Below are 138,643 nucleotides of genomic sequence, written 5' to 3' on the forward strand. Positions count from 1 at the left end.
AACGCAGTCCGCTTTGTAATAGTCACTGGCCTTTAAACGATGATGATGACAACAACGCGAAAAAGAAAACACTGGATTATTATTATTTATTTTCCATTTCTTTTGGATACATCAAACAGCTATCAAACACTCGCACTGGAGCCAGTGATTAGTGAGCTGAAATTACGACTTGGTTGAAATTACGACAAGACTCCATGTCTATGGAAACAGCTACCTTTTTGTACATATTAAGCAACTGCCGCTTTGAGAAATTGAGAACTGTGCTAATTCATTTTAAAGTGAGACATTCTAATAGGTAAGGTTTCATAAATCATATTTTAGACCCTACTGGGAACTGGGTTTTATGGATATCTTTTAAGGTTGGTGACCAACACAGCAAAGCACTTAAGAAGAATTTTTTTCCCAGCACTTAAATGTCTCCACTGAGGTATGCAACCATCCCCAAAGTACTCGCGCTGAATTAAAACAGCTTTAGGTGGGAGAATTAAAGTGGTGAGTTAAAAACGAGCTGAGGTACATTACACTCTGGCTCGTAAAGTTGAGAAAAGTCATTCATTTTAATACACACCAATCAAGCTGTTGAGTGACTTACTGTACGTGAAGTTTTTACTGTGATGACATCTCTCTGAACAGACAGACAACCTGGAGCGCAGCTATGCACATTAACTCAGCAGACAGACGGTGCAGTTTACTTTAGTACCACTAAAACTGCAAAAAAAGACAGAACTACTCATGTTTAAGATGAATTACGGTTAAGGTTATCCTTCAAAAGCTTCTATGTGAGCTTGTTAGACTGATGACATCCTGTGACAATACACATGCCAGAAAACAGTGAACACAAGGCATCCTTCCCATGTGCCTCCAAAATAATGATGTACAGGGCTCAACAATACGCTTTTTATTTGCTTGTTTGTTTTTTGCTTACTGTTCCATTAACAATTGATCCCCACTGTTTAGTTAGGAAACAGAAAACTAAAACGACAAATGTACATTTTTAAAGGAATTTACGATATAATTGCTAAATTGATGAATTAGTAATTGAATATCTTCATTTTTTTATTTCCATTATTTGTACATATTTAATGTCTATTTTTACTTTTTTGTCTTTACACAGACAGTACTTATACAGTTATTATAAGAAGTTCTTAAAAAAAAACTAATCCATAATCACTTTGGCTGAAAAAGGATGGCATACATGACAAAATATTACAGATTTTTATTTACTATTCAGTCGACTCTAATTAATGCTACCAAGACTCATTATGCATTCTTTATTTTCACCAAAACCAGATACAAGCTTAGATCTTTTTGCAGTAATTGCAAATGTCACAGAAAACCAAATATTTAGGTTTGCAAGGCATAAAAAGTAAAAAAAAAAAGATAAAATCTTATAACGCTAGCCAAATATGGTGAGTGACAGTTCCATCATCTGTCTCGGAACTTGAACCATGAATTTAGGCTCAATTAGATTCATTAAATCAGGACTTTCCCTGGAAACCATTCAGTGACAAATTGTTTAAAGACTTCTCAGCGGTAGTGTGTTTGGTGGGCCTTAAGTGGTCTTATGAAAATAACAGTAGTGGCCAGTCTGAGCCACATATGTAGCAGGTAAACCTGACATCAGTACTGCAACATGCACAGCCATCAGTGGATCTGATCCCTTGTGAACATTCCTGATGAAGTGCTAAAGGAGGTGGATGGCGAGAGAACATTAATTTCGCTTCTTTGTCCTTGGTTTATGCCAGACTGTGCAAAAGGATAAACCCACTAAAGAGGGGCTGACTGTGTGTGTCAGGTAGAGGGCTGTCAGGGTTAAAGTCTGTCTTCAGACACTGAGAGGAGGCTGTAACGGAGCCAGGAGATCCTGCCAGGACTGTGTGGTAGAAAGCTGTTAATGAGCATTGTAAAGCTCTCAAACATAATGATCTGGACTTCTCTTCCAGTGCTAATGTCTATCACATGCCCAAAGCCAGCCCGGCCCTTCAGCCTGACTGCATTGCGTGTTCAGGACGAGACTAACAAGAAAGGATGACCTGGACGATGGAAACAGCGGACAGACAAGAGTAGCTCGGTATACAGGTCAATGATGTGATGCTCATTTTTGTCTAGATCTATTCAATTATTCAAACATGCTTTAAAATGGACTTGAATACATCTCTATTATGAGCCTGTGATTCATTTCCTTCTGACATTTTTAGGGGATATGAATAAATAAAAGATGTCAGAGTGATAAAACTGTCTCGATTTATAATGAAGAAAAAGCCTCATTAAAAGAACTAGTTTCATGAAAAGAAAGTCTTTTTGGCATAATCTTTTATCATTATTTCTTAGAAAAAATATTGAATATTTTAACAAAACTGCTTCAGTTTATTACTTGTATCTGCCAAATCAAATACATATGGTGCAACCATCAAACAAATCAAATAATTTGACCTTTTTATGACAACTTGTGTAGATTGTAAAAAAGTTTTGATGCAACCTCTCCACCTCTTAAATTACATTATTTTTAGTGAATTCATATTTGTTAAATAGCAACAACAATAAAAATTATAATAATAAAAAGCCTACCTTGAAAATATATTAAAAACATTAAAAAAAGAAATGTATTCAAGACAAATATAAGACAAATTATATTAATTTCTACCAATTTTTTTAAAAGGGTGTATGGTTTAAAAAAAACATCAATACAAAAGTTATATTTCCAAAAACATGGCACTAGCATCTTAAACTAGATTTTTAAAAGGATTTTTCCTTTATTACAGGCATCTTATTCGTCATTAATCAGTCAATTTTGTTTAAACTCAAATACTTCAAAAAATAAACATGCAAGTTATAGGAAAAAAGAATATGGGGTGGTGAGCTCCTTTTGTCACGCTAATGCATAAACGGGAGCATTAGAGCACCACGGGATTGGGATTTATTGGCTCTCAGTTTTAAATCAAACAACTTGACACATGCATAAGCATCTAAAATAGCCTAATAAATTATCACACATTAGCAAACGCTCAAAGTACAGCGTGTTTCCTGTTAGAGACTGGCTGAATGGCAAACACCAAGGGACATACACCACTCTGTCCTCTTGATTATATCAAATAAATACTTACAACACATGATGGAGGAGGAAAAGTCTTTTGTGTGAACAATTTTGGCCATGAATCAGAGCGCTGACATTTTAAGGTCCCACTGTTGGTTCTGCTGCTGATTTGCTTTCACACAGTTTGTTGCAGAGGCTCAACACGTGTTCGTGACAAGTGGCACTAGAAGAGCACTAATTAATATCTCGCGTTTTATTCCTGCTTTGAGGTAGACTAATTAACCGTGTGCTGCACGCTCTACCCGATGACATACGTCCCGAAGAGAGCCAAAAATAATATGGCTGCGGGAACACAAGAAGGGAGGGGGAGACTGTGTTAGAAAAGTACAGGTTTGGGGTGTATTTAAGCGCACTGCATCTGCATTAAGGGCTGAGTTGATTCTCCCACAGGGGTGTTTTAGAAAAGCCCTGGCCTGAGGCACCAGAGAGAAGGTCTGCTCCGCTACAGCACGGTGAAGGACACTAGACAGAGCCACCTGTGGCGGGAAACTAATCTCAGATGTGTAGCCCTGACAGGGCTTCCGTCAACAGGACCAGAGCAGCGTTGAGCTGATCCATTAACATTAACAATTGGCCCCTGCCGTGTAGTGAGGAAACAGGCAATAAGTTAGGGTGGAGGATCTGGTTTTAAGGTGGCCTTCACAGGGCAATGTAATCAAGCCTTTAGGGACACAACACACTGGAAGAAGGCAAAGCTTCTAACTATGCAACATGTGCATTATTGAATTCCGAAATGTGGCAGGAGAACATTTGCAAAGTTTCTTGTGGACAATAAAAAGATTTTGCAAGCAAACAAGAAAGTTTTGTAGGGTTTTGTGATGTGAACACGAACATTTTACAAGAAGAACCAACAGTTTTGCATGTAAAAAAAAAAAAGATTTCACAAAGGGAACCAATAGTTTTGCGCAAAATTTATCATTCATTTTTTTCGCTAAATATTTGAGAAAAAAACTGAAATACAGATTTTCATCACCATGCTTCCAACTTCTGTATATTAAACATAAAAACCTGATTGCAATGCATTTTAATTTTCAAGCTAAAAGTTTGCCTATAGCATTCAAATGGAGGTTGCAGATTCTCTTCTACCAAATTTAGCTTGAAAGTTTGATTGCATCATATAATAATTGCTTTTAATATTGTTCATCATCTGTTTGATTACATCTTTAATTTATTTTTCAGTGCATTTCTGCCATATGCAAACAGTCACCAATGATAACTACTTCTAAATATTGTAGAAACTTAATTTTCTGTAATTGAATTGTCATTGAATTATCACCACAACATTTGACTTCACAAATTGGAATTCCGATAAAATTTCTTGCATCGCCAATTTGTCACCACTGGTTGATCTGGTCACATGGTCCTGCACTACTAGCTACAAAAGTCTGACCATAAACTGCACTGCAGCTAAAATAAAATTGCATTTTTTAAATAATCAGTTGCTAAAATGAACATTTTTTAAAGGAAACCAGTTGTTTATTAACTGCTACAGAGCACAAAGCATTACGCATCAACAAGAATCAATGAATGCTCAATTCTACTGCATATCTGAAATGTGTTTTTCTATGCATCACTTTTTGTGTATGTCTCTCCTATGTGGGCAGAAACAAGTCATACAAAAAAGAAAAATGATTTTCTCCTCCATCGTCTACACTCGACCACTACATATGACAGTAGGCGGATCACATGAGATTCACTGTATTCTCAGCCATCAGTAGTTGCTGCATCGTATCACTGCCTTTTTGCACAAACTTGAACTCTGCACTCATTTGCAGAAAGCTGAACTTTGTTATGGTGTCAGACACACCCACATCACATTGTCAAAGTCCCGCTCACCTCAAATCACCAACTATTGAAACGGAATGACTTCCGTTAACTTTGGCCCTGCAAACTATGGGCAAAGTGGATGTAACTTCAGAAAATATACTTGTCTCTGGAATCTTGTCGAAATCCATCCATTCTGGTATGATGTCGTAAGTCTCTTCTCTATGTTGAATAAAACCCTGAATTTTCCTTTATAAAATCTTATCAACACAAAATGCAGTTGCTATGGCGTTTTTCTTGAAAATGCACTGTGATGGTGTTACAACAATAACACCTGAACCACACGACGCACACCAATCAATCTTTTTCGGGATTTGATTTTTGCTTTTTAAAGGGAGAAAAAAGTCATGATTGGTGCTGACTGAATGTGAATATGCCTGCCGTGTAGGAGCAGTGAGAGTGCTGGAGCTGAAGGCACGATGGAAGACAATGGATGAAAGGAGCTGTCAGAGCGAACAGGAGAAGAAAAGAGAGAAGTGCCATGGGAGCGAAGCACAGGGATGGGATGACAAAGCTGGGAGGTGACAGAGGAGGAGGAGGGGGAGGAGGACACAAGGTGAATATGAGATCCATCAGAGAGCAGACGCCAGCTCGCTCTTGACCTCACTCTCAGTTTGGGGAGCCCAAGATCTGAAAATGACATCAGATAGGGGAAGTTTGACTCTCTTTCATGTGTCTCTCTTTCATGATGCCTGCACTACTCTTACTTGCATGAATGGACAATACATTTAAAACACCAGGCACTGCCTGCTGAATACATACATCTCAGACTTCTGTTGTTCTGCCTAGGAGGCAGATTCAGTTTATATGTCAGCTTATATGTATGCGTCTATCCATCTACTCATCTATTTGTCCATTTATCTATCTATCTGTCTGTCTGGTACACAAAAATCGACAAATAATCAGATAGAATTATCGATCTACACATAGTATTAAAAACACACAGACTTTTACTTAAGAAACTAGACCAAAAGCCAAATACCGAACAGCAGCAAACATCATGAAGCGTATAATGTCACCCAGCTCGAACAAGCAGCGAATATGCAAAGCAGAGAAATGTCAACAAATCCTGCAGACAGCTGTTTGGGGTTTCTCTACCATTGCTCGAATTTTGGTCGGTTCTACGTCTCCCACACCACTATTTCTATAATCCTAAACAGATTTGCTCCAACCGCCAGAAAAGCCAGAGTCTGGGCGTCTCTGCAGCGTTCTCCACAGAGAACATAAATAGGCTGCATGTGCTGATAAATCATGGAATGGATTAGACGCAACGTATGTGGTCCTCTGCCGTAACTACTGGTGGCATTTAGGGACACATTTTAACAAGAACAGAAATTGATCCATGCTGTTCTCACATCCACACTCGCAGAGTTTGGTCAGTTGACCAAGAGCAATGACATAACCAGAGGGTGCTCTTTTATTTTCAGTGAAATACTAAAAAGGCTCATCAGCTGGCGGGGCTGAAACAAATCTCAAAAACATCTACGGAACTGGAGACTTTGAAAATTGACACCCCTTTCCTGCCATATAATGACACTGTATGCTATAACCTGCAATATATCTGTCATTTCTATGAATTTATGGATGAATGTGTTTCTCTCTGTGGCTGAACTCGTTCATTTATGAGGAGGGTCGGGGTTCAGACGCAGACTCTCCACATGTGCACGGGTTGCTCTTTCTTTCACTATCAGTGCTGGAAGGGCTGCCTATAGTGCAGCCAGGGAAAGACTGATCACAATTATCCAAGATTCCAGAAGGACAGTCTTGTCTAGGACAGCAGGGTGAAGATTACAGACATGCACACGTGCCTAGAGAAGACAGAGCCAGGGTCAGAGGTGTCCGGATCTCAGTGCCGCACATGAGGAGATCATGCAGTCTGTGATTTGTGCTATCTCTCTTTTTCTGAAGGAGGGGCAAATGGGAAATGAAGACGGGGATTGGCGACTTGTAAACAATGAGGGTCCTTAATGGATGCCAATCTAATATGCTTGAGGCTAGAGAGACATAATCACGTCAACACTCCAGACAGAGGAGGCCGCACAGTCATTATCTATAAACAAGCACACAGGCCTTTTCTTTTACAAGTGCTAATAAAGATAATTAGTAGAAAAACTTGTAAACGCAAAAAGACCTATTGAATGACTTGTATCATTTGCTTTTTTTATTTTTATTATTTGTATGGGTAATTTTCGTCTACACTATTAATTACAATGAAAGATCCTACCCATAGACACAATGACTTGAATACACCTTTTTATGATAATGCAACTGTCCTGAAGTTATATTGAGAATAAGCATTGCTTCACTGCTTATGAATGTTTTGTGTTGTATCAAATGAAGCCCCACAATGTTACAGCTGTCATGGCAGCACAGGGCAGGAGCACAGAGGTTCTGTCAGTGTGTTGTGAACAAGCTATTAAACATTAGCATTAAACAGCCCTTTTTAGCGCTGTCAAACATAAGGACATTGGTGCAGCCCCATAGTGTATTTAAAACAAGGTATTCCTGGGTTTCATTCTAAAGTACACACTAAAACAGTTGGGTTTTATTTAATTACACAGATCTCAAGCCTCTTAACGCTGCTTTTCGCGTAGTGTATGGTTTGACTCCCTGGCTCTTCTGAAAAATGCCCATTATTCTCGATGGTGGGTTGGCCATAATGGACAAGCACAGGCATTTAACTGCAGGGTCAAAACAAAGTTTAATCATTTCAAACTCTTTATAGTCTCTTCAACAGTGTTGAAAGCCCATGAAATACCTGCACACTACAGTACAAGTGGTCATTTTTGTCTCCCAAACTGATCATCCCGGTAATGGCCCACAAATAAGAGGTGGGCATATAATTTTTCAAATTAATAGCTTTTTATTTTACTCCCTCTCTCTTTCTCTTTCACAAATTTTTTCCTTCATTTACTAACACAGTATGGAGTTAGAATTACAGTGTTTCAGTGCAAGCCATTCAGAGGCGAATGTGTGAATTCAAATCGACATAACTGATATTAAACACTATAAAACTAATTTATCTTACTTAAAGGAACTGTTCACCTAAATTAAAAATTGCTGAAATTTTTCTCAACCTCAGGCCATCCAAGATGCGGAAAAGTTGATTTCTTTATGGGAACCGATTTGGAGATATTTAGCATTACGACACTTGCTCTCCAGTGGATCCTCTGCCGTAAAACATCTGATTAAAACATCACAATAATCCAAAAGTAATTCACACAACTGTAGTCAACCAAATAATGTCTCGTGAAGTGAAAATCTGTGTTTGAAATAAAAAATCCATCACCGAGGTGTTTTTTTTTGTTTTTTGTTTTTTTTAGATCAAGATGTAAGAAAAACAGCTAAAACACAGATTTTAGTGCGGGAGGACAAAATGGAATTGACTTTTTCAATAGAGGAAGCATTATTGATGAATAATGGGTTAAAGTTAAAAAGCAAACTCACGTGCATTATGTATGGCCTGGGGGTGGGCAAATGTTCAGCAAATTTTTTTGTATTTTTTGGTGAACTATTCCTTTACCACCATTGAAAAGATGTCATACTTGTTGGTAATCAACATTCAAATTTGCCATAATGCTGTAAAATCACAGACGATCTTAGAGATCAAAGAACATTTATAAATACGGTCTTAAAGAGGCTCCCCAAACAATTAGTAAGCTGAGAGGCCTTTTTGTTCAGCCCAGATGCAGCGTCTCGCCTTTGAGGACAAGTGTGTGGCTTTGACCTCCGTTCAGCAGTAATGACGCAGTCTGACCCCTCAAATACTTCTCCACATTAGAATCACTATTCACAGCCTTTGCTAGCAATGTGCTTTTGCGAGCCTCCAGCCGACATTCGGGATCCAATGCATTGTAGTATTCCTGGAACGTTCAACCTCCCCCTCTTCCTGCTATCTAGAGAACTAATCTAAAACACTGCTATTATGATTCTTGTACTTGGCGTATCTGAGGCCAATTTAGAACATCAACACCATCAATCACAGGACAGAGGGGCCAACACTGCTGTCCTGCAGGTTTTCTTGTCATCCAGGTCACGTCCTCTTCCTACAGAAGACTTGTTCGCTCTCAGGACTCTGCCTGAACCCACTCAAACCGCTGTCTGTGTTATTGTGCATTGTGACGAACTTTCGATGACCAGGCGATGCAAGTTTATCCAAACAAGGGCACCGCATTTTCTCCTCGGCTTTTGAAAGGAAGAAAGAATGGGACAAGGACAAGAGATCGAGGAGCAAGAAGGACAAAAAGACGTAGAAAAAGATTCTGACAGGAAAACATATTTTCAGCTTTTAAAATGTCTGCCTTTATCCTAAAAAAAAAAATTACGTACCAAATTAAGCCTACGAGCTAGCAAATAAACAAGAGCTCTGAGTCATCACCTTGTAAAACACTGTCAGGGATGGTTGGTATGTACACATAAAACAAGAACATGTCTCAGGAGGAAAACAACTTTGCCCTTTTCTATTCCTCAGTATGTGGAGTTTATAAGACTATAAAACTCATAGAAATGCTCTACAAAAAAATTTATCTTGCCATTAAGTGCTTATTATATGCATGCATTTTCAGTGCATTCAATTGCTCTGCATTTATTTGTGCCACACAGGCATTAGCAAGAGATGCGTTTTAATCAGTACAAAATATTCAAATCACTGTGGTAAAGTATGCATCGATGAACAAATGCATGCTAGAAAAAAGACCGGTTGCATTCATTCTCCTCTCTTAATAGAAAATGGCTGGGCTACTGGCACAGTGCCACAGTTGTGCTCATCAGTGGATGATATCACATGTAATTATCCTCACACACCCACCTAAGCTTCTCAATATCATCAAAAAACACGGAGTACAAATAATCATGTGAATGAAGGGTTTGGAGGATGCTACATTTACAATCCAACCTACATTACCACTGTGTGTGTGCAATGGATTACGAGGGGCAAGAGACTAGATGTTTTTAAATATTATTTATACCTTAACGGGAGAGTGTAGAGTGAAAGAAAAGTGGTGGGGAGAGCCTGCTAAAAAAAACTTTTATGCCATCATGTTTTTGAAAGGCTCTTACGCTCACCAATGTTGCATTTATTTGTTCAAAAACACAATACTGTTAAATTTATTATAATTTAAAAAAAGCTTTTCGTTTTCTTTTAATATATTTCAATGTGTTATTTATTCCTGTGATGGCAACGCTGAATGTTCAGCAGTCATTATTACTCCAGTTTTCAGTGACACACGATTCTTTAGAAATCTTTCTGATATGGCGATTTAGTATTCAAGAAATAGTTCTTATTATTTAAATCTGATTATTGCATTTTATATGTATACTTATTTATTTATGTTTGTTCAGAGTCACAAAACATTTATACGGTTATATCACTGACCCAAAAACAGAACAAACAGTAATTGGTCACTTTTCATGCCATTTACTCAAACCTTAAAACAATTCAAATGGGCGGATCTTGGCCAGAATAATCTGCAAACTGGTCTAGACTAAATTCAAAAGTCTGGCTATAAGTGATTTACAAACAGTTTCCCTATTTAACCAGCTGCTTCATCCATTTTAATATCATGGCAAATGATAATGTCTTGCCAAGAAATTAAGTTACCAAATGAACTAATGTAGACATAGATCATTGTGAGGGATAGTTTTGGCATCATCTGCTTTTCACTCTCACTGCACTGCACTCATCTTGCTCAGTGGTGGTGTGCCTTAGGGCAAACATTTCTGGCCAAATGCCCAAATAGCAAGTCGCTGCCCTAAAAGGAAACAAGTGGTACATGGTTCTACTATCCCAGATATTATGTCACGCCATCTCCAGACCCTAAGATAGGGGATTCCCTGAAGCTTTATGTGCCAGGGATTACGATTTGTGACCCCGTACTGCAAAAACTTAACATCTTAAGACGCTGGGATACATTTTTAGCAGAAGCCTAATAAACATTGTGTGGGGTAAAATTATAGATTTTTCTTTTATGCCAAAAAATCATTAGGATATTAAGATCATGTTCCATGAAGATATTTTGTAAATATCCTACCGTAAATATATCAAAACCTAATTTGCTAAGAATTCATTTGGACAACTTTAAAGGCAATTTTCTCACTATTTTGATATTTTTGCACCATCAGATTCCAGATTTTCAAATAGTTGTATCTCAGCCAAATATTGTCAGATCATAAGACTGGTTTTGTGGTCCAGGGTCACATATGTATAAATGTGATAATTATATTATAGATAGTTAACAAATGAAAGTAAATTAAATGTGATAATTATTGGGACACACCAATATAATGTAAATAGTTTGAATATTTAATTTATGCATTACCATGGCATGCTGACGGAAGAAAGCCTTGCCGATGCTCCAGTATGTAGGAGGAGAAACCATCTGGACCAGAGGCCAAGCACTACCTCTTCTCCACTGCCAAACAAGCTAATAGAAGGAAAAACAAATATATATATAATAAAGCATTTATGCCTAGTTCGTGCACAAAACAGTTTTGCTCACACACACTATGTCTGTCTGAGCAAACATGATGAATAAGGCGTTCTGCTTCTGTGTTAGATTGATATCAGGAAAACTAAAGTATGACCATATATACGCTCCAAAGAGTAATAATGGGAGTGAATCTAAATGATCTCTCTTTCTCTGTGTACACGGCAAACAGGAGTCACTCCTGAAATTGATGACTGACATAAGTAATAATAACCATTGAAACCATAAGACTTACCACAGCCATAAACTATAAACATGAACGGAAGCTTGTGACACTAAAACAAATTCCTTGTATGCGCAAAGCATACTTGGCAATAAAGTTCTTTCTGATTCGGATTCTGAAGGACATCCTTGACGGAAGCGTTTTGTTTACGCCCAATGTGTCGTTTTTATCAGCACACGCTCTGTGGATAATTATGTATAAGTTAAGTTTCTCCAAGCCTGCAGTGAAGAGAGACGATACTAACATTGGTGACTTCGTCAATAGAGGTGGGCAGATCGATACTTATATCGATAATATCGATACCAACGTTGGTATCGGTATTGATCGATACCAACGGGAAAATATCGATACTTAAGTTTCAGATTCTCTCGTTTTGCGACCTGGCCGTGTTTGTCAAAATGCTGCTGCTGTCACAGAGCAGAGCAAGCTCTCAAGAGTGCTGCTCGTGCTCGACACTGCTCTCCGCCCCCTCTCCTGTGTTGTACCGTCACGTGACTCACCACTAGCGCTACCACCAGCAGTCAGGCGCGCGCACCGCTCAGCCGCGCATTTCTAACAGCAGTCGGTCAGAGGCAGAGAAAGAGGAGCGTTGTATGGCTGTATTTTCAGGCCGATCTACCCTTTTTGTGTTAGCTGTGAAAGGGATACTAGTTTCTATATTTAAACTTCACCTAGATTTGTACCAGACTTAATTATTTTTATTATTTTTCAACAGCTGATTCTCCAAGAGCAGTGGATACAAGGCGCATAAAAAATGATTTATGATCAGAAATGATTGTGAAGGACCTGCAGCCTCTTTCCATAGTGGAAGATGTCGGCTTCAGGAATTTTGTATAAGGAGAATTTGTTTTATATTGTGAAGTAAAACTTTGTGACTTTAAGAAAAAAATACTGAAAAGAAGTGCACTAAAGAGGAGCAAATTTTTTTTTATTAACATGCTACTTGAAAAGAGAATTTGTTTTTACATTTTTTATATTTGTGAAGTAATCATTTTGTAACTTTGTTTATTTAAATAAATCAGAAGTAACCAAAAGTTGTTTCTGAACAAAAGCTTTTGTAGTACTGATTAATAACCCAAAATGCAAATCACAAAAACAAATTAAAAGTCATGAAAATTAATTTAGATTTAGGTTGAAGACACATCCACCTTAATTATTAAAAAGTATCGATATTGGTATCGGTATCGGCGATACTGGCCCTGTATTTACTTGGTATCGGATCGATACCAAATCTAGCGGTATCGCACACCTCTATTCGTCAAGACATACCGGTTCTGAGATTTTCTTCTGGCACCTCGGGCGAGCAGCAAGTGTCCAAACGACAGTGACGTCACTACGTCAGCGCTCTTTATTCTTTTTTCAGATTCTTTCAGCTGAATAGTCTCATACTGTACAATCTCTTATAAACACTTTTTAAAGAATTTAAAGATTTTGATTTCTGATCCGTTTTAATTTTAACATGTATTATTATTATTATTATTATTATTAGACTATAATAATAATAATCATGATAATAATTATGATTATTATTCAGGACTTAATCTTATATTGATTGCATTTATATAGCTAGTTAGCATTATATATATTTTATAGAATGTATACAAAACTATCTAGTGCTGCTTTTAATCTTACAAATATTGCATGAAAGCCTATATTGCATGCATACATTGTTTTTTAATTGAATGTAAATTACCAAACTCAGAATGAACAGAATGCTATAAGCACTCAATAGTGAAGTGACACTGTATTTATCTGCAGTGTGTATGAGCCTAATATATTTGTCAGCAGCACTACTTGCCAAAATGTGATGTATTAAATTTCCAAATTTCCATTAAATTTAAAGATCTTTCCATATAACTATGTTATATGGAAAGAGAGAGAGAGAGAGAGAGAGAGAGAGAGATGGGGGCGGAGAGGACTAGCATTCTATTCCTCAAAACTAACTTGATGTGTGTTCTGAAGAAGGCAGGGTATAAAAACCATAAATTGGACCCTTGGCATCGCTATTCTTTGTAAAGTCCTAATGACAAATCACTACTTTCCCTTTCACCCCCTAGTATTTCATCTGCAGACTACCCATGGTGCTCTGGTCTCCTTAAAAGCTTGTCACTGGCAAAGCTGTTCAAGCTTCGCCTTTGGCTATACTGTAGATTTCTTTTCTTGGTTTCTTGCCCTATAACTTACAGACACAGAGGGCTTGATACGCTCTGTGTTAGATAAAAAAAAAACATTGTACTGGGTAAATGAATCTCACAGCTTATACAGCTCAGAAACCATGACAATTTTGCTAATGGCTCAGTATGTAATATATTAAATACACTTAATTATGCACTTCCTAACATGTATGATCCTTGCACAAGTGGTACCAGAGTAAAATGGGGTAGGGGCTAAAATGTTTTCATATCATATAAACAAACAACAAATTTTATTTTCACCCTTTTCATTAATTTGAAAAGCTTAGACATCAGGGTGTGTTACAACATCATGAATCACATTGAAGCTGATTTATATATATATGCAAGTGGTCACAAAAACACACCAAGCATATAAGTCATTATATATATATATATATATATATATATATATATATATATATATATATATATATATATATATATATATATATACATATATATATATATATATATATATATATATATATATATATATATATATATATATATATATATATATATATATATATATATATATATAATGACTTATATGCTTGGTGTGTTTTTGTGACCACTTGCATAATTTGATCAAATCAGTCATTAGCCGCTAACTGCTCTCTGTACTATGTGAATGTTTTTGTGAACTTCTGCAAAAGTTTCCTTGCAGTTCAAATCATGCTATCTTGGAAATGAGCTGTCTCACTCAATTCGTCATCTGTAATTTTATTTTCTTGAGAATTGCAAAAACATTCACGCCTCCTCCACTTTACGCTGACTTCTCTTTGAGAGTGTCAAGCGCGGGTCAAGGGGACAAAGACTCATTGGAGGTAATGCAGAATGTTTACGAGAAATGCTAATAATTACATCGCTAAACAACCCAGCAAGCTGTAAAAACATGCTACACCAGACCTCAAGGGAGAAGAATGAGGATTATACCCGCTCTGTTATCTTACCAGCTTGCAACAGAGAATCCAGCGTTGGCCAATGGGTTCTCAGAACCTACAGACACACACCCAGGTGACCAGTGCACACTCAGCCTTCTGAGTCTAACTACTTAATAAGTGGCTGTTAGAGGTTTTCCTGGACAAAGTCCAGAGCTGAAGGGGCCTTGCTAAAAAACAAAGACAGCTTCATTTATCAATCAGTCCAATGAGGGCCATTTCCGGGCCTATGTAGTCACATGGTGAGTATTACTTGATTCCATATTGCATTGTGCAACCTGAAATCAAGACGAGCATATAAAACACTGGTTAAACCAATATTGATTCTGTTTGACACTGACAGATGATTCTGATGGACGACAAAGTATATCATTTAATATATGGTTTATAGAATGTATATCTGAAATGATCATAATCAAGATCAGCTGCTGTTTTACTTCTTTTGTTCAAACAAAAACACATTTCCCAACTCCATTTATATGTTTTACAATATCCCTCTGTATGCTTTCGAGGTCATCATATCCTGAGGAATGTTGCTTCATTTCCAATCCTCTTTATAGATGACAGATGAGAAGCGGGCAGGTATTAGAGTGGAACACTTTATCACTTACGCTGTAAGCCCCTTGATGAGCGACATTCACTTGAGAATGTCCTTCCATAGAGAGAGAGAGAGAGAGAGAGAGAGAGAGAGAGAGAGACTTTTCAGTATATAAGCCACCAATCACAATGAACTACTGTAATGTGAGGTCAGACAAATATGACCAACAGTGCGACTCTTAATTATAGTGTTGCCAAAATTTGGTTTAATGCTTACTATATTAATGTAATAATGCTTCATTTACAAAAGCAGGGCTGAGGCCCAATGTTTATTGTCATTTTAAGTGGAATGTGGAATTAAAAAATGATTGTGCCCATGTTTTGCCCCAAACTTTGACAGAGGGCCTGATGAAATTGTAGCTTGACAACTAGTTCGTAGACTTCACACTGTTCCGATTCGAACTTCGCATGTGACCCCTATACCTTGCTATAATTTTTTTTTTTTTTTTTGTCATGAATCATTTTGTTAAGAGAATTTTATATAAATAATGAGTAAAATTAACATTATATGCAGAATATGGCTGTGGGTTGTTTATGTAGCCATGACTGATGTACTCTAAATAATGAGGTGTTTACATTGGAAAACATTTTCTTTATTCTGAGTTTATTTCAAGGTACATGGAGTTCTTTGTTTCTGACTATGTTGTTATTGGACGGATGAGTTTCCTGGCAAATCCGGGGAAAAGGTGTGTCAGAATGATGGAAACAGATATATAGCCTACTGATTTATTATCTAGAATATATAATATTTTAGGGTTATATAAAAATGTATACATCTTTTTCATGGTGATGTTTTTAAAAAACTTTGTGCTTACCAAAAAAAAAAAAAAAAATTCTGTCTAAGGTAATACATATAAGAGAATAACAATAGGATATCTGCATCACTGGCGGTTCACCACTGAAATAACTGTTTGTTCTTGCAACTTGAGATAGACCTCCCATATTTAATTTCTCTCTTGCTGATAGCATTTATCAGCAAAATCCTGATAAACACAAAATATGCAACTTAAGCCTGAGCATAACTAAGCCGCAAAGGTTGACAGGATTACCCGGCCGGCCGGGACAGACATCAGATTGTGTTGCCATAAAGGGTCATTAGGCTGTTGGCAAACTGTACCTCAAGCTCCAGCTGACAAGCCTTTTCAAGAAAGACGGATGAAAAATATGAGAGTACAATTCTTATTGACAAATAGTTGAATGAAATAGCTAGAAAGATGGGTTAATATTTATTTTTCTCAAATGTGCATGCAAACATTTATGTTATCACACCTTTTGACCTATTTATTTTGTTATCAATTTAATCAATTGATATATATATATTATAAATAAAATTAATACCACATGAAACACAAAGCTTGATGACTGAGTGGGATTGGATGTACTTGACAGATATTCAGGAAGCATGTCACTCCACACAGATTTCCAAATCCAAAGCTGACATGTTATCCTTTAGGATTATTAAGCCTTTTTATTCTTTATGATCAGAATCACTTTCCGCAAGATGTCTACTCCCTATATGCAAAATAGTTTTCATTGCGATTCAGAAACAAAGTTCATGTATAGTGCATGCACTTCTGCGCCAACAGTCGGTCTTCACAGTGAAGTATTTGCTGACTTATTTGGCATTCTTCTATTTATGTTGAAAGAGAGGGGGCACTTATCTCATCAAGGGCACTTGGACAGGTAGACAGACCCATGTTCTGGTGTGTTGTCACTCTCACTGGCAGAAGGAGAGTCATTGTCATTAATCCGAGTCAGTGATCAGTCAGAAGGGAGCTGGGGGTGATGACGGCCTCCGTCCTATAAAACCCTCCTGTCCCCACGGCTCGTCCTAGCACCCCTCAGGCCATATTGTGATCTCCATCCTGATAAGGACCAGTGGAAGCGAGACTCCCAGACTGGTCGGGCAGGGCTGGATCCTCTATGAGGGGCTCAGCTGCGATACTGTCCTGGAGGGGCCAATGAAAGGCATTCTCACATACGAAGAAAGGCTGCGAGTCAGTCAGGGCAGCCCCCCTCCCCATCTCCTGAGATTCCAGGCGCCACAGTGTAACTGCAGTCTCAGGTATGCTCCACAGACACTGTGAGATATTCCCAGGCTCTTACCTGAGAGACAGACTTCAATGATCTTTCCACTTTATTCAAAAAGCTCATAAGCTTTATGCAATTGTTTTGATTAGTAATTCACCATCTTTATGGCCCTGGTGTAAATCTGGAGCCAAAACGGGATTCTCTTCATCTCCATGTCCAGAATGTCCATTTATATACAGGCTGTTCTGTTTTAGCATACTGCGTATGCTGGATTTGTCAGCAAAAATGAGTACACTGTCATCATCCTATCTAAATTACTTCCATTTGCTGTCGACTTATATTTGGATTTTGGATGATTACAGAATAATTTCAAAACAGAATAGGCAAGTAGGATACTGGTTTAAGTTTTCACCGTCTGACAGCAAATTGGAGCCACAGGACAATTTTCATTGTGGCATGTGTGGTTTTGTGGTGTATGTGCTGTCATTTATCTAGAATATTCAATGTTCTTGCCTGTGGCTGTTATGTATATTTTTGAGATGTACCTTCACTGGATGATTTTCTACTAATTTTCATGTAGAATTTCATTTTATATATATATATATATCTACACAAAAGTCCTATTTCTCTCAAATATTATTATATATACACACACACACACACACATGCTCACACACACACACACACACACACACACACTCACTCACTCACAATATAAAATATTTTTTATTATTTTGATATTATTCTTAAACAAATCAGTAAATAAATACATTTATTTAGAAAAAAAATATTTTGAGTTATTCAGCCACATTCACATTTCACATCCTATATATGTTTGTGTGTGTGTATGTGTGTGGAATACATATTTATATTATTAAAATATTCTGTACATTTCATGTGTATTTATTGCCACAAATTAAAGACAATGAATACAAATTATAAATAATTTTAAATATATAAATACATTTAGAATAATTTAGATGAATGAATACAAATCATTCAGCCATGTTCATTATGCGGCGGAGCCTTCATGAATAAACACTTCAAACAGCTAGGCTAGCTCATATAATACAGGCAGTGAAACGCTAGGCCCAGCCACAGTTTTGCGCATGCGCACAGCATATTCAGTATTACGCTAAGCGTCGATGATGAGAATCTGATTCTGTGTTGAACCGCTGGATCAGTAGCACGACATGTCAGAGAAGAAACAAACAGTGGATTTGGGGCTGTTGGAGGAGGATGATGAGTTTGAAGAATTCCCAGCAGAGGGTGAGTGAACTGAAAATGATTACTGTTTTGATTAGAAATGCGCTCTTTAGTCAGTTTACGGGTAAATAAATACAAACAACACCACAGTGACTCAGCTAGCATTGCTAGGCTAACCGACAAAATATTCTTCAGTTTATACAATAACTGTTACATGGTTGGTTTGTCGCGTTTGAAAAGACATGAATGAAATAATGAATCTGACATGTTTAATTTCATAAAAAGTCTATCGGCGCTACTTGTTCCACAGACGTAAAGAAACAACAACAGTATTGCTAAGCATTATTAGCAGTTAGCATTTTTAGCACCTTGAAACCCAATGTAGTTGTATATTGTTTACATTAATTATTTCATATTTGCTCAGTAATTTCTAATCAAGAATAACTTTTGCACGTATAAAATGTAGTTTATGACCCCGTTTTTTATTATTAGTATTACTCTCGGATAAAATATAGAAACGAATAGTCTCACGTTGTTTGACTGTGTGTGTTTGTGGAGCTCGTGCTATATCAGGCCCATGTAAATCATCATCAGCGTCACTGAACTGGTGTGTCATTCCCAGACTGGACGGGCCTGGATGAAGATGAGGACGCTCATGTTTGGGAAGATAACTGGGATGATGACAATGTAGAGGATGACTTTTCTAATCAGCTGAGGTAGGTTTCACATTCTGAATTTGTGTGATTATTCATATGAAGTGGAGAACACCTTGTAGCTCTGGAGTATAGTAGTCTAATCTAAATTCACGAATAATGAATCCTGTTAGACATACAATTACATTGTGTTGTCTCAGTGGCTGTAGACAATCTTCCTGAGTCCCTGTGAAACCGACATTTTTTCTAAAGAATTTTTTTTGGTTAAACTCATTTAGAAGAAAACAGTCCCTAAGAGATCTCATAGTCCAATGGCTAACCAAAACTCATGGCGGCCTCAAACCACATTTATGAAATTTCCTATGTGTGAGAACCTGACTACAGAAAATACAGCCATTTAATATTCTTGTATTTTAAGTTAAAAAAGGTAGATGCATTAATTTCTGTGGTAAAGGAGGAGAGACTCACGATATTTGGTCGAAAGTGTTTTCTTATTGGAAACCAATTATAGTCAGTATGTTATAATTAGGGTTATTAAACTTAACTAAAACACATTTTATTTCAGCTAGTTGACAAGGCAACAGTACTTCATTTTCATTTAGTTTATCTTGATGATGTACTAAAATAATGAAATAACTAAACTGGAGCTAACTATAACTTAAGCTGAAGTACAAAAAAAAAAAAAATATATATATATATATAAGACATTTTAAATGGCAAACACAAAATTAGTAAAACTTTAACGTGAAAATTAAAACTGAAAAAAAAAAATCTAAATATGAACAAAAACTATCTATAATACTATAGTATGTATATCGTTGAACTTAAAGTAATGGTAATACAAATGTTCTTAATATTATGAAAATGTAATGTCAAAAATGTAATTTTACAACTTGAATATTTTCTGTATTTATTTTGTGAGTTATTGCACAGTTTAACTTTTTTTGCTCCGATTTTTCCCATCTTTTAGAGCGGAGCTTGAAAAACATGGATATAAGATGGAAACCTCTTAACATTGGACTACTTGAGCTGAAAATGAATTTTTTTCCACATTTGAATATTTTCAGTTTGTTCTGTCAGTAGAAAATGTGACTTCTCTTGTTACTTCTGTAAGAAGCCCTGCGTTATAAAACGGGTCAGTAGAAACAGATATCAATGCACCCCCCAAATACAAGAACAAGTTGTGTTAATAATTGTGATAATAAAGATTTGTTTTCCCTATTCTGTTTGATTTTTTTTTTTTAGAGGCAGAGAATTGTTTTGCATACCTGAAATTGTAATCAAAATTATAACTGCTCCGTAAAGTCTGGTAAATATTGTTAGTCATTCAGCAGATTTTCATGTAACATCCAGTGATGCAGCTGCACACATCCATGGAGAAAGTGCTCGGCTGTGCCCTGAGGCTCCTGGGACTTGTCAGAGTCTCTGGTGGGGAGATTATCCAGTGAAGTGTTTGTCAGAGGCACGGAGGTGGTCACAGCATGAAGCCCCAGCCGGTCCTGCCTGGGCCTGCCCTCTCCCGACTGGGCCCTGCTCTTTTGCTCTTCACAGCGAGGGCTCCCACACTGAACCAGAAGACAATTTGCCCAGCCGCACTCCCCCCTAGCAAAATGATTTCTCTGGATTTGTGGCTGTGAGTCCCAAGGACATAATGAGCTGAAATCAATGCCAGTAAGGCATCTCCTACCGCAGAGGCATCATTTGCTAATGTCTTCTCTCCCCAAAATTCAAAATATAATTTGTAAAAATATGAAATCATCACTTGTTTTAGAACTTCAATTCTTTCTGACAAATTTGCATTGTTTATTGCGCTAAGTCTACATGTATGAAGGCTGCATGTACTTGCTCAACTATGGGTTGGTTAATAGATTTTCAGTTGTTGATTCTGACATTAATGACCTGATGTCAAATTTATGATTACATCTTCTTTTTTTGACATCAGGGACACCCACATCTTGCAGGCGCACACAATCATAACATGTAAATCCACCCATGCCCTTCAAAATAAGTGCTCTGTGCTGGATCATTATTTTAATTGTTGGAGAGTCATCGAGGTGTGAAAATCACTAAGTGAGAGCAACGGTGGAGATTCCAGGGCCATTTAGTTTGTGCCTGAAAGCAGAAGATTGGCCTTGTGTTTGAGCAAAAGGTGGGTCTTTGTGGGTCTCAGTTTCGCAGTTTCTTTTTTTCTGTTTTCAATTGCTTGTGAATTTGGTTCCTTTTAAATTCTGTCAATGGGTCATTCGCCCAAACCTGAAATCAGTGATGACAAATAAAAAATTAAACTCAAATGTTTTTAAACTACATGAATCTGTTAGGAAACACAGATTCAATGCTTTGAAATAATAATTATATATATATATATATATATATATATTTATTTATATTTGATCAATGTATATTAAATTTAACAAAATAATTATTTCCTATTTAAATTTATTTTAAAGTGTAAATAAGTAATGTCAAAGCAAAATTTTCAGCAGCCATTACTCAGTCTTCAGTGTCAAACAATATTTAAAAAATCATATATATGTGACCCTGGATGACAAAACCAATCATAAGGAGCAGAGGTATATTTGTAGCAATAGCCAAAAATATTTTGTATGGGTCAAAATTATTGATTTTTCTTTTATGCCAAAAATCATCAGGATATTAAATAAAGATCATGTTCCATGAAGATATTTAATAAATTTACTACCATAAATATATCAAAACTTAATTTTTGATTAGTATTTTGCATTGCTAAGAACTTCATTTGGACAACTTTAAAGGCGATTTTCTCAGTATTTAGGTTTTTTTTGCACCCTCAGATTCCAGATTTTCAAATAGTTGTGTCTCGACCAGAAATTGTCCTATCTTAACAAACCATACATCAATGGAAAGTTTATTTATTATAGATCTGTAATCTATATTTTAAATTCTCAAATACATACATACACACACCAACCCGATATAGGCTATACTATATTCACACTACCATTTGTATTAATTCTAACATCGCAATTTGTTTTATTGTGGTAAAAAAAAAATATATATATATATCACACCCTCACTTAGATTTATATACTGATAACCTATGTCCAGTTTATTTGTTTATTCTGCGGTGCTTCTGTCACACATAGGATAGGTGTTGCGGTCGCACTGGGGGTACAGACCACAGCAAACATCTCCACTATGAGCCAAGAGAAGCCAGGGGGCCGTCGTGCAGGGAGCGCGCAGCTGCTGCAATAATAGGCCTAATTGCACGTTCCTTTTGTGGGTCTGAAATTAGTGGCAGAGCACAGCTACAATGCCCAAACCTTGAGTGAAAAAAAAAAAAAAAAGAGTCACAGGGGCAACTGTTCAGGCAGTGTGGCCCATCACCACCACCCACAACTCCCTGTCCCACACCTGCACTCACCCTCGCTAAAGTAAACACAGATAATAAGGTGTAATTACTTCAAAAAATAATAACGAGAGCCCTCCATGTGACAATGGTTGGCCTGTTTATTGAGGGTGGAAAATAACTTCTGAAGACACAGATGAGGGTTCCCCTATTGAGAGACCCTAAAAGGACATGAATCGATGTAAGTGAGTGTGTTAACCTCATTTCAGGCCCCTTTTCTCTCTATATGTACTTCTTTGTCCGTCTTTCTTTTTCCACTGTATGGACAGTGGCACTAAAAGAAAAGAGCTGTTACCTTTCATTTTCTTCGCTGTTCACTTTGCTTGTAAGGCTCATTGTGGCATTTGGGAATGTGACCACTGCGTAGGTCAGCGTTTGGCTGTGTCACTGTAAAAACAAAGCGGTTGTTTTGGATGTCATTTTGTGCTAGAGAGATGTTGGAAAAGTCTTTGATGTTATAAAATGTTAGATATTTTAAACAAAAATATGTATTCGTTTATAAAATATAAATATTTCTTATATTTAAAATGTATTAAATATAAATGAAAATATAAATACACTAAGATAGAAAACATTTATTTTTAATTGTAATCAAATTTCACAATGTTGTTGTTTTACTGTATTTTGATCAAATAAAGTCTACCTTTAGTGCACATAAGAGCCTTCCGTTTATATATATTATGTATATGTATATACTGTATATGTATGTATAAATATATAAATAATGTTCACTGATTCAAAATCTTTTATATATATGAAAGTTTGAGCCTATATGAAAAAACAAAACAAAAAACAGCATAACAAATGTTTTTAAGATCGAATTCTATCAACTTTATGCTGAAATACATTCCGGGCTGCTTATATATGAAACTAATAAGACAGGTTGTTCTTATAAAAAATATGACTTGCTATTTTATTTAGCTACAATTCAATTTGATTTGTAAAAGTTAGGAGAAAAGCATGGTCAGACAGTATGTTTTGACAGCTTAACACAACAAAGTGTAAAGTGCAGCATGAACATCCTTTACAGTGTTCTCTGTTTTATATGAATGCTACTGTTTATGCTAATTTAAAATGATTAAATGAAGTCCAGACTTGTATATCAAATCCAGACTTGTATTTCCAGAAAGCATAGTGCTTTAATTATGGTTAAATAATTCTGTTGTCATATTATTACACTGCTAGAAATGGTCTAAGTGGTTTGTTTAAAATGTGGAAAGGTTTTATTTATTTGTTTATTTATGCAGTTCCCCACTGAGTCCCTAAATCATCTTCAAGCTCAGTGATACCCAGCAATTACAGGTTGTTTTTATTCCATCAGTCCCGCAATCATATTTTAAGCATGTCCAACATATCAAGGCAACCCACCACACTTAATAACCCTGGACAGTCAGGAGGAAAGCACATCAAGACGAGTCGGGGCAATTAAGCACTCTTGATGTTATCCTCGCTAGTGAATTATCAGAGCACTGATAATTGTTATTAATTAATCATCTCATTCGCTCAAGCTCTCCCATTTCCACAGTAACTAAGATAAATGCTGTATGACCTTACAGGTGTGAGCTACACCTCATCTTTCTCTAAAACCATTCATGTTTGTCAAATTGCTTTTAAAAGCAAAAGTACTGATAATACTTTATATGAATTACAATATATATACAGAAGGTATCGGTTGTGTATAATATGTGTATTATATATACACATACCAGTAAATTTTTTTAACACACCTACTAATTATTACTGTTAAGCACATATATAGCATATATATATATATATATATATATATATATATATATATATATATATATATATATATATATATATATATATATATATGAATGTATATATGTATATATAAAGATAAATAGATAGATTGATAGATAGATAGATAGATAGATAGATAGACAGACAGACACACACACACACACACACACACACACACACACACACACACACACACACACATGTATGTACATATGTGTATATATATAACATTTACATATATTCATTTAGCAGACGCTTTTATCCAAAGCAATTTAAAAATGTGGACAGTGGAAGCAAATCAAAAACAACAAAAAGAGCAATGATATATAGGCGCTATAACAAGTCTCAGTTAGGTTAACAACAACAAAAAAATAGGCTATATATATAGATATAGATACACACACACACACACACACATATATGCATATATATATATATATATATATATATATATATATATATATATATATATATATATATATTTAAGTACATTTAAATTTACTATGAGTTATTTGACTTTTGTGAAAAAATATGACCTTTGGATCAAACATTTAACAAGTTTTAAAGATAAGATCATGGAGATATTTCAGTTCATCTCTACTAAAATTAATATAATGTGTTTAGATTTTTTTTTTCTCCAAGTTTTAAATAGCTTTTATAGCTGATTTTGACAACTAAATAAGGATAAACTATAAGCTGCGCTGAGGCCAATAGATTCATGAGCAAATGAAATTTGGAGTGCAACTGTAAAATACGGAAAACTGCCGCTTTGGGGGTTTGAGAGCCTGGGAGGCCTGGCAGAGGCACAGACTTATAGTACGAGCTCAACAAGGAAACAATTTATCATGTGTGAGCGGCTGTCTGCTCACGAGACAACAACAATGTTCCAAATCTCACCCTCAGGCAAGATACAAATTCAGCAAACCGCTCAGGCATGTGGAGCCTTTCTATCTCTCTTTTTCTCTCTCCGTCTGACACACACACACTCACAGACACACAGGTGGTTGACATGCTATCAAGCTCATCTGATTCCTTACTATACATATATAGTAATAGGAATTTGCAGTGAAAACACCCCCTCCTTTTTAGGATTCAATAATCCACTCCTTTCACTGGTAATTCATACAAGGCAAATTAATGACCCATTCACGTTGCTTTTTCTCCTTCCAAAAACAGGATGGGAAAACCAAAATCTTACATTTGTCAACCTCATTTCAAAAGCAAACTCAAGCTTTTTTTACTCAATGTTGGGAAATTTAGTCATCATTTAGTCATCTTTAATTTAAACGTTTGTCCTCTGAGTGGCAAACTTCTTTAAAATGAGCCAAAGCAGGCAACGCCTACTGAAATGGAATGGAAAATGTGCCGGGCTTTTTTCATACCGCTGTGTTTGGGATTGGGAAATGAAAGAAACACATAAGCAAACAAAGAACTGGTGTGTGTTTCATGATGGAGTGTCTGGTGGCCATCATGCAGCTCGTCCAAATTAGAAGTGACACATGTTACTGAAGGGCTCCCTGCTAAGGAACGCTGTTCTGTCGTGGCAGGAGAGAGCGAGCTTTGAATCACTGCTTATTGTGCTGGCTTACATATGCTCTGATCAAGGGAAGCAGAGTGTGTGGAATAGCACTCATTCTTCTGTTCGGCTCAGACTACAAGAGTCCACATATGGCAGTGCGTCATTAAAATCTTGCATATACAAGGATATTGTATTCATAGATTATCCTGGGAAATGCTATAATGATATTACATCGGAGGAGATTTCCATTGTGATGTCTATGGGTTTTTATTACAATATTATAGATTGTCTATGAATAATAGATTTTCTCTCTTTTATTTGGAGTGGCTCATCTCTGTAGTTGATGTATGAGAACACGTTTTGTCCTCTCATCTTACAGGCTCCCGTCAGTTCTGACGGAACAGTGAGCAGGATTGTTCGTTTTAGCTTGAAATGGATTGAGTGACATGTAACATGATGCATCCTTGGTGATTTTTGTTTTGTATTTTGTACGGGCCACTCTGTAGCCATGAGAACCGCACTATGCCGTGTCTTTGTTCCTCATCCAAAATGCAGATGTCAAAATAAAAAGAAAAGAGCTATTTATTGATGCGCACCCTTTCATCCCCTAAGATGTGCTTTTCCTGTTGTCCAAATCTTTAACATAGAATATCTAATGTTTTGACTCGGTATGTGCAGTAGCACATCAGTACCCACTTACACTAATATCAATTTTTATACATAATATCTATGATATAATAATATGTATACATACAATATATAAATTGTCCTGTATTTTAACTATGCTTCAGAAGTTTTTTTGTTTTGTTTTGTTTTTCTAATGCAATCCAACAACTTTCCAGATTTCCAGCACCGTCTGTGTAACTAGATTTGTGGCCAGGTGGTATGTCCTCGGGAGAAGGAAAAGGAAAAGACTTAAAGATTTTCTGGTGTTCTTGTTTTGTTCAAAGACGAACGAAGCTGATCATTTCCCTCCCACACTGCTGTTGAACAGCCCCTATGATCAGCAGCTATGAGAAAGAGCAGGAATCTGAGGTCCAAGAGTGCAGCCCGGAGCCTTTGACTCGCTCTGCAGTGTTTGTGGGCAGCATCTGGATTCACTTAGGTGGAGAGGTAGACTACTCTTCGTCCTCTCAGGTTGCAGGTCTGAGTGTGGGCTCTTGTTTTTGGAAATGGCTAAAGCCTGCTTGCCTGGACCTTCTCAAACTGCCCTGGCGCATCCGCCCGTCCCTCCAGAAGGGCAATTTCAGCCCATCCCACATGCCCCAAAGCATGTTTAGTGTAGCCACTCATTTGAACTGAAAGATGTTAAACAGATTCATTCAGGAGCCGGACTTCTGGGGCTTTTGCAAAGCGGAGTGAGCAGGTTCAGGTGACTGTAGCATACAGATGTGTTGTGTTCAAGTGTAAATGCTGGGGAAGTATGGCAAATAAATGGTGAACAGCTTCTAATGTTGATCTCATCCTCACTTTACTCTGTGAACAGTCAGACTTTTCCTAAGTCAGGTTTTAAGTCTAGTTGGGAACAACAGTTGCTTACTGCTTATTTGTCTATATTCTATCACTGAACTACTGTCGGCCCTCTTTTTTAGTAATGGACTTTGAATTGAACCAGACATACAAAGTTAGCTGGTGGGATGTTGTTCAAACAGATTTATTTTTGTGTCCGTCAAGGCCCATAGTGCTCATTCTGTTTTTGTCAGGGGAATTATATATATATGTTATCTGATTCCCTACTAATTTAGTTTGACATCTTTCCAAGACAAAGATAAAACAGACATTAGAGATAGAGAGTGAAAAACAGTATAAAAGAATGCAAAAACTTCTGAATGTTGCATGACAAAGATTTTAAAAGGGAAAAAGCAATGGCATACAGTGCATTTCTATGTGAACGCTTAAAAGTCTTGTTAGTGGTGCTTAAAACAGTAGCTGTTAACATTAAATGTTAAAACTATATTTACACAACCTTGATTTGTAGTAAATTAGCAGCAAAGGAGCTGTTGTAAAATGTAATCCTCCTGGGTTCCAATTTTTAGAAAGGACATAAGATTTGATTATGACCAGATACAGAACTTAAAGGAGGCAGACAAGCTCAACGAGAAGTTAAATCCTGTCAGTCACCTTCATCAGCACTTAAAAGACTATAATTAACCTGTCAACATCTCAAATAGACACAACTTTGTAAACCACATCTCTATGCCCCTGTTACTTAAAACAGAAGGTATTTAACCTTAGAGACCTCTGGAGTCCCAAGTCGCTGACCATTATTAGAGACACTCCAGTGGTAAAGAGCAACAAAGTGGTTCAATCATTTGTTTATAAGTAGCTCTATTTTTAAACCTCTCAGTTTAGACAACTGAAATAGGGGGATTTTGCTCCAAGAGAAGTCTACCCTTTCAGCTTTTTTCTTCAAATATGTGTTTGTCCCAGGAGAGGCAGAAGGCGACCCTGGCCAAGATGTGTCAAAGGTCTATTGGTTCGGCAAAATAATCCAACCACTTCGCCAGCACAGAGAAGTTTTCATCATTATTTGATATAGGGCATTATTGTGCATATATATATATATATATATATATATATATATATATATATATATATATATATATATATATATATATATATATATATATATATATATATATATATATATATATAGCAACAGCCAAAAAACATTGTATAGGTCAAAATGATTGCTTTTACTTTTATGCCAAAAATCATTAGGATATTAAGTTAAGATCATGTTCCATGAAGATATTTTGTACATTTCCTACGGTAAATATATAAAAACTTAATTTTTAATTAGTAATATTATAGTATCTATTTTTTTGCACCCTCAGATTGCAGATTTTCACATAATTGTATCTCGGCCAAATATTGCTTGATCCTAATAAACCATACATCAATGGAAAGCTTATTTATTCAGCTGTTGTTCAGATGTTGTATAAATCAAAATTTTGAAAAATTGACACTTAAGACTGATTTTGTGGTCCAGGGTCACATTTCTGAATAAAAATAGAGCTGGTGCCATGGATATTTGGGGGAAGAGAATTTCCCCTGTGAGGCCCATTTGAGTTTTGGAGAAAGCCTGCTGTGAAAAATACTGTGGTTCCTACTGGTTCTTCAAGAATCCCAGAAGCCACCAGAAAAACCCTTTGAATTATTTTGAGCTCAAAATGCATTTTATTTCTGAAGACCATCTCCTGTCAGAAACCCTTTCCTCCTTTTGAAATTGTTTTTATACCAAGGAAAAATATAACTGTTCTTTCTTTGCTCAGTCGATGGTTGAATAAAAAAGCATATGAAGACAGAATGGGGAAGACTTGTTACATTTCCAAGATGAAAAACAGGGTTACGTTTTTTTTATTTTTCATCATTTAGAATTTCACCCATATGTCACCCAGCTCTCAATTTATTTAATTTAATATATTTGTCATTTTCAACTTATAACTCATAACTAGCTTATTAAAACTCAAAAGAGTGTATTTCATTTGAATTAATCGTTAGATGACATAACATCAGTTATTTGCCATTGCTTAACATATTTCTTCATCACGAGCACATCATGGGTCTGATTCCTTCTGCTATACATTACTTTTTGAGTTAAGTACCTTTTTAAGAAAGAACATGTTTTTATGCCAGATTTTCAAAAACATATTTCGGTCACAATCAGTCACTAAAACATTGTTCAGTAGCAGCAGCATGAATGTGAAGTTGTGAAGTTAATATGATCACATCCGTTTCTGCTGTTTCATTTAATAGAGTGAGTGTTTTAAAGTAGTTATAGGCTATGAAATAAGCTTATTCTACAAAACATCACATAATTCATCAACTGCTAATGATTGATGATATTTGTATACTACTATATAGAATAGATCATCTAGATCACCTAGAGGATGATGTTATTAAAGGCTTTTTGTCTGAGATTAATAGAAATGAATGACAGGCTGAAATATTAAAGTGATACTACAATATATGTTTCTTTGACATTTTTCGAATTAGGAAATAATTAAATATTGATTTATATTTGTACATTCTTGTGGAAAATTTGTGAAGATCTCTAAGGAAAATTACAAATAACATCTGCTCAAATCAAAACAGCGGCCTCTTAAAAAAATAATAATAACAATCATCACCCCTGCTTTTGTGATAACTAACGAATGATCAATGTTATTAAAAAATACTGTTATGGTATACAATGTATAAAAATGAAAGGGGCATTCTACTGATCCTATGAACGCTGTCCCGCACGTGATCTCCATGGAAACGTCATCAAGCTCGAGAAGTTGCCCTGTTGCTCTAGTTGTGCGCTAGCTGAGCATACAGCAAAGGTAAGCGCTATTCTCGCACAGAAACAGCTAGGCTTTCTGCAGACGAAAAGAGCTCAGTATTTGATCGTGAGGCATACGTATATATCCCGAAAACGTCATCGGAGGATACTGGAGATTAACTGATAAACTTTAGTGCACAGCAGCCGATGTGACACAGAGCTAGTTAATCTACTAATGTCCTGGGTGAATGTTAGCGTCTCTCAATGACTCTGAGACATAATAAGAGCACTTCAGAGAGCTCGGAAGAAGCATCAAACTCCTGCAGATAGACTGTCCAGCGTCTGCCTGAGCTTGAATGGGTCTCATGGGGTTTAAAGGATGCTAAACATTCTTGAAGTGAGCTGAAGTTGAGCTTGACATTACAAGTGCTTGCTTGGGTTCCTTACAAAGAAGATGTTTTTAATAATAATAATATCACTTAGTACATATAATATGATCAGTATTACCACTGGAATGTCATTATAAAAAAACTAAATCCTAAAATAATGTTAAGTGATTGCACCATGTATGTATGTATGTATGTATGTATGTATGTATATACACACACACACACATATATACATATATGTATATGTAGATTCATTATGAATGTAGTTCACAATGTGTTTGTCTCTACAGGTAATGATAAAGAGGGCCATTTTCTTGAAGGTACAGTTTGTACAGTATGTCATCGCTTATCTCCCCTGAAATTCTGGAAATGAAGGAACGGGAGCTGTAGCCCAAAATTTAAGCACTGGTGTCAATGACATATACGTCTGTCGGATGTAACCCTTTAATACATTTCTCATTACAGAAAGAAAACCTGAGGATTCATTTAAAAATCCATCGAGCACTGTATGGAACTCATAGTAAGTTCACATGAATATAATGCAAAGTGGAGTTCCTTAAATGCACAAGAAGAACTTTGCATGAATGACGTATTTTAAGTAGCATCTTAAATGAATATAACAGCAACAAATTAACACACGCTTAATATTTCTTTCAATAATCAAACTTATTCTTTCCTTAGGAAAGATTCTTTCCTGCCATAAAGAGTAGAAAGTACCTTCTGAATGATAGTACAATGGTTTGTCCATGTTGCCTTTAACTATGAAGGTCATTTTTCTTTGATTATATTAATTTGGAATATTTGTGACAATGCAATATTGGGGTGTATTTTGCCACACTTTCTTAATAACCCTTCCCTTCACAGTTTGCCAGTGTGGAGAAGAATAGAGAGCACTTCATGTCCTCAGAGGACTTTGTGTCTTCACGCACAAACAGACAGACAGTTTACCAAGGAGGCCACTGGTTTACTGGCAGGTGTTGTGGACCACACCAAAGATGGGTTAGTATTTATTTCTATTGCTGCTGTAAAATTTTTATGTCACACTTGAGCCTTTAGCAGGTTATAGTTTGGAAACAAATCAAACTGTGCTACCAAAAACAAAACAAAAATGCCCCCTAAATAATTCTGTTTATTTCTCACTGTTGTTAAATGACAATAACCAAGTGAATTTGTGTTTTTCATTAATAATTCACGACTTGTGTAAATTACAGCGTATACTTCATTTGATTCATAAACAAAGCCTTTGCTGTGAAATGGATGTGGATTATGCCGCGGTATCTTCCGCTTTTAATCCTGCATTAGGATGAAGGGTCAGACATCTTAACACGCCACACTTTGTTCAGGTGCTGCTCCATTCAGGCAGCACGGCTCAACCCCTTTTTGCATTAATATGTATGCTTTTAATGATACATAATGATGGCCAATGATACGCAAGCGTAAGTCCAAAAAGATTGTGCGTTACCACGGCAACCAGCCGGGCCGCGTTCTGCGCTGAGTGCATGTGGTCATGCGGCACACATTATTAGGGCTGCCATAGACCGGGAGAGGTACACACGCACTGTAATTGCCTGTGCCATTCAGCTCTCATGCTTTGTGCGACTTTGAGGATGGATAAATTGCTGCATCTCAGCTATTAACGGATAACTATTATGGAATCATGGCTCGAGCTCTCTTTCTGAACATCATTTTTTATTTATTTGCAAGGCTTTGAGTAAAAAAATATAGGAGCGTTGTTTGATTTAATCAAGATTATGGAACAAATTTCATAGAGTATGTTGGTAAGCATTGACTTTTTGGTTGATCTTTTTTTAATATTATTCGCACATTTGCAGCAGTCAGGACTGTGGACTGCTGCAAATGAAGAAACGTTCATTTTGGAGGCCTTCGTCCCAGAATTTTGATGGAGCGTAGCCCTTACAGAGCTTCATATTTGTAAAAATAAGTGTATGTACAAAATGAAGCTCATTATAATGTTGAAATGTTTTCAAAATCGTAAAAATAAATAAATAAATAAATCTGTTTGTGTGGGTGCATTTCTTTTTTTTTTCGAAACACGTCATGTTTTACAACCGAGGTAGGTTTTCATCTGATTGAGATGATTCACAGGTTATCTCTGTTTCATGAGATGGATGCAAACAGCATGATGCACTTTCTACCTCCTCCTGAGCTGGAATAAATCAAGTGATATGGTGACATCCATCAGGCACTGAATCACTTCTCCTTTATTCACTCAGCCCTGTTTGAGCGGCATCCTGCCAACGGTTCTGAATCATTCATTCAACACATGTAGACTTCCCTGCTGATTCAAAGATCTGCCAGACATTCTCTCCTTCTCTCCCTCTATCTTTTCTCCCCTCTCCATTTCTGATGGAAAAACTCCTCAAGTGTGAAACTCCGTAGCCTCTTGGGGGTTAAAACTTTGTAAAGAGCGCATGCTGAGAAAATGGCAGTCCGTGCCCATGTGGTTTCAGGCTGGTCTGAGGCATGCACTCAGGGAAAACTAAACCAGCCTGCGTCCCTCTGCATCCACGTCTGTCAGTGACAATGACAGGGCCAGAGCTTATTGAAGGTGCTCTCTCTTCACCTGTCACGGATAAAAGCTACTACGCTAAACCACTGAAATAATAAGTCTGTAAATAGTGTTTCTGCTAAGGACAGTGTTTACCAGCACCTTTCTCTTTGAGAAACAACACAATTTAAAGGTGCGTGGCACCTGCTGGGAGATATTGGGAAATGATTTGTAAAAGGTATGCCTAGTGTGATTAGCATAACACATTGAAAATTGATTTTACAGATCTATGCAAAATAAACAACACATTTATTGGTTTATATGTCTCTCTACAGAGTTTTGATGAATGCAGTGTAAGATCAAGAGTTTAAAACAATTTGAAATGGCTCTCTTATGCCTACCAAGTATGCATCTATTAATGAAAAATACAATAAAAACTGTAATATTGTGAAATATTTTTGCAATTTAAAATAACAGTTTTCTATAATATTTTAATATATTTTAAAATGAAATGTATTCCTGTAATGGCAAAGCTGGATTTTCAGGCACCAATCTTCATGTGATTTGGTGCTCAGCTATAAATTTTTCTTATTATCAGTGTTTGAAACAGTTGTGCTGCTTCATATTTTTGTGGGAAATGTGAAGCATTTTTTCAGGACTTTTTAATAATTCAAAGTTGAACAAAACAGCATTTATTTTAAGAAAAAAATATATATTTTGTAACATTTGAAATGTCTCTTCTGTCACTTTTGATCAATTTAACTTGCCCTTGCTAAATAAAAATAATAATAATCAAAAAAGCTATTGACCCCAAACCGAATGGTGGTGTGTTTGAAAATGTCTTTCAGTTTGAGTTTAGAAAAAACACAGTTCCACATGAACTGCCCATATTATTAAACCATTTCAGTATCATATATGAGAAAAGTTTTTGCATTCACCATGTTACCCTTCTGGTTCTGTGCCATTTTAGTTGATGGTTGGAAGATGTTTCGCATTGGCCTTATTACTCGAGCTTCAGTTTAGTTTGTTTTTCATGGCTATGGCATCTTGGCGTGTTTGTGTACCAGCGTAATTGTTCTCTAGTTGTCAAGGAACTGCTAATCAACCATCATAAGCCTCACGTCTGGCATAGTGCTGGGAAAACTACATGCACAACTCATTTTTGTGCATGTTGATAGAAGGGTATTTAATGCAGATACACTCCCAAAATCAATTACAGTGACCATCAAGCTGATCTGAAATGAAAGCAATACCATCTGGTGATTAGAAGTCCATCATATCCTTCCAATGGTTTCTGGTGTCGGAGATGCATTTTAATCACTTGCTGAGTTTTACTAGACTTTTCTTTTAGTAAAAGCAGCAGCATCTGTATCATTTCTCATTGCTTTTTGTTTTTAATCATCGACGCCTGGGCCCAGCGGATCGCCTTTGTAGCTCTCCACCCACTCTGAAACAGCAGGCTCCTGTTCTCCTACTGTCAGCTTAGTTAATAAAACAATTACTCTTGACTCCACAATGTGGCTGATTTGGCATGCTGGAAGCGCGCAAATTCTCAGTTCCTTTAAATTTCATCAGTAACAAAATTAATTAGAGTGGCCACGAAAATGTAATCATTGCTCCCTGGAAATTGAAATAAATTAGAGATGCATGCATTGGGACTGCTCGTTAGCAGTGACCTCGAGTAATTGCTGTATCCATTTGTGAAATTCATAATGGAGTTGAGGCAACTTTGAACTGCGCTTAAATAAAGACTAGATTGCATGGTCCCCAGGGTTTCCGATGAATGCTGAAATTGCTTATTTGATGAGGTAGATACGTGTGTATGTGTGCGGTAGTGTGCATGTTTGTGTTTTCTCATGTTCGGCAAATGTCATGCTCTCCATTATGATTCAAACTTTTAGTCATTTGCAGAAGTAGTGGTGTTCCCCTTTATTGATAAAATTTTTTTAATCCTTCTGCAGGTTTCCTTGAATATTTTTGGAACAATAGCACCTGTTTATCCTTACTGTAAAACGAGCACACATGTAGGAACTAATGAAATAATCTTAAAATTGATATATTTAATAATAGTGGAAATATAACAAGGCTTCCTAACCCTTTCTCAAAACATGCAGAATAAGTTAGGGCACACCTGATTAATAGCAAACCATTTTCTTTTACTCTGGTTCAACTCTACATTGAGAGAAAAAAATAGTTTTGTATAGAAATCAATACAGAGATACAATTTCTATTGCATTTATTATATAATTTGTATAGAAATATATTTAGAAAAATATTTTAAAATATTTACATTTTTTTGACTTTTTTGACTATATATTTAAGTTTATATATTCATTTTAGTATAAGCCTATACATAAAAAGTTGTTGAAGAAAAAAATAAAAGTCTCCTTTTGACTAGTAGTGTATGTGTATACTAGTACTTCCTGAACATTTCCTTACTGTTCTGCAGAATGTCTTGTTGCAATCACATTTTATACTGACTTCCCATCCTGAGGGCCTTATATGAACTGGTCCCATTTTCAGTAAGGTAATGACATTTGACAGTCAAATTGGAAGCACTTCAATCAAGATCGGGATCATTGAATAGCCTGTTATATCAAATTGTTTTGTCATTCACTTAATCTCTGGGCCTAGAATCGAAGCTGGACTGTGTGTTTAGATGTTTTGAACATCATAATTTTAGGCTGATAATTACAGTTGAACAAATCACTCAAGTGTCAAGTGTTCACAATGAAAATATGTGCTACCTTTTTTTGTTTGGCGACGAGAAGCAGTAATCAGTGAGTGATACCCTCTCATCATTCAATAATGTAATGCCAGGCTGGTGGAGTGAAGTGTCCACAATATGTAGACTGGAAGTCTGTTTGTCTCCATCAGGTTGCTCTCCTTCCAGGAGTTTCTGGCTTTTGAGTTGGTGCTGTGCACTCCGGATGCTCTCCTCATGGTTGCCTTCCAGCTCTTTGACAAAACTGGAAATGAAATTGCCACTTTTGGTGAGTGTATAACACTCTTCATAAAACCAGCTCAATATTCTGATTGGATGAGCTTTGTTTCAAGCCGTTGTAAAATGTTCATAAATGTCCACCTGTGATTGCACTCGTTCTGTTTGCATTGGTGGACAAATCAAGTACACAAATCAAGTATTTGAGTAAAAGTACAGATACATATAATAAAATATTAATCCAGTACGAGTAAAATTACTCTTTTTTTTTCTATTTTACTGAAAGTACAAAAGTACTCGATTGTTTATGTACCGAAAGATAGATTTAGCAATTTTATTTAGGCTACTTACTTTAATTTTATATTAGCACATATTTTTTTATAATCCTACTGCTCAAAATACCTGGGATTTTCCCAAAATAACAACTATATGGAGTCAAGATATATTTTTATTGTTGATATGGACTACGTTGACGAGAATAAGGTTCACTGTGAAGCTTACACTGTGATGTACCTGAGAGAAAACAGAGATGACCATCTGATTTTCACCAGGAAGAAAACGTTTTTTGAAGTTTGTTGTTTTGCAGAACATCACAGCTATATATGATATGAGAATAAGCGCTGAAGTTAGGAAGAACTTTTTAAGGAAAATATAATTATATTGATATAATTTATAATGATTTTTTCCTTCTCAAACCTTGTGTGTAAAAACACCCCTGGTCAAATGCCCCCAGAGGGCATCACTTCCCACTTTGATAATTACTGTAGTAACCATGTTCTGAATATCACATGCTTTATTTTCCTCCCAGATCTAGCTGGTTGAATAAAAATATTTGGACGGCAGCAGGGAATTTGAACATGCATGAGTCATTTTATTTAATCTGTGTTATTTTAAGTTTTTTTTTTTTTACCTAAAACTTAGACACTGCTTCATGTGTCTCCATTCAAGCATTTCAGTGGACTTGAATAGATCACTCTTTACAGCAGATTTAGTTCACAAACAACTGACAGTTTTGACCTAAATATGATTTTCTGTTGCAATAATTAATCCTAAATTTCGAAATTAATAACTTACTTTTAGCAACATCAGACGCACAGGCGCTCACAAGACCTTCCGGTTCTTACTTGTGAATTCAGTTCACTGGAGACTTGCACTAAACGGTTCATTTGAATCAGTGAGTTGTCGACTATAAAACAGCTTCAATCGGATCATTCCAGTTCGTAAACGGATTGTTTGATGCGATTTACGAACAGATTTAAAAGGTTAATTGAAAAGAATATTTTAGTTCTTGAACCAGACACCACTTCTGCATGTCGGAGCATGTGAAATGTTTTATATGAAATGTAGTGAAGTAAACAGTACGATCTTACTCTCTGGAATGTAGTGAATTAAAAGTAAAAGTTACTCAAAATAAAACTACTCTAGTAAAGTACAGATACTTCAAAAATGTACTTAAGTACAGTAACGAAGTACAGCTACTCTGTTACGGACCACCACCATATAAATGGGCCTAGTTGTTGTGTTGTTTGACAATGTCAAACAGGCTACAGTTATGAGAATTAACTCTATAACTTGGCAGAAAAGCTGTGTAATAGTAAATGTAAATGTTTTTTGAACATTGGAGTCTTTTATTAATTTACATTTGCAGTGATTTATAAAGGCTAAGTCACTCAAAGCCTTATAAGGCACTTCACTTTATGTAAAAGCATCCCTTTTTTTCCTTTTCTTTTCTTTGCTTTTTGTCTTGTTTTCTATTTTGTGTTTTTTCTTTTGCTTTGCTTTGCTTTTATGTTTTGTCTTTCTCTTTGCTTTTTTTGCCTTTGTCTTGTTTTTTTGTGTGTGTTTTGTTTTGCTGTGATTTTTTGTTTTGTTTTTCTTTGCTTTGCTTTTTTGTTTTTTCTTTGATTTTTTTTCTTGTTTTTTTGTTTGTATGTTTTATTTATCTTTGCTTTGCTTTCTCTTGTTCTTTTGTTGTGCTTTTTTGTTTGCCTTTTTCATCACTAGAATTTCTAAGAATTTCAAGCATAGAAATTAATTTTAAATTCCATTACATGAATATCCTTGTTTTGGCCTGAACTGTAGGCTAATCAGACCAACTGAATGTCTAAATCAGTGAGGCTATCAAGTATAATTCCAAAACACCTTATGTTCAGCCACTGGCCTCAAAACAAAGGGTTAATGTTTAGTAGTCTAATCTGAATGCTTGCTAAGACCGACAGATGCCTGTCACTTAGCGAAGTACTACAGGATCAGTAAAGGTAAAACTCTTAATCAGGTTTATTCGTCCACTGCCAGAGATATTCAAAAACAATCCTTAGTGGACATCAGCATAGTCTTCCACATTACATTCATTGTGGTTATCTGCTTCCAGACGAGACTAAGAACAAAGGATAGTAATACACCAATAATATGAGAAGTTGCTTTTGTAGTTATACTCATGTTGCAAAAGAACTTGGCACAAGAAGAATGCATGTGTGTATCTCATGTGTTAAATTTCCCTGATTGACTTAAATAGTCTAATTTGCCTTTTGTATGTGAGACCTGTCAGATCAGCTCATTTCAAATGCACTACTCAAAGTGTCTAGGCGGAGAGAAAGACCTGTTTTAGTCAATAGGGAATAAGATCAGATAATACATGCACATATGCATAAGTTGTATTGAAATGACTCTGTTATTTAGAGGTGATGTTTCTGTGCCATTCTCAAAAGGTCCCATGTTGTTCATGTCGTCAGTGGTACATCTGGGTTGAGCTGTAATGAGAACATATAGGCAGTATTTGTCTCATACACCTGTTTTTCAACTGCAGCAATCACGTCAACATAAATAGCAAATAACTTCTGACTAAGATTATGGTCATGTCAAAGTCACTTTATAGTGATGTGCTACAGAGGGTAGGAAAATGAAATACCGCTCTGTGTTAAAGTGAACAGGAGACTCCCGTTTATAACCCTCTTAATGTCATTAAAAGCATTAAAGGTCTCTTGCTGTTACATTAAACAGCCTTTTTTTCACCATTTAATAAACCCTGTCATTGCAAGTCATATTATGAAGGGATATTTTTAAGGGTTTGGAAAATTTAGGTTTTAATTAATGAATGCCACCCTCCCCCTTCAACTTCAATTAGGTGAATTAGAGGTAATAAACTTGCAGTGCTGACAGGTTCATAAACACTGATAAAATAAAGGTCTGCAGTAGCTCCATAGTGGAACTCTGTTGTAATGCAATATAAAAAGCATCTGCTAAATGACTGCTTATTGTATATCATTTGCCATAAATGGGAAAAACCTGTTGGAACTCCAGCGCTCCATATGGAGTGCTTCTCGGCAAAACCTTCAACCCCATTTTTCTTTGCTTTTATTGTCATCTTCATTGCAAAGACGTATTTTGCCACTTGTGTTTAGCCTTTTATTTTCTAATTGAATGAATATGTTTTATTACAATTTATATCATCAGCATACGAGTGAACAGTTGAATTGAAAAATGAACTTATGTCAAAATGTCTATTTTTATTTTTTATTTGATGAACTCCAGTTTCGTGTAAAACCTGAGGGGAAGTTCTCCCTCATGATTTGAGTCGATCCAAGAGCAAGAAAATTTGAATTTCTGTATAAAGAGTCAATTTCAATGTCTAAAATTGACAAAAGTCCCAAATCTTAAATATACGTGCTTCATTTGATATAATACATTACATAATGATTTTAATTTATATTTTTTTTATGTGTATTTTCATGTTCAAAAAAATCCGTTTGATGCCTTGCATTTCTTTTACTTGAGTTTTACTTTTAGACCCTTGTTTTGGCAGTACTCAAATCGAACAATGCATCGTTTTGTAACTCAATCCTCAACAATGACATTTCTGATGTCAGGCTTATCTCTGATTTCAGAGGATGTGAAACAAGTTTCTCGGTCAGACCACTATACACCAGCACATCCCCTTTAACTGGAGCTCGGAATTTGTTCAGCTCCACTTTGGCGCCGAGAGGAAGAAACACCTTAACTACGGGGAGTTCACTCAGTTTCTGCTGGTGGGTATGACTGCTGTCTAATTTCTCTCAGATCCACTTGCACCCCACCTCTCCCGCCACATACGCCCAAACACGTTCACTTCATACGATCCCTGTCACATACGTTCCTTCACCGCCGCAGAGCTCAGATCGATGTAATGTCTTGTTTGGTATATTTTGTGCTGGGTCTCGCCTAGATTGACACACAGTTCTGGGCACCGTTTCCCACAGCACAACGAGGCATATTGACCTAGTTAGTCATTAATGAAACACTGGAGTTATATTCCTATGCCAGCATTTGTTTCTCATTAGGTGACGTAACCTCAGTGCAGTCTAGCGATTCCCTTAAAACAGGTAAAGGTTTTCTCCTGCAAGAAGAATAGCAGTATTCCTTTTGTATTTGTGGTGTGCAAGACATTTTCCTATATAGCGTCTAGACCTGAGAGTGGGCAGAGCGGGTGTGAGGGGTCGGCTGTGCCAAGTTTGCATCTACGCTCACTATATCTGAATGAGCTTTTTATATTAAACTTAACTTGGACCAGATGGGTTTTTGGGAGACTGCGAGAAACACGCTGATATTGTGTTTGTGGCCAAGACGGGATTAATTTTGTTTTTGGAACTTGAAAACGATGAAAAAAAAAACATTTCCTGTTTAATTTATTTTCATCGTCTTTGAATTGGCAACTTTTTTATGGTCGTTTGGAGTGATTTGAAAATCGGGTCAGTGTTAACTGTTCGATTTTATCCACTACAGCACTGATACAATATCACGCTGCACTGTAAAAATGAACCAGCAGCTTCATGTACGTATGAGAAAAAAGCTGTAGATTCAGATTTTTTCCTTTATGAATGGATGCTTTTCCAACACTGACTTCATGTCAGTATGACCACCTGCAAATATGACATGTCGGAAATCTGGCTCTGCTGTCAGAAATGGTATTACAGTCATAGCCAAAGGTCTAAGATCCTGCATTTTTCTTTTTTTTTACTTGAAAATAGATGATGAGATCTTTAAGACTTCTCAGATATTTTTAAGCAGCTGTTTTAATGCTAGCGCTTGAATTGAAACAATTGACCCAAACAGAGGTGGCTCATCAAATGTTTTTATTTGAATCCAAAGACAATTAAAGGCACAATAAATGCCTTGGTGGTTTCAGTATTGGCTTTCGGGGGTTCAGTTCTTCTCCTCCCTAAATAAAAAGCATGCTTTTGAAACACTCACAAGTTGCAGTAATTTAAGGTTTTAAGAGACTAACTGTAAACTGTAAGGTTCAGATCCACAATTATGCAATTCCACATGCTTGTGGCTGGAGCGGCACAATGCAAGACGGGAAAAATCTGTAGCCAGATAATATTTTGCTCTACCTCTGCCCTTGTTTTATTTATTTACACTGCTACTGGCATTTCCTCCTCGTTTAAAACATTGTTTGTGTGTTTTCGAAAAGCACCGCAGAATGTACAGTGTAAGATGTGAAGTCAGCTTCTTTGTTTTTCCAGCCTTTGCTTTAATGTGATTTGCAAATATTCAAGTAAGTATGCCGATGTGAAAAATAGGTTAATAATAGTGAAATTACCGGCAACAGTCTGTAACTGTGTAATCGCTGTATTTTTATTAGGACAGTGACATTTCTATAATATCAGAAATAGGTTAGCATGGAGTGTGACATTCAAAGCTTTGACATTTCCTCTAACAGTGTTTTGTGAGCAGACATTACTTCTATACGAAGATAAAGCAGACCTATATTTCTAGCGTTTTGGAGCGGTGGCTCAATTATGCATGAAGAAAGAAAAACGACTCTCTTGAAAAGCCTGAGATGTGTAAGAAGGTCTCCTGATGTGATACTGCAGCCGTTTCAGATGAGAGTTGCGCAATCAACAAAATGAGAGTTTCCTTTCCAAACGTCTTTCCAGCAGATGTCGTAAAGCAAATAAATGAATTGAAAATAAATAACAGCAAACACATAAAGCAGTTATTTCATTGAAACACCATGAGCGTATGAACTGATACTTTTTTAATTTACATTATATTTTTCACATATAAAATAATATATATTTTTTAAATAATCAATACCATTTTTTGATTTTCAAATATAATAAAATAGCATTTATGATTAAGTAAAACAAATTGTATTATAACTGATGCATATAAACCTTATAAAATAAATATTTTCACATATTTTGATTTAGCACAGGGTTCATTTAATCATTATATTTACTTTTATAGTCTTATATTTAATATTTATATATATTCTGCCGATGCTTTAACCATTCAAAGAAATTACTTACATTAGCATTTTTACATAATTAAGGCCAGCTGTGCATAATGGATCACATGCATAAAATCACATGCATGTAATATATCTGTGTGTTTTATTTTTCCAGTACAAATCGCTCCTATTCAGCGTTCTGTGAATTCTGATTGACATGTATTGTGCAGGATTTTCGAGCAGAGACAAGGCCAGGACAGGCACCATCGCCGCTCTGGACTTCAGGGACATAATGGTGACCATCAGACCCCACGTGCTCACACCGTTTGTGGAGGAATGCTTTGTTGCATTGAGTTTGTTTATTTTTATTTATGTTTTAGCTATTTCAGCCAGTAGTTGTACTGTATGACAGTTTTGTGATAGACTTTTGTTTCACATAAACCACTGGGAGATATTTATTTGCTTGGTGTGTGTGTGAGTGGTCTGTTTTATACTCACTCAGTGGAGTCTGTCATTTTCTCCACGGTTTGTGCCCCATAAACCTTGGGATTCTAGGAGCTGTTTGTAAACACACAATTTCGAGGCCATTAGAAATAAATTAAAGACAATGCGCTCGTCAGACCCAGTCTATACACTCAAATCCTTTCATTTAGATGCCTTGCAAAACAAGACAGGAGGTGTAAACATTTCATCCCATCTCCATGAAGGTTTATACTTTTTATGGGCAGGTTTATGCAGAGATTTTACAAATGACATCTTGGTTAAGGAAACTTCAGAGCAGGTCTGATTGTTTTGTGGCTTCAGGTAGACACCACCAGTTCTGCAAAGCACACAGCGCCATCTAGTGAGAGACAATCTGTTCTTGCTTTTCTTTCCAATCCCTCTTAGGCCTGAAGAAAACTATACAAGCAGTATTTTAGCCAAACCATACTTCGTCTATTCTCTGAAATTATTGGATATCTTTGAAAAATTGTACATTTCATAAATGCTTATTATTTCAGCATATTTCAGCCTTTTCTTTTCGCCATTTTCTTTTGCTATCAGAGTGGCAAAGTGACATTTAACACCAAGTATTCTGTCAGATGCTATTTAAAGATTTACCTCATGTTAGTTTTCCACTTTATATGTCCCTCTTCTCATAAAACAGCTTAATTAGAAATGGCCCTGGAGCTTGAATCCCTCTGAAATTACCAGTGTGCCTTTCTGTGAAACACATGTATTTATTTAGCGCTCTGTGGGGTGGAAGTGCTAAAGATGTCGGCGCACTCTAGCTTGATTAATGTTTGGCACTCTATAGAATTCTCAGCTATTTATCACCTCTGTCCCTCGTAAAAGGATGCCTTCGTTCCAATGTCTGTGTGTGCGTCTGCCAGTTTTGCAGGCGGCCGGTGGCAGTACGTCACATCAGGTCAGCTTTTCCTACTTTAATGGCTTCAACTCTCTGCTAAACAACATGGAGCTCATTAGGAAGACCTACACCACCCTGGCAGGCGACCGCAAAGATGTGGAAGTTACTAAAGGTTAGTAATGTTTTTGTTTTATTCCTGTCTTGTTAAGACTTTGTCCTTGCCTCTCTAGATTAGGTCTTTATGTTCCCCAAAAACACAAAATATTACCCACAATGCATTGCTGGAGATTATAAGTTTGCTTTTCTGTGTTTGTTGGGGCAGTATAATTACTTGTATTTTAGAATGTGCGTAATGTAACACACACACACACACACACACACACACACACACACACACACACACACACACTCACACTCACACTCACACTCACACTCACACACACAAACACACAAACACACATACACATACACATACACATATATATATATATATATATATATATATATATATATATATATATATATATATATATATATATATATATATATATATATATATATATATATATATAATGTGTGTAATTTAATATAAATAAATATTGAATTGCATATTTCTCAAATTCTTTCCATTTTCAAAATCAATCCGTTTTTTGTTAGTTCAATTCTTTTCCAATTCCATTTTACACACACACACACACACACACACACACACACACACACACACACACACACACACACACATATATATATATATATATATATATATATAAATAATAATAATAATAATAATAAAAAATATATATATACTATATAAACTTAAAAAATAATAATAATGACATGTTAAATTGCTGATTTTTACTCACTAACACTCATTTTCATTATTTCTATATATATTTTTAATCATTTTGCATAATACATATGTAATATTACTGTCGTAATAAGTCATGTTTAGCTCATTAGAGGATGATAAATAACTTTGAAAAACTTGTCAATAACCCATCAAGGAGGGCTTTTAAAACAAAGCACCTAAAACCTTAAAAACCCCTTGGTCTTTGTCTACCTGGCCAACTGCTGACCTGTGAAACAGCCTCATAGTCTGGCTGCAATGGAGCTCTGCGTCTTGGACACACACTCTTGCTGTACACACCCAGCCTTCGATGCTATCAGCCCTGTGGAGACCGGGCCAGGGGTGGGGAGACTACATTTACCGCTGCTGTTCCCACAGAGGCTGTAGGTCGCCATTGGGCTCCGCTGGGACCTGTGCGTGCGAATTTCCATGTCTACTTCTCTTGTTGACCCACAGCTGATTGGTTCCGTATGTTTTGAGCAGTACGCCGAAGCATAGTTTCGTCATTGCAAAAGCCATGGTTTGCTACACCGCATAAAGGACACAGACTGAAAAAAAGAGCCTGCAAATGTATAAAAACATTTAATGTGGATCATCTTAATGCTTTTCTAGCCATTCTAAAGTAGAATTTCATCTCACCTATTTCATCGCTTCTGTGTGATTTCCCCAAGTTACTTTTTCCGCTGTGATACCTCAAAGATTTTGTAGAATCAAATATGATTTTTGGCAGGTGGAAAGCTCTTGGCGGCATGTTCTTCACACTTATCAGTAGCTGGTGTTTGTTTTTGGAGGGAGCTGAAGAGACGGATGCCCTGCGTGATCTTTGATTGGAGCGTTCTTCACACTTCACAGCGTGTTTAAGGCCGGGGTAAGCTGAGCTGGCCTTCATTCAATAGGCCTCTGTGTAAGAACACTTGCTGCCTTTTTCAGGCTAGTCACTCTATACCAGTGCAGAGGGAATCCCACTGTTAACCGGCCTGTGTTCCTTCTGCTCATTACCACTCTGCACTTAACCTACACAACCAACTGGTAGAATTTACTAAATATTTGAATTAATTATTTACTACGTGATCCGGTAGGGATTACTCAGTGACACTGAAATGTAATTGGCTCGTAATACTCTATGAATAAAACTTCAAATCAAGTGATTTTTATTTTAATATAAGATGGCGCAGGGTGTTGTACATATAGGGTCATTTTAAATGAAAGCATGTAACTGGATTCCTCCATTAAGAGCTCTTCTACAAGGCTGTTAGTGAAGGCCACTGAGGAAGTAATTTTACTGTTTATGATCATGTGATTCTGAGCGGCATTCATGCATTTGGAGGTAATTTGAGATCTTACCTCAACTGTTATTGTGCACCTAAGGATTACTTGTAGAAAATATTTGTAGCATTTTTTTCTATAATATATAGGCTGTATGTGACCGTACTGTCCGACCATACTTCGGAGTGTTTACTTCAAGTGCTCTGCCCTTCTGATTGACTGAGACACAGCAATGCTCACTTTCAAACGTAATTCACCCGCTGACTAAAATATATTCAGTGCATCCACTGAAAATGACCTTGCTAGCAGCTGGATAAAAACTGATGAAAGTTCTGAGAAAAGGTTTTGCATCATTTGTTTGCAGATGCCATTTGCTTTAATATTTTATTTAGTTATATTGTCATATTTTTCAAAGTATTGCTTAAAGGAATAATTAATCCCAAAATGAACATTTTGCCATCATTTACTCACCCTCATGTCATTCCAAACCAGTAAGAGTTTCTGTCTTCTGTTGAACATAAAAGAAGATATTTTGAAGAATACTGGTAATCAAACAGTTGATTGTCCCCACTGACTTCCTCAGTATTTCTTTACATAACTGTGGAAGTCAATGAGGGACCAACACCTGTTTGGTTCTTCAAAATATAATCTTTTGTGTTCAACATATAAAAAATAAACTTGTATAGGTTTGGAACAACATAATGGTGTGTAAATGATGACAAAATGTTCCTTTTTGGGGTGAACTATTCCTTTAAACGAAATTCACTTTCGTTTAAAAAATTCACTCACAGTTTAAAAGTTTGTATATATTTTTTAAGAAATTAATAGTTTTATTCAACAAAATGCATTAAATTGATTAAAAGTTAACAGTAAAGCATTTTACATTGCTATAAAAAAACTCTATTTCAAATGAGCACTGTTCTTTGTAAATTTCTATTCTCTAGAGAATCCTGCCAAAATGTTAAGCAGTTTCCTTGAAAAAAATTAATCTGTACAACTTTTTTCAAAATTGATAATAATAAGAGATGTTTTTGATCAGCAACAAATCAGCATGTTAGAATGATTTCTAAAGGATCATGTGACACTGAGCTTTGCCATCATAGGAACAAATTACACTTTAAAATATATTCAAATGTAAAACTTATTTTAGTAAGCATAAATGAAAAAAAAACAAAAAAAAAAAAAAACTGGCCACTGTGTATTTTTGTAAAACAAGCTTGTTGATTACTATAAATGAATATTTAGCATTAATGAAATGATTCTGTATTTTCCCTGTTTTGCAGAGGAGTTCATCATTTTGGCCAGGTGAGGTGACCCCTATGGAAGTGGACATCTTGTTCCAGCTGAGCCGAGAGGGTGAGGGCCCTGCTGAATCATCGTCTGAGAGCCTCTCCCCATCAAGAGGAGGGTTCGAGGCTCAGCCATAACATACTTCAGCTCAGCCTGTGTTTCAGAGCCCTCTAGCCACTCTCGCCATCTAAAAACAGCTTTGTTTGACTCTTCTGTAATTATATATGAAAAGTTTTCTGGTCTCTCTATTCTGAGTCTTGTTCTGGCAATTGCATAGTCGATGATACATGACTCTTCCTATTATTGTACAGCGGGAGGTTTTGAACACGGTCCAGCTTGTTCTAACTTTCCTGCAGCATGTAGCAGCACACATGTTTCCACACTACTGGAACTGCTGCAAAGTTCTTACCAGAACAGTAATGAGTATGGAAGTATATTTCCAAAATATCTGCTCTGAGCCATAGAGCGGTGTAATCATGGTGAGCTAAACCCCTCTTTCCAAAACCAAAGATATCACATGAACATTTTTGAAGAGTCAGATGCCACGACCTATGAACTGACTCATGACACTACTGGGTAGGTCTCAAATGGTGATCAGGAGTTGCTTTTTGGACATTATTATTTCTTTGCAACGTGATACTGCAATTACCTACCTCACTTTGAGTCAAGATGTTGGAGGTTTTTACTTGCGAGGGTTCACTATACCACGTTTCCTTAAACATCTTTGAGATGTTGTGTTCTGAAAAGGCAGAAAAAAAGTTTGACAGTTTATTTATGCCTGCCCATGTTTTGGGTTTTTTACAGAGGTGTTGGTTTAGTTGACATTGAGAAGATTGCACTTCTGGAGGAGGGAGCTCTTCCTTACAACCTTGCTGAGATTCACAGAAACTGCTCACCCCTCAGAAACTCGGAGTATAAACTTATAATTATTAAAGATTATAGTCATTGGTATAAACTGGGCCTTGGTCCACATATGTTTGGGACACTATGATACAATGATACGCTATATTAAAATATGCACTTTTCCTTTTCCTGCATTTTTTAAGACAGACAGATAACACATGCATCATGACATTCAAACATATCCAAAATGTAATAAAGCCACTAAACACATGCAATATAGATGTATATTGTGAACATATACTCAAAACTTTAATGTCAGTATGGTTTCTACCAAGACAGGCAGTTCAAAAATAAATTAAAAAAGTACAATTTAAAATATTTTCTTGTTTTAATATAATTTAAAATTAATTAGTGCATTTATTTTGTAATTAATTCAATTTTATCATTTATTCATGTGATGGAAAAGCCAACATTTTCATCATCATCATCATTACTCCAGTAATGTCAAATGATCCTTCAGAAATCATTCTAAAATGCTGATTTTCTGCTCTAGAAACATTTCTTCTTATTGTCAAAGTTCAAAACAGTTGTGCTGTTTAAGATTTTTGTGGAAACTGCTACGCTTTCTTCAGGATTTTTAGGATGAAAAGAGAGTTCAAAAGAACGGCATTCATTTGAAATATAAATCTTTTGTAACATTATAAATGTCTTACTGTCACTTTAGATCAATTTAATGCACCCTTGCTGAATAAAAGTATTTATTTCACCAAAAAAAAAAAAAAAACCTTACTGAACTGACAGCAAACCTTTTTGAAGAGTAGTGTATAAATGAATAAATAGCTAACATAAAGGAGATAAGCAGAAGATAGTTACAAATAAAATCTCTTTAGGCATTTTCTTCATGAATTTACAGTACTGATTTTCTGAGAAAAATTTATCAGAAACTTGGTCAGAGTCAGACATGACAGAATTTCTGATAAATGAATGTAGTGGAATTTATCACCAATTCTGGGAATGTTTCCTGTACATGAATTACTTTGACAGTGATTGAACGATTTTGACTCTCTGGTTAGCACACTTGTAACTGAAATAGCGAGCGGATTTGGACACACCCGTAGTGCATTATTCTATTTTTTTCTTTGTTTGGTCATCGCAGAAATGTGACTTCTATATCCTTAGATAACTCGCCAAATCACATCTAAATGCAATATTTTAACTCCTATATTGATGTTATTGGTTCACTCGTTTTTTAATGTCTCGGTTGTTAAAGTTAAAGATATGTTTTGAGAACTTGTGTTTATAAGTAAGTGCTTCTGTTGGACGCATCATTTCCAGCCCCTCTGGATTTTTCCGTCAGCTACTGCTGAGCTCTGGTCTTCGCTTTGACCAGAGCAGTGAAAGTAGAGAATATCTGAATCTGTCATCAGCACACACATCACACGTATAAAAAGCTGTAAATGAAACGCAAGCCCAGCAGTCGGGGGAAACTTATCAACGTCTGATGGGGAGATGAGGGGAAATGAAAACAGACAGAAAGGCCTGAAGACTCTATAGGGAAAAGAAAGAGAGTGTGTCTGTGCCTAGATATTCCTTCTTTATTTTATCAGAAGTACTGCTTCCAAACACATTGAGGGCTGAGTTATTCCTCCGTGCAGGGCCATACGAAGCGGGGGCCTGGGACAGAGACGCCAGTCCCACCACAATGAGCTGCTTTGGGCTGTGGTCTGGCCTTATGGGCTGCTGGCCAGCTCTCCCTCACCACTCCCCCCAACACAGTTCATCCCACAACCTTAACCCCTCAGTGAGTCTGGCAGGGGGGCGCAGTTACCTTGAGGTTCCTGACAGGTGGTCTCGGGTAGGCAGGGCAACTGTATCTCTGGCGGGGAACGCTTGGATGGTTCTGGCTGGCCTCTCTCTAACTGTGGGGGTACAGCCGTGGCTAGAGCACTGATTGAACCCACTTGATTGTGGTTTCTGCTTCTCTCGAAGAACACTATGATAAAAGCAGCATTTCTCATTATCTGGGGAAACTGGATCAAACTAAATTAAGTATTTTATTATGCTGTAAAATCCTAATGTTTCTTTTTCTCAGTAATTAAACTAACAAAATGCTGAATGAAATTATGTCAGCATTTAGTCAGAAGTTTCTACATGCGCATTCTTTATATTTATGTGCAATTATATTATATTATATCATATTAAAATGTGCTGTCTTCCCTTATGAAACAAAAATATATTGCAGTATATTGGAAAATATCATGTAATATATTAGGCATATTCTTATATATATATATTTTCTCCAATATATTGCAATATATTGAAAGCGGCAAACATTTGTATATTTTGCAATATATTATATAATAAATGAATCATCAATATATTATTAAATGTATTCAAATATATAAAATATTAGAAAATAAAAAGGGAAAATAATATATTACAATATATCACAATATATTTTAAGGAATATATTGGTAAATATATTTTCCTTTCGTAAGGGTTTCTATTCTATTCTATTCTAGTCTAGTATTCTGAGAAAAAAAAGCCATTATTTGCTTTTGATAACAGCTTTTCAACTTTTCATTCATAATCTAAGTACCATTTATATGACTGATAACTCAACATTTTTAAAAAGCATAATGGTGGCAGTTCTTTGTGTTTTTTCTGTCCACAGCAGTCTGGTGGTGATGTGTCTCGCTCCGTTCTGCTTCAGGTCTCTGAGTCGGCGTACAGGTTCACCCTGGGCTCTGTGGCTGGAGGTGAGTCAGTCACAGATCATTGTGCACCACTCCTTCACCTGAGCCTACACCAGCAGCAGCCCCTCCTCCACATGAGAGACAGCAGGACTGGACAAAAAGAAAAACAAAGCCTGCCCTATTGCCTTCTTAGGGGGCTATTTCTCCAGTTTAATGAGGTTATGCACCACGGGAACCTCCTGGGTGGATTCTTTTGTACCTGTCAGTGATCAGAGGTGTGTGTGTGTTGGACTGTGTGTATGTAAGGAGGTGGTGCTTGGCCCTGTGTTTGGCTCCAGTCTGGCTCTCTCAGAGGAGACAAGGTAATAAGGAGGTAGTGCAGGGCGACTCACTCTTTAATTAAGCCTGTCGGTGCTGTATCCCCTTTGTGTCCACCCCAAAGTTAAGATAAGAATTGACTGATGTTTTCTTCCAAAATATCCTGACTTTTTTTCCGTTCATTCTTTTTTTGTTGTTGTTTGATGTGCCCTTCATCAATGTGTCCCCCTTCATTAGCCTGCACATCTCTGAATAGTTGAATAGTTCACCTAAAAACGAAAATTTGCTGAAAATGTACTCACTCTCAGGGTATCCAAGATGTAGATGAGTTTGTTTCTTCATCAGAAGAGATTTGGAGAAATGTATCATTACATCACCGATGGATCCTCTGCAGTGAATGGGTGCCATCAGAATGAGAGTCTAAACAGCTTATAAAAACATCCTAATAATCCACAAGTATTTAATCAATGTCTTTAAGAAACAAATTGACCATTTTAACTTTAAACCATTGCCTCTGGCCAAAATACCAATCTGTAATTCATAATAACACATGTTTGTTTAGAACGGTTTTAGACATTTCACATGCAAGTAGAGCTTGATCTGTGCACATTTCTCTCCTGATTCAGATGAGATGACTTCACTGGAGATGCACAAGAACAGCTATGACTGTTTCAAGAAGGTCGTATGCTACGAGGGCTTCTTCGGCCTCTACAGAGGTCAGTGGCTTCGTGCAGCCAGGCCATCGGTGACGCACCAACAAAAAGCGTTTTCATGAAAGCCAGGCGCAGGTCATCTTCCCTCTGACCTTACCTGCTTTGAAGAGATTAAGTCTACCTTTGCTGCTTGAGGGGACAATGTGCAGAGCATGAAAGGGCACATACCAGCACAGGAACTTAACAATGAAGAACATGAATGCTCTACGCGGTCAATGGCGCTCAGATAATGAGTATCTGCTCTGCTTTTAGAGCTGGAACATGAGTTTTTAAAGCATTCTGTGAGGTCACAGATTCAAATTGTGATTGCAAGGCACAATTGCCATGTGACCTCCATTGAGAACACTAACTACTGGTATTTGTCAATCATAAAGCTGACAAAAGAGAGGCTGAGATCTTCATCACCCCTGCAGAATTATAACGGGATGGTATGAAAAATCAGTTCTCGTTTTGACCGAGCGTATCAGTGCTTTATGACAGAGCGCGCTAGATTTAAAGTGCTTTTGTTTTACATAAAAATAGTTTTTAAACAAAGAAAGGGGGCAGTCCAGGCTTTTTAGAATGCATAAAAAATACCTTAAAGACCAACACAAAGTTTACTGTACATTTAGTACACAATTGCCATCTTGATGTGAAATGGCAGATTATTGAGCCTCATGATTTTCAATGCAACTAAAAAAAAAAAAAAAAAAAAAAAAAAAAAAAAAAAAAAGACTAATGCTTGATAATTAGGTTAAACTATTATTGCAGGTAAAAAGAAAAAAATATATTTAATTTTATATTTAATTTCATTTTATTTTTATTCTAAACGATCTTTAGCATATTTTTTCATCTTTTCTTGTCAGATCCCTTAATGCAGGGCATATTAACTATTATTTGAGGCACAAATTTGCTCAGGCAAAGTCACACTGATTGTTTACTGACAAATGAGATCCTTAGAAATTGGTAAAGACAACAGCCGATGATGTCATTATCCTGGCAAACACTAAACAATCAGCAGCATGCAAGAACAATAATTGTTTACAGGAATTGCAACGGATGATTACGTTTGAAAACTATTTTTTCCTAATTCATCTGCTTGTGTATAGACACACGAATGCACTCCGTAGGCAATGCATGCAGGAAATGTTTGTATTCATCTATCTGTGTGGCCTATTTACACTCGTATACTATGCCCACATTACTGCGCTTGTTTGTTACAGCCGGGGGCGGGTCATCAATTTCAAATCAGATTATTTCGTTTATTTTTGTCTAAGCCAAAAATCTGCGTTGTAATTGAGGGCTGTGTAAACTTTGGTTAAGGCTGTTTTTAAAGGGTAAAAGAGTTTGTAGTACCGTTAAGTTTCCAATATTGAAACACTCCACATCAATAGTGTTCATTAGTGTGTGGATGATAGGGAATTGGAGACAGCACTGCAGCTTTTATATTGAGGAAAATCGTGCTTTCCTTACCCCTGTCTTTTTTAATCAACTTGTTTTCTAATTATAGGCCTCGTACCGCAGCTTCTGGGCGTGGCTCCCGAGAAAAAGCCATAAAGCTTACAGTAAGTGCTCTGCCTTCACCACATCAGCGTGGCCTCTTAAAACCCAAGCCCTTAACTCTTCAGTAATACACCCCTCTGTTTCTCCCACCCGCCAGTGCCTCGCCTCAGCCCATTGAAATAGAAGGGAATCTGTTTTCTGTTTGATCTCCTGTCAAAGCACTGTGCATTCTTGCATTCTTGACTTGGGCATCAGCAGGCTCACTTATACTTTATTTGTCACAATTGTGAATTTTAATCTTACAATCATGAATATGTATCTAACAGTGGCTTCTTTGTGTCCTATTTGCAGTTTTTATATCACAAATGTATTTATTTTTCTTCTTGGAATTCTGACTTAATATTTTACCCCTGTGAACTTATATCTCGTAATTGCAGCTTTTTATCCAAAATTTTAAGTATATGTCAAAATGTCTCACTTTGTCTTAAAATTGCAACTTATATATATATAATCTTATATATATATCTTACTTTATATCTCAAAATGGCAACTTCATATAAAAATTGCAACTTTGTTTTTCACAATCGTGACTTAATCTCACAGTTGCCACAATATGTCAAAATTGCAACTTTTATATATCAGATTTTATATCTCAAAAGTCTTACCTCATATCTCAGAGTTGTGATACAATTGCCACTTTATATTCCAAAATTTCAATTTTAGATCTACAAATGGCAACTACAGTATATAGCTCAGAATCCTGACTTGATAATTATATGATTTTGTATTTCAGAATTGCAACATAATTTTTTCACAGTTGTGATTTTCTTACAGTTGGGACTTTATATTTCAAAATTGCAACTTTATAACTCAAAATTGTGAATTTATATCTCCTAGCTGTGATTTTATTTATTATGATTGTGATTTCAGTATATCACAGTAATGACAAATTCTTTGTAATTGCGACTGTCTCACAGTTTTTTTTTTTTATTATTTATTCTGAGCCACAAATAGGCTACCATAAGAAAATCTTGGGAAAGCACAATTCACTGACAACCTGCAATCCAGTTTAAATGGGCACTACTGTACTGTATAGTGCAGACTTCTATAGATGTGCCCATTTAAATTACGTTACTTTTGCACATTTTCTTAAGTGAATTGGGTGCTAAAACAATCCCAGTACAACATGCAAGAGGCATTTGAATTCTGAAAAAAAAATTGCAGAACTTTTTGCAGATTTCTGTAGGTGCTAAATATAAAAAATATCTGCCATGAAGTTCTCTTCCTCCAAGAAACTGTAGATATCTGATGCTACATTGTTTTTTTTCACAGGTGAATGACTTTGTGAGAGGAAAGACTATGCAAAAAGACGGTAGCGTTCATATACCTGCTGAAATCTTGGCTGGCGGATGTGTGAGTAGCTTTATTCTTTGATACGCAAACATATAATCCATACATCACACTGTAACAATACACTGACAATAAAGAGTTTAGTTTTGAATGTCAGTGGGCTTTGAGGTCTAAGCCTTGGCCTGAGGGAACACTTCTCTCCTTTTGTGAGGTGATTGAAAAGACACTTCAGCCCCATCAGGGTTTGAAAACATGTATAAAACACTTCTCCTCTGTCATCTCACCTCTAAATCATAGTCTGCTGCTGCCCCTCACAAGCACTAACAGGGAATCACTTACCCTTTTCATTAGAAGCGTACAGGTGAAACTGACATTATTAATACATCGATTACATAAGCTTCAGTTCATTCTTGTCTGAACTGTGTGAAGGCGAATACCTTCAGTTCGGATTTCAGAAAGCAGTAGCCTTCCTGTTTGTGTCATACCCGAGACCTGTCAAAACCAGACCCTGCTTCTTCAAATCTGCCCTGACCCAGGTCACTGAAAGACCCTCTTTCATATGACAGTGATCACTAAAACATTTCTGCACATGTGGGTTTCCATTTAAAAGTGTCACAGACTCTTAGATGAGTGTGAGTGTCGATTATACCGACAAGAGTGCATTTAGCCCACAAGATCTCGGCTCTGAGATATGAAAAGAGATGGCTACGGAAACATCAGGTTGGTTGCAGATGAAGTCAGCTCAGAAAGGGAGCTTGTGCCACAGAGATGTGTTTTTCCTCTTCTGATTTCTCTGACAGCTCCTTTCATCCCGGCCCGAATCCCCGATGTTTGGCCTGGCAGGATCCGCTCCCTTTCTCACGCCTGTACACGCGCCGCGTGCTCAAAGCCGCGTTTATTGACACTGCAGCCGCGGCAAATCAAATCTATTTATTTGGTTTGTGAGGGAAAAGACTAGACTGCTGATTTGCACACCGTGAATGTTCCTGTCTGAGGGAGGAGAGTAAAAATCACAGAAAACGAGAGGGGGGAAAGCAAGAGATGTTGAGGGTCATGGAAGTGCGGTGATTCAAATTTCACGTTTTTTTTTTTTAACGTTTCAAGCTCATCTCCTCTCACATTGCAGATTCTGAATTAGGCCCTTGACTGTTGGCAAGAGTTGATCATTTGGTAAGAACAGCACGAGGAGTTGGCTGGATTCTTATCTGGTTGTGTGCCGGCCTTCATTTTAGGGCTGGGTTACTCAAAATACTCGCGTAGCCAACCTAAAGTGCTGTAGAGAGCGGGGAAAAACCGTGGCGTGCATACAGTGACGCTTTGTTCATTTGCTGTGGGAGTTGTGTAATTTAGCCTGTCCGCTGTTTCTCAGCATTCGTAAAGGTTTGTTAGTCTGTTGCGAAACTTTTTTTTATCACCGTGGTCTCATTTCTACATGAAAACGCTTGTGTAATCCCATTTAAGTGTGAGGAATGTGGACGAGTATTAATGAAGGGAGTCTAATGTTTGTGTCTGGCGGTGAGCTATTGTTTTTAGAAGACTGTAGTATTTTGTGTGTGTGATGCTAACGTGCTCGGTCTTCAGTTGCGCTCATCTCTCCAGTAAAGAGTGTATTAGGTATCTTCCCCCCCTCAAACACACACACACACACACACACACACAATCACGCTCTCGGTGCCTCTGGGGATTACCTTGCCTTGTAATTACCACCGAATTATCAAGCCGACGCTGGCTCACTCTGCACTCAAATCGCATTTCTTGCAGTCACGTTGCAGCACGTGCGTCCCGCTCTGGGATGATTGATCTGTTGTCTCCCTCTAACCGATGTTATTGCTTGCTTTTTGCTTGTTCTCTTTGTGTAACTTTTAAAATATCCAATTAGTACCCAATTAATGCGGCTAATAGCCTGGCCCGCTCCTTAGTGCATTGTTCCTTGCCAAAACAAGGGGGGAAAAAGATTGCTTTCGGCCCTGATGCCATAATTAACCATAAAAGATTACTTTCCACATAAATAAGTGGCATTTTCCATGAATAGGGTACGCAATAGGATGAGAAACTCGTAACTACTTAAAAAAATAAATAAAATTGTTCAGTGAAAGGAAGTGCTTAACCTTCCGAAAATGTTGATTTGTGACTTGTGGGATTTGGCCTTTTTTCTAGCAATAAACATGAATTAAACAAAAATTAAATACACAACTTTTGTTTATGACAACTTTTTTTTCCCATAATTAATAAAAAAACTGGTTTAAGAGTGAGCTTCATGCAATAAACACTACAGTTTGTGTAAAAGTTGAGAATATGAGATGTGATTATTTATCAATAATCTTGCTGTAGAAAAGATCCAAATAATTTTACCATTTGGGTGTCACAAATTAAATGAATGTTATATCATTTTTTTAATTGGTGATTTGTTTCTGTCACAGGGTTGTGTGCAAGTCAGCTATCATTAAGTTTTTAGTATATGAAATTCAAACCTTTTCTCACTATGGTGAAAATGAAAAAGTTTAATTGTTAGATTCAATACAGGAGGTTTATTTGATAGATTATTATAGTTAATAGTTTTTCTAACATTTCTAAACCCATGGGTTTGTGCCTCTAATACTTAAAAAATGTTTTTTAATTGGTCCAAATTACCAAAATGAACCATATTCATGAAGTGTGCCAACTGTTAAGTCGGAGCTGAGAGTTCTGAAAGGTAGGAACCCCTTCCCGCATGTCTGAGCTGTAATTTCCTCTGGAAGGAAAGTGCGGGTCATTGTGGTCCATCCTATTTAAAGTGCACCTTCAATGAGATGATAATGATCTTTATTTTTAAATATGCTGCCTCGTACTCAATGGGATTTTTAAATGCGCACACTTGTGAGATTCGAGACCAATTTCCCAGATTCCCGTAAGGCCGAATATCTCTGAAAGAATAGAGGAATAAAATCAACAACAAACAAACAGTAAGGCTCTTCTGTATTCAGAAGGAGGGCTGAGGGAAGGAGAAGAAATCCATGGAAACTGATTTCCATCTAATTACAGCGCTCTGTTTTTCTGCGTGCAGCCTCAGTAACTAGGAGCAACAGGAAAGATAGGGCACGGAGGCGGCAAGCGGCCAGCCTCTTTGGCGAGACATGTTTAAATGCTTCTGTTGCAGCCTCACATGCCGTCACGTCAAAGCCGAACCGTTTCAAAGAGCTCGGAGGAAGCTGTTCCAACCTGCAGATGCTTTTTATCTGCCTCACAAGTACAAGGTTGGAGACATGAGGTTGTTTTTTTGAGAGGCCCCCAGGGGCCTGCGTTCTGTGTGATGTTTCGGGAACCGTCTGTCTTTGGCAGGTAAAACCTCCTCCTCCTCCTACAAAGAGTGACAATAGCACAATCATAGGTCCTGGTTTAAAGCACTGTCCTCTTATGACATGAATATCATGTTACTTCCCTCTTGTTATTTTTGTTTTTTCACTTTGTGTTCATCAGAACGTATTTACAACTGTAACAAACTGTTCTCAGATGATCCGCACTTACGTTCAGAAAACATTTTTTTAACCCTTCTCATTCACAAACATGATGGTTCATGAAGCTCTGTGAAAACCTGTATGTTTGTGTTGTTTCTCTCCAGGCCGGGGGATCTCAGGTGATCTTCACAAACACTCTGGAGATGGTGAAGATCCGACTTCAGGTGGCAGGAGAAATCACCACAGAGCCACGCGTCAGCGCTCTCTCTGTCATCCGTGACCTGGGCTACTTTTGTCTGTACAAGGTATGTCACATTCACACAAAACAACCTGAAACCTAATTCACATAATTAGGTGCTTAAAGTACAGGTATGTACTTCACTGCTATATACTTTTTCCTATGCAATAAAACAATATAAGAGTATCAAGAAATCCTACCCCATATAAAACTGTTCAGCAAGGATGCATCAAATTGATCGAAAGTCTGGCAGTGAAGACATATGTAATGTGACGCTATTTCAAATAAATGCTGTTCTTTTAAACGTTCTATTCATCAAAGAATCCTGAAGGAAATGTGACATATTTTCCACAAAAAGATTAAGCAGCACCACTGTTTTTAACATCGATAATAATAGGAAATGTTTCTTGAGTACCAAATGATCATATTCAAATGATTTCTTGAGGCTCGTTTGACACTAACGTCTGGATGGCAGTCAAAAAATCAGCTCATTTGAAAATATATTGAAATCGAAAAATACTTAAAAAAAAATAAATGACACAATATTAAAATGTTTACTGTATTTTTTGATCAAATAAATGTAGTTGTGATGAGCATAATTAATAAAATAAATGGATATTTATATAGATGTTTATGTTTATTTTCATGTTTTTCTCTATAGATATTATGTAAGGGGTCATGAGCAATAAATGCCAACAAAAAGTGCATGCTTAATCTTAATGTCTATGTGCATACCACCTATCCTAAAATTATGCAGAACTAAGCCTTTTTATTACATTTATTAAATTGTTTGTGTATTTGTATGTACTGTAAGTGTTTATATATTTAACATCTCCTCCAGAATCCCTTCAAAATACAGTCTGACCCACCTTGTACCACACTAAAGACCTAGAAGAGCATCCTCAGCTCTCTAGCGCCTCCCACCTGTGGATTGACTCCCTGCGCTCCTTCTTATATCAGTCCTGCTCCACATTCTTCAGCAAGTCTCATACTGTACATACCCACCCACACACACCCTTAGGCCTTAATCCACCCCCTGCGGTCTGCTGTAGCAGTTGGACCAGGTAGCACCAGCCTCTCAATACTGTGAATGCCCGGCGGCTCCCTGAGTGCTGCTCTTGTGTCCTGTTTTTCCCATGAGGCTCAGCAGCGCTGCAGGAGAAGATCTCCAGTTTTTTTTTGTTGCTGCCGAATGCATCTGAGTAGGGATGCAGAGCTGCATTCCTGAGGCTTGGAGAGCAGTAGGTTGTGGAGAGCGAGTGTTTTGGTGTAAACAACGTTGTGGGGACTGCCATGATGGCGTTGGGTCGTATCTCATCCAGTGGCTGCGTTCTCTGACATTTTATGGACAGCTGGAGAGAGATGAATGAGGCGTGTTCACCTCTGCATAGGTGTTATGTGCCGTGCTAATTACATGTAGACACTTGATGTTGGTTTATGCTGTAATAATAACTAAATGTTCACTGCTTAGAGACAGTAGAGAGGACAGGAAATAATGGGAAAGAGAAGAGAACCTTAAGTCTAAATGCTTTAAAAAAGTGTGTGTGTATGGATGGACTCAAACCCACTTCATCCACTCAAGCACAATGGCTCAATATGTCAAAGCATAATATATATATATATATATATATATATATATATATATATATATATATATATATATATATATATATTCAAAAGTTTGGGTCAGTAACATAACATGACATGACACTTCAATTTTATAAATTTTTTTGCTAAATGTCACCAAGACTGCATTTCAAACTGATATTATGAAATATTATTACGATTTAAATTTTATTACAATTTACAATGACATCTCACATGTGACCTTCAGAAACCATTCAAATATTCTAATTTGGTGCTTTATTATTATTATTATTATTATCAATATTTGAATACGTTTTTCTCCTTAATATATTTTTGTGAAAGCCAATGTTTTTTTTTATTTTTTATTTCATGATTCTTGAATGAACAGAAAGTTCAAAGGATTAATTTGAAAAAAAAAAAACATCTTTGGAAAATGTCTTGACTGTCACTTCTGATCAATTTAATGCATCCTTGCTGAAGAAAAATATAGATTTCTAAAAAAAAAAAAAAAAAACCTGACCACTTGAACAATAGTGTTTGTGTGTTTGTTTGTGTGTGTATATATATATTTGTACATGTATCAAAAGATATAATATAAACATATATATTATAAATAAATATGTTTAATATATCAACATAAAATATTTTTCTAAATATATACATGCATGTGTGTGTATTTATATATACATAATAAATATACACAGCACAGCACACATATGTAAACAAAAAACCTGTGGATGTGATTTATCCCGATTAATCATTTGTCAGCACTATATAAATGTGTGTGTGTGTGTGTGTGTGTGTGTGTGTGCGTGTGTGCATGTTTTTGTGACATATCAGGACACACATCTGTATAATGACATGGGTATGACACAGGTATTACAAGGAGAGGGTGACTTATGAGGACATAACCCATGTCCCCATCATACAGAATTTTTTTTTGAGAAAGTAAAAATGCACAAAGTTGCCTGTGAGGGTTAGGGTTAGGTGTAAGGCCATAGAGTATACAGTTTCTACAGTATAAAAACCATTACACCTATTGGATGTCCCCACTTTTCACAAAAACAAACGTGCATGTGTGTGTGTGTGTGTGTGTATAAAATCACAATAACAAAACTAAGATTCAATCGGTTCAGTCAGTGTAGCTGTTTCTATTGTATCTGTTGTATCAAACCCAGCCTTTTGTTTTCCATATTGTCTCTAAAGTCTCTATACCTCATGTACAGTTTCGATATCACTCAGTAGATTACAGTAGAATGTCCTTCACTTATCAGTAAATCACATGACTGGTCACTTTAAAAACCCTGCTCCTGTCGTCTGGCCGAGGCAGGTAAGTCTCCAGGGCTCACCTGTCAGCCTGTCGTGGGAAAGGAGCCTTTATTTCAGAGTCATGGTCGGGGGGGTTCACTGCCGTACACAACAGCCTGTGTGTGTGTAAGAATGTTGAATCCGGTGCCTCCCCTCCATCTGTGTCTCTCCTGAGCCGCGCGGACAATGTGCTTTGAGTGCAGGAGACGCGCTGCAGCCTGCTTCTCTCAGACGGCCTGGCTCCTCAGGGTCCGGCCCAGGCACAGAGCTGTCTTTGTCAGCCTAATTACCCCGCCTCTCCCCTTCTGCCGCTGCAGGGCCTCCACCACTCCCTGCCCGTGCTCCAAACCGAAGACACACACTTCATATCACATTCACACACACACACACACACACCTGCGCGTGTGCTGTTGTCGAGTTATCATGTGCACTGAAGGCCAGTGAATCCAGATGTTCCCACATTAACGCAACCCTCACCTCCAGCACTCGGGGCTCTGCCAAAGCAGATGAGCTAGGCCTGATCTTTTGGACAAAGGGGTGATTTTTATCTGCTTTTGCAGCAGGCAGTCTGCCCTGGCCCGCAGGACAGCACAAAGATCACTTTAGGAAAGAGATACCTCGGCTATCTGCGCTACCTGTGTACACGCTGCAGATTAACCTTGCGAGTTTAATGAAGCCTGTCTAAAGCGCACTTCAGCTGGGCTTTAAACCGTTCTGCTGAGAGGAAAATCTCTGTTTCTCCACTCCTGGCTGCTCGCCAGCGCGCTAAAGACGAGGAAACAGAATCCTGCTGAAGGCACGGCTTTGTTTGCGGTGACAGGCGCAGGAATAGTCTCCGCGACCCTTCTTACGAGACAAAAAAAAGCCATGGCGAATTTTTATTTGAAGTGACAAGTCAGAAACAGCACAAAACAGGCTCATTCCACAGGGCTGACATTAACACACCATAAACCGAACTCCCAGAATACCTCACAATGCGATGCTTCTGCGGTCCTCAAATGAAAAAGGTCTCTGTAATATACCTCATCTAATATTAACGTCTTGGATTTTGACGTAACGTGTCAATCATCTCGGTCTCCAGGGTGCAAAATCCATTTTTCTGAGAGACATCCCCTTCTCTGCCATCTACTTCCCCTGCTACACACACACCAAGGCGGCCCTGACTGATGAAGACGGGCGAGTGGGACCTGGCAGGCTCTTGCTGGCAGGGGCGCTGGCGGGTAAGCCACCACGCACTCTCCGGTAGCCGCCTGCCACCGCTGGCTCCATTGTGGTTGGCCGTAATTAGAGTGCTCAGTGATTTAGGCTGTGTTTTGAAGTGCAGCGCGCCTGCCAAGGGTCGGATATTTTCCACTGTTTAATATATAGGGCCTGGAAGTTTGTGCTTTCAGCTTTGAGAGTGTTAAAAGATAAAAAAAAGTCCCAAAGTAGCCATACTGCAGGAGCAATAAACAGATGCGATACTGGCATGACCAGCCCAACACATCCAAGATCTGACTTGCAATATTTTTACAAGTCTCTCTTTCCTCGTCACGTTTATCATATGATCCAGATCTGATGTTGATTTTAATATTTTACTCTTGTGGTTCATCTTTAAGAAAACATTGTTGAAAAGACGACGTCTTTAGCCAAGCCAGTATGGTTTGGAATGTACGTTAAAAGAGAATTAATATTTATTTCTAATCCTTTTTGCCTTTTTAGATTTACTGCTTCTTGACTTGAGCATGATGTGAGATTGAAAAGCCATACATGGTCAGAGAGAGCTTAGCATTCCTGTCTTCCCCAAAGTTTTATATCTGTCAGATGGTTTGAAGCAAGTTTTTATGGTTAGGTATGTTCTTATGGCATGTATCACTCAGTTTACCATTTATCAGCAATTCAAGCTTCAAGGCAATTAGTGATTTACAGTCAGTTCGGGAAATTTAATTACACGCTCAGTTTGTGTGCCATTATTGGTGAAGCAGGCAGACTTCTGGGGCATTGACCAGCATACAGTACAGTTGGATTCTTCCCTTTCTCGTGCTTGTTCTTGAGGAACTGTATGTATGTATTAGAATTTTCATGTAGTATTTTTTTCGCTATAAACCCTTGTTCACACCAAGAACGATTAACTATAAAGATAACGATAAAGATATAGCTCTCAAAATATTAAAGGATAGCAGTGTCCACACCACAGCTATAACGATAAAGGCATGGAGAAACAACATCGTTGGAATCACTTTTGGAACGATTTTTTTCCAGCTGATGAATGATACAAACATTGACACCCAATCAGAAATGGATCTTGCTATAACACACTAGAGAATTTAAAGCGGCAGATGAGTGTGCACTTTGAATAAAATAGACAATATTGTCCACTGGTGTGGATGCTAACATAATTTCATATATTTCAAATTTATTTTATTCATCATTTTGGTATTTTTAAGCCTGCCCAAGTTAATGCACTAACTGGTGTAAATAATTTTTTTTTAGCATTAAATTTAATTTAATGAAAGTGTTTCACTTTAGATTTCACTAATGATAGTAACACTGATATAGACAGGACTAAAATGTGAAATGTTTTTCTAAAGATATTTGTGTGTTCTTTGAGCTCAATAATGAAGGTTTTGTGAGAGAAAAGCTTGTAATTATTCAGATGGAAGTATTTTATTTAGATGTTAAAATAAATCTCTTAAGCATACGGTGGAGTCGGCGTGCTGGCCGCGTGACTGCTCAGGCTAAATGCTATCGCTGATTTAGGCTATTAAGAGCTGAATTGGTGCCTCAGTGACCTTTGTGCCGGACAGCGTGGGACAGGGCTTATGCCAGCCTCATTATTAAGCATTGTCTGGACCTTTAAATAAAAAAGGATGCATACTGTTTTGATAAATGGTGCTTTCCGCTTGAAATATTTATAATATTTGATATAATAGGCTTTCGGTATTTATTTGACGGAATTAATTCATGGCACGCTGTGCATTAATCATAGATGGAGTCGCAGAGTTTACATACGCTAATGTTTTAATCCTGGCCAGAAAACTGAATTAAACTGTATTCATGGATCTGTTATATTCAAATATGATGTCTGTATCCCTGAAGTCATTACTTCAATGTTCTAATGAATCCAAATCAAACTCTTTATTGACATGTGTGACTTCTCTTTAGCCATGCCTGCCGCATCCCTGGTGACCCCTGCTGATCTTATCAAGACCCGGTTACAAGTGGCTGCCCGTGCAGGCCAGTCCACGTACAATGGACTCATTGACTGTTTCTGGAAGATTCTTCAGGAGGAAGGGCCCCATGCTTTCTGGAAAGGAGCTGGAGGTATTTCTCATAGACGTACCTGTACCTGAGACTAGTCATGCTAATAGACCTTTAAAGTAATGTAAAAAATGATGTGTATTAGCCACTACTCCATAACCATCTCCTAAGTATTTTTTAATAAATGTAGAATCTATACAGACTGCTTTTTAATGTTTTTTTTTTCTTCCTCAGCCCGCGTGTTTCGCTCCTCACCTCAGTTTGGAGTGACTCTAGTGACCTATGAGCTCCTGCAGAGGTGGTTCTACATAGACTTTTCTGTGGAGAGTAAGACTCTTACACCTCCTAAAACTTTGAAATAGTTTCTTTCTTTAGAATTCTTCCATTAGGAAAAAAGCTCTGGGCCACGTAGTGTGATTGTGAAGAGCACTGAAATGTCAGATGCCCTGAAATTTCATTAATAGCTGTTTAGAGAGGGCTGGCTTTGTAGCAAAGACTCTCATTCCGACAAGCACTTTGTTACAGCTGAGGCAGGAAGGCCTAATTACTACACAAGAAAGCTTTGAACGCCTGGACTGAAAGCTGTTTGCCGCGGCATCGTTATCTCTCCTGCTGAAGTGAAAAACACCCTCGCTTTATGATTTAGAAAGGGTCAGCTGACTCACTGAAGCCTGGGGGTGACATTTCTAGAAGTGCTCTTCCATAGCCACATGGCTCCATGTGTCCAAGTGATTTGAGGTGGGGAGAAATGCTTTGACTGGAGTCTGTTCCAGTTCTGGACAGAATGACCTTATTTTCCCGTGGAATATTGTGCTGTCCTCAAACCCAGAAACCACAGGCGCATATACAGTAAAAGAACATGGTATATATACAAACATGTGTGTGGATTTGTTTTTATACCTGTTTATATATTGATTCATGTGACTCAGTTAGCACTTTAATAAATATGTGCTGTCATATCGAAAAAGTGTACTGGAGATAAACAGCCTGACTGAATTGTGAAAACGAGAATATTTTCCTTTCAAGTTGTGGAGCACAAAATATATGAAGTGGTTTCTTGCCTTTTTCCAAATCTTTCCATTTAGGATACAGACTGTATTTTAGGACATTTTATGACATCAGTTTAAATGAAATCATACAGTCATGAAGCTCAGATCTGAAGCTATTATATGAAAAAGAAACATATGACCAGGGATGCATTATTATTGAAGTTCCAGCTGATTCTGATAATTACTCTTGTTATGATTGTTAACTGATGGTCAATATAATAAATATTTTTGTTAAAGAATACATCTATTCTTTGTGTGTGTGTGTGTGTGTGTGTGTATATATATATATATATATATATATATATATATATATATATATATATATATATATATATATATACAAACTATTAATCGTGATAAATTGCATCCAAAATAAACGTTTTGGTTACATAATATGTTTGGACTGTGAATATTTATTATGTAAAGATAAATACACATACATGCATATATATTAATATATATAATTTATATGAATATAAATATATAGTACATATTAATGCTGTATGTTTTTTTTATATATACATAATAAATAAACAGTAAAGACACATATATTGGATATCTATCTAGAGATATACAGTAGATATATATATATATATATATATATATATATATATATATATATATAGATATATAGATATATATAGATATATAAAGTGAAAGTTAATAAATAAATGCTATAAATGAAAGTATAATGTATCAATTAGGAAAAAAATATATTGTAATGTTAAAAATATGCTTAGAAGAGAAGAGTTATTTTAGTGATGGCAAAGCTGAATTTCAGCATCATTCCTCCAGTCTTCAGTGTCACATGATCCTTCAGAAATCATTCTAACATAATGATTTGCTGTTTAAGAAATCTCCTATTATTATCAATGCTGAAAACTTGTGCTGCCTCATATATGTGCGGAAACCCTTAATATTTCTTTGGTCTTACTGACCCCAAACATTTGCCTGGGACAGAGAAGATATGGGACAGTCAAATTTATTCCATTATACAAACAATATTTGCATGCCACAATCGAGCAGTTGGAATCAAGTATTCCAGAAGCTGTACTAAAATAGAGAACCTGAGGAAATAACACATGCATATATGGAATGGATGAAAAGATGTATTACATATGTGGTCATTGTGAAACTCTATTCACATGCTTTTTCCTTTGTCATAAATCTACATAAGCGCATAGACATTGACATGTTTATTTTATTGCTTATGCGGACACTCAAAATTTAGATGTAATTTTTCATGTTCATGTCTGGTTTTGGTGCTTCAAACGGATCTGAGCTACATGATTATGATTATGATTTCATTCAGGCTAAAATGGTACAAAGAAATCCTAAAATAGGATTTGTGTCCTAAATGGAAAGTGTTTTTTTTTTTTTTTAAAGGGAAGGCAAGAAACTGGTTCTGGTCTATTCATTTATTTTGTGTTCCATAACTTGAGGGGAAAATATTCTTGTTTTCACTATCGAGACAGGCTGTTTATTCTTTTTGACAGGACACAGCCGAATGTAAAGTTTCCCTTTGCTCCTCCTCCTCATCCATCTTCTCTCTCGCTCTCTCCTCACCACAGAAAACCAGCTGGCGCAGAGCCTACTCCCAAGTCTCGGATCAGCCTCCCGGCGCCCAATCCTGACCACATCGGTGGCTTCAGGTTGGCTGTGGCCACGTTTGCTGGCACCGAGAGCAGATTTGGATTGCATTTACCACGATTCTGAGCGCCTGCCGCCCCACACGTTTGAACGCATCCACTTCAGCCGCACTGGAACAAACGCACATATGAATCTCTTCTTTCTAGTTGAGAACATAAAACCTTCAGCAGATGAACTGGAAATATTGTTTTATGTGATTGTTAGTGCAAATTACAACTTTAAAGCACAACATAGATGGGATGATGTTTAAATCCACCACAAAGTCCTGGATTCTTCAGTGGGGTTGTAGTGTGACTTTAATCTATTTTTAAATGTAAATCAAACCTTTTTTTTTTTTTTTTTTTATACTTTCGGTTGCTTTCTTGTATTTATTATCTACCTGAAAGAAAAAAAAAGATCAGTGACATTTACTACAGTACACTTTCTTATTTCTTTATTAAATTGACATGTTGCAGGTTTTTAAAAACAGTACAATTGTATCTAGTTAGAAGTGACCATGTTGTATTGTCTAAATGATAGATGTGGAACTGTTTTACATTTTCTTTTTTTTATATTTTTCCTTTAACCATAAAACTATTTAAGCACGTAGCACTCATTGGGCAGTTAATTTCATTACTGACATGGACTCTCATATTTGAAAGTATTATAATATTTCATATTTATGTTTGTATAGTGTTACATTTATGTGTTGGGAATCTACACAGAGTGGCAGTTTATGGTCAATTTTGAAATCAGAGACTCAGCAGTAAGATTTTACACATGGTATTTGTCAGTACTGTATTTCTCAACCCCTTGAAAAATTATGTGAAGACTAAATAGAGCTGTACAGTAGAGTTGTTTGTATAGTGTGTAAGATTGCTAGAAACATCTTTTATTTGCCAATACTTGATTTATTTACCCACACACTTCTTATGGTTTTCAGAAACATTATGTCTAAACATCTTTTAGCACACAATACCTGCTTGCATCGCTGTAACACTGACAAAGTCACCCTGAATATTGTTGACATAGTCAGCAACTTATATATAACCTAATTTGTCAATGCTTCATGCAGGAGCTCAGTACAAAAATATACACAATCTATTGGAGAAAACAAAAATAACCACAAACCAGCATCGAAGATGTATTTTCTAGCAGTATGCTATTACAAATTCACATTTTCGAAATGCACATTAAACATTGATTTAGTAGTAATTGCCATCAAGGTAATGACACAGGATGTAAAATACAATGAACTCTCGCACAACAAAACTAGATAAAGCACATGGATATGAAACCTAATTTTAATGCTAAGCAACGAAGCCAAGTGTAAAACATCTAAATATGAAAATTCTGTTATTTAATCACCTTAAATTCATTCCGAACTTTATTGACTTTATTGTGTGGGACACAAAATAGCTCTTTCCCCAAAAAAAGAATGTGTTCATTATTATTCACGTTAATTATGGAATGACAGGTAAGTAAAAGGAAGTTACAACGTCTATTTTGCTGACATGATAGACAAGCTTTGCTAATTATTAATTATAATACAGTATATATAATTTATGAATGGGCTCAAACAAAACTTTTCAGTAATCTGCCTTGTCTTCATTTCCGAATCAAAAACATTTAGCACATAAAAGTATAATATGATTTGGACAAAATTGGTCATGTATGTTTATTTTACATGCATTCCGAGAGGACCAATCAATAGACAGACGTTTCTTATTCATTTGTTGTACACAGTCACACAGACTCTGAGAAATCAAATTCACAATATGATTTATTTGCTGTATTTACTACAAATGTAGTATGGTTTGATTAATTTCATACTTCCCACATTCATACTTTATAGAACATTTCTTGAAGTAAGCCTTCCTATTCGGAGAGTATGTGATTTCAGATCCAGTAAACGATTAATCTCTGGATTTTAGGAATTGTCCGAAAATATTGATTATTCATGATTTGTTCTCTAAACCAGTTAATCACAAGCCCTCGCCGCGCAGCTGATTCTAAAGTCTTTATCGGTCATGTAAATCACAGTTTTGACTTCCTATACAACGTTAAACCACCTACTTACCCTTGACCCCAACCTAAACCCTAAGCTCACTTTAGCCTTGGTAGCAAATCCTGACGGCATAGGCCTACTGTTTGTACTGATTTGATCCACTGAAGATATTTCTGAACTTTTCTTGACAGGTGACTGCATGATTAAGTTGATTCCCTTTCATTGGAGCAAATGGCACAATACTAGTAACATGCTAATTGGGTGTGTTACACCAGGCTCAGTCTGGGCTGGTGATGACTCTGATCCTGTGTTTACGTGGCCAGCTCCACTGTCCCCACAGTTGGCACGGAGCTCCATCAGCGTGTGTCCGAAGCAGGACCAATCCTCACTGTGGGGCACAGCCAGCTGCAACAGATGAGCGTTTTAGAAATCCGGTGCCAAAAACACCCCCTACCCCCCAAAACGCTACATCAAGAGCAAAAGCTACGCATTACATGTGCTGTCGCAGTGTGGGAGAGGAAAGAGATCACCACACATTGTGATTCAGAGACAGAACAATAAAGCTGCTTGTTTGGCCTTTGAGTGCTGAATATTTATCGTGTCAGTTCTCAGGAAGGGGAAGATGGGGACTATGGGTCGGCTGGGTGACGATGTGGGATCACTTTCTGCTGTCAGAGAGTCAGATTTAGATGAGAAAGGATGGCTGCCTGCCGCCCAGGCTGAGAGAGAAAGAGAGAAAGAGAGAGAGAGAGAGAGAGAGAGAGATCTACAGGGTATAATTAAACAGGAATAGAGAGGTGGGTGGAGATGACAGCCACTTCCAAACCCAAGACCAAATCAAGGTCTTTTATCGTATGGCAGGGGGTCTCAAGAGGTCTTCATCAATAAATGACCACCATATTCTGTACACTATACATATGTATCTATATATATATATATATATATATATATATATATATATATATATATATATATATATATATATATATATATACATATATATATATATAAAGGTGTGTGTGTATATAACTGCTCCTGGATAGAATACATTCATGCAAATCCTTCCCAGTTAACACATCAGTTATGCGATTTATCGGTACTGTACTTTTATCTTATGTGTAACATGCTCGGGTTTCTGCGCTTTACTGATGCGAAACAAGCAGCGAGCACAGTATAACATCTGGCAGGACAGGATAATTCGCTTTTCTGAGGTAAGAGACTTTTCATTTCATAATAAGTTACAAAAATGATGTTTATTGGTGTTGACGTTGTTTCTTTGCCCTTACACTGCGACCCACCAGTTGAGAAACACTGATCTAACATTTTATTGTGCTTACAAATCGTTATGGACTGGTTGGGTCCTCCTTAGTTTTCAGTTGTCAGTTATAATCATCAAAATTAAAGGAAATAAACATTTGAAAGATATCAGTCTGTTTGTAATGAATGAATATAATATTCATATTTATAATATTCTGAATATGGGTCACTTAACTTTGCCTTGCCACAAGGGGCAGTAGAGCAGATATTCACATTTACCGTCTTCTTCTATGGTCAACTAAGAATCATACAGCAGCAAAGCAAGAGTTTAAAGAGATTCCTTAGCTTCAGTACATCACAGAGTATATATATATATACAGGGGGTGACCCGCGGTTGAAGAACAAAATCTATTTCAACTGTAAACCACCAGAAAAATGGCATCTGAAGTTTATACAATATGATTCAAGCGCAGCGAAAACATGCGGTGGTGATCCAAAGCAAATATTTAACAAAGTCTACTAAATATAACACAAAAGGATTGGCAGTCGTCAGTAGTGGTACTTTTTGCCGCGACTGGAAGTTGGTGACTGCCTTTGATGACAGAGGCCATGTTGAGTGCTTCATGTCAAAGTCTTTTGTAAATAAGCCCCATTCCACCTAAACCCTTCACTTCATTTTATTGATGACCCACTATTATCATCAGCCAAAGGAGCCCACATGCTCGACCGATGTACTCCAATTACCACGATACACTGCGCTAAGATTAGCACTGCCCCACACGAAAACAACATGGTGAACATGGTGAACATGGCAGTCCTGGTGGTGTGCCGCTCTGTAGCAGTGGTTAAGTCATGTGGAGACTGCCTTAAAATAAGTAATTAAAATATTAAAACAAAAACAAACTAGCCACGTGGAAAGCTTGGTAAACATGCAAACCTTTTATGTGAAACTCTGAGAGATTCAATTTCACTTCCACTTTCATTCTGCATCTAGGCCATACTGGGCTGGTGATGACAGCCGAAAATAATTCTGAGAGAAGAATAATAACAGTTATTTCGCACATTATGATACTTATTAGTGAGAAAAGGTTCATACCTCTCCAATGTTATATATCCACACACGTCCCTCTGAGTCTTTGCCCCCAGAGGTCCATCTGACGCAGTTCAGATCAGGAGCTCCCTCTATTGTCACACTAGCGGTGGGCACCTGGACACAAAACACAGCGCTAATCATATACAGCTTCATATCAAACACACAATATGTGAATAAGGCACTCGTGAAGGATAAAGGACAGAAGTTGACTCTCATAGCTCAGGAGACTTCATGGAGTACTTGGTTCAGCAGTTTGGGGTCAGCAAGATAAGTCTCTTTCATATATAAGAGTTTTTAATGTTTTTGATATAAATCTCATACACTCACCAAGGCTGCAATTGTTTGATGAAAAAGAAAAACCAATAAAAACTAATATTGCGAAATTTTTGTACAATTTACAATTTCCATTTTCTATTTTTAAATGTTTAACAAAACTTAGAAAGTTAGAAGTATAACGTTTTAATTGGGAAAATAAATAATAAAAAAATAGAATGTTTAATATAGTAGAAAAGAGAGTGAAATGTTTTAAGTATATTTAAATAAATATGTTTTAAAGTTCTTATTCTCACTAAGGCTGCATTTGTTTGGTCAAAATACAGTAAAAACTGTAATATTTATAATACTCAGATATGTAATTCCCAGTAATGTAATGTGTATATTTGCAGTTTGAAATAATGGCGAAAAAAAAATGGAAATCTTAAATAGCACAAACAAAATTCTAACCTTCTTTTGTCATGTTGCTAACTCAAACATTAATTAGAACAGTCTGGGTTTGTCCATATTTTACCCATATTTTTGTCCATATTTTACCCAGTGCTGGGTTGTATTTAACCCAGTATTTTGGAATAAAGACAGACACAAATAAGACACGTTGAATTATAAAATGAATGTGGATCGTGTAGCCCTTTGGACTCACCTAAAACATAAAATATCAACCAACATTCTCAAATTCCCTAATTCATGCAAGAATGTTAAAAAAATACAATAAAATATAACAGAGTGGATTTGGACTTATAAATGCCACCACAGAAAACATGTCTTCAGTTTTTGGATATCAGCCATATAATGTAAACATACAGAGCCCTTGTGATAAAATGATGTCTAGTCAAAGCTGAGCTCTAATGGGAAGAAGACATGAATCCACAGCTCTACTGGAAATAACTATGAGCGCTTTTAACGATTTCATAAATCATCATGAAAAGTTGCTCCACACACATTAATGCGATACACAGGCTCTGTTTGTGCGCGTGTGTGAGGTTGATTTCTGCCTGTTACTTATGACAGTTAAGACTGGCCTGACATATGTTGTCAGCAAAGATGGAAGCTGTACGCTGGCTAATACAAAAGCTTCCTCGCTTCAGAACAGGCTAACCACAGCCTGAGAGCTATTAGCGAGCAGCTTCCTCCAAGAGTCAACTGCAAGGTTAAATTGGCTGCAAGCTTCTCTTTGCGTAAATTGGAACCAGGCGAGCCCACAGTCTGTTAATGGTGTTATGGGTGAATTTCTTTATAAGTTGACAATGGAGAACTGTTGGCTGCTTTCTGGCACAAGATCTTTACCTGTTTACGCATGTGTCCTGATGTTTTGGATAATGTGCATTGTTCTTGAGGCAACTCACACATAGACGCACACACTCATCATCTGTTCTCAACTGACCGAACGAGCTGAAAAGAAGTAACATAGGTCAGGGTCAAAGGTTACTGATAGGACACTAAAGGACAACTTTACTGCTATACATGAATTCATACTTGCATGTTTTTTTATTTGTTTTATGGTAAGGTTCCACAGTGAAAAAAACAAACAAACAATCTGGGAACCTTTTACGACAAGTTAAATGTAGGGTTGCAAGAAAAGAAAGAAAGAAAAATATATATATATATAATATAAGGAAATTTCAATATCTCATACCGAACATTATAATATTCTGATGCCTAAATTTACTGGTAGCATTGAATACTAATAATTTTTTTATTTAGTTAAAATAGTTTTAATATGATCCATTTGTTGATGATTGGCCAGAATTTTTGAATAATTCAGTATCAAACAGAATGTTAATATTGGTGCATGTTTTAGAATGCTAATCATTAATTACCATGGTATACAGTTTATACTGTATCAAATTAATCTTAATATTGTTGTCTAGTGGTTAGCATAAAAGCACATGGTGCTCAAGTGGCAGTTGTGGGTTTAAATTCAGCTCACATTCTGTCCTCATTTGGAAATATATATATTTTTTGTATTGTTATTATTTATTTATTGTGACAATTTTTCTTGAGTTAAACAGAATATATAATAAGATAATAATTACTAATAAAATTAATAAGATGGGACTGATTTTTATCTAATGAGATTTGATTGGGATATGAAAAGTGGTCAAAGAGGGCTTGATTACAAAAGGCCTTTTGTTTAAATAAAAGATTACATTAACATTATTTTCTAAGAATCATTCCGTCTGACCAGAAATGTAGGTTAAGAAGGTAAATAAGGTCAGTTTTGATTTAAATTTTACTTTAGCTTATAATTTACAATCAGTGAGCTGTTTATTGGTTACCTTCCACCAAACCCACAGCATCTGGTTAGAGAGAGAGATGGGTGAGTGGAGAGAACAGCAGATCTCAGAGCAGCATGTCATTAAAGTGGGTGTGTATTCCTCAGTGGACAGGCCGTGTCAGTCAGAGCAGATCTCATCTCACACAGGAGGGACGTAACTGCTCTCGCTGGACTGTGCTGTGGCCTCAGGGGCCGCGGTTGTGAGGCATGTGCACCATTACAGAATGACGTATTGTGTGAATGCTCCATGTAGCACTAAGTCAACTGTCACATGAAGCAACATCATGTGATGCACGGTGACACTTCATTATCAGTGATCCGGTATATGACAGTTAATGTGACCTCACTGTTTTACAAAGTCTGTAAGCCAACACTGCAAAAATCTGTTGAATCAGGATTGAATCAGGCCTTGTTTTCAGAAAACTATTTCTAAACATTATCAAAAACATCATTGTGCAAACTGCTTCAGACATTAAGACTCATTATCTGCGCCCCAAATGACGCACTATACACTATGCACTCCATGTAGTGTATGATTATATAAGGTTATACTGTCATTCATAATCAGAGTCTGATAGCCCCTCCCCTTTCGCTATGTAATTAAAGCTGCGACAGTTGAGTGCATGAAGTGACCAACATTCCATATTCGTTTTTTTGGTTAAGTGTATCATCTGGATGTTTAAAGTGCACTTTTTCTTCTTGGCATTTTCAGTGTGAATGCACTACTCATACTATTTATACTACAAAATGTCATAGAATAGTGCATAGGCCTAAGTATGCAATTTGGTTAGCACTTATTTTCAGAGGTTTATATTAAATATGACCTGGGACCACAAAACCAGTCATATGGGTCGATTTTTCGAAACTGAGATTTATGCATCATATAAAAACGGAATAAAAAAGCTTTCCATTGATGTATGGTTTGATAGGATAGGACGATGTTTGGCCGAGATACAACTCTTTGAAAATCTGGAATCTAAGGGTGTAAAAAAAAAAAAAAAAATCTAAATACTGAGGAAATCGCCTTTGAAATTGTCCAAATGAATTCATATAATTTAAAATTTAAGTTTTGATATATGTATGGTAGTAAATTTAAAAAAATATCTTCATGGAACATGATCTTTGCTTAATATCCTAATGATTTTTGGTATAAAAGAAAAATCTATAATTTTCACCCATGCTATGTATTTTTGGCTATTGCTACAAATATACCCCAGTGACTAAAAACTAGTTTTGTGATACAGGGTCACAAATTGTTTTGTACTTGAAATTTTTCATAATTTTATTTAAAAAAATCTATAAATAATAATAATAATTTTTATTAAATTATTAAAATTATTTATAGATTTTTTAAAATAAAATTATGAAAAATTTCAAGTACAAAACAATTTGTGACCCTGTATCACAAAACTAGTTTTTCAATTATTAAATTATTTTATTATTTTATTAAAATTTATTAAAAACTATTTAAATATATGAAAATTCAATTATGCTAAAAAATAGCTATATGAATAATTTTCATATATTTAAATAGTTTTTAATCAATTTCTTTATTTTTTATAATCAAACATTAAAAATGTAGGTTAATTTTAAAAACAAGGTTAAAAAAATTCCAGTGTAGTAATGGAATATGATTTACATTTTTTTAATTTTTAATAATATATTTTGTATATATGTTTTGAGGATGTATTTTAATATAATTTTATTAAAAAATATATTTTACTTTCTATAATCAAAATAATTACAAAGCTAACGATATTTAATGAATAAACTATAAGAAAAAACTCCAGCTGAGTAAAGGAAAAATATTTTTTGTTTTCAGAGGATAAATGTACATTTTATTATACGTTTTTAAATTTACAATCAAAATAATTGAGGTTAATGTTTAAAACAAGATATTCCAGTGAAGAAAGTAAAAAAAAATACACTTAAATGAAAACTAATACAAATAAAATTATATAAATATAATAAATAAAAAATATACAACATATTACATTATATTCACACAAACATTAATATACATTTTCATAGAAAACAATTCTTTTTTTCTTGTCTTGTTTTTGTTTAGGAAAATATTTAAAATATTTTTCTGCAGTATATCTCGGCCCCATACAATAAGTAAAGCTGTGAATGTCCCTGAAGATTTTGAGAGACAGTGACCTTGGAAGACCAGGTTAAACCGCTTTGCTGGGCTGAAGCCCATGGGAACTCAACGACTCTGGAACGGTGGAGAGAGAGGAATCCGCACACATCGGAGTAATTAGCCATAAGCTTGCCGACTATGCGTGTGTGTGGAAAGGAACGTCGCTGGAGTGTTGTGCGAGCTGTTGGTGGGGAGCTGTCAGAAAGCTGATTTAAGGGCGGCCTGTGTGGAGACGCCCACACAGAAAGGAACTTGTTGTTGTTTTGATGCATCTCTGGCCTGGCGTAATCTTGGGGACCAGACCGAAAGCTTTACCTCCCCTCGGCGTCGTTGTTCAAGTTTCACAGATCCAGATGACCCATGCCGTCCACAGCTGCGAAAGAGCGAGGGGTGCACAGGGGACAACATCACATCGTAGAGGTAGTCTGTGTTATGCTCAAAGAAGTACAGTGGCTTGTTTTGTTGAGGGGGACACAACATGAGAAAACAGAGGTGAAATATCATGAATGAAAGGCCAAACAGGACAAGAAAGAAGGTGCTGGGGTTGTAAGGGGACAAGCGGAGGGCGAGAGAGCGGGTGAAGATGGAGGGAGAGGCAGAACGAGAGAATGAGAGAGTGGCATAGGCAGTAGACAGAGTGGCGCTGCTGCAGCCCTGGGCCTGTCTGGGATTGAGCTAATTAAAACCTTTGCACATTCAAGCAGTGTCATAAAAAAAACGCTAGATGAAAGTCTCTCCAAGGTGTACTGTAACCTAAGTGTAACAGCTGTCTGTGGCATAGAAGAAAAGGAGAGAGAGCGAGAGAGAGGTATAGAGAGATACTGAGGATTGCTGGGTGCATTCCACACAGGTACAGATGGAGACAGCTGGGCGGAGAGCAATGCAGACCACAGCACGCTAATGAGACACACTCCACCACACCAAAACACACCATGCAGCGTGCAGACTTCATCTTAAATCACTTCCGTTTTTTATTATTGTATTACTTATTATTGTAACACAATCTGAGATGGTCCAAGCATATAAAACTAAAAGACAGCCTACAACGTAGAACATTAAACAAACAATGAATGAATGAATAAATAACAAACCATTTAAATACACAATACAATTCAATTTTTTTTGAAGAAAGTAATACTTTTATTCGAGTATGCATTAATTATCAAAAGTCAGAGTAAATACATTTATTGTGTTTTTTTTTTTATCAGTCACGGAAAGGTTTCCACACAAAATAGTAGGATTATGAAGTTTTTTTTGGGCAAAAAATAATTATTTCTCATGGCTGTTAAAAAATGTAGTTTTTACATTAAGAATATATATAAATTTTCCATTATATACTGTGTATACATATATATATATATATATATATATATATATATATATATATATATATATATATATAATTTTTTTTTTTTACTGTATTATGAGGCATAAGAGAAGCATAAGAGGCTTATTTCATTAAAAAAATAAATTAATAAAAAAAATTTATCTTACTTTTGATTACATTTTTCATACATTTTTATATACATACAAATAAATAATATTAAATGCAAGTAAAGTATCTTAAAGAACACCCTTTATTTGTATTTAATATGCTTTCTAAGTATATAAAATCACTTTTGTAAATGTAATTTCATAGGGACACCAAAATGGGCCTGCTTTAATGTTTCAAATAACTTCTATGAAAATAAAATGTCAAAATATAATGATCCACTGTCATACAGATACGTTTATGTAAGAATGTAACAACCTACTCATTCTGACCTGTACTTATTAAAATATATAAGGAGTAAGTGAACATAATACATGTAATTATAATGTAAACTATTAAAAACGAACAAATGCGTAAAACCTAGTTTGAAGGATAGTGGCAAAGATTGGTAAAGATTTAAAATGACAGTGTATTGGTTTTTGGGATCCTTAAATAGAGTCTTTTAATGTCATCTAATGATTCTGGTTCTAAATATGCCTGTCATATTTTTTTGGTACATGATTTATTGTTAAACTGAATGACATTTTAGTGGGTATCTTCTGGAAATCTTGGTACAAATTTTCATCTTTGGGCAAAGTATATAATGTTAATATGTGAGAGAAAAATCCATGAACAGTCCACCAGTATAACACGAATAGTGGTTTATGTTTCACATTCAGCATGTGCCATTTTTTTTTTTTATATGATGATCAAACCAGTACAGATCCAATTAGAACGTTAACTATGCTCATCAGTTGATCTGATCCACAGGATCCCCAGCCATAAATCCAAACCCTGAAGGCGCCAGCGCTGATTCTGCCTCCCTGAGGACTACAGATCAGTTTGCAGGCCATTTTTTTTCCATCTAACAGAGCGTGATGTGCAATCTCCTCTGCACACGGAGCAGCAGACCTTACATTCATTCCATAACCTCCGCAGAAGTCTAGTGATGGGATTTAGTATGTATTCAGTCTCCAGTAACTCATGTACTTGTTAATGTACCTACAGTAAACGGTGCTTATTCATGTCACCACCATCACAGACCCAGACGTGGACTGCGATGCAGATAGAAAAGTCATCAAGGACTTGCCACAGGCACATAAAAAGGCAAATAAGGGCACAAGGAGAGTTTTCCGAGCAGGGACCAGGCATTGATGGGAAACATACACCATTTTTTCCTTTTGTGTTTTATGGGACACCAATTAAGGAAACAGAATTATCTGTCAGCTCTGTCTCCGTTATACAGCAAACAGAAAAATGGGTACAGATCTGTACCTAATAAACATTTTTATAACATAAAATGGCTAAATTAACTCATCAGTGTCTAAAAATAGCAAGCCAGGTGTCTTTTGAAAATTCCTATTATTGCCTGTGGCTGATAATGTGTGGAGGCTCACAGCGTGCTCTAGTCAAAGCTAAGGTGCGCCTACAACCACACGCAGGAGAAAGAGACAGGCCGGCATTCCTGCGGCTCTCCTCAAAGGGAAGGAATTCCCCCGTCCCCAAAAAATAACACATGCACATCCATAACATCCCAGGAATGTTTTAATATCTGTCAGAATGCACAAAGTCTAAGATTTGTACAGAAAATGCATTAAGTCCAACTTAAAGTGACAAGACGGTATGTTGTGGTTTCGGGAAGTTCAGGACTTGTGCTGATAGCAATGAGTGTGAGAACATGATACGTATACTGTAGCTTTCATTAATGTAGCTCAGCTGTATTATCCATCGCAGGGCCAGAGGCAGTAGATGTGGCACTTCCTTGTTAAATGACCCGTGTCCAGCATCTACTGCAGATTATTTGGCTCTCAACCTGCTTTTGAACTCTTTGTTAACTCGTTTTAAAGGGACAGTTCTCATAAAAATGTATTCTGCTGCTCAAAAGTGTGGCGTTTAATTTGATGAAAAATTATAGTAATAAAACCCAGAATTATTGTGAAATATTGCAATTTAAAATACCTGATATGTATTTTAATATATTGGAAAGTGTGATTCATGTGATGGTGGTCATTCCTCCAGTCTTCAGTGTCACATGATCCTTCAGAAGTCATTCTAATATGCTGATTTGGCGCTCAAGAAACATATTGGCATTATTTTTTTTTATCAGGATATATTTTTTCAGGATTCTTTTAGATGAATAGCAAGTTTAAAAACAGCTTTTATTTGTTAAACTGTTTTTTTTTTTTTTTTTTACATTACAAATGTTTTTTTTACCATCACTTTGATCTATTCATTGTATCTTTGCTGAATAAAACAGTTCTCCTTAAATAAATTAATAAATAAATAATAAAAATCTTACTGTCCACAAATAAAGTTTTGTGTTATTGTAAATTCTGTCATCATATTATAAATTATATATACAACTATAATATGACCTCAAAAGAACATTTTTGAATCACAAGAAACAGTATGGAAAAGAGCGACCAACGAATTCTTTAACATTTTCCATATTGTATTCCACACAAAACTGAAATTCATAGCAGTTTGGAAGAACATGAGATTGAGAAAATGAATGCAGCATTTTCATTTTTGGGTGAACTATCCTTTTAACTACTACTTATGTTTTCCGTTTCTACCAAGGTTGTGTCATTGATGTCTCTTCTTCAAGCCATCATGCTGCTTTCCATTGCTTGTTTTATTATTATTCGTGACTCTCTCTCCTCCCCTAACATTCTTTCGACGTCCATCTTTTATTCATACTTGGCCTTCATGCTTCCCTCAGTCTGTGGTTAATGTGATCTGAGCCAATATCTCCAGACACAGATTGCAGTATATCTGTGAGCACAACCATGTCCATACGTCTCCCACCCTAACCCGCTCTTGCTCAACCTCTTTGGTCCATGTGGTTTGAACCCCAATCAAGAGACTCAATCATTCATTCTGAACTTGCAGATTAAGCTCCAAGCCAAAAAGCCGCTGTCCAGTGGTCTCAAAGCTTTGGTCACAGAATGGATTTACTTGCATGTTCAAAAACAATGCCAAGATGCTGTCTTCATTAGCAAAGCAGAGCTTAAATGCTCTTTAAAAAAGACATGCATGCATTAATGTTGGAAACTGTGTGTGCATTTGGAATTAGTCTGGTTTGTACATGGCATATTTGACAACTGATGTCTGTCACTGGCCCCTGATGGCCCTCAAACATGTCACAGATTCCAGCTTTATTGTGAAGCAACACAAAAGAGAAACAAAACAAAGGTAACAATAACAACAACAGTTTTGATATCTGTAATAAAATTTGATATAAAAAAATTCTAATGGTTTTTAACAATATTCATTCATGTAATTTCAGAGTAAAACTGATTTCAGCAAAGTGATCAATAGTGACAGTATAAAGACATTTACAATAATATAAAAAAAAATCTGTCATTTAAATTGATTTCTGTCAAATAAACTTTATATTCATCAAAGAATCCTGACAAAAATATTCCACATACTGTATTCCGAATATTCCAAACACTTATACACCTTACTTTAAAGGGACATGGTTGTAGAAGAATTCAGTGTGAGTTGTTGTGTTCCCTCGCAAAACTTTTGTGTTTTCTTGCAAAGATATTTGTGCTCCCTTGCAAAACGTTTGCGTCCTGACAAACGCTTCCTGTTTACAGCGTGCAGTGGTTCATACAGCTCTGTATGTTCACAGTGGAGCAGTTCATAAAGTTTTATTTTGAACTTGGACTCAAGTAGAAAGAAATCCAGGAAGTGCTTAGTTCAAGTTTTGGGACATTCTAAAACGCTTAATGTGGCTTAATGTTTTAAAACAATGACACTGGAGGACCAAATTTGATAATAACAATAATATTAATATTACTGATAAAATTGTTAATAATATATGATCCTGGATCACAAAACCAGTCATAAGGGTAAATTGTTTGAAACTGTACATCAGCCGAAAGCTGAATAAATAAGCTTTTCATTGATGAATGGTTTGTTAGAATAGGAACATATTTGGATGAGAAACAACTATTTACAAATTTAGAATCTGAGGTTTCAAAAAATCTAAATATTGAGAAAATTGCCAATGAAGGTCTTAGCAATGCATATTACTAATCAAAAATAAAGTTTATATATTTTTACAGTAGGAAAATTACAAAATATCTTCATGGAACATGATCTTTACATAATATCCTAATTATTTTTTGCCATAAAAGAAAAATCAATACTTTTGACCCATACAATGTAGTTTTGACTATTAATACAAATATACTCCAGCGACTTAAGACTGGTTTTGTGGTCCAGGGTCAAATATTACTATTAATAAAGCAGAATAACCCAGAATATGAATGCAAGCTTTTTCTCCCCCATAGAAAACACTTAAGGTAGGTTAATGAATAAAGACCAAATCTGTTTACAGTTTATATTACGTTGTGACCTAATGGTTAGAGATTTTGACTCCTAACCCTAAGGGTTGTGGGTTCAAGTCTCGGGCTGGCAATACCACAAATGAGGTGCCCTTGAGCAAGGCACTGAACCCCCAGGGTGCTTTGCGAAAAATACATTTACAGTATGTGCCTTACAATTGTCTGTCAAGTGTGAGAAATACCAATATAGTGTTATACATGGCCAGCCAACATCTAGGGATAAGCTATGAACTGAATGTCTACACAGACAATACCTAGCTTGTGAACTAACCTGGCCTGAGCATCTGCCTGTCTGCAAATACAGTCTATTGTGTGAATCCATTATGTCATTATTGCTGTCAATTTGATTTTTGTTTTTTGACCAACAATGGGCTCTTTCAGATGGGCCGGCGGAGTGGTGAGACGGCGGTCGGGACATAGGCTTTCATTATTGAGGGCACGGGAGTTTAAACCCTCAGCATGTATGGCATTCAGGGGCCGTGTGTGTGGCAGCTGAGCACAATAAGGGTCTATGGACATCCCTTTCCTCTGCTACTAGGCTCTACTGTCTTTATTGCATGACAAGGAGTTAGATGGGGCTCATTGAGCCTGACTGTGCTGACAGACTGAGTCTAGCCCTGGGTAGACGGTGGGCGGCCTTTTGCACAGAGAGAAGACGAGGTCAGGAAAACGTTGAGGGGTGATTGCTACCATCATCATGTAATAACGTGAGTGTACGGTTAATAGTATAATTCACATTTTCTATGTTCTTTGAACACAAAAGATGTTTTCTTGCATACAATAAAAGCAAATGGGATTCAAAATAGACAAAAAAGCACCATAAAAGTGTTATCACAATACATATTACTAATCAAAAATTCAGTTTTTAAATATTTACGGTAGGAAATGTACAAAATATCTTCATGGAACATTATTTTTACTTAATATCCTGATGACTTTGGGCATAAAATAAAATTTGATAATTTTGACCCACACAATGTATTGCTGGCTATTGCTACAAATATACCCCAGTGACTTATGACTGGTTTTGTGGTCCAGGGTCACATATAGTACTACGATTTGCATTCTTTAAAAAAAAGGAGTATTTATTATGTACATAATATACTTTAAAGGCATATACAGTAATAATATATTACATATGTAATTGTACATATGTACATATTACAATGTAAAGTTTTTTACATTGTACAATTCATATTTAACACAATTAGTTGAAGTTAAGATTGATTTTTACCATATCAAGATCTTTATATGTATTTTTATCATTTTAGAAACATGCTAAATGTGCATTGCTGAATATACTGTCAAGAAGTAAAATGTGCATTTAAATGTATTTAAATGTATTTACTATTGGACATTTGCAATGATGGAGCAGCAGTTTAGTGCATTTAAAATATTACATTCACATTTTCAATTGTAAAATTGTATAACACATCATTATAAAATTATAAACAAGTGATTTACATGAGCTTTAGTATGTTAGTCCACACGTCAGTGTATGACAAAGTTGATTAAAATGTACTTAAAGTAAACCTTTAATTTGTTCATTATTAAGTGCACTAAAAGTGTACTTACAGTTAGTATGTTCTGAAACGGTCATGAAAGTTCACTTAAGAGGCCTTTTATTTCATACATTTTCTGCAAATAGAGTTTTATTTTAAATATACATTGAACATTTGAAGTACATTACAAGTGAACATTCAGTACAATTAAGCACACTTTTTAGCTAGAAAAGCCTCTTTGAGCTTTGGGTAGTAAAACAGACTAATAGTTAATTCGTTACTCACCGAAAATCATGCATGACAGTCATAATCACCATTCACTTTCATTATATTTAAAAGAGTGGCTTGGGCATTCTGATGTAACTCCTTATGTGTGTGTGAGTGTAATAGATGATTGTATCTGTAGGTTCTCTTACTGTGTGTGCTGCAGCGGACGGGGGGGTCCTCTGAACCACTTCGGTTAAGTAAGTGCCTAACAGTTTAGGATGAAACCGAACAAAACCCACGGACTCGGGACTGGAAAAGAGATGACAAGACAAAACCTTTAGGACAAAAGACAGAAGAAAAATGGAGATAAAGACTATGTTAGGGATTGAGGGTGCAGCAGTTTTTTATTACAGCATCATAAACAGAGTGCACTAGAGCGAAAAGTACGTCCTTTTGTTGTGACAGCCTTAGCCTTGAACTCTCCCTCCGTCTTCACTTTTATTGAGTTTTTGGTTCCTCTTCAGTGCCTGTCACATGAAAGTGCCCTCATGCTTACATATTTTTCACACAAAATTCTCCATAGTGCCCTTACTAAGCACTTACAATTATCTTAGGAGACCAATTACTGACAGCAAGGAGACAACGGTATTTTGTTTTACTCGCAAAACTGCCTTTTTAGCCATGGTGTGACAGCGTTCAGGACAGACGTGTAAAAGGCATGTTTTCATAGTGCTCTCCAGTCATCTGAAAAGCAAAGACTACGACTGTCTCCCATCGTATACCGCACCATCTGCGGCCTTCTCGTCATGCACCCAGAGTTCATTTTAAAGTGACTGGAAAACAAACCAGAGAAAAAGAAAACATGCTTCTCTTTTCTTTCATTCGTTCCCCCCTCTAAAAAAAATACAGCTTCTAAGAGGGTTCGGGAGCTGCCTCATATGCGAGGTGGTTTTTTAAAAGAACTCAAAATAAACGAAGTTGGTGGGGTAAAAATAAAGGCGAGTTGAGTTTATTTACACTCAGGACACGCAGGCCAATCTGGTTTGAAGTCTAAACGCGTTAAGACAAAAGTGTTTGATGGTTGGATTGGAAATTATTTGGAAAATTTAGAAATACATGAGTGACTGTATGATTGACTGCGGCCTGACAGTAATACTACATAAATATCAAAACCGTTTTTTATTCAGAAATGATTCCATTCATTTACATACAGGAATCGAATGGTTTTGTATTTAATTAATGGTTGTTGCGATTGCAGGATTCTAAACAAATAATCTAGCATCTATTGCAACACCACTACTGAATTAATTCTGTGAACAATGTAGTTTGATTCTTGAATGACTCTTATGAGTCTTTTCTGAATGAAAACCATGTTGTGAGAAGTGAGGAGTCTGATTCCTAAACAGAATACTCTTGAGCTGGTTCTTTTTAGTCCATCAAAACCACGCCGCATGATGTGATTAGTCATATTCCTGAGCAAATAGCTCTGTTATTTTTAATCAAAACCAAAGAGTGCAACCAGGGTTTTCAGAATCCAATTCAAAAACGACTCTGAGACAATTATTTTTGGTGAATCAGAGCCATTCAGCACAAAGTCAGTAGTCTGATTCCCAAACACATGACTCTTTTGAGACTTTTATTTATAGTGAATTAAAGTCATACAGCACGTACACCCAAAACGATTTGCGAACAAATTATTCTGATGAGCAGGTTCTTTTTGGTGAATCAAAGTGCAACCAGTGTATTCTAACCGATTCACAAATAAACGATTCTTTTCATTTGGTTCACATACAGCTTACAACTTGTGAGTTCTATAATCAGTGGTATTTTATAAAATACAATAGAATAAATTAAATGTCACCACATTTTTTGTATGTTCAGTATAATGTAACACAGTTGAAGCCAATAATTGCTTTGCACTTATGCTACACATAAAAAAGGACAATGAATACTGAATAAATGAGTAGTCACCTTTTCCAAGAATTGTTTTAGATTTCTTATGATTCCCACCCTTAACTACAATGTTATTGTAGAAAATAAAATGGGAAGCAGATACGAGCAAGGCACTAAACCAGCTGCAATAATACAATCACTGGACAACAAAAGCCAACATTTCAGTTAATAAATTGATTGGTATCTTTTAAGAGGTTGAAAAGTTTCACTCAAGTCTTGATTAGTCTGATTGCCAGTACTGCTGGAAAAGGTACTCAGTTCTGTGATTAATGATAAGTCAGTCCTGAATACTAACACAGAGACAGGGGAACATTGCTGCTTAAATACACGGCTATTTCAATCAGATCCACAAGCCGACCTCTGAATCAAGTCTCTTTCTCTCTCTCTCTCTCTCCTATAGTCATGTGTCAGGGACACGCTCCCCAGACCAGCGCTTCATTACTGGGCTAATGAACATGAGCTGGGGTCACCACAACAAGAGGGTAATAACTCCACTATGAAGCCATTAATCAGAGACTTAATGAAGTATCGTAACCTGAAACTTCAGCTCAGGAGAGCAGTCCAGCCAACAGCCAATCACGGCCATCTCTGGCCACTATCCGTACACCACAGGCCTCTGTTTTTATCAGACTCGTCTGCTGCGGTATCATCACTGTGTCCTGCAGCAACCTCTCATGCCTTGAACTGTCCGTTTTCTGTTCTTAAAGTTAAGCTGAAGTCTTTAGCTTAACAGAATACTAGTTTACTTTTGGTTGGATTTTGAAGTTTTAATATATCTTATTTGTTTGAATGTACCTGTTCAACGAAAAAAGACATTCAAAATGTCTGAAAGGTTTCTTGTTGCCAATTATGTGAAAAAAAAACAACAACAAAAAAAAAAACCTTTGACTTGAGTAGTGCTGTAGTCATGGCTTCACTCCATAAAGTTCAGTGCATTGGACACTGCTGACACGATGTGAACAGGCCTTTAATGATGAATAACATGTCATAGGGCAATCCCAGTTTATAAAACATCTGATGTATACTTCCCTCATTACCGTGACCACATAAATCCAGAGCGACCTTTTGCTCCATAACGAAGCACAGATAAATATGACAAGTATTTGAACTCTCTTTAAAGTCATAATCTAAACATGGCAAAGGCGCAAGACGCTGAGAGGAAAAGGGATGAAAAGACTGTATATTCACACCATATGGAGAGTGTGGGTTAAGATCTGTCTATCTCCAACGCCTGAAACTACCTCTTTAGTTTTACTGGAAGCCATAAACACCATTATTCAAGCAAGATTTTGCTACTGAAATTAGCTCACTTTGTCTCAGTACACTGGTTGGCTGTCTTTTCAGTACTTTTCGAATATTGACCTGCTTCAACTGGCACCCAAGTATAAAACATATAGGTGGAATACATCACAAATTTTGTGTTTATATTATATTGAATAGACCATTAAAAGCATGGTAGCACAATGTTACTTATTAGGTTTTTTGTTGTGGATGTACAGTTAATGTAAGGAAATTTCCAGTTTTTTGTTCCCTCCTGAGTTCAAATTTCACTATTCCAGGCTTCTGACAATGCAGTCATTTCACTGATTTAATTGAGATTATTTCTCATTACAAGCTCAGCTTGATGTCTACCAAGCCAAAGCTCTGATGAAAGTCAAACTGAAAAGTAAAATGCAAGTGAAAACACAATCCCACAACACTTTCCTGCAGTTTAATGGGTTTCACTGGGACTAAGTGCATGGGACATGATAATATCAATGGGAATGGTTCAGTATGGGATAATCCACAGGACTAACCCCGTGAGGAGAGATGGCATGAGGAACACTCCCTCCTTTGTTGCCCCTCTTTTTGTGGGCCGAAAGGGAAAGGAGGGAAAAAAAAGTTGGAGCCATTTGTCAGGGAGGAGATGACTGTGTAACAGACTGTACATTCACTGCTGCCTCCTCCTGAAGCACCACAATCATGTGGTTCTCAGCAAAGCTTATCAGCTCCAGATGCACTCCTCTGTCTTCCACCAGCATCCTTCGCTCCCTACCTCTTTTTTTTTAAACGGCACCCCACAGATTTTGTCACTCTGTGGTTACTGGCACAGGCCATGTAATACCATATCTCAGTTTTAGAGAACAATGGAGGAGAAGCCAGTGAATGCGAGTAGTTCTCTCTCTCTCTATCTCTTTCAGCTTAGTACAGGAGTAAAGAACAGCCATGTCCTAATCAACATTAATGAACGGTTCTTAACATAGACAAATTTCAATCAAATCTAGATTTATGCTCAATTTAATTTCATTTGCAGTGGACTTGAATTGAAATGAATTGGTTCCTCCTCAAACTAGATTTATTTCATGCAGTTTCAACAGCTAAACATGCCAATTGTTTTAGGTTCAGTTCAAGGTTTACTAAAGATTATTTATTTCTTGTTATAGCTTTAAACTACAAAATTTTCTAAATAAATTCCAAAAACCTTTAGTTTTGGTCTACAGTTAGTGATGCTACACAATTTTAAAATTGTCTAGTGGTGGATCCAACCCGATCTCACGGCAATTCGTAAATTTTTTACGAGGTGGCTTATTCGTACGAATTCGTACGACCACACTCGTACAAATAACTACTACGATTTTTGCCAAATCGTACGTATTTAACGAGTTGCACAATTCATGTGAATTTGTACGAATGACCTACACCTAACCCCGCCCCTTAACCTAACCGTCACTGGGGTTTAGACAAATCGAATAAAATCGTACGAGTGAGGTCGTACAAATTCGTACGAATAAGCCACCTCGTAAAATACGTAAAAATTGATCATGAGATAGCATTGGTGGATCACTTGAATAAATAATGCTAATTAATTTTAAGGAAGCCCTGTATAATTAGGCTGGCTACAGAATAATTTGAACTCAGTCGGACACTACTTTTAAAATCCATTAGAATTTTGGATGAAATCGTCAACTCTGACTTCCCGATTTCTGCAGGCTAATGCTGATGTTCGGTAAATATAATTGACTCCTCCAGAATGTAAATCATGTATCATATTGGGCCTTTAGAGATGATTACATGAGATATGTAATTGCAATTTTTTTTTTTTTTACAATTTGAATCTTGGACTAGATGGACTATTTTGAAAAAAAATAAAAAAATGAGCATGAGATGCAAACATGCCAAGATGCCTATCTGAATGTGCTTTGAAAAAATTAATTTAAAGCAATAGTTCAACCAAAATGGAAAACTCTGCATTAATTACTCACCCTCATGTTGTTCCAATCATGTAAGAACTTAATTCATCTTTGGAACACAAATTAAGATACTTTTGACGAAAGCTTTCTGACCCTGTATAGGCAGCAAGGGTCCTACCATGTTAGGCCCAGAAAGGTTTCAAGGACACAAGGGATTTGTTGAATAATGTTTTATTTTTGTGCCCAAAAGTATTCTCGTAGCTTCATAATATTACAGTTAAACCACTGATGTCACAAACTATTTTAACAAAACTTTTCCGGGCCTTGAACGTGGTAGGACCCTTGCTGTCTATGCAGGGTCAGAAAGCTCTCAGATTTCATCCAAAATTAGTTAATTTTGGGTGAACTATCCCTTTAAAGACACAAGCTTTCTTTGCAGTTGAAGCTCAACTTTCTAATTAAAGAACTAAAGATAAAGACATCTAAAAAAAAAACTTACAAAAAAGTAAAATCCAAATAAACCAGTCAGGCATCATGACCCATTCCTATCTGGTAATAAATGTGGATACGAGAGTAGGCAGTAAAACCATAGTGGACTGGAGGTCTCTGCTCTTCCGGTTTCAAAAGCTGTGAGTGGTTTTGAAGCCTTTCTACACTCAGCTTTATGAGCACATGCAACTCCATCCACCAGCATTATACAGAGCAGGCATCTCTCCAAGCTCCTGCGAACACATCTTCCTCTGTGCCAACCTCTATTCAGTGAGCCTCAGGCATCCAGCAGGGGTTCACATAGAGTCATCCTGGGTAAAATATAAATGATTTCAATAAAATGTAGGCGATGCAGATGAGGGCTGACAGTATCGGTGAGCAGTTTTTTGGGGTGTGCTCTTCATGTGGCTAGAGGCAGCCCACTTTAGAGGGTCATGTGATGTTACTGGCGAACTGGGCCTGCTGTGATGATGGGCCTGAAAGAACAGCAGATATCAGAGAGCCAAGATCACACCACACAGAGCCCAAAACAAACCCAAACCACCTCAGAATTATTCCACAACCGTCTGAAAAGGAGTGGCTTTCTGAAACCGTCTGAAGCTGAGAGACTGTGAAACGAGGGAGGAGAGGGTAAAGAAAAGACAAACAGAAGAAAAACAGAAGCTGTGTTTCAAATTCTAGTGAGCTGCCTTTGTAGGGAAGATTTTAAAGTGCACTACAGGTGTGAAGTTACAAACTGTTGCAATTGTTTTTTTTTTGTCTTTTTGACCCCAAATGATGTTTGCTAAATAAAACATTTAACTGAATTGATATCAGGTTGTATGTTAATGTGAAAAAAAGCCATCCTCATCATGTTTGAAATGAATGGGTAAAATATTTCTTTTTCTTTTTAATTTGTCAAATAAAATCATTACGTTCACCACCATGCAGATCACAAAATACACGGAAATGAAATGGCAACCCTTCCACACGTTCTCAATTCTGAACAATCATGCTCACACACACACCTTAAAATCACCCATCAATTGGAGACTATAAAAAATGTTTTTTTTTTTTTTGGTTACATAATTTGTCCAAATTAAAATAATGAATATATGAACTGTTCCATCATGGACTCCTTGGACTCTGCCTGTCTCGAGGGCTGTGTGTTGTGAAACACTGTGGCTTCATGCACCTTTTTATGATATAGAGAATTCGGAATCCTAAGATTGTTGTATGTTTCTTAATAACTTTAAAATGTGTAAATATTGTAAATGCTTGTTGTCCTATATGTAATACAATTCACAATTGCACTGCAACCTTGACTCTGTGTATCATTGTACTTCACCTTTTCCTCCTTGAGCCAAACTAGATTCTTCTGACACTGGTCAACTATTTTTATTTATAATTGCAGCACTTATACTGTATATGCTACACAGACAATACAACAAACAGTTTTCTAGAACAGTGACAAAAACTGAAAGGGTGACACTAATGCACATTCAGGATGGAGAAAAAACACACACAAAAAAATTCATTTTATATGATTACAATAATGATTTTATTATCTCTCAACATAAATCTAAATAAAAAATCTTGTGTGAAGATCTATAACTGTGGAAAAGGCAAATGAGCCATCGAGTAATGCTCTAGAACCATCTGGTGGCTGTTGTTAAAATAAGAGTTAAACTTTTTTCATCTTTTATTAAGCAAGGATGCATTAAATTGATCAAAAGTGACAGTAAACACATTTAAATTTAAATTCTGTAGAAAAATGTATCATGGTTTATACTAATGATATTAGGCAGCACAGCTCTTCTTTGATAATAATATATTTCTTGATCACCAAATCAGTATATTATAATGATTTCTGATGATTATGATTATAACATTGTGACACTGAAGAATGGAGTAACTGCTGCTGAAAATTCAGCTTTGCCATCACAGGAACAAATCACCATCTAAAATATATTAAAACAGAAAAAAAGTATTTTAAATTGTAATAATACATATTTCACAATATTGCATTTTTTATGTATTTTATTATCAAATAAATGCAGCCTAAGATGAACATAACAGACTTGTTGAAATGTTCCATTTTGAAATGTTTGAAAAAATAAAAATAAAAACTCTAAGCTGAAGGCAATCCTAAATATTCAAATGAAAATCTACAAATAAAATGTTGATTTCTAATTCTTATTAAGCTTAGTGACATGCTAATGAAAAACTATGGTGAAATAAATTACGAGTCATTGATAAGAGCTGTGTATGTAGTACATTCACTTATGAGATTCTATAATACTTAGGATTCTGCCTAAGTAGACAGCGAGTCAGCTCACTAGGCTTTGGAACAGAGCTAGAGTGTGAGAAGAAGTATAAGGAGAGAGAGATGTGGCAAAAAGAGGTAAAGATGGAACAGCAAAAAGAGAAACCGAGGGAAAAGTTGGAGACAGCGGCGCTGGAGGGAGGGTTTCTGAAGTATCCAGCACATGAAAGTGGCGGCTGTGGGTAAATCTGGAAAAATGACTGCAAAACTGCTGAACTCTGCCGCACGGCCTGCCAAAAGTGAGGGAAGCCGCAAAGGGAGAATAGGAGGGGAGAAGAAGAGAGGAGAGGAGCGTGTGGGGGATGAGTATATGGCTCTTGCATGCGTGTACCTCAGAGGGAATAAGATCAGTGTGGTTTCGGGAGGTTAAGCGGCAGAACATGCTCGCACATTAAGACCCATCAGATTCCCGGTCTATTGAGCGGGGAGCACCGCCGTTTAGAACAGAGCCCAGAGCGAAAAACAATATCTCTGCAAATTGGCCAAGCCTCTTTCATCCTCAGCCAACGGCCAAATGTTTGGAGATCCTGTGCTTCCCTCTCCATTTCTCTCCTCGTGATGAAAAAAGGATGGTTGAACCTCAGGCCGATCTGAAGGAAAGCTGTGAAATGCCATTGTGTGTTTTTATTTTTATATATGCTTTCTATACATCCCGTCTTTCTATACTGAGCTGTAGAGAAGAAAAGGACAAAGTGAGGCAGGTCACAGGGAGTCTTCATTTATGCTCCTGTGTGACAACACAATCAAAAATACAAGGCGCTTTCTATAAAATACAGTTTATTTTAGTGCCTTACTATTTGTTGTGAAAACTGTTATATATAAACTAGATCAAATTGATCTAGGATGAAAAGTAGCAAGAGTTACATTAAATTCCTGCTATAAAGAAATCCAAAGAAATAACATTTTGGACCCCTTCTACAGCATCCTGTGAAGACAAATGTATCATTTTTTTCCCAAACCAAACTCATTGCAAGAAATACTGTCTTTAATTTATTAGAAATAATATTAACAACTACAAACAGGCATTTGTTCCCAAACTATCTCTTTCACAGCAACAGCTGAATTTAGGCTAAATTTGCAGGGTTGTTAGCTTTAATGTTTATTTAATTATATTTATGTATATATATCAACAACAACAACACATATTTCAGGATTTTAAACTTCCTTTAGACATTTCCCATATTCTGTTAACAGGCTTGTAAATCTAATTTAAAATGAAAAGGGAAAAAACACTAATACTTAGTGTGACTCCTGAGGTTCAATTACTAGTTCATAATCAATATTCCCTGCAGATTAACTATAGGCTTTTAGCGGACCTTTAAAAAAAAAAAAAAAAAAAAAAAAAAAAAAGAAAAAGTTCCTTAAGAGTGTTTTTTTCCTCGATTGTAAAATAAAGAGCCAAATTAAAAATAAACAAAAAATCTACCAAGAAAAATTGTCTTAATATGAAGCCATGAAAACAAAACTAAAACTGAAATTTTACAAAATAAATTTAAACCATTGGCCAGACGTCCTCAAAGTGATATTTGAATTGAATTGACTTTTCAATTCTAAATTCAATTAGAAAAAAAATATTAAAAAAGGTAATTACAAAGGTTGTGTAATACGGAAGCCTGTTGTTTTTAAGCATGTGCAATGTGGCATGTCTAAGTATGCTTTGGTTATAACTGTGTGTTTAAATGAGCATGTGTACGTGTATCCTTCTGTGCGCATGTGAGAGGTCCTGGGCACTGGAAAAAGCAGCACATGCACGAGCAGACCATGTGGGTGGGCAAACATATGCGGCTGGTAGGATTAGGAAGTGGTAAGCCACATCTTTTTATTACAGAAATGTCTCTCTAATATCTCTCCCTTGCACCAGGCTGTCGCCTCCCAGATTTGCTTACTTGGTCGTCTCCCTGAAAAGACTCTCAGCCCAGAGTCTTTTATAATTAGCGTCAAAACCGACACCAGATATGTTTTACACACAAACCTCAGGATTTTTTGGGCCTGACCCAAGCGGACACACACCGTAATAAGGTGTTCTGTTCTGCTGCGGTAGTCCAAGGCCAGCATGTACCTTTAATTAAATCACCTTAGACTCATTTAAATGCATTTCGTCATCTGGAGTGGTACGCTCCATTAGATCTGCCTTTTATTGAAGCTACCACTTCCTTTATCATGGCTTTCCAATGAAGTCATTTTATTATAAATTTATTGTGAAGTGCTTGGAATATTACTGGTATTTTTGGAATAGGATACTAGTGAGATGCTAACTGCATTGTATGTACTACATGCTGCTTACATAAATCTAAAATAAATGGTTAAACCCAAATTTGTTTACAATGTCTTATAGGCATAGATCACCCAAAAATGAAAATTCTGTCATAATTTACTTACCTTTTAGTTATAAACCTGTGTGAGTTTCTGTCTTCTGTTGAGCAAAAAAGGTATTTTGAAGATTGCTGGTAACCAAACTGGTAGCCATGGCTGACCATTGAGATTCATTGAGAAAAACTATGGAAGTCAATGGATCCCGGCAACTCTTTGGTTACCAACATTCTTCTAATTATCTTCTTTCAGGTTCTGCAGAGTTAAAACTCATACAGGTTGGGAATGACATGTGGGTGAGTAAATGATCACATTTTCTTACAATTTCATATCTTTAACATTTTCCTGCACAATTTTTTACTCCCTTAATTATCAGTGTGACGTTATTTTTGGAGGGTAAGGGTGTACATTTGTGTTGTGTTAAGAGTTTTCACCCGGCAGTGGTAGATATACTCTGGTGGGGTCTTCTTGAATTTCATATTCCACACCAAAGCCACACTGTCTGGCTCATGAGGAGCGTCTTCATTGTTGTTGTAGGAGGCCACCAAGAGCTCAGGGAAGTGGAAATTTGAAAAGAGTAAAGGCAGGAGAAAGATGAGAGAGAGAACAGAGGAGAGAATGATAAAGCTGACTCAGACACAAAGAATGGGAGGATTCTCCCTTTTAAATGAACAGGTGCTGACACATACAGGAGGTCAGAGAGGGAGGTCAGGCTACCTGAGGGGACCTGTCCAGACAGGTGATGACTCGATGCTTTGACCAGTGCTCATCAGAGAACAGACGATTAAGAGAGAGACTGGAGCTTATTAACATTGGCTCTGGACTTTTAATACACACTTTACCATATACAACAGAAAATTAAAGCAGATAATAGATAGATGATTTCTTCTTTCAGACGAATCCAGTTGGAATTAAATAAAAAATTGTCTATGATCTTTCAAGCTGTTTCATGCCACTCAGTGGGTGTTGGAGTTCATTCATTCCAAAAAAGTGAAATAAAAAGTGCATCCTTAATAAAATATGTCTCACACAGCTCCGGGGGGTGGGATGAACAAAGTCCTCTTGTAGTGAATCAATGCATTTTTGTAAGACAAATAACCATATTTAAAATGAATTAATCATTTTAATTGAGCTTGCACCAAAATTTGTATTTGAAAGCAGCTCTGGGCAGATGACGAATGATGTCGGCTTTGCGCATGCACCGCTCAGAAGTAATGAACGCGGAAGCACAGCAGAGAGATCAAAACAAAACAGAGGTCTGTCACTAATTAGAAGTACAAAACAAGGACTTTTAAACAAGAATGTTGAGGATTTCGATATAAGCAAAGAGGAGACTGGTTTCACTTTGCTAAATGAAAGAAAATGAGACTCACCATCGCATGTGCAACGCTGACCTCATACGTCATCTGCCCGGAACTGCTTTAGTCGGCACAAGCTAGATTAAAGTGATTATTACATTTTTAACATGGATATTTTTCTTACAAAATGCATTGATTCGCTATAGGAGGACTCTGTTCACCCCCCAGAGCCGTGTGAGACACTTTTTATTAAGGATGGGTGCTTTTTAGTTAACTTCTTTTGGACTGATGCACTGCAACACCCGCTGAGTGCCATTAAACAGCTCGAAAGATCAAAGACTATTTTTATTATAACTCCAACTGGATTCGTCTGAAGAAAGAAAGTCACATACACTTAGCATGAATTGAGGGTGAGTAATTTATGGGCTAATCTTTTTATTTTTGGGTGAACTAACCCTTTAAGTGCATACTTTAGTATTCTATTGTTTTTTATCAGCTTAAATATAAATACTACAGACTAACGCTGACCCTTCCTATTTTTGATATATTTACATCACTGGATTCTGCAAAATATTTGTTAAAATACTCCATACATTTTATTTTTTATTTTTTTTGTGATCATTTTGACACGCTTTTATGACAGAGCATAAAACACTGGAGCAACCTATACATTCATTGCTTGAAAATGATATAATGTAAATATTACATACTACGCTAATTATATCCAGATGATTTAAGCAGTTTATATTTTGTAACTACAGTTTGTGGTTTGGGTTTTATTTCATGTAAATTAATTACCATGGATGTCATTGTGGTCCACTTTGACATAAATTTAATTTCACAACAATCAAATTTGCAATAATATAACCATTTGTAATTAACTATTTATAATTTATGACCGTTGTTAAAAGTAATACTTAAAGGAATAGTTCACCGAAAAATGAAAATTTTGTCATCATTTACTCACCCTCAAGTCATTCCAAATATTTAAGTTTCTTTCATATGTTGAACACAAATTAAGTTATTTTAAAGAATTTTGAAGAAGCAAACAATTGTTGGCCCTCCATTGACTTCCACACTAGGGGAAAGAAATACTATAGAAGTCAACGAACGGCTTATGTTTGGGTTAACTATTAATAATATCAAATAATAAATAGATAAAATATTTCATATATAACCTAGAAATCATCTGTGTTACACATCACTTTCTCACCCCTCTTTATCCTCTAGGTCTCGTCCACTGCTGTCGAAGAAGATGAGGAACTCCCGCTGGTGGCCTGATACACACGCAAGACAAAACACAACAAAATAAAGATGTAGACACAGCTTCCGAGTAAATAAACACAGAACAGGCCATATGTTCTAATACACAAACACAAAAAAGCATGTCTCTGCCGCTAAGATGGGCTATATGTTTATACCTACCACTTACATACAATAACACTAACAAACGGATTTAACCACAGACAAAATCAGGGATGTACGGCATAGCGATGAACAGTAACTTTACAAACTGAACCTAAACAAACTCGCCCGCATTCTTTTTCCTGACTCCCAATAAGCCTTAAAGGTAGTCAAGCCAATTAGAAAGGAAATATGGCCGTAAAAATGACAAACAAACAATAAATGAATAAGCAAATACATTAGCGAACACACACACACCGCTTTTAGTTCGTCTCTCCATAATGACAACACGCCCAGTTTTTCTCCTCCGTTTTGATGTTATTGCATTTCTCCATTTTCTCCCAGACTATTAGAGGCTGTGCCTTTGATCTGAGCCCACTTGATTTGCGTTCCTTTTCTGATGACTCATAAGGAAGACAAAAGCCTGATCAAAGTCAGCGTGGAGTCAAAGCCCTCGTGTGCTTTCACAGTCTGCCTCTGTCCGGCCTCTCTCTAGTTATTTACCCTGTACACTTGCACAAAGAATGCACTCTCCGCTCGCTTTGAAGTCCACTTGCTGGGGTCTAGTGACATTAAAGTTCGATCAGGCCTGACCCAGAATGCCGTGGCCCGATAAGCCCAGCCCCTGGCCGCGAGAATGCCATCTGATACGGCTGGAAGGGTCACACGCGAGTAGCCACTCAATGCTCTGTTGATCCTGTTTGGTGACTTTGGGAATTTTGATGTGTGCGAGGCCCAAACACAAACTACTAAAGCAGAACCGGTAGGAAAAATGTAATTTGTACAGTAGAAGAAATGTTTGCATTGCTGACTGTACTGTGATTGTAAGAAAGACACATTATTTCACTGGCTTTCACATTACTTGCATAACAGCACAAGCTGTAAATCACACAGCAAATTATTAGAGGTGCTGTATGTCATGTTAATAAACCCCTCAATGTCATGTCACTCCACCCCTGGCTTATTAACCACTAACGGGATGCATTTCCCTTTGAAACATCAAAAGAAGGTGACAATCATATCCCAGCTATGCAAAAACAGAAGGGACTGCTCTTGTGGAACAGCCTCATTGAATGCCATTTTAGTCAGTGTGGGTAATTTATTCACAGATCTGTTATGGTTTCTATTAGTACTTATGGAACATGTGTGCAGAACATGCACCTCAACGTCAGGCTTTACTGTAAAGAGACGTCTCTCTCGTTGAGTCTGAACGAAGCAGATGTTGTTCCGCGTAACATCCAACATACAGAAGTCAAATGTACTAAATTTGAGCCAGGTGGTGGCAGTTGATGTAGAGATATGCTTTTTTTAACAGAGCACAACCTTTGGAACACCTTCACACACACGTTTGCTATCTAAATTGGGATATGTCATAGATTTACATATATTTTTTAATTTCTTATTTAATAACAATCCTTTTAAATACAAAAGACAAATGTTAACACTATAAAAAATAAATAAAGACTTTATATAGTATATTTTTAAACAATACAATATATACAGTAGCTCTAGCGTGCCACAGAATTAGAGCATAAAATACTTTCGTTTCTGTGACATCTTCATCCTTCTCTTCATCTTCTGAAAGGACACACAGAAGGTCACGTTCAGTTTCTGTTTTGTGGCAACTTCATTTATTTCATCTACTGTACCTGACATCCAGACTCATTTCACAATCGGACTCTTTACTAATCAGACACGCTCAACTCAGTGCCTTGTTTTGGATCAACACGGCCTGTTGTTCTTTTTCGGTTCAGTGTCGATTTACACAGCTGCATTTTCACAACCGTGAGCTTTAGAGCAACAACACACTCAGTTAAAAAACACTTCTTCAGGTCCCAAAGAACATATGCGCTACACGTGTGCATGCGTTTGTGTGACTTTATGAATCCAGAGGTCTGCTCATGAAGAGAGGCACAGATACCCCACAGGAAGCGGAGCGGGTGAGTGGCATGGCCTCTTTCTGCACTCCATCAACCCTTCCATAAAACCCCCCCAACCGTCTGCCCTGGGGCCCCCCAGGCCCTGAAGACTCACCCCTTAATTAACCTAGTCACCCCAGTCAAAGACCCAGCCTCGCGCGACCCACTTTCAGCCACCTGCTATGCCGGCCGAAGCACTGGGCATGTGTTCCTAGCCTTCTCCATTACCCTGCCCCAAGCCTGCAGATGGCGAGAAGGATGACGCTTAACACCCTCACAGGCACCTGTAGACGGGGCACACACAGTCACGCTAGCATACACACAGAGCTCTGTGGGATTGTTTTCTTGTTGAACCCCAGTGGCAGAGGTTAATTATCCGGGGTCGAGCTGACAGTGGGTGCCCAGTCTACAGAAGGAAGTGATCCCATCATGCCAGACGTGTTGCGGCTGACTCTCTTAACACCAGTGTATTTGTGTTCACACCAGTTAAGGAGGAAACAAGGGCCTGGAGGCATGCTTAACAATGATTTTAACTTTGCAAGAATGCAGTCTCTTACATTGTTGTGAATTATGCAGTCTTATGACAGATTTGCCCCCTTTATTGGGGTTTAATCTTAAACAATAATGTTTTTTTCCTATATTTATGTTTATCCAACAGGGTTTAAAAATAGTCTTCTGGAAGGAAAAATTGCATTTTTTTTTCATTGTGAAAGCCACTTAGCAATAACACAGAGTACCATTCAAAATCTTTTTTTGGGGGGGAAATAAATACTTTTATTCTGCGAGAAAATGACGAATGACAACAGTTACTAATTTGTCAGGAATGTTTCTAAGGCAGATCTTAAAGTAGAGGTGATTTCTGAAACAGACAAAAGTGTACTTCCCTTCTTTTTATTTGCATAAAACTGAATATGATGTCCACCTTGAATAGGCAAACAAAGTACATTTACTCACTCTTAAAACACAAATACTATTTTGGTTTGAAACAAATGTGCATACAATGACAATTGAAAGCTTTGTGTTAATACAGTATGTGCACACTGTGAGTTAATGACTTCATGGCATTTGAGCATAAGCACTGAGACAATTGATTCCCCAGAGGTTGAATGTGGATCACTGATGTGAGTCGAGTCTGGCCCAGACCAAGTGTGGTTTAGCTGCTGAATACGACTGAGCTTCTGAGCCAGAGACCAGCGGGGAATAGAGGAGTCCTTAGACCCAGACAGGCAGCCAGGCTGACCACACCACCATGCACTTCTCTGGCCTTGTTTCTCTTTCTCTCTCATCTGTTTTTGCCCAGAGAGGAAGAAAGAGCCCTGCCATTCATTTTCAATTTGTTCCTTTTTCTCTGGGGCCTGACACAAAATAGCACAGGCAAAGAACGGGACACCTCTTGCATACCAGAAGACCCACATGCTAGACAGACTATGTCAGAAGGTTTTGGATCGGGATGTCCAAGTCTGGAGGAGGATGTGACCTGATATGACCAGGTCTAGAAGAAAGTAATTCGCACGAAGCCGCGTTGACCATACAGACAGGGGATGAAAGGTCAAAAGGTTTGCAAACAATGTTCAAGAGGTTTCTAATATATCTGCAAAACCCTGTGGCTTTTTGGCCAAACCAAGTTTTCGTGATCGCCAAGAAAAAACATCAACAATAAGGACCAAAATTCAGTGAGGGAACTTTAAAGAATATTTGTAAATTAAACTATGCCCTTAAATCCATTTTTAATGTATCTGACTTTCTTATCCCAGTCAGAATGTTTATTTGCGCTTCCCGTGAGGTGACAGCAATCAACATGGCAACAAGGGATCGGTTAGAAGGCTTGAAAGCGAAGAAGGGATGGATAAACGAGACAGCTTTAGCACACTCTACCCTGGTGCTTAATACAGGTTCACTCGGTGGGAAGGAACATTATGAACCATCCACCGGCTTGCCAAGTTGATGAAACTGAGGACCTGCCCTGGAAGGTAATGACACCCCCCACCCCCATTTTACCTGCCTTCGATCTCTTCTCGGTTCCCTCCAGCTGCTCGAGCAATTCAAATCCACTGCTGCTAGTCGTAATGACCAACACAGCAGCAGCACTCTATCAGAATGCCACTTCCATCCTTAAAACCACAAGCCTTTCTCAGGGTGTAAGACTCAAGACACCCAAACTAATTAACTGCTTAATTAGGCAACAGAAATAGCTATTTGTGCAATGGCTGGGTGCAGGGTATGTGAAAGATTAGTTCTGGTTATCACATATTAGAGTAGCGGTGGAAGCATTTGATTTGTTATGGAGGGTGCGAGAGCCAATGCCTCTGAACGTGGTAAGGAGGATCTTAGCACTTCCCGCTCTAAAGACGCTGCACGCGATATACCAGACGCAAATGGTTCACAGATGGATATGGTCATGGAAACATCAGTGCTGAAGGAGAATTACGGTGCACTTGTCAGGCTCACACTTTCATACAGTTTTCATGATGTTAAAGCATCTTTAACTAGTTTACTTGAGATCAGTAATCTTTCTAGACCCAGCAGTTCTAAACTTTTTTGACTTCAATGCCCCTTAAATACTATATTAAGCAAGCTATAACTGTACTATACGAACTATAACTGACCTGAATTTGTTATATTCATTAATTTATGAATAAAATATTAATAATAACATATCATTTTAAGTAATCCTGAGGCCCCCTTGGAAGTTTGCTAAGGCCCCCTAATGAGCCCTGGCCCCCTGGTTGAGAACTTCTGCCCTAGACTTGAAGAGAAATGCTTTTGAGAAAAAAAAAAGTGCCAAAAGTGAGATAAGCTGCCATCGATTAAATGGAAGGAGGATGCGACCCATTCTTTCATCCAGCATTTTATTGGACCAAGCTGCACTGCTCCAGGCCTCTGGATTGGGACATGGAGCTGATTAGACAATCAAAAAAAAATCCCCTCATCTGACAAGTGGGGATTTTTTCAGTCAGTAAGGGGGTGGAGGATGTTTGTTTTCCTCAGGGCCTCTGAAACACAGAGAGAAACTGAACTGAAGGGCCGAGGGTATTTCCATATGGGGCATGAGACACGTCAGGGAGGACACCCCTACCTCCCAACCTTATTGACACACTGACATGCAAGAATATAAGAGTAAGACACACTTTCAGGCCTACATTCATACATGTGTCCTCCTTTTTTAAGAAGAAGTACAAACAGACATACCCAAATTAGGCTTCAGAAGTTGGGTGTCAAGCAGCCTACAGACCACAACAGAGGCAGAGCACTGAGGAGGCGGCAACGGGAACATGAAAGAGGCCTGTAATGTGGAACTGGCACGACAAACTACTGTAAGCATGACACAAACACTGTCTATCTGATGCACTCCTGAACGGCACATCAGCCAGAAACACTTCCTTCAAGTCACGTCCTTACACACTAATGGACCTCAGTCAGGACAGACGGAATATGACACAAATGAGTCCCTTTAATAGGTGTACTATTACCTTGCATAAACCTGCTGAAAAAAGTACTTCACGTGAATTAGCTGGTCTTACAGGGTTTAAGATGGTCTATCTGATCTCTAAGCCTGACAATTTGCACTTGTCAGGTCCAACCCCCCTCTAAACAGCAGGAGACCACCTAAAACTAGCAGACAGGCTTACATTTGTTTTATTTTGCATCTTATTTTCCAAAAACACGTTTTTTGGATTTTTCGACCAATAGAATAAATTGGGAAACAGAAATAAAACTAGTTGGATTCAAGTCGCCTAATCTAAATCAACCTAAGTGGCTTGCTGTCTCTGCATACCATATTAAGCCAGTCAGAAGAAAATATTATAATCTTCACAAAATGACCCACTTCAGCTTTAGTAACTAACTAACTAACTATTCCTAGCAAAAGCCATGGGATCAATTCTTCAGCAGAACACAAAACTGATAAAATGTGATTTGAGGTGCATTAACGAAGGCAAATGTAGAAAATTTAACATGTAAATATTAAAATAGCAAAAGGAAAATAATTAACATGAAACTGTACAAAGCCATGATGATAGATTCCGCACACGCTGCAGTCTGCAAACTGTGACCCATACAGCCAACAAAAGCTCTTCTCTTTCCTTTTCCCGTCTCTCTCACTCAGACACACACAGAGAGTGTCAGTCTGTCTTGTGAAATCAGATGGGAAAAAGCTGTGGAGAGAGTACTTGTACTCCTGGCTACTTGCTCATCAAACACACAGAGCACAGGCCAGAGTGGAGTCAGGTCCTTGAGCTGACACTCTTCACGGCCTCCTGCAGCTGTGTCAAAACCCATGTCTGCGGAGACAGTGTTTGCATTTTATAACTACCAATGGGCGACAAACCAGCAATGCCATTTCCACCCCGGCAGCTACAATTCAGAGAGAGAGAGAAGAAATTGAATTATTTAGAGTCTAAATAAAAATTACTTATGTATAAAATGTAAAAGGTTTCATTTAAAAAAAAAATATGTATACAGTATGTGTGTGTGTGTTTATTAAAAAGTTAAAATATTAAATTATTTATTTACATCTCTCTCTCTGTGTACACTTATACATATATATATATATATATTTTTTTTTTTTTTTGCTTCTATGAACATTGCATAGCATTTTTACAATTCTGAAAATTCTCTACTATAACACACGTTTCCCCCTCACACTATACTATCATTTGTACCTCATTTACACTAAGTTATGTGCACTGCAAGTTGCTAACTGTATTTCATTGGTTCTGTACATGTGCTGTGCAAAAAAAATAACAATAATCATTTTGAATCGAATCTTGTAATAATGACTCAAACATCAGAGAAAAATAGATGAATGACTCAATAGCTTGATGACAAATGGTAAAACTCTAAACTCTAAAATGCACTGAATGCAGCTCATCAAACCATACACATAAATCATAGCAGCCCTTATCTTTCTTCTCCTCTTCTGAAGCCCGTTCTGAGGCTCTTCAAAGTTTGCTGTTGTGACAAATAACGCTTTGACTCTTTACTGGAAAAGCAACTACACATTTGGGCTCGGCCTTTTGTTGGCTATCCTCATCATTCTCATTTGTCATCATTATGACATCATTATGACAGACGGCTGAGATTGATCATGAAGTGCTTTTTAGTGTACCGCTATCTTCTAGCCCAAGGCCACGCAGCACAGACCTGCCTTCCCCTCAGAGACTGCGACAGCACTCTGGGGTCTGGAAATGTTCAGAGTCGGGAGAGATAAAGAAAGTGCACACTTTGAACAGATATCTTCTCTAAAGCGCTGCTAACGTGCACAGGAAATGTTTTAGATTTGAGATTTTCAAGTCTTGTCAGATTGGACTGAATATTTAAAATAATGTTTTGGGGAAGTTACCACCTCCTTACATTTCTTACAGTTTCAGAGATCGTATTACACTATTGTGTTATAATTCCCACTATAACTTCATTTAATTGTGTCTATCTAATGATATGATTATTTATTACCATTAAATAAAATGCCATTTAAAAGCAAGGTTAGGTCCTTTTTGTATCTAATTGCAATCTCCCTTTTTGAGATCACAGATCAAAAGAGAGTACATTTAACATTATCTCAATGCAAAAATAATGTGTTTATAATTATATAGTTCATTGTACAAAATAGCCAGACATATATACAATATATAGAGAAAGAAATATTACTCATTGTATAAAAAGACATTTCAAACCACTAATTCAAGCAATAAGAAAGAAACTAAATACTGTTTTAGACTGACACAGTCAAGGTTCAAGATTAAACTAGCTAGTCTGGCTGTAGTTAACTGCATTTGGTTCAGTATTTAAAGGAAAATATTGTACATACTACTATACATATTTTAGATTGTACTTAGACTTATTCTACTTTCTATATTTTATTGGATAAAATCACTCTAAGGAATTAAAAAAAAAAACATTATTTCTACTGAAATTATTTACATTTTACTTGTTTTTTGGGAGTTTTTTGATAGTAAAACAACATTAAAATACATACAGTACTGTTGTACATCAGTTATTTCACTGTGTTAGGATGTGTTAGGATGCAAAACGAGAAGCAGTAATTTGCTATTAACTAGGAAATTCCTTCTGATTACTAGAACAGAACATAACATGATACTTAGCTTATTGTTAAAAAAAAAACAAAAAAACATTTTTAACCATAAACCACTAATTCAAACAATAAGAAAGAAAGTGCAGGTTTGCATTAACCATCCGACCAAACTAAACAAACTAGTTTGGTTATAGCTGATTGCCTGAAATTCTTTAACAAAACATTTATTTTATTCAGTAATAAGCTGCATTTTGGCTTGTAAACCCTACAAGCCAAAGTCACTGTGAAACAATGCTGCATATAAAATTGCTCTATTACCTCTCAAAAACGTTTAGTTTGTATAAAAATCCTATAAGTGAAGTGAAGTGAATTCCTTACAGCATCTCAGACTCAGACTGACCTTAATCACAAACTCTAATGAAAATGATTAGTTCCTCCTTTCACTGAGCGTCTACTGTTCCAGATCCTATATTTCTGACCTACCAAGACTCTGGTCTGGTAATGAACCCACATTATGCAACGGGTCTCTGGCCCGCAAATGTGGTGCCAGTGAAGCTGGCCTGCTCCCAGAACCACATCTTTAAGGGAGTCATCATGCCACGCCATGCACAGACTGGCCACAGAGCATGATTAAACCTCATGACTTCAAACTTTCCAAACCCTAGCCTGTCAAAATGAGCAACTCAACCCAGGCAATGAGCTAAACTCACTTTTCAGCAAGTCACAAAAACAAAGATGCCATATTGGCTAAAATTCTGTGATTTCAAGAGTTATTTAAGTGCTCAGCGAAATTAGTCTCAAAGAAGTCATGTTTTTATTCAGAATAGAAAAATAAATAAAAATGTATCACTAGAACTTGATGATAAAATAAACCAATTGCTATCATTCAGCAGTAAAACACACTATTCCATGAGTTTACAATACATGAGAAATTGCACGGAATTAAATGATTTAATAAGTTATATCATGGAATTTTTTAAAGGACACGATTCATGGCTTTGCACTGCAGCTGAAGTCTGAAGGTTTCTGCAGTTTCTATGATGTTGGTGTGCTAAGAGTGCCCCCTAAAGTCCCGTGTAGAGCTCAACCAAAACAACTCCTTCAGTCAGCACACAAATGATTGCTGCTTTTCATTTATAACTTAAAACGATAAATATTATATTGTTTTCTAATAAATACTCTTAGTATTTTATATATATTTAAACTTGCTATAGCTAAAATCCTTATAATGTCTTGAAAATTGAAAATTGTTTCAGTATATCCGTAGTATAAAATAATAAGTGTAGTATATATATATATATATATAGAGAGAGAGAGAGAGAGAGAGAGAGAGAGAGAGAGACGCCCACAAACACATATATGAGTAGTACACATACACACACACACACACACACACACACACACACACACACACACATATATACATACACATGCAGAACTTAAATATTTAATAGAAACCCTCTGTAGCAGCAATCCTACGACCACCCAGACCTCTACACAACCTCACCTGATTTTACCATGATCTTAGAAGTTCCTGGGGAATATGGGACTTTCAACTTTTGTGTGCTACATGGAACATTTTTAACCGTTCAGAGGAATGAAACCGTATCCCATCTGATGTTCAACGCACATCAGATGGCAAATATTATTATAGTGGCTCCTTGGACAGGGGCCGATTTTTTGGCTGAGGTGGTTTCATGTATCTTATTATGTGGCGGTAAGAGAGGAAAATTGTAATCATCTGGGTCCAGATTGGCATGGTCCACCTACTGTGAAAGACATTGTATTGTCTGATATCAGATTCGTATTTTTGATTTTTTTTTTTTTTTGACTGGCATCCGGCCTCGATCCAAGCCATTGGGGATTCAGGCCTTTTTGGTCTTGAAACCAGAGTAAGATGATGGCAATGAATTCAAAGACTGAGCATTTCAGCACAGAGCAAAGGGAGAAAAGACAGACATTCCCTCTAATGCCACCAATTAATTTTGACATTGCAGATCAAGAGAGAGTAAATGTAACAGTATCTTAAATGCGACATGACTCTCGCTGGGACAGAGATGGAGGGAATAACAACCACTGTTGTATGAGATTTAATTTTGGCTAACCTTTAGTTTTGTGAAGACTGACACCCTCGGCTTTTCTCATGTATAAAAGAGCTAAAACAACACGGCATCATGAAGCGTTTCCATATGTGACCCATACGCCCTGCTCAACCCAGACTGAGGGCGAGCTGGAGCCGAATGGCAAAGCTATGGGCAAAAGCCTTGACCACAATCATCACGAGACCCTCGGAAAACTGCTGTTTATGAGACGCCAACTGTAACACACTCAACAAGGCAAAACTGTTTGTGAAGGTGATATTAAATGCATGTGCCAGAAACAAAATATTTTAAATGGTTTAAGAAGGCCCCCTTCAAGCAGCATTCACAGCAAATATAACTTGTGCCGCTCTTGAGAATTACCAAAACAAAACATTATAATGTCAATTAGCCTGACGGTTAATAATCATAGCTGTGTCACCAAACATTATGATTATTTAAACGCTTGAGATATTCAGCGCTCAAACACTGACCCAAAAACTCAATTAATTAATTGAGTCAATATGTTTGGCTGGGATCAATTGACATTCACTGTTGTTTTCAACCGCTTGGTTACGGTGGTCTCTGCAAAGTCTCTGTAATGTCTTTCAGATTAGCAGTTTGTTAGAACTGCAATTAGGAACCATTACAGGACCACCACAAATTTACCAAAAAAGTGACTGTAAAAAAAGAGAATCACCACTTCCCACTGGAGACCCCCAGAGCTAATGGCCCTGAAAAATTCCAGCAAAAGAAGCCTAATGCGCACTCACACACACAAATGTGCGTGCACACGTTAAATAAAGAAAAGAGGGAGATTGTGAGAAGCAAAATACCACATCATTTCCATGACCTTCTGAACTCTTCAACTTCCTTGAGATGATTTCCAGGACAGGGGTGACCAAATGCAGTAAAGAAATGTACAAAATTCAGTATTGTAACGGTTGCAATAAAGTTCTATGGATTTGAACCAGCCTTGGGTCTCACTATCTTGCACAAGGGTCTTTGCGCAGCTGAAATACTTGGACTTTTTGAACTGCAGTGTTGAAACTGTTCTTATCGGCTGATGGTAAGAACCGGTAGAGCCTGCTAAAGCTGTTTAAGTATTATGGCTTACCCGAAGAACCAAGCTCTGCTGATCTGGACCACACTTCATTGATAGGTTCACTTGCTCACTCAGAATTATTATTATTTTTTTATTCATAAGACCTGATCTAAAAGCATTAAAAATGCACTGAATAAAAAAGCACTAAAAATTCTTAAATGTTTTTTCCAAGTAATTATTTTTTAATACAATTATTATTTTTATTATTATTATTATTATTATCATTATACCATTATTTATTACATATAAACCTATTGATTATGTATCTTTAATTCCGTATTGTCATGTAATATAGAGAAACTTTACTTTGCACCACACATTACAAAAAAAAAATCACTCGTAGTTCAATAGGGGAGCCTTGTGAGACTGTTTTCATTTTTTAAGAAAAAAATAACTAAATAAATAAATGAGAAAAGACCAGTTAAAAAGAAATGATTCATAACAGTCATTGGTGCGCAAAATGGACGTCATGGCTCATAGTGTTTTTGTTGTTGTAGGAAACACTGGTGAACACACTAACAAGATGGTGTCTTTTTATTTTATTTTATTGGAAATTTGGAGCCCTTAGGATTAAGAATAAGCGAACAATGACAGAATTTTCATTTTTAGGTGAACTAACCCTTTGGATGAACAACTGTTTTCTACTCAAAACAAAGCGACACAAAATCTAATGTGTTCTTTTACAAACTGTTTTTACAGATTAACATTTAACCACTACCGCTCGACTCAAGTATACCACATTTTCAGGGGTCACTTTCTCTAAAAATGCACAGTCTAGAACATTATGCCAACAATGGAAGGGCCAGAGGAAAGTATATAACTGGGAAGCCGATTCCCAGACCCACTAAAGCACTGTCCAGTGAATGAGCCATGCCTTTGCAATGTTATCCACTCCCAGCAGTCTTTAGGAATTACAAGCCTGTTCTTTCATACAAATTATGTCGCCAAGAGCCCACTGGAGCCTTGAATATGGCGCTCAGTGATTGGCGGGTAATTTGATTGAGTGAAGAACAATGTACACTTAGCAGAGATAGATCTCCGACCAACCAACAGACAAGAACCTGGACACATATCACACTACCCATATTCATTAGAGCAAAGCTAGGACGGAAGCCAACAGTTCATTAAATTAAATAATCCTAAACAGAGTCACACACATTTAGATTGATGTGAGACAAACTACGACTGGAGGGAACAGGCTTCTCAGCAGGGTTGAAAGTTCAGATGGGTCACGACCCCTGACTGACCAGTATCACTGAGTCATGACAACATGCTACAAGCATCCAGAGCTGTTGCTTCACAATAATGTCATTTTAAGGTCTTTTGCCTCTGATGGTGAGATCTGGAAGGCTTTTATACCACAAAAGAACCACTGGCTAAGAGGTTTGGCCTTCATTTCTGCCAACTTCTCCCAGACCACCAGCGGAAATCTTTCTGAAAGCATATCTATCATGGGATCTGATACTGCTGGAAACAGGAGGGCTGAATCTGCACGTGACTAAACCTGCATCGAGGGCTAAATTGGGGTCAAGTAAACATCACAACCAGCTGATGAACAGAATGCACATTGCCAAGTACTTTTTGGATCCATTAAGGAACTCTTCGACTGAGTGTGTTAAGCCAAAGGCATCAGATATTAGCCAAAGCACAACCATGCACTTTAGTGAAAACAAGACCTTCTGACCTTGTGTACAATGGAATCTGCATGATTAGTCTCTTAAATTTGCCTGAGTAGCGATAGATGTAGCATAGAATCTTGAATATTTCTCATGTCTTCTCAAATTTGGGGTCAAAAATGATCAGTTTATCTCATGTGTGAGATAAACGGATCAAAAGTGACAATACAAACATTTATAAAAAGTATTTTGCTAAAAGCGTTTTTACAAAAGATTCGCTTTCATATAAATGCTGTTCTTTTGACTATTATATTAATCAAAAAATCCTGAAAAAAAATAAAATAAAATAAAAATAACTATTACGGTTTACACAAAAATATTAAGCAGCACAACTGTCAACATAGTAATAATATAATAATAAGGTACTGCATGTATGTATAATACAATAATGATAAATGTTTTGAATATTAGAATGATTTCTGATAGATCAAGTGACATTGAAGACTGGAGAAATTGCTGCTGAAAATCCAGCTTTCCCATAACGGGAACAAATTACATGTTAAAATATAAAAAAAGTAATAAAATTGACAACACAATAGAATAGAAAACAGAAAAATTCTAAATATAGAAAACACATACTTATATTTTAATAATATTTCACTAATATTACTGTATTTATCATCAAATAAATGCAGCCCTGGTGAGCACAAGATATTTATATCATAAAAAAGACTACTGACCCTAAACTATGCACATTAAAATATTTGGTTAATTTGGTCGCTTTATTTTAAGGTACACTTCTCGCTATTATCAAACCAGTAACCATGACTTTTGCCTCAGTCATTTTAACTTTAATTTGCTGGATTATGGAAATAGAATATGATCATGCAGAATATGTGCTTTATAAGTGCTTGTAAACAGCCAATATGTTAATAATAGCCATGCTAATAAGCAACTAGTTAATAGTCAGAAATGATCCTTATACTAAAGTGTTACCTATAACTTTAAAGTTTACTTTCTGAAGTATGGACAAATGAGATGAACTACCACTTTCTACAAAAGGAATAGGGAAATAATTCTGTAAAAACTTCACAATAGGGTCTCATTTGTTTATTAACAATTCTATTATTTACAGATATAGAACTTTAAAATGTATTGACGGTTTCCGTAGGACTTTTAAGCTCCAATTTAAGACTTTTTAAGACCCTTTTGAAGACCTGCACAAATAAAATGAATATAATATGAGCAGTGTAAGACAAAAACACTTCACATTTTAGCCTTTAATACATTTTTTAAGAAAATGGATTGGTCAAAAAGTATTAATTGTTATATTAATTTAAATGATTGTTTTAATAAAATTATCACATTAATTAAATAACATAAATATATTTTACTGTTTAGATTTTTATAATGCATTATTCTCTTATTGATCCACTAGTTCACATTTACAGCTCTGTGTTTGCAGTGTAAAAACATGGGTTCATTTTTGCAATGGTCTGAACAAAAACCACAGGAAAATGCACATTCGTTCTCTGCCAGCAGGTGGCGCTTTCAGAAACAGCAGAAAACAAACAGTTTTCCGGTATAATGGCTAAACACAGCAGTGCAGCACCAGACTTTGAAACTGCAGCCGCTGCAGTGCTCATGTTCATTTAATGAAATTACAACCTTTTGAAGTTTTTTTTGATTAACATTAAGATTAATAAATCCTGTTTAAGTATTGTTAACTGTTAGTTTATGTAAACTAATGCTAATAAAAGAAACCATACTGTAAAGTGTTACCATTTTATGAAACATTTAACCATGCACATTTTATTTTTTATTTTATACTCAGGTTAATTTGACCTTCATCAAACTACATGTTGGCTGTAGCTAGTACAAGAGTCTCTGCAGGCACTGCTGGCCTTCGCAGTCTCAGGGGGGCAGACACCTGGGCGGTTCTTGCATCCCCCAACTGAGAGAAAAAGAGAGAGAGAGAGGGTCACAGAGGAAAAAAGAAAAAAAAGGAAAAAAGGCATCTGTTTAGTTTCACCAATCAATGGACGAAACCTCGGCACCGGCCTGAACAAACACAGAAGGCAAGCTGTAGCAGGTGGTGGAAAGGCCTATTAAAACTTCCTCTCTTTCTCATGTGAGAGGTCTCGCAGGGGCAGGGTCTCCCCTGGACAGACAACCTGTACCTACAGACAGCTGTGGGCCCAAGCTGCATCTGCAGGCTGAGAGGAAAAAAACAAATAAACTGTACAGAGTGCGATTGCTAAGGGCAACGGCCAATCAAAGGCTTGTCAGCGGTTGCACTTGCTGAATAAATGACCTGCCTTGACAGGAAATTCCACCAGCAATTTTAATTCTGATCAGGCTTCAAGGAAGAGGAAAGAATAAAAACACATCAGTTATAATGACAGGAAGTCTCCAATCACATGGCGAGCAGCTGTTGCCAGCGTAGGGATCAAGGAGCCATGAGACGATGGAGGGATTCTGGTGTGAAATGCAGATGGAAAGAAGAAGATGAGATGGAGGGGAACAAGAGCGGGGAGGTAAAGAATGCATTTCACAAAACACTCGTTTTTAGTGCACCGCTTGCAGGTTTAAAACCCAAATCAGAGGGAACCAAAGAGCAAAAGCTGTGCTTCGCATCACAACTACCAGCGATGTTATGCAAATATACCAAAAGCTGCTTGTTAGGGGGTCCCATCCATATGGAGATGTTTAGGGTGCTTTTCAAACCATCTGCATTTTATACCAGGCCTGGCTCCCGAGTCTGGGGGATGCACTCAAATTAGCCCAGCTCTATGTGAGCTTTGTTTTAACAAGGCTATAAATTTAAAAATGTAATTGAAATATGACACTTTAAATATGATTGGTTTCAGATATATGATTGAACGCCAATGGAGTACATTAGAGTACACTTGTGGAAGAGGGTGGCTCGGCGCTGACTGCTGTGTCGAGTTAACGAATGGAGAAGCCAAGACGTCTTTGTGGTAGGAACCACACTTAAACTAATAAGGAGAAATATCTTGACATTATTCTTTTACAAACAAGCCGAAGTGGCTTTGATTAAGCACTTTCACATTTCATAAATCAATCAGCTCGAGGAGTTTTATTAATACTGTATCGTGTTACATGAAGTACAGATTTACCATTTAACCAGTTAAAGGAGTTGCACTCTTTTGAATTTCAACAAAAAGAAAGGCCGATGATGCTATTTCACTATATCTTTTTGTTTTTTGAACTTCCAAGCTTAAACATGAGTTTCCGGGATGTTTTGAATATTGTTGTTTTGAATAACATTACCATGGTATTTACAGTAAACATTTTTTTTTTTTACAACATACAGTAATCTTTTATTTAGATTATATTTATTTAAATGCATAACTTTCTGAATTTATATTTGTAGCTTTATAATTTCTACTAGTTACTACTGCAAATGAAATGTCTAATAAATTATTTGTTGTATGTTTTTCTTTTCACTTTTTCTTTTTTGTGTGTGGCTAAAGTAAATGTAAAATAAAAATTTTAATGCATTGATATATTTAAATATGTGTCTAAAATATGATACACGTATATATATATATACACACGCACACACACACACACACACACACACACAGTATATATAGTTATTATTATTATTTATATTGTCAAAATGCTTGCAGGGCTAGTAAAAAAATAAAATAAGCAGAACAAAAATTCATGACTTCACACAATTCACATAAAAATTAACATTCTTTCAAAAAAAAATGTTGTTGTTTTTTTTTTGGCCCACACAAGTAAAATAAATGGTAACCGAAACTCTTTGGTTACCAACATTGTTCAAATATTATCAAAATCTTCTTTTGTGTTCGTGAAAAAAGAGAGCCAGGTCTGGAACAGCTTCAGTGTGAATAAACGATGACAGAACTTATTTGTGTGAACTATTCCAGGATATTACTATTTAAATGTAGATGGATTAAGAAATTGGTCTTCAAAGGATTCATCTACAACATTCAATCTTTTGAAAGGTCATGCACACCTGAATTGATAATGAACCCAATAATCTCAACAGAATGGCAGATGTAAACTGGTAGCCCTCCACAGAAATACAGGCACAACTCCAAGTGATGTTCTGATGATAGAAGCCATCTTGAATTACCCGTCTGCATCCACTTAAAGCCTGCCTCAATGCCGTTACTGTTCTGCCATTTCAAGCAGAGCCACTGATGGGCAGGCATCTCTTTTCAAAAAGCCGTCCCCCCAGCTCCCCTCTCAGGAAATGGAGGCAGCGGCTGGACAAATGAATCTTAATCTGCACAGGTTTGGAGCTCTTCAACGGAACCAGACGGTCAGAATGACAGCCCACCTGACAGCGATGAAAATCAAAGCTCTTCACCTACTGTAGCAGCCCGTTTCAATTTCAGAGCTTGCCCTAAACTGTTTTACCATGAAATCCCAAATTGCCTATTTTGATTGAATACAGATAAGACTACATAAATAAGTTATTGTAGATCTTAACAGTGGTTGACAAGGTGAATACATGCACATGTGTAATTAAATGTCTGTTTTTGCGCTATATAAATATCACTTCACACAACAGGCAACTACTAGCCTAGAGTATAAAACACCAGGAAAATATATTTTAATTCAATTTGTTTTTAATTGAATTAAGCATAGCTTATGACCTCACATCGTAGTTGGCCGGAAACCCAAATTGATTAATAGCATTATTTTTCTCTCTACAGTTCATGTGGTTATAGTTCAGAGTTGGCGAATAACTAACTGGAAGCAATGCTACTTACTACATTTTTCATCAGCGTGACAATAGCTCTGCTCTTTCCAAAATAACAGTTTTTCCAATAACAATCTAGTTCCAAATGAGCAGTGATGTAGCATGACGAAGTGTTTTTTTTTTTTTTTAAGTAAGTCACATTATATTGTACATGAAGCTTTACAGATGAACAAACTTGAATCACACAGGCACTCCTAAACTGATTCCTTTCAGTGAATCGATTCACTGGAAGATTCATATAAATTTATTTATTCAAAAATGATTCACAGATTCATCTGAGTCATCTTTTAATGGGATTTTCTTTAATGCTGCTGTTTATCATTTGGTGGACTCAGTAATACAAATGTTTCTATTTTTAATGGTTTCATTTAGTGCAAATTATTAAACAGATCTTGTTTGCAATACTGGAATAAATCAACACTTTCTCTACCAGTAATTTACATATAGACTCTGCTTCCTTAATAAATAGTTTCAATGTAGTGATTTTTGTTTGTAGTTGCCAGTGTAGCTACTTTATCACAAGCTTAATTTTAGCTCATGGGATATTATCACAAGTTTAGCTTACAAGGTATATGAAAATTCGGTCATTAATTACTCACCCTCATCCCATTTCAAACCTATAAGACCTTTGTTCATCGTCAGAACACAAATTAAGATATGCAGCGATGCAACTGACACACTGAAGGCCCAGAAAAGAAGTAAGGACATAATTAAAATAGTCCATGTGACATCAGTGGTTCAACCGTAATGTTATGAAGCTACAAGAATTTACATTTTTGGGTGAACTATCCCTTTAAATGTAGTTTAACCACTCTATATTATATTACATACATATTCTGTACATAATACTGAATATTACTGTAAGCATCTACCTTCAGATAAATGAGCTGCTAGCTGTGTCTGAGTCTCTTTACAGTAGGACACCACTTCCCTGTGCAGGAAATCCCAATCTGTGCGTTTGACATCTAGGGAAAGAAAAATAACAGCTTATGAGTGTCCTGCAACCTAGCACACGTGCACACATGCATGCGCATTAAAATACATCCAGCAATAGCAAATTGACAGCATCATGGTGTAAATACGACGTTACATCTAATATGTTAAAGGGCTCATTATTCAGGCCCATGAACATATTGTAAGTTTGGATGACCCTCAGTTGACTGCTAGAACTAATGTTTAAAGCGTTCTCAGTACATGGCATGGTGCATCAATCACTGTCACATACAGCCCTGGGCACACAGCTGGAGAGTGACCAGCTGAAAACACTTGAACCTGACAAACTTAAAAGGAAAGGGGAATGAGATAGAGGGAGCGAGCCAGAAAGAGAAATGAAAAGAACAAAGGGAAAGTTGCATACACATTGATACACTACAGTACAAAGGAAGTGAAATACCACACACAAACTCACAAATATATAAATGTTGATTACCGGTGAAAAAAAAAAAAAAAAGAAGAAGTAAATTAGAAGGAAACCTAGAATACAATCAGCCTAGAAACAAGACAAAATCAGCAATATTATAATAATAATTCCTAATTTATTTTTCTACAATTATTTATTTATTTATTTATTTTTATAAATCTTCTTGTTTATAACTGATAACTTCTAGGCATTTAGTCATACATAAAAAATGTTATGCTCACAATATACAGTAGGAAACATTTATATGGATCTTTTGAACTTTCTATTCATATTAAATTGTAATATTTGTTTACTATATTAGTGTTTTTATTATAAATATTGTAATAATACTTTATAATATTAGTGTTTTTAGTGTAAGTATTTAAATATTTCACAATATTAGCTTTTTATCCATCCATCTATCGTTTCATCTACTAGTCTTGACAACATTTGCTGAAAAATTTTGCATTCTATTTACTCAATTCAAATTCAAGAATTTAAGAATGAATTCACAGATCCCAGTACTGAAAGTAGCCAAGGTGTCCAAAGAAATGCATGTACATATCTGCTAAAAAAAAATTGTATAATGTGTATGCATTTAAAAGTTCGGCAGATCTGAGTAAAATGAAAGAAAGAAAGAAGGAAAGAAAGAGAGGAGGAGATACCCGAGCTCAGAGTCAGCCTGAAGCTGAAGAACAGAGGGGTCAGTGTCCCACTGCAAGGTCCTGGAGGGGGCAGCAGGCAGTGTCACGCAGGGGACAGGAGGGAGAGAACATGCAAGATTAACCTCAGCAGAAACAACACCATCATACACACAAACATAAAGATCATAGCACACACATCATCAAACCACGTACCTTATGGAAACCAGGAGAACAGTGAGAAAGGACCAATCAAATCTTTACACATGGGGATGCAGTTTGAAACAATGCTAAGGTTGCTCATGTTTACACATCTTTTTTAAAGGATGGCATATATGTACTGTATGTTACTGTAGAAGATGTATTATAATGAAATTATGTGAGAATCACATGGGTAATATGACAAGTCACCATATCTGCCTTAGGTTATAATATTAAATTGTGGGATGGATATACAGTATGAAAAATGTGAACAGAGTTATGAAAATAAATAAACTGACTAAACCCTTACAAAAAGTTACATAGTATTACCATGGTTTCTGGATGTGGTACTGCACATTGCTAAAACCCAGGCTAACATTGCTTTGCATATTATTAGCAATGTCGGTATCATTGCCAAACACATCTTGTAACCTTGCCCATCATTTATAAGGTCATGACGCTATAGATTGTCCTTCATAGACTTTTCAGTCCATAACTCTAAGAATAAAATGCTCTTCGCTCAAATTAATTAAAAAGTACATTTTGTTAAGGACACACAAAACCAGTCATCTTTGATGAGCTCAACTATTAAGCTGATTAGAAAGATAAACAGACATGTAAACAGTATGTCACATAGAGTGAGATAATGTACATTAAGACAGACATACAGTAAGTATGTCTTTAGCATTTCATACATGACGTGTTTTGATTAATGGCCAGAATACAACACATAGATATTCTGTGACTATATATATCTGTAGGCAAAGCTCTGCTGTGATGTGCATATTTTATCCTATAGAAACAAGTCAAAATGGTGTTGACTTTGTAAACTTTTTTCCTCAACCTTCAGTACAAGTCACAAACATGCCTATTATTATTTCTTTCACCAGACTTACACAGCCAGAGCGGTAGCTTGTCAAACTGACACTCTGTTTTACCAGTGATGACATTTAAAAAAAACGTATTGTCATTCACGTCGTCGCAAATGGCTCCAATTTAACCATGCAAGAGGAATTGTTGAAGTCAAGGCTCAAGGTAACAGCAGGCATCAGGCAGTCACACCGGAGGGAGCAACCTAAACTGCTCTGCTTTCTTCCTCTGCCCATGAGATGTGCGCGGCTTTAATAGCAGAGCATGCATGTTCCCTTTAAAGGGGATGCTTGGGATTCTGGATTAGGGTTTTGTGCGGTTACATACCTTTCATTGTTTGTGTCTGTTTTGTGCTTACCAATGCCACTGACCCCTAGCCTGGGAGAGGACGAGAGTTATAAATGAAGACACTTAGAGCGGGACACTGTTACAACTGACCTTGGGGTAAAACAGCTCATAGAATCCTATGTGACTGTCATGCTACCATGAGGCAACTGTAGTGCATAGCTAAAGATGAAGTCATTAATATGTCCTGGAAATATCACTTCAGTCCAGTGGCTGTGAGCCTAGCCCCCTGCAGGGAGCGTTGACAGGGGCAAACGCGCACATCATGTGTCAAACGTGCTGCACGACTGCATTATGCAGACTTAATTACAGGCCAAAGCAGCAGTCGCATCAGCCTTCCCCTTTCCACATGACTGCAGCTATCTGTCTATATTTCAGAGAAAGAAAAATGAGCCTGTTAACAACCCTCACTGCTACAGTCACTGATACACTCATTTTGGATATTTTTGATGCGTTATGTTAAAACTCGATCATCTCATCTTAGAAATAGGCTATTTCTCTTGAGAGCTCCTGGATTTCATCCAAAATATTTGAATTTGTGTTTTGGGAATGAACAAAAGTCTTACGGGTTTGGAGAAATTAATGTCAGAATTTTTGGATGAACTATCCCTTAACAGAAACACTTTTAGTCTTTGAAAAACAAAAATTAGAACACAGTATTTCATTTCTGAACTGACATTAAAATTTTATTTAATGTTTCCAAATACTCAGAATTATTAAAAAATAATGATGTACTTTTTAAAATAAAAAAAGTATTCTACAACATTATAAAATTGTGTATGTATATCTATATCTATATCTATATATATCTATATCTATATCTATATCTATATATATAGATAGATAGATAGATAGATAGATAGATAGATAGATAGATAGATAGATAGATAGATAGATAGATAGATAGATAGATAGATAGATAGATATATTGTTAAAATACCTGCCAGCAGCTGCTCTATCAACTGAGTCTTGGCTGTCTAGCTGGGTGTGCTCATTGATTTTGATGGGGACATTGGTGGGACTATGAAAAGAAAAGTCAGATATAATATGTTGTTCAATTTTTTAATACATTTTAAACAGCTACTTCATAAACAAAGTTATATTTATACTGTACTAATTTATATCATGCAAAATTAGATTCCATTGAAAAAGCAGTTATAAAAGTTATATGGACTATGGAGCCCATCGTTGTAATGTACATAGCTCTCCGCTAGATGGCAATAGTAGCAAAGAAAGGGATTACATAACTGTCACAAAAACTGCACAGTGGTGAGATAGTAAGTTTCTTAATTTGCTCATGTTTGTATTAATTACTGTTTTGTTAAATTCTAGCAATATGTGTGACTTGCAGGGCAGTTGAAAAGATCTATAATGTTGGATAAACCTTAGAAATTACATTAGCAATTACAACGCAACAATGTACTGTACAGTATAGCAAAAATAATAAAATGCAGAATCAAAAAAAAAAAAAAAAAAAAAAAAAAACCTGGAAAAGCCCGTCTAAATAGAGGTTGGATTAAGTCCCATTCAGAGACATGAAGAGAACCCAGAATATTGCCTGATCTTGGCAAAGGAAAAAATGCAATGTTCAGAAGTGTTATGGAGGCAGGCATTGTTGAGTGCAGATGGATATTTCAGTGCGGTCCAGTGGTCTGTCTACTGTACCTAATGGAGGTTTGGGTGAGATTCCAATGCTCTGGAGGAGGGCCTCGTTCTCCCTGCGCTCGTCAGTCCAAATCTGAATCCTCAGGAGCAGTTTCTACTTTCTGTTATCAAAAGGTTGGTTCCTTTTACATTCTGAAGTCCGATTCCTTGTACTAAAACTTTTGCACCCATACAAGTCAGGGAATGAGCACCCACTGCTTGCTGGACTAAAACTAGCTCTAGCAGCAAGCTAGTTTTTCACAACGGCCTACCAGCCATCAGACTGTGCTACCAGCTTCAAAAAGAAAACAAGTCAAATTCGTAATTGATTTGGGGAATTCATGACAACAGAATGTCAGGAGGCCAGTTTAATGCCTCATCTGCAGGATGCTCCTTTTCACAGTCTTAAATCTGCGTCATTACACTCAGACTTTTGCACCCATTCAAGCTAGGGATGATCACGTCCTGCGGGCTGGACTAAACCTAGCAGCAGCAGCCAAATATATATTCACAAATGGTCTCCCATCAAGTGAACTGGCTAGGCTCTGCCTGCTTAGCTTTAAAGAGCAACCAAACTCTGCCTACTGCATGCCACAGCTGCATTCGTAGTCTCTGTCTTAATATGCCATCTTAAGGGTTTGGCATATGACTGTATCTATATGATCTAAGAATAATGCTTCTCAAAACTGTAAATCCTAGTGTTTATTATATGATAAAAAAACAATAAATGTGATGAAATCGAGTGGTCATAAAAACAAAACAATATCAGACTGTGGGGAAAGCTTTATTAATGCTTACTGAAAAATAAATCAATAAATAAAAAACACAAATCAATAAATAAAAACATATATTATGATTGCAAATTATCATGCAAACATCACATTTATGATGTGGACAGGTTCATAAGGTCCGGAGATAGCTGTTCATGAGGAATTTGCTACATTAAGTGGACTGTCAATATCATAATTCCGTTTTTTTTTTCATGACAAACTCCAATTTGATTACAGAGAGTTATAACATAAACCATTATTTAAAATGATTTCGAAATTTATCAAAGCTGTTGGCCAAATATAACATTAGTGGCCTACATTTTTTCAGTGGTGGCAAGATTCTCACAGACCTTGCTACCTAGAGATAAATAAAAGCTCCCAGCTCTCCCTTTCCAAAATGCTGTTATAATGTAGAAATACGGTAAATTAATCCACTACAGCAGTGCCACTTAGCGGAATTTATTAATTTATTTGTTTGTTTGTTATTTTTTGCATTGACGTACACATGTAAACATTAGGATCGTTTGAATTGTTATCCACTAGATGGAGCAATATAGTCCAAAAGAGCAAGGCAGTTTAGCCTTTTGTCATTCAGAATACTGCAGAAAATATGTAGAAACCACAAGCCTAAAGATTGTTTTCTGGTTTAAACTGGGCTGCAGGTCTTTTAGCCTGACCAGCCAAAATGTGCCTAAATGAACAGTAAATGATTATTGTAAAATACATAAATAAATATAATTATTCCACTCATTTTAAAATAGAAATCACTAGATTAACAGGGGTGATGAAAAACAGTTTGTGAGTGTAATATGATTTTTTGTAAAGCCTCTGTTTTTGTAATCTTTGTATCACATATTTTAAACTTTATATGATTGTATACTCTATACACATGGATATTTTTTCCCATTAGTATTGATAACCCTGAAACTAAATAGGCCTACATGAATAATACATTTGCATTTAATAATTTTTCATCCTTAAAAAAAAAGAAAAAAAAAAGGTTTTCTCAGTATATTGTCGCATTAAAGGAACTGAGGTTATGACAAGTGATTTGTCTCCTCAGTCATTTGAGGATGTGGAACACGCTGTACAATACACCACTAAAGACGACTTCAGCCCCACTCCCAAAGACCTTTGCTCTACATCAGCTGTGCGCATGCGTCAATAGCAGCGCGATATAGATCCATAGAACGTAGATAGCGTAGTGCATTTCTGATTAATACACAAGAACAAGCATATGACAGAATCATATGATCAGTCTTTTTATATTAACTGAAATAAAATGCAATAATAGCGTTTTACCTGTCGATAAGAATAGAAAGAGAGAGCACGTTGTGTTGGTTAAACTCTATTGTAGTTACTCTATGCAGACTTGAGTAACATCCTCCCTCCCTTGTGTTTGAACCCTGTTTTGTACCTTGTGCTGGTCAGTTATTTCGGTGCAATGACAAATTAAACCGAATTAGAGCGATCCAGGAGGACTCTTCCACGGGACAGTCGGAGCACACCGGATTTCTGCGGAGATCTTCATTTATGTGATGAACTAACAGACTGTGCTAGAATGTCAAACTTTGCGAACTGCATCTGACGAGACGAGGACAATAACTCGCCGAGAAGAACGTTACACAAACTGTGGGTTTCACTTGAAGATCAACATGAAGTTCGCCCAGATCATGCTGAAGAACAGCTCGAAGCTGAACATACCTAAACAAGTGGACAGGTTTTCAAAGTTCTCTCCGTCCCCGCTGTCTATGAAGCAGTTCATTGACTTTGGTGAGTTGTTTACATGTTTGAAAGGGATCTGATGGAGACAACTCATTGACTGTGTCTGAAAACCTACTAGTGAGCACTAATAAAAAGTATAAATCTAACGTTACTTGTGCAGTATTGTGGGCTTCTGCATTGTTCAACTGTATGCAGCTGTAATGCAAAACATGATGTCTAAATATGCAGCTCTCTAGGTTTTGAGACAGCCTTCCTATCTTACTGTTATTATGAAGAAAAGATTGCATAAAAAAAATCTCTCAAATGACTTAGAATATAGTTGTTTAATGATATATAAATTTAATATCGCCTCACAAAATAAACTGTACCATTGATGTTCACACATGATTCTTACTAACGTAGTCCCGTCTTGCTCGCAGGATCAGCCAATGCCTGTGAAAAGACCTCCTTCATGTTTTTAAGGCAAGAGCTTCCTGTCCGTTTAGCCAACATCATGAAGGAGATCGACTTCCTCCCGGACAAACTGCTCAGCACTCCTTCAGTGAAGCTGCTTCATAGCTGGTGAGATCCACAGCTGACACGCTGTTCTAGACTCGGTTTGATGGATTTCTGCCTACTCCAGGCTCTATTATAAAGTTTTTACAACTCATATGACATGTATGACCTATAGTGTGCAGCACATGACAACAAACGAAAGGTGACCATGAAGTCATTTAGATAAGGACATTGACCTTGTGTTGGTGTGAAATGTTGATTCAGAACATTGTCAACAACTTTGTCAGCATTTTCCAGAATTATTTAGTCACCATTCTAGCTAGTTCAGGTTGGATAGTAATATGTGTTCAGATAACATTTTTGTTCATCTTTAAGCTAAAATGCATATGGATATATAAAATTTAATAGTGATCTGAAACTTGAACCTGAGGTCAAAATCATTAATGCAGTTTACATCATGAAAACAAAGATGATGGATAGACAGCTGGCTTTGTGCTTTTTCATACCATAAAAGAAGTCATTTAAGGAATTCCCATCCCGCAGACAAGATAAGTAACAATCTTTCTTAGTTTGTTAAAACTGAAACATTAATCAATTAGAATGTGAAAAAATAACTTTGAGTTATAAGTTATTTTAAATATTAGCAAGTAGAATATGTTTGAGACATATAAGAGTTGTTCTCATGAGGATGTTCTTTGTTAGTTTTCTTTTTAGTATGTTTCATTTATTTAAAATAAAATATTTATTTTGTATTTCTGTTGTTACATTAAATTATTCCAATAAATAACAGCGAGATTTGTTACAGTTTGTGAGTACATTTATACAATTTACAAAATGATACAATTGCCCTTGGTTTTCCCTATATGGAACAGATCTGTTGTTGTTTTTGCTTCTAAAATGTAATTTTAAGTCTTCATATGTGATAGTCCGTTTGTTTCAGGGTTTTTTGTCCTCAAAACTCTAGAATCATGCTGAGATCACAGCGTGAACTAAATGTAGCTTTCAAATGTGTTCAACCAAATGTTATTATGCGGTGTCAGGTAGCATGAGACACTGAACACAAACAAGTGTGAAGGCTGCAACCTTCCTAGATGTCTCAGTGTAAACAAGTCCTCTTTGACACTGACACAGAACACTGTCATTCAGGGGGATTGGAGCTTGTACAGTGGGTTCATTGTGTCACGGTTAAGACTATTGTTCTCTGTGCAGCACATCTCTCTGGTCAAAAGTCACATGGGGGGATTGATTTACTCTCACCATTAAATGATCAATGCAAGGCTGTTTAATCACCATTCAGCTTTGGCAAAGCAGTGATAAGAATTTGATCAGTGGTTAGAGTAAATACCTGTTTGTGCTTTGCACCTCTGTTAGCCATTCAAATAAACAACTTCATCAGTGTTTCAAATAGGGCTGGGTATTGGTACAATTATGCAATTTGATTCTTATCGCATTCGATTTAATTCAATTTTGTGAAATAGTGGTGCACCTGAATACATTTTTTTAATCAAAACTCTGAAACTGAAATTCAAGTTTTCATTCAGTCAAAAAAGAAATAAAGAAAGTTAATTTATTATTCATTTAATAAATCAATTTAAAAATAAAACTGAGCTGTATTTAGGTCAGTCTAAATATAAACCCTGATTGTTTGTTTCCTCTCAAAAACAGGTATGCACAGAGTTTGATGGAGCTTGTTGACTTTTTGGAGAAAGACCCTGATGATAAAAAAATCCTAACTAAGTAAGTACAGTATTCAGGAGCATTCTGGGAAATCCAAAGTCATTAATCTTACTCGTGTTTAGCTCATGTTTAACTTGGCTGTTTTAAGTGTGTTTAACTGGATGGTGTGTCTCCTAGATTCACAGAAACGCTGATCAATGTCAGGAACAGGCACAACAATGTGGTGCCCACCATGGCACAGGGAGTCCTGGAGTACAAGGAGGCCTTTGGCGTGGATCCCGTGACCAATCAGAACGTCCAGTATTTTTTGGACCGCTTCTACATGAGCCGAATCTCCACACGCATGCTGATGAATCAGCACAGTAAGTGTTGTGCTAGCACATGGTAACTAACATCATAACACTAAGACTAAAGTACTAAAGCCCAGCCCAAGCAGGATGGATTCTGTCTCAACTGAAACAATAGATTAACCATCTGCTGATAATGTAATGTACCAAAGCTTGATAACCAATGGATAAAAAGTATATTTTAAAATGCTGTACTATTTTGTCTAAATAATTTAAAATGAAATGCGTATGGTGAATTTAGGCATTATATCGCACTGCATGAGAAAATGGATTTGAGATTTACTAAAGATTTTAACAGTGTTATGAAATTAACTTTAAGTGAGCTTGGCAAATTAAATGCAAAAATAGGTGAAATAAGCAAATGCAGTTAAATATCTACTACGGACTTAGATAAACTACTGTCCAAAAGAGATGTATTATTTAAACTGAAGTCATTTGTAACATTATAAATGTATTTACGGTCACTTTTGATGAATGTAATGTGTCCTTGCTTAATAAAAATGATAATTGCTATAATGAAAAGTTACTAACCCCAAACTTTTGATCAAGTGTAGATCTTATGTTATCCAATACAGATAATTAACAGTCATTATAATATGAAAATAACCAATGTAGTACCCATATATTGTGCATTCCTACAACTAAAATGTATTTAAAATGTGTGTTCGTTTTAGCGTTAATCTTCGATGGCAGCACCAATCCAGCCCATCCCAAACACATTGGCAGTATCGACCCAAACTGTGATGTTGTGGAGGTTGTAGAAGGTAATTAACCATGTTCCTTGCCTGTGTAACACTTTTATTTAATCTGTCAAAGAAAGCCAATAAACTGTGGGTATAATGACATTGTAGGCCCTGCATGGGCAGACTCATACTGTGTCTCACACTTTCTCTCTCTAGATGCCTATGAGAGTGCCAAGATGCTGTGTGATCAGTACTACTTGACCTCTCCCGAAGTGGAAATCAAACAAGTGAACTGTGAGTGAGAATTTTCTTCTCTCTGAATTTCAGTCTTTGTGTGTCGTATGCAATAGCGAGTCATGATTTTTCAGAAAACCTGAACTCTGCAGTGGAGCTCTCTACAGTCTTTTTTACTCTTATTTGCTTATTTACAGTCTTATTGATTCCACGTTAGACTGTAGTTGTTTGATAGTGTGGGATGGTGGCAACAAAATGATGGTTATGCTGTGAAATCTTATCAGCCAAGTATGGCCTGAAATTCAACTTTTCACCTAAAAATTCACTGCCTTTAGTTTAATAAAAAAAAATGTGTCACCTAGAGTGCATTAAATTGATCAAAAGTTACAATAGACACATTTATAATGTTGCAAAACATTTATATTTAAAAAAAAATGCTGTTCTTTAACTTAATATTTTCAAAGAATCCTAAAAAAAGATAAACATTAACCAGCTCAACTATTTTCAACATTAATAATAATAAGTAATAAGAAGAAATGTTTCTTGAGCAGCAAATCAGCATATCAGAATGAATTCTGAAGGATCGTGTAAAACAGAAAATGTGAGTTATGGCTGGTGTAAAATCAGCTTTGCCTTCACAGGAATAAATTACATTTATATAGAAAAAAAAAAATTTATTTTACATTTTTTATAACACTAAACATTATTACAGTTTGTACTGTGTTTTTGGTCAAATAAATGCAGCCTTGGTGAGCATAAGGGACTTCTTTCAAAAGCATTAAAATAATCTTACAGACCCCTAAACAGTAGAATGGTGATGTAACCGAAATTTACATTTTACAGTATAAGTACAGTAAGATGCATAATGTGGATTGATAGTAATAAATAATAGCATTATTATAAACTTTAACGATTATGCAACCACATTTAATAAGTTCTTAAATCACTTATCGGTGAAGACAGAAATAGCGCTTTATAATCTTATCACTGTGTGTCTATGGAGAAATGGATGGGATAGGAACAGCACTGTGTACTCAGTTACGTAATGGCAAAATGTTGGCATGATCACTTGTTTTAACTCTCAGACATGTAAATAACAGTGTACTATTGTCAAGCAAAGAGAACCTACAAGGTTGAGTGACCAAAGTAACAAAATAGCCAGCATAACCTCTATCATGTGCTTCATACCTGACTAGTTTGGGCAGCATGCCAGTGTTGATTTCTTCTTAGCATTCTTAACATAAACAATGAATGTGGGCCTGCATATTATACTCTTGTTTTTTTGGGTTACTCAACTGTTACTGAACTGATATATCTGTTGTTTTTACAGTTAAAGGAACCAGTGACCCTATACATATAGTTTATGTCCCTTCTCATCTGTACCACATGCTCTTTGAGCTCTTCAAGGTACTTGAATCACTTTATAGTAGCTATAGCCGTCACAATGATAGTCTTAAACAAAGTATAAAAGAAGCAAATGCATCATCATAACTTCACCCTCATATTGTTACAAACCTGTATGACTTCTTTACTTCTGCAGAAAACAAAATGAGTTTTTACAGAATGTTGTTACATCGCAGGTGGTTACAAAACACGAATATCTGCAAGTGTAAATGCAATTTAAGAGCTAGATTTTCAGATTAATGATTAAACCCTGTCTGGTCCTTATCCAAAGCTATTGTATGGATTCAGAAGCTTGGAATATAGTGAACAAGTTTTATGGACCATTCATTGGTGCGTTTTGGGCTGGAAAAGAGCTGCATTGACATTTAGCTTAACATCTCCTTTTGTGTCCCACAGAAGTAAGAAAGTCAAATGGGTTTGAATTGACTTGACCATCAAGCAATTGATGGTAATGTGGGTTTTCTCTGTAACAGAATGCAATGAGAGCAACTGTGGAAACCCATGAGAACAGCCTGCATCTACCACCAATCAAAGTGAGAGTGTCTTTAGGAAGTGAAGATCTGACCATCAAGGTGAGCTTTATTTCAGCACGTCAGAACGCATGCTTTTTCAGATGCAGAGATGTAACGGGTCAGCAAAAGCTGAATGCTTTCTCTCTGTTTTAACTTGGAAGAGCAGTGAGAGCCAAAACATGTTTGTAATGACTCTTGTGGTATATATTAGATGTCTGACAGAGGAGGTGGAGTTCCTTTGAGGAAAATCGAAAGGCTTTTCAGCTACATGTATTCAACTGCACCGAGTCCTGTGACTGAAAACAGCCGTAATGCTCCCCTGGTAAGAACCTAGACTGTCTAATTAAACATACTGGATGCAGATTGTCTTTGTTTTGCAATGATACCACATGGTAAATCTTTGATCCACAGTCATGTTTTCAGGTAAACTGTGAGCTTACGGAGTTATAAATTAGCAGAATTACCAATAGTTCAGTTTATTGTTTACATCAGGTTAGTATTGTAATGCAGTTTTAATGTTTTATCTTTCTCTAACGCACTTACTATGGCTTTCTCTCTTTGCAGGCTGGTTTTGGCTATGGTCTTCCTATTTCCCGCCTTTATGCCAAGTACTTCCAGGGAGATCTGCAACTCTACTCTATGGAGGGATACGGCACATCGGCAGTCATATACCTAAAGGTACACTCTAGCACTACCTGGTTAACTGCTTCACTGTTTACTACTTATGTAGGAAGTGTCCTCATAAGTGAATTTCTGAATTTCTTTGTTCATGTAAACCTGTATGACTCTTTCTTCTGCAAACCACAAAAGATGATATTTTGAAGAATGTTGGTAACCAAATGGTTTCCGTTTCAATTGACGTTCCATTTTTTTTGTCCAGTTAATGAAAGTCAGTTGGACCTAGGATGACCATATGGGCCATTTTTACGGAATGTGTCCCTGGCAGGATTTCTATATTACCTCAAATATCCAGGTTTTGGCTTTTTACGCTGTGCAGATCGATAATTGTAAGACATTCACAAGAGCTATTGAAAGCAGATGGCTCCTTATGCTTTTGAATCACTCTCGCGTTACTTTGGTGTCTGAATTTGTTCAGACAAATGAACAAATGCTGTTATTCTCTATGCTATTATTTGGTGACTGCGCAGGAAGTCAAGCTAAATGAACAAGCAAACACGTGCACATATTTGCAATACTTGGATCGTTCTCTGTAGATCTCACCTCCTCACGTGCCACGATTGGTCGATTATGTCCAATTCCTGCATGTTATTGGTCAAACTACTTTGGATGTTTTAGCCAATATAAAAGTCCTGGCCACGACGTGTCCCATTTAAATGGCAGACACCAAAACTGGTCACCAACATTCTTCAGAATACCTTATTTTATGTTCTAGCGTAGAAAGTAAGTATTAAAGGGGTCATGCGATGCGATTTCAGTTTTTTCTTACAAGCTCTTGGTGCATAAAGAAGATGTGTAAAGTTGCAAAGACTAAAGTCTCAAATCAAAGTTAAGACTCTGCCAGACCCCCTAAAATGGCTAATTCAAACACTCCCCCTCATGTCTACGTCACTATGTGGAAATATTTGCGTAATTCGGCCCAAATGTTCACGTAAAGAAAGGTGTGGTTTCAGTCACCGTAGTTAGTGTTAAAGCAGTCATGTCAGGGAGATGCTGTGTGTTTCTAGGCGAAAGCAAAAGCACTTTATTTGGTCTTCCGAAAGTAGATGCCTTTTGGAATCTTTAAGATTACTTACATAAGAACAGCAACGCATTTTATGGACAACCGTTTCGTGAACCTAGGATCGAGGACTTTGCTACGACAGTCTGGCACTTCTGAATCAGCTACTGGAAGTCTGTTTTGTGATTAGTTTAAGTATTTGCTATTGAATGTTCAAATGCAGAGTTTTGCGTGTCGAGTGTGAGAGACAGAGTCGCACAGTGGAGTCAGTTGTCTTAACCGTCCGTGGCTTGTGTACTGCAAACACATACAAGCTCATCACTGTCTGTAACATCACCCTGTTCCTCTTTACGGCTTGAACTGATGGTAAAACTAAGCACATTATTAACGGTCTTTACATTTATTTTAAAAGATGAAGCACGCGATTATGGAAAGGGGTGTTACATTTCCAACGAGTGCTTGCAGTGTTCAACCAATCACAATGCACTGGGTCAGTTGGCCAATCAGAGCAGACTGCGCTTTTCGGAAGGCGGGATGATGCGTTTGAGAGAGGCAGGGCATAAAGGGCCTACAATAATGTATAGTATTTGAAAAATAATGTGTTTTTTTAAACATTAAAGCATGTCAGCATATTCTGTTACAACAAATACACAAAATAATGATCTTTAAAAAAGCATCATATGACCCCCTTAAAGGTTTTGCAGGACATGAGGGTGAGTAAATGATGACAGAGTTTTTATTTTTGTGTGGACCATCCATTTATGGTGCAGCCTCAAATTTAACAAGTCTCTTGGTTAATTTGTATGAATGTAAGCATACACGATTAACCGCTCATGTAAATAAAATTTTCCTCATATTATTTCTGAACATATATGATGTATAAAACAGGTTTGTACAAGTCATAGTTGTAGTTCATGCGTCCTTTCTGCAAAAATATTTAACAAGTAATTTGTAAGTAAGTCTTTCTCATTTGTTCTCCCCCTCTTTTTAACAGGCCTTATCCACTGAATCAATAGAAAGACTTCCTGTCTTCAACAAGTCAGCCTTAAGGCATTATCAAACGAGCACGGAGGCAGACGACTGGTGCATCCCGAGCAGCGAGCCCAAGAAACTGGGAAAGTACGAGTACGGTGTTTGAGAGGAATGAGAAGCTCATACCATAAACATAAGAGCTGAACTATAGTGGAGTTCATTTGGGTAACCATCAATGTGACTGTTGAATTATTTCAGACGCTTGAATTGATAATTGACTTTATGAATGTTTCAGTCTGAATAACAAGGGCATTTTTGTCTTCCACATCTCACATTGCTTATAATACACCATGCACTTCATTTGCTGTGCTAACTCTTTCATTCAGAGTTTCACAGGACATTCTTCTTCAGTGGTGTCAGAGGCTTCAGTCGAATATACTAAAGCTGACAGGTTGTTTGAGCACTTGTTGATTCCTACACATTACCACAGATTCTGTAAGTGTGTTTTAGAGTAGAGAACTTTTTAGTCAGTGGGGCCAAGTTACCAGCTTTGTGTGAGTTTGTGACTCATGTATTTCTAGCAAATATTTGGGAGAACACACAATAATCTGAAAGTAACCAAGGCTTTATATAGTTTGTTGGTTAAAAATATTAGATTGACCATAGTTGTGTGTTGCTTTATTGTGATCTTGAAATGTTCCTCTAACAGTTGGACCTAATGTCTAACACTCCATTTAATTTTGAGTGTAAAAATGAGATGCTATCAGTAAGGCCAAATCATTTCATAAACGTGAGAGATGCTGTCACAATGACATCCAAGTTACTTCACTGACATTAAAAACAATGAATTAAATTTGACACTCTATCTAACATGTAATAATATTAGATTGAGTTGTTTTAGGAGAAACCGACAAAGTAAGTTTGGGCCCAGGTTCATCGCTATGTTATTCATTTATTTAAAACTGGCCAGATGGATTAGACAGTGTTGCTTTTTACTATGTGTGTGTGAAGCTTTTTGGCCACAAAATGTTATGATCTTTGTGACAGCAGCTTCTGGCTGAACATTTCAGGTATTCTGTATGAACAAAAATGACATGTAGCTCTATTTGATTCATTTTGTTTGCATGAAAACACTGAAGAGGCAATATTTTCCTTATTTTCATTTGCGTATAAATGAAAGACGAATGAAATGGCTTGTTTTTAAATATATTATCTCAGGATTGTGCTGATTTGCCTTTCTAGTTTTGTCTGTTTTTTTAGTCATTCGATTTTGTTGTTTTGTTTTACTTTTACTGTAATATTTGCAAAGTTGGCTTTTTGAAAGCAATGTAAAGGACCTGTATGAATTTTACGGGAACTCAAGTGGCAGCAGCTGCTCTGTTTCAAGTGACACTCACGAGCAGTTTGCTCTGCTAGCATGTATTTGCCTCGTTCAGAGATGGAAGTATTTAGACAACCTCAATAGATCATTTGCACATTTCAAGCTGTAATCAAGAACTGACATGTTGATGTTATTCGTTCATACCTCATAAGCTTCATTTACCGTCATGTTGAGCTTGACATACCCATCCTCGTGAAATCACACCTGCTTCTTGACGTGTTCTTGATACACAATCCTGTATTCACAAAGAAGCAACTGTGTTTATGAATACACAGTGCTATCCATAAAACTCACTTGTGCAGTGAGAGAGTGCCATTTTCTGGACTATTAAAACAATGAATGAAGAAAAAATAAAAAGTTTTCCTCTTTTTCATGTCTTTTTTTACATTTCATTATACGGAATATTACAGTTTGGACATTCTTCTAAAGGACTCATTTCAAATCAGTCAAAACAGGTTTGAAATGACATAATGATTTTTGGATTACTTCTTTTAAGGAGCGCTTTGTCATGCACCACAAAATATTGTTTATTTGTTTTACATTGTTTATATTGTAATTGTTTACATTACACTATTTTATATTGCTAATTTGTGTTGCATTGTTTTCAGTATTATTTCTTTTGTTCATATTTTTATCTTTTTTTTTTACGCCACCATACAATAGTTTTGGGGTAGGTGTTTTATTTATTTATTTATTAATTCATGGTGTTTTTGAGTCTCATGAGTCTTGAGTCTTTTCAAAAAAAGTTCAAAAGAACAGCTTACATATTTTAAGTAGACCTCTTTTGTAACATTATAAATCACTTTTGAACAATTTAATGCATACATTATATATATATATATATATATATATATATATATATATATATATATATATATATATATAGGCTACTGAACAAAATTATAAACGCAACACTTTTGTTTTTGTCCCCATTTTTCATGAGCGGAACTCAAAGATCTAAGACTTTTTCTATGTACTGTACACAAAAGGCCTATTTCTCTCAAAGATTGTTCACAAATCTGTCTAAATCTGTGTTAGTGAGCACTTCTCCTTTGCTGAGATAATCCATCCACCTCACAGGTGTGGCATGTCAAGATGCTGATTAGACAGCATGATAATTACACAGGTCTGCCTTAGGCTGGCCAAAATAAAAGGCCATTCTATTAAAGACTATTATATGTAGTGTAAACCATTTCAAAAGTGGTTAAATGGGTGTCACAATCCAGTCGGTAGTATAATTTTGAGTTGGTGTATTACAGTAAAGTTTGTTGTAATCTCTTTTGTATAGCCTGGGGTATCTAGCAGAGGAGCTACATTCTTACTTAAGGACAGGATCTTGGCACAGTCACTCAGTTTATTTCTGGCCTGTATAAGCATGGAACAAAATGATCTTTTCTTTTGCACGTCTCTCCTAACAGCACTTGATCTGGTAGCTGTGGCTGGTGGCCCCGCCCCTCTTGGAAAATAGTGCTATTTTAAGAACCATAACCACACCGCCTGACCTGTCAGTCATTCACACAATGTACTGTTTTTAAAACCACACAACTGCTGCTAGTTCCTCATTTGCATAAGAACAAACACACACAGTGATTTTCCTCTACATTGTGGAGTTGATTATTAGATTATCACTTTAATGTGCTTCAAATTTAATTGAATCTCACACAGTGGAAAATAAAAGTTGGTCTGTAGCATTACAGGGTCAGAGGTCCGGGGCTGTTTCTCTGTTGTATCTCTTCTGGGGAGGATAAGTGGAAACAGGCTGTGTTCTGGGAGGAAGAATCATTGCTTCCAGGTGATATTGTGTGGGGTACAGAGAGAGATGAGAAGAACAGATACAGTGCTATCCTAAACTCACAAGACTCAGTGATCACAGAACTCATTAAAGGAGATGGCAACCTAAAATTAGTGCCGACTAGAATGAAAAGAGCACCTCCACCCTTTAAAAATCCTTTACCAAGTGCTGAGCCCAATGATTTTCAAACAGTGAAACTGTATCTCATAGGTTGAAAGGACAAACATACATTTAGTCACCCCTAATATAACTGAAAAAAGCCAGTATGAAATATGTACAAGCAGTTTTTTATCATATCCCAGTCTCATGTGTGCTTGTTTACTAAATATTAAAGATAACAAGTGGCTACCTAAAAACAGCTGGTGAGTATTGATTCTGTTGAATCCATTCAGACAAAAAGACTTCCATAATTCAATTCCATCAGTGAAGGTGGCAAAATAGTCTTTCGTAAGATATGTAAGTCATGGAAATTTATTTCGTTAAAATCACCCCATTCGTTGCATTTAAGTCCTTACATTTTCAAAATAAGCTTCAATTGCTCCACAGAAGTGAACAAGAATGACTCGTTCGCCTAAAACTGATGATTCGATTTGATCAAAACGAGACAAATGAGAATGTGTACTTATCGGGGTAAGGTATAATAAACATGATCAGGTCTTGTGGGTCTTAGGAACGTAAAACTGTAGTCCACAGAATGGCATACATTCATTAAGATCATTCATATTACCTTTAGTCAAAATCCTGGATCCTAAAAAGTGATTTAACTTGTCAAAAATGACCTTTAAAACCTCCTTCATAGATTAAACTAATCTAAAGAGGTTCCATGACTATTGTGTCATGCTCTCATTATTCAGGGTTAAATCCTGATAAGCACTTCATTTTTTTCCTCTGACAAAAGGACTAATGGCTTAGAAATCTCATCCTATTCATCTGTTATCATTAATGTGCTGTTGGCGCACTCCCTGATATTATCCTCTTACGCTAAATATGGCTTTCCCCCTCAAAAACTGATCTACAGTCTCAGCCGACAAGCTTCAGACCTGAGTTTGACTATACAGAGCTGATTAAAACATAAGGCTTTATAAATGCATGGCGTGGAAAGACCAATTACTTTTGAATGTATAATATTTAGAAGTTCTATTTGGAATATATTATATGTTATCAGCATAAAATCTAATTATTCATTATTTATCTATTAAATATTTATTTGAAATAATACACATTAATGCATCAGCCATCTAACTGTTCCCTAGTAAAGGATCAAATAAAGAAAAAAAACTATTTTGAAAACAAAAAGTAAACAAGTTTGGAGCATTGTTTACATTGTAATAAATTTTGAATTTGAAGAAATAGCCATGAAGGTATAATGCAATGTCAGTATATGATTCCTACAGGCTCCAGAAGCAAGTATTTCTTCACTGATGAGGGAAGAAGGACATGCTGCGATTCGACATTGCATTGCAAAAAAAAAGTTTTGTATTTTATTTTAAAATGTAATGTATTGCTGTGATGAACATTACTCCAGTCTTCAATGTCATATGATCCCTCAGAAATCATTCTAATATGCTGATTTGGTGCCCAAGAAACATTTATAAAGCAAGATAAACTTAAAATAATAATGCATTTTTTTCCCTTATTTCTGCACTCTTTTTAAGCAAAGACCTTACTAAATGTTTAATTTTTTATGTTTTGTGTTATTGCATTATATGTTCTCATTTTGTTTATTTTTTGCAGTGTATAAAAAAGGTTTGTTTCTGACCTCATATACAGCTTCAGGAATAACAGCCCTCCATTTTTCAGTGTACCTGACATGTTCATAAGAATTGACCATAACCTCCGCTGCCCTGGGGTATTCATGACACACCTGCAACACCTACAGTATTAATAGAAAGACAACCAAAAAGAACAACATTAATATTTTAAGATTCATCTTAAGTGCAAACGCCATCTAGTTGACCATAAACGTTCCACTGACACTCTTCAAATATACTGTATGGAATAACAAAGCAGTTTGGGTGGGTGGGTGTTGTACCTTGTGAAACTGTGGTGGACACACTTGTGCTGCTCCGTAGTTCAGCAGCGTTCAGGAATGTCCCATGGCATGATCTGCGTCACCTTCAGCAGATACTACATACATTGATATCCATAGCATTAGTCTTTGGCACGGGCCTCCAGTAACATCTGGAGAAGCACATGGTCACAGTTCCAGCAAGCTTTGTGCACTGTGCCATCTTCTTGTCTTCCACATATTATGTAAGTTAGCATTGTGGTCCAGCAGGATTCTGCAGACAAGATGATGGTCTGAGCAGTAGGTCCGCTCGAATGTTCATGGCCCAGTATGCAGAAGTGATCAGAGGCATATATACAGTCATATACATTCTGGTTTTTTTTTTTGAATGATTCGGATCATCAAACAAATCTTACTATTACACAACGATAACCCAAGTAAATTCAAAATGCAGTTTTGAAATGATCAAATTAATAATAAACTAATAATATGAATTTAATTTACTAAGGGAAAAAAGCTGTCCAAACCTGCCTGGCCCTACATGAAAAAGTAATTGCCCCCTAAATCTAATTACTGGTTGTGCCACCCTTTGCAACTGCTCCAATCAAGCGTTTGCGACAGATGGCAAAGAGTCTTTGGTTCAGTTTTTGGTTCACTCTTCTTTTCAACCCTCTCAATGGAGAGTTTTCGAGCATGAATGGATTGTTCAAGATCATGCCACAGCATCTCAATCGAATTTAAGTCTGAACTTTGACTTGGCCACTCCAAAACCTTAATTTTGTTTTTCTTGAGCCATTCAGAGATGGACTTGCTGGTGTGTTTGGGATCATTGTCCTGCTGCAGAACCCAAGTGTGTTTGAGCTTGAGGACAACAAACTGACGGCCGGACCTTCTCCTTCAGGACTTTTTGATCGAGTGAAGAATCCATGGTTCCATCAAATACGGAAAGTCATCCAGGTCCTTAAGACCAGACCATCACACTACCACCTGAATGTCTGACTTGATGCTCTTTTTATGAAATGCTGTGTTGGTTTTATCCCAGATGTAACGGGACACACACCTTCCAGTAAGTTCAACTTCTGTCTCATCAGTCCATAGAATATTTGCCCAAAAGTCTTGGGGATAATCAAGATATTTGTTTATCAAATGTTAGACAAACCTTTGTGTTCTTTTTGGTCAGCGTTGGATTTTACCTTGGAACTCTCCCATGGATGCTGTTTTTGCCCAGTCTCTTTCTTATTGTTGACTCATGGACACTGACCTTAATTAAAGCAACTGAGGCCTGCAGTTCTTTAGATGTTGTACTGGGTTCTTTTATGACTCATCTGTTCTTGTCTTCTTTAGATCGTGGGTTATGACGTGTTGCTCTTTAAGCATGCTTCATTGTCAGACGGGTTCTATTTAAGCAATTTCTAGATTCAGTCTAGCAGTAATAAGGCCTGAGTGTGAGTGTTTTCTAAAATAATGTGGTTAATCACAGTTATTTCATGATTTAACAGGAGGGGACCATTCATTTTTCACATACAGCCATTTTCATATTTTCCCTTAATAAATTAAATTAAATTAAAATGTATGCATTTAGCAGACGCTTTTATCCAAAGCGACTTACAGTGCATTCAAGCTAACAATTTTTTCCTAACATGTAATGAAATCATCATTTAAAAACAGCATTTTTTATTTACTTTCATTATCTTTGTGTAATGTTAACATTTGTTTGATGATCTGAATATTCTAAGTGTGACAAATATGCAAAAAAAAAAAAAAAAGAAAAAAGGGTGCAAAAACCCTATATATATATATATATATATATATATATATATATATATATATATATATATATATATATATATATATATATATAACTTGTTTATATTTAAGGTGCAACTGGTTGTAGTGTTGTTGTTAACTAAAACTTTTAAAAATATTTTTTGTTAATTAAAATAAAGCTGAAATATTAAATATAATTATTAGATGAAAAATGCGAGGAGATAAAAGAAATTTAGAAATGTTGCCTTGGAAACTAATTGAAATAAGTAAGCTGAAGTACTACAATTATAAGTAAAAACTGAAGAAAAAAAATTCAAGTTACACCAGAAATATTAAAATGAACAAATTAATTCACATCACGAAAAGTTTCCTTTGAGGTCATAAAAATCACTTGTATAGTTATGCAACTGAACAAATAGTTTAATCGGAAATTATAGTGTATATCACACTACTGATATCAAGTGCACTTACTGTGCGTTCTTCAGTCAAAGTGATTCAAATTCATAGACGACGTTTAATCTGTTATTGGCATTCTAGCGCCACCCTGTGGCTGGATTACTGACTACAGTCATACAGTACCATGTTATCTATTTTTACCGCTAAACCGAGATCTGCTCTTATCTCACACATACACCGATTAATCCGCGAGAAACACTATTTTGATATGTTTAGGTAATTCCAGAAAGCTTTATGAATTCCAGTGGTCGGTAAAGGAGCGTGCGACGCGTGACAATAGACTGTGAGGGGAAGAGGACAAAGCCTAGGCTACTCTGGACCAAACAAAAGTTCAAAGTTCATAATGCTCGACAGCATTTAAGAAATATTATAAAGATTTAGTCTAAAGACGCCATGTATTATATCTTATAGTATTTTGTGCGAATCCATTACAAATGGCAAACGGTGCAAAAGTGCAGCTAGGTCACACCTTGATGATCCTTTTTTGGAGGCTATCTTGTTAAAGAATGTGACAGATAACAAGACAATGCATTATAAACAGGTGAAATAAAGCCGTAAAGTTGCATTACAATAAAAGTTTCTCAATTAATCAAAACTAAAGGATTCTCAAATAATAAATCAAAACAAAAAGGATTTCTTCAGGATTGCGTTACTAAGAATACTTGCAAATGCAAACTGAAAGAAAATGCAGTGGACATAACGGGGCATCACGAGTAAAATCTGAACTCAGAAATGGTTATTTCAAACATTTTAGACCAAATTTGCAATATTTTTTGACTAATTAAACGTGCAACACTTCATGGCGATTGAAGTTTACATTTTGCCATATTTGTACAGTCTTCTTTGTAAGTTTTTGCATGATGTGCTTACGGCCTACTGAAGGTTAGGTTAAGTTTTTCTTTTTTTACTTTTCCGCAACAAATTGTAAAACCTTAAAACCTCCACATCTGAATCCACAAACTGCTAGCACATGAACAACTCGAGACAGGCTTGGAATGATCTTTCACTGTATTTCTCTGACCAAATATGTCATTTGAAGTGTATTTACAGCCCAACATGACAAACTTTCACAAGGCGTTTAATTTATAAAGGACAGAATTTAGTAGTTTTGGAAAGAAGGGGTATGGCACATCGAGGTCCCTCATGCGGGTATGATGATGAACAAAAGATACACAGGTTAATGCTCTTTTCTCAGGCGTTGCGTGCAGTAACTATATCCCCTGACTGACTCTGCCATACAATGAAAACAACAAATAACCCATGAAAGAGAAGCAGATTTCTGTCCTCAGATCCGTACCTGATTATCCCTGCTCGCAGACACATTCAAACAGACAGACCCGGTCTTCGGTCTCCTCATGGAATCGATAAAAAACGCCGGGATTAAAAGCTATTGCTTAACTTTCACATACAAAAGTGAGTATATCATAAACGGGTAGGCAGGTTAGATTTGGATCTACAGCAGGATATTTTTTCAGGTGATTCATAGCAGAGGGCTACAAAGGTTTCATAATGTTTTTGCAATTACAATAATAAAGATATGTTCACAAGAGCATGGTGAGTTAATGAACAAACATATAAGCCTCTAATTCTCCACTTTTTGATTACAATTAAGTTTTTTTGGTAGTTTTTTTTTTTTTTTTTTGCTTCATAAATAATGTGAACTGACTTACAAACATTTCTTTGATTGGGAAAACAATAAATAGGCTAATAAAATGATTAGAGATAAATAATTCAGTAATTGAGAATAATATAATCTTA

General features: G+C 36.6%; 2 protein-coding genes, 2 long non-coding RNA genes and 1 pseudogene across 4 annotated transcripts; 3 read left to right on the forward strand and 2 right to left on the reverse strand.

Moving 5' to 3' along the window:
- The first annotated feature begins 18,479 nt into the window (after positions 1-18,479).
- On the forward strand, positions 18,480-20,449 carry LOC113119361 (26S proteasome complex subunit SEM1). Its single transcript, XM_026288783.1, has 3 exons — positions 18,480-18,638; positions 19,198-19,291; positions 20,199-20,449. The coding sequence occupies exons 1-3, from the start codon at positions 18,563-18,565 to the stop codon at positions 20,239-20,241; spliced, it is 213 nt and encodes a 70-aa protein (XP_026144568.1). The 5' UTR covers positions 18,480-18,562; the 3' UTR covers positions 20,242-20,449.
- Positions 20,450-26,895: 6,446 nt separating this feature from the next.
- LOC113120181 (calcium-binding mitochondrial carrier protein Aralar2-like) lies at positions 26,896-67,122 on the forward strand (annotated as a pseudogene).
- Positions 67,123-67,982: 860 nt separating this feature from the next.
- Positions 67,983-71,323, reverse strand: LOC113119363 (uncharacterized). Its single transcript, XR_003294448.1, has 2 exons — positions 71,213-71,323; positions 67,983-69,264 (listed from the first exon to the last, which is right to left on the reverse strand). It is a non-coding gene; the product is annotated as an uncharacterized LOC113119363 (long non-coding RNA).
- A 24,069-nt stretch (positions 71,324-95,392) lies between these two features.
- Positions 95,393-118,416, reverse strand: LOC113119364 (uncharacterized). Its single transcript, XR_003294449.1, has 3 exons — positions 118,281-118,416; positions 114,757-114,849; positions 95,393-96,243 (listed from the first exon to the last, which is right to left on the reverse strand). It is a non-coding gene; the product is annotated as an uncharacterized LOC113119364 (long non-coding RNA).
- Positions 118,417-121,125: 2,709 nt separating this feature from the next.
- On the forward strand, positions 121,126-131,232 carry LOC113119362 (pyruvate dehydrogenase (acetyl-transferring) kinase isozyme 2, mitochondrial). The gene is made up of 11 exons (XM_026288785.1): positions 121,126-121,527; positions 121,899-122,040; positions 123,640-123,711; positions 123,829-124,013; positions 124,673-124,762; positions 124,898-124,975; positions 126,246-126,322; positions 126,793-126,891; positions 127,043-127,153; positions 127,396-127,509; positions 129,504-131,232. The coding sequence occupies exons 1-11, from the start codon at positions 121,410-121,412 to the stop codon at positions 129,645-129,647; spliced, it is 1,230 nt and encodes a 409-aa protein (XP_026144570.1). The 5' UTR covers positions 121,126-121,409; the 3' UTR covers positions 129,648-131,232.
- The last annotated feature ends 7,411 nt before the right edge of the window (positions 131,233-138,643 follow it).

The sequence above is a fragment of the Carassius auratus genome, chromosome 19 (genome assembly GCF_003368295.1).
Source record: "Carassius auratus strain Wakin chromosome 19, ASM336829v1, whole genome shotgun sequence".
In the NCBI taxonomy this organism is placed as follows: Eukaryota; Metazoa; Chordata; class Actinopteri; order Cypriniformes; family Cyprinidae; genus Carassius; species Carassius auratus.

Coding starts and splice junctions, on each gene's coding strand:
- LOC113119361 (XM_026288783.1), top strand. CDS start 18,563: ATGTCAGAGAAGAAACAAACAGTGGATTTGGGGCTGTTGGAGGAGGAT. Junction 18,639..19,197: donor TGAAGAATTCCCAGCAGAGG/GTGAGTGAACTG, acceptor TGTCATTCCCAG/ACTGGACGGGCCTGGATGAA. Junction 19,292..20,198: donor GACTTTTCTAATCAGCTGAG/GTAGGTTTCACA, acceptor CCCATCTTTTAG/AGCGGAGCTTGAAAAACATG.
- LOC113119362 (XM_026288785.1), top strand. CDS start 121,410: ATGAAGTTCGCCCAGATCATGCTGAAGAACAGCTCGAAGCTGAACATA. Junction 121,528..121,898: donor GAAGCAGTTCATTGACTTTG/GTGAGTTGTTTA, acceptor TCTTGCTCGCAG/GATCAGCCAATGCCTGTGAA. Junction 122,041..123,639: donor GTGAAGCTGCTTCATAGCTG/GTGAGATCCACA, acceptor TCTCAAAAACAG/GTATGCACAGAGTTTGATGG.